Below are 111093 nucleotides of genomic sequence, written 5' to 3' on the forward strand. Positions count from 1 at the left end.
CTCCAGACCCTCCCAAATATAGGTCGATCCGACCTGATTCACACGATCCGAATTTAAATTAATTTCTTTTAGATAAGTGGAATCTAATTACCATGCCCTAATCCTCCGTTAACTTTTTACATGGAGCATATTTTCTTTTTTCTAGTAAGAGGTTTTACGTGGATTTTGGTAAAGTTTAAAATATTAGTAATATTTATCTTGTATTGAATATTGTATGATATTATATAAAAAAAAAAATTACTGTCAATGCATTTTAATAAAAAAACGTAACCATATGCATTATATCCATTATAATTACTTATTGACTATTATCATATCGGGATGCTTCAAACCTTGGATTTCGGTTGCAAAAAACTATATGTCTATATCCACAGAGAAGATATTCTTCTCCGGATTCTCCGGATCGGGTTGAGATCCTCAACCAAGGTAGGCTAGCCGCGTGTAACGGAACTGGGTCCCACTCTGACCTATCGGGCAAGATAATTTACAAAAACTGCCATTACCCGCTTTCTCAACTTCCGTTTCAACGGTTTTCACTCTCTCTGTGGGTTTCGCATTTAGTGTGTGTCTCGATTTCGCCTTCTCAAATCTCAAGTTCTCAACCACCGGATCGCCTGCCTCCGCTATCTCTGAACCACTTCGTTTTACGTATTCGATCTCATTTCCATATCCTCTGATCTCTTTTCGGTGATCTTAAAGAAAGAACAGTCATGGAGGGTTTGATCAAGGGCTTGATCGATGTAGCACTAGGCGGTGACAACAACAACGACGAGGAGTCGAATTCTCAGATTCGCGACGAACGGTCCAGATCCACTTGGGCGCAGGTTGGTCTCACTGTTGTTGCTTACACTCTTCTGATCTTGACTGAGATTACTGATGTTTAGAGTGGTTACAATGCGTAGGTAGTGTCTGGGGAGCAGGATCAGGACGACGAGGGTCGTGATGGTAGACACGGTTATAATCAGAACCAATTGCATAGAAAGGTTTGTTTTTTCTGATCTCTCCATGAAATGTGTCTCAGTAATGGTTAACTGATTGATGAATTGATTCTGTAGGAAGGGAGCCAGCGGAGGAATGAAGAAACGGAAGAGAGACCTCCGTGGCGACCCCAAGAGGTTCCCTTTTGTTTTAGTCTTTGTTTCACTTATAATAGAATGGTGTGTCTTAATAATGGGTTCTCTACCTGAATTGAGCATTATAAACGCTTCAATTATTTTATGGTAAAGGCCGGGCACTGTGAGTGTCCATAAATCATCCCTCCCGGAGAGAAAAATAAAAATAAAAATAAAAAAAAAAAAAAGAAAAAAGGAAAGTAAGAAATGGGCTCTCTAAGACTGTTGGATTAATCTCAATAAAATTTTTGATTTGATCAAACAGTGTAGTAGTATCAAGATGAACTGATGACTCTATGAGATACTAATAAAAATCTAGTTCAGCAGCTCAATCTTGAACATTTTTTGCTAGCGTTTTCACTTAGATTCTTCCTTGTTCAATCCATCACTGCTTACACTGGTATCATGCACTAAAGCAGATAGTTTATATGATTAAGAGCCATCGTCCATATACATTCTGTAAGCCATTACTCTGCCTCATAACAAGTGTTATACATTAGCTAATGAACCTTGTATTTGAAGCCCTCCGGTATCAGCTCATATATGATTCTCTAGAGAAGATAGTTTCTATGATTAAGAGCCATCATTCATATACATGCTATAAGCCATACACTATCTCATAACAAGTGTTATACATTAGCTTATGAACCATGCATTTGAAGCCCTCCGGTATCAGCTCAGAGTCAGTCATATCTTATCCAACCATTTAATTAAATTTCAACCATCATCTTCTACTTAACACCTAACCACCCTTTCCAAATGATGCAAGGCACAACTTTGCTGCTCATTGTTGAATAATCTACATTTAGATTGACTATCTAGCAACAGATAGAAATTATGGGGGAAAGGAAAATTTCTTCTCTGCTTATTGAGGAAGCCCAGCTCCTAGACATTCTTCCAGTGGAAATCTCTTTAGAGGCAGTGACCTAGGTTTTGAGAGTTCTATTGAGAAGGAAAATTCTCAGTTGCAGCGTCCAGCTCCATTTGTTGCAATGGGTAACATTTTAAAACGAATTCCCTTAGCAGAAATATTATTATACCTAAATACAATTCGAAATTTCTTTCGAGGACTTCCATTTTAATTATGGTGGTTGATATAATTAGTGTACTCGCCACTCATAAATGTCTTCCTTGACAATCTTTCTTTATTTCTTTATATCAAAAGCATAATTCTATATTCTGCATAAAAGTAAATTTCTTAAGCTTACAGAGTTTATTCCTTCATGTCAGCACATTCTATTTGTATATATATATATATATATATATATTTCCTCCTTCCCTTATATATATATATATATATATATATATATATTTCCTCCTTCCCTTTTACAAACTAATTTCAACTGATATGAACATTTTATCATGTCTCTTCCACAGCTTGTTTGTGAGGATGAGAGGTATAAAGACAGTAGGAAGCATCAAATTAATCAGCATCAAGAGAGCCGACAGGTCGATATTAATCTTAATTTTTCTTGATTGATGATTACTTGTTGAAGGCATCTCTAACAGTGATGACTACTTTGGACTTGGGTGTCTATAGGAACAGAGTGATGGGAGCAATGATGGTTGGGAGACTGTTGGAAAAAAGCCACCAAGGCAATCACATAAGGTTTCTCTCACTCCTTTGCAGCTCTCCTCTCCTCACCCCTTCCCAGAAAATAAGGAATTGCTCGAGTTTAGATACTCTCTGAGTCTCCCATCTATTCAAGAGGTCTAATGGTTCCAGGGATTTTCATTGTCATTTTGGGAAAATCCATATTTCCCTTCATCATTGAGGCAAATTCTGTTGGCAGATTTAAGAGCCTCCCCAACTTAATGCTAGAAATAAATAGATTCTTTTTTCTTATTTTTTATTTTATTTTAAAGGTGAACCAAAAAAATAACATAAAAACAAAAAGTTCCAAGTAATTTGGGGCACACATCCTCCATATAGACTGGACATTCAACCTCAAGCTATATACTGAAAGTGTTTTGGTAATATTATATCAACAAAATGTCGATGCATATGGTGAGAGTTCTGAAGTATTCTATAATTGTCTCAACTCAAAAGAAGTCTACAAGATATAATTTTGTTTGGGGTGAAATTTTTTCCTCATTCTCACTCAATGCCTCAACATGCGTTCACAGATTCCAATGGATCATTGGCATGGATATAAACAGCACCCTAGTGAGCAGAAATATTCTGATGATGTCAGTTATGGTTCTGAAATAGAACCCTCAGAAGATGAGCTTTCGGACCTTTCACAAGCTTGCAACAAACTCTGGGAACTTGATTCAAACTGTTTGGTACCTGGAAAGGACTATCAGATTGACTGTGGTGAAGGAAAGAAGGTCTACCAAAAGGAGGATATGGCACAAGGAAGTCTATTCACTTGGGTGAACGAAGAGATATTCCAGAAGCCTACTTATTCACGTTTCTGTTCACTTTTAGATAATTATAACCCAAATGAAGGATATAAAGAAGTCGTCACTTCCGAAGAGACCCATGAGCAAGCTGCATTCATTGAAGAGATCAGTAGAACTATGCCAATTAAATATCTTCACAAGTATCTCTCATCCAAGGCCATTGTTTCTCAGGATTATCATGATTTTAAGAGAATGATGACAGATCTGTGGTTTGAGCTCTACAGTCGTGGTGGTACATCCAGATCATCTTCTGCTTTTGAACATGTTTTTGTCGGGGAAATAAAAAATCAGGGGGAGCAAGAAGTTTCAGGCTTCCACAACTGGATTCAGGTCTGTTTCCCAATGCAAAAATCTCAATTTCAGACTTTGCATGCCCCCTATATTATTTGTGAATTCTAAAATATACATTTTACCAGGCAATAACACAATAATCGCATAATTGGACCTTGAACTTGCTTTCTGGGAGCCATACACACTATCAACTCATGCAAGAAAGGTTTTAAATATTTTACACCCTAAAATTGTTTTTATAGATTAATGATTCGGGCGGGTATACAAGAAAGATCGACCTTTCTTTCGTCTGAATTATCACATTTATTTTTCCGATTATAGGCTCTCCTACATGATATTGATTGAACAAAAAAATGATTTTTTGGTGTGTCTATTTTATTTTGCTGGTTTACCAATTGCTGGACTGAACCTGCCGTACTGATTCTGCAGCTCGATTGGAATACGTTGAATGATATTGTGTGGACCAGAAAATCTGTTCTCCCATCAGTGGTCCTTTTTGTAATAAATGGTAATGACCTCTGACCGGGGCTGTTCAGGGAAAGCAGTCAGTGTTCTAATGATCTTTCTCCATCCGGTGATCGGTGGCAACAATTTTCTGAACTATCCACACTCCCTTTTGTTTTAATGGTGGGGGTCTTTCTTTTGTTGACCATCAAGTCTTAGCACTTAATATGTGGATAGGATCTCAGCATTGTGGCAATTTTTATTGTGGTCCACCAAAAGAGTGACACAAATTTGATTTGTGAGCTATACACATCCCAAATGCTTTGAGTTGTATTTCGAGTGGCAGCTAGTTTCCCCATTTTACTTTCTGCAGTTTTGAATAATTTTTTCAGCGGCCAAAAAATATGAGCACATTATCTCTATGGTTTGGATTTCTTATGCCAAGAGCATTAAATTTTATTAACTTCTTATAGATTGGTCTAATCCTTGTTTGTGTTTGTATTTGCTTGTTCTCTGAAAATTAAATCAAATATAAGATTAGTTAACTTTCTAAGTTTGGATTTCCAATTTATGGTGAATAAGGGGAAATTGGTTTCATTTCATCGGTTAGGTCATATGTGCATAAGGTTGTGTGCTTTATTATCTTTGAGTATTTTCTGACTTTATTTTTCTGTTATAGTTTTATCTTGAAGAAGCGAAGGGAAGGGTTGATTATCAAGGATACATTTTCCCAAGAAGACGAGGCCAAATAGTAAGCAGCATGCCTTTAATTTCCTTGCCTGGAAAATTTTAATTTTTATCTTCCCTTTTTTTTTTTGTGGGGTTTTGGTTGGGGGGGGGGGGGGGGGAGTTGGTTCATAAGTTTTAATTCCCAATTGGATACAGTGTCTGCAAAGCAGGGTGGGAACCTCATGCACTGGGTATGCCTTCTTAAACATTCATTAACCACGAAAGAGAAATTTGAGAGCCATTGGAGAAGAGGGGAAGAAAGATCCCCAAGCAAAGAAAGAAAAACATAGAAATTGCATAGAGGGATACCATTAGCTTATTTCTAGGGGACTACATCTCATAATTGTCAAGGCACACAATGACCATCGCATTGGAGAAGGGGAAGAAAGCAAGGCAACAGGATGCCTGCCTAAGCATCCTAGGCAACCAAGATGATCAAGGAGTTTGGACGCCAGTGTCTAGGCAACTCCTTAATAACCATGATACATCTTGAGTGAGACTTAGAAATCCTGATCGGGAATCCTGTATCTGTTGAAAGGATTGCACTAGATGTTCAGCTTCCAAAGTTGAGCTCCATCCGTATTTGGCTGATGTCAGTACCGAAAGTGAGCTTGCCCCCTTGGTTATGAACTAGGAACCACTAAGGGCCGAATGAAGGAAATATTCTTCTTCTCTCAGGTCAACATCTAGTGGGAATAGCAATTCCAAATTCTATGGGAAGGAGCAGCTGAAAAAGAGGGAGTTAACGTCCTTGTAGCCATTCCAACCAAGCCAACAAGAAAGGGGGGGGGGGCAGCAATGTGCCTATGAGCTAGTGATCCAAGATTCAGAAAATTTCTCCAGGCCCGCCGATAAGCTTCACCAATAAGAGTTACTATACTAATGGAGTCATTGTGGAGAAGTCTGGAGTAAGCAATCAACCCAAATACTGTCTTTGGCTGTAATGTTCCAAATCAGCTGAAGTATACCAGCTGAATTGACTTTTATAATGAGGCTAAAGCCCAGCTTTCCTGCCATTTTGGGAACACACAGAGGCCCTGGAGGTAGGATGAAGAAAACTAGAACAATAGTCATACGAGATAGGATGAAGAAACCTAGAACAGTCAAACACTGTTGCAAGCCAAAATACCTGGCCAATAGATTTAAGTAGACCTGATAACTGATCTAATGAGTTCAAGGCTGCTACTAGCATTGGTGACCAATCAATTTATTAAGAACCAACAGAAAACCACGATATCTAACTAGAAGAAGCCCCAAAGAGAAATCCATTAACACCTTCAAACCAACTTTAACCTATTCAGAATTCCAAGTTAAGAAAAATAGGGGATTTTAGAAGTTAACTTGAAACCCCAACATGCTCTAAAAGGATCTCAAGTAGGACATAGTAGTCCTACATGAAATGGGGGAGCAATGGTGAGCAATCAGTTTTGTATGAACAAAAGGCGAACTGAGATTGACTACAAGAAGCCTCAAAGAGGAAACCTATCAACTCCTTCAAGTGAACTTTAATCTCTTCTGAAATCTTAGTTAAGAACAATAGGTAATTTTGAAAAGTTAATTTGGAGCCCCTGACATGATCTTAAAGGATCTCAAGTAGGTCATACTAGTTTCGCTAAAAGTTGGATCAGCATTGAAGAAGATCATAAGGTCATCAGCAAAAGCAAGCCTGGGGAATTTTTTTACCATACACTTAGGAGGGGTATAGTAAGTTTCTAGTCTGTTCAAGGAGTAAAGTAAAATTGTAGGGGAAGCTGGGACTGCCTTGGTAGATTCCAATAGAGGGAGAAAATTTGGCTGGGTTGCCATTGAACAGAGGAAAGAATGAAGAAGAGTGTTAACCAACAAAGGAGGCTTCATGTTAACTTGCATAAGCCTCCTAACTACACATAAATTTATATAATTCAAGAACCAAGAGATACTAGAAAAAAGAAGTGTTGCAAGTAAATATGTAAACATAGTTAAGCATATGTATGATGGTTCGGTGACAAGTGTAAGAACAATATGGGACAAAGTAATGAATTCTCAATTACAGTTGGGTTACATCAAGGATCAACATTAAGTCCATTTCTATTTGCACTTGTAATAGATGAATTAACCAAAAACATTCAAGATGAGGTCCCCTAGTGTATGCTTTTTGCTGATGATATTGTGTTGATTGATAAGGCTCAAGTGGAGATTAATACCAAACTAGAATCATGGAGAGCAACTTTGGAATCAAGAGGCTTTAAACTAAGTAGAACGAAGACAGAATATCTAGTTTATAACTTTAGTCATAATCGGGCAGACGATGAGGTGGTGATACTTGACGATAAGGAGATTCCTTAGAGTGATTATTTTAGGTACCTAGGTTCAATCATAAATAAAAGAGGTATATAGAGGATGATGTTTACCAAAGAATTAAAATAGGGTGGATGAAGTGCAGAGGTGCATCTGGTGTCTTGTGTGATTGGCGTATTCCATTAAAGCTTAAAGGAAAATTTATAAGACCGTTGTTCGACTAGCTATGATATACGATGCAGAGTGTTGGGTTATTAAAAAGAATCATATATATAAACTAAGTGTAGCAGAAATGGGGATGCTAAAATGGATGAGTGACAAAACTAGGAAGGATAAGATAATGAATGATCATATTAGAGTTGGTTTAGGAGTTGCTCCTATAAGCGATGTTGTTTGAGATGGCACGACCACGTTTAACAAGAGACCTATAAATGCCTGTATAGAGAAGTGATATAATCCATATTGAAGGGACTAGAAGAGCTAGGGGTAGACCTAAGATAACCTTAAGAGAAGTGGTGAGAAAGGATATGCATAGCTTAGGCCTTGTATCTAGCATGACCTCAAACAGAATTGATTGGAAGGCAAGAATCCATGTAGCTGACCCCATTTAGTTGGGACAAGGCTTATTGTTGTTGTTGTAAGAACCAATAGATCAAGTGAAAAAGGAAAGGAAAAGCATAAAGAAAGAAGACCCAAAGCCTCTCAAGATTCACTCTTGATAAGCTTTTCATTTCCGCTTATAACACATACTATCCCCTGCAAGCTGAAGCATAATTTGATCATGCCTAGCTAGTTAGAAATATAATCAACTGTTGCATTTTCCAAGGGTTTCAAAATAAATCAGCCAATTGTTCTCCTATATTATGTTAGTCCACTTCACTATGTACTGTGCACTCATGAAACACCTGGCCGGCTATTTTGTGAATCATTGCCTGATTATCACACCACAATGACAAATGAATCATGAGTGAGACCAAGTTGTCCAAGTGGCTGTCTAACCCACATCAGCTCACAAGTAACATGCCCCAATTGCTTGATATTCTGACTGTGCACTAGACTGAGCAACCACCTTTCCCTTTTAGCCCGTATAACATGAATTCTGATGACTAGGATAAGAGAAATGATTGGAAAGAGATGTAGTAATAGACCTACTTGGTGAAAGAGGGAGGGGGAAGACATCTTGTTCATAATGTTGAAGGTAAAGTTCCATATCAAGGAGTCAAATGCTGGATTCCATTTTCATAAACCAGGGGAGTGATCCCTCATGTCAAAACCTCTAACAATTTCAATGCAAAGAATTATGCTATCAAAAATGCTTCAGCCATGAATGAGAGCAGACAGGTTGTCACCCACAAAGGAGTCAACAACCAATTTGAGTAAGGGACTTAAAGAGTGATTTGAGTATGTTAGCCAAGGCTTTAGAAACGAACGTGTATGGGAGGTTGCAAAGGGCTATAGGACAAAAGTTAGATGTAGAGGAGGCCCCTTCTTTCTTGGCAATGGGGTGATGAAAACTATGGTTGATTCTTCTAAATTTTAATGGGCTGTAGAAGATGCACTGTAGGGCTTTGATAAGATCCACTTTGATTATGCCCCTGGTAGTTGGAAAATTCCTATACTGAATCCGTCTGGACCAGGGTCTCAGTTAACTAAAAGGATTTCAGACTCTGAGGAATAGTCTGGATGGAACTTTGAAAGGAGGGAATGATTTATTAAGAAGACCGCCCAAAATGCCTGCAAAGGAGGAAGAGAAGGGATCTTGAAGAGCTAAACAATGTAGTTCTCAGCTCCAGCCTATATCTCTTTAACATAAGAGAGGGGGTTTCATCTGTAGATGCAAGAGGCAATAAAATTGACAATCCATGTAGTACCCAATGATTTATCATTTAGTGGTTGAGATCTAACCACTCTTGTTTGAACCCTAGAATTTTCTTATGCTGTTATCTCTATTGTACAAAGACACAGAAATCTGGGGTTTTGATTTATGGGATAAGGATTCAGGTTTTGTTAGCCAAAAAGATTCGTTCATGTCTAATCTCTCACATTAAAATCTGCCTTGTGACAACCTGCAGCCAGATTCAGAAACCCAACTTCTTACAGTTCAGTTTGAGTGGAATGGTGTTCTCAAGTCTGTCTCAAGCACTTTGGTAGGAGTGAGCCCAGAGTTTGAAATTGCACTATATACATTGTGTTTCTACATGGGTGGAGAGGACAATAACATTCAGCTTGGTCCTTACTCTGTTAATATCAAGTGCTATCGCTTTGGAAATAACAAACTTGGGTCTGCATTTCCGATTGCTGAATCTTGAGTAACAGCTGCAAAACAAGCATATGAAGGGCTTCCATGAAAGCCATGAGGTATACCTTAGCTCTGGCTGTGTTTCTGTAATTTAAGTGTTCAGAATAAAGTGAGGAACAGATAGGTAGGATTTGATTTCTGGATTGAACTAATTGAAGCTGTAGAGGTTACTTTGTATTTTAGGGTATGCTGATCTAGTCTCTCTATGAATCACAAAAGCCCTTCATCCAGGGAGGTTGAAGGGCAATCCCTTGTAGGAACTTTGACGCACCGGATGTTTGTAACTCCTTTGGTTGCTTATATGAATAAAATGTTTATTTGTTCGCCTCATGTATGTGAGCTATCTTCTGCACTGTCAGTTTGAATCATGAGAAGGCTGAACTATTGGTTGGACTAGATGGTCCAACCATTGGATGGATAAAATATCCTGTTAAATTATCTATGAGACAAATTTTATTTATTGCTATTTAATGAAAGAAGGGTATAACTAGAGATCTCTCAAGAACATCCAGACAGTGCTGCGACCTCTCATTCAAATCCTTTTTAAAATCAGATCATATCACACTTATTTGCCCAATCTCTCTTTAGTCTTCCTCATTCAAGCTCTACTCGTGGCATGCTGGAGTTTTAACAGTACCCTTGAAAATATGCTCAATTAGTTCTCCACACTGCTTGAGTCACCCTTTATTAAACCATTCATGGTGGAAACCAACGCTGCCACAACCCCTGGGGATTGAAGATACCTCTTAATGTAGAGAGTGGAGAGCGAGTTCAAATAATAGAAGACTCAATCCCCGCTCCCCTGCAGCATATCAACTTAATGGTAAATGGAAGAATAGAATCTAACTTATGCTATTAGCTAACTGCTCGTACAAATTATAGAAGAGAATTATCTAAATTTAAGGACCCGAGCCCACAACTCCTGTGGATGACCAAAAAATGTTTTAACTGATAAGAGCTCTGTTATGAATAAAAACCTGCATTTAGAAGAAGGAAATAAAAAAACGCCCACAAAAGCCCAAAACCCCTTCCCTCACCACCAGGGCACTCCATGGAGTTCAAATTAATGTCCCTCTCAGAAGGTTATGGTATGGTGTGTGGCCATGTCTATAGCAGTGCAACCTCTTTTGTAGATCAAACACGCTTCCAATAAATAAATAAATTAAAAACCAGCCAAGAAGACTAGCATAAGAAGTCAAATTTAGATGGTTCAGTGGAACGATCTGTGTTCGTGGAGGTCCTACTTAGGGTGTCTCGTTTAGTATGATATTTAGTATTTTTTTCACCATATTAACCAAGAACTTTAATTTTATACTTCAATCTGAACTGCGACTAGTGATGGTCAATATATTCAAACCCTATGCGAGTTTCATCTTATTTTCTTTTTTGTTATTTTTAAGACGTAACTGGTGTTGCTAGTCCCTCCCAATTTAAAAGATTGCAGATTGGTAAGAGCCATATTTCTTAGTGGAGAGGTTATTGGTTCGACCCTTGCAAATAACAAAGCTCCCTTTGATGATGTAATTAAGGTGCGCGCAAGCTGGCCTGGATGAACTCAGACACTAAACAAAAAAAGATTGCAAATTGATAACAAATGGTAGAATTTAAATGACTACACCATTAATAACAATTCTGGCACGCTCGACATTCCTTCTAAGTTTTTCTTCTCTTTTTCTTTGCTGATAAAAGAAATATAATCTATTTATAAGTTACAAATATAAAACTAAAAAAGTCCTCTAAATGGAAATTAAGTACTTCCCTATTTTTTGGATCTATACATTACTTGAGTAGCTAAATTGGTAAATTAGTGAAGAATGGTTTGAGATTTGAAAGGTCCTACAATATAGCAACCATATCAAGAGGTCAACTTTGTTGTTGTCTCTGAGAAGGTAAAAACTCTAAAACTTCATGAATATTGCACTAGATTTGTTGGACTTGACAATTTGATAGGCGAGCATGGTCTAATCCCTCTTGTAGACAATTCAAGGTGGCATTCAATGAATTATTGGATGTGTAGTATTCCCATGAAATTAATGAAAAGAGCCATTCCAGAATAGGCCATATATCCATCCCGTCCGATTCATCCTTTGGTTGCAAAGGCTTGCACACATTAGAATGGTAGTATTATCGATCATTAGCTCCTTTAAAGACCATCATATACATTTTCTAATGGTTATACATAAAGGGTTCTCCCTTCCCTTCCCAACCCAAATAATCTTGAGGAAGTAGGTTTTAAAAACATTTTACTAACACACTCCATGGTTTTGGTTGAATCAAGGACCTTATTTGCAAAAATAACCTCATTACGTGTAGACCAAATAGAGTAACAAGTTATCATCATAACCAAAAGCATCCATCGTAAAGTAGCCTTATCAAAATGGCATTTAGATAAGAAGGAAGAGCAAAGATGTGGTAAAGGATCATGGTAAAGGACCATGGTGTGTGGTTGGTTCTTAGCTCTAGGGGTCTTGCTGCCAAAATATGCTTTGTCCAATCACAAGAAACAAAATAGATGCCAAATGGATTCTAAGCTATCAAGGAGATCCATTATCATCTTATTTATTTGTGCTTTGTGTGGAAATCTTGACCTCTCATCTCGAATTGTCCATGCAAACAAAAAAAGCTACGAGGCATACAACTTTCGCAGGGTGGGGAACGCATTTCACACTTAGCTTTTGCAGATGATTTGATCCGGTTTGGACAGGCCACTAATATTGAAGCCAAAATATTCCATAGAATCATTGCAGAATATTGCTCTCATTCAAGGCAACAATTGAACATTCAAAAAACCAGGGCTCATTATAGTCCAAGCACCTCATCAACACTGAAGTGAACTCTCTCAGCTCATTTCCACATCACACCCACAACGGAACTTGATATTTATCTTGGGATTCCCCTAATCCCTGGTAAGCTCAAAAAGAAGCATTGTGACAACCTCATCAACAGAGTAAACAACAGACTCCATCACTGGCGAGCCAAAATCCTTTCCTATGCAGGGAAAAAGGTACTCATTAAATCCACACTTGCTGCAATGCCTACGAATTTCATATCATGTTTCCTACTCCCGGTCTCAGTCACAAACACACTTGATAAGCTTTCTCGGGACTTCTTCTAGGGTGATGGAACTCAACGGCATATCCACACTGTCTCGTGGGACACCACTTGTAGCTCTACCAGAACAGGCGGTCTTACCTCAGGAAAACCGTGGATTTTAACCTCGCTCTTCTTACTTGGAAGGCATGGGAACTCCTCAACCCCAAGAACTCCTTATGGGGGTGATTGATGAAACGTAAGTATTTCAAGCATTGTACCTTTTTAGAGGCTACGACACCCCCAAAGGCCTCATGGAGCTGGAAGTCGATGATTAAAGCAAGGGATCTCTTACGTTAAGGACTATTTCTTCAAATTGGGGATGGTCTTCAACCAAGCCCTTGGAGCCCCAACTGGATTCCTAACCACCCACAGGACATTGGATGCTATCCAGCAGCTCACTCTTCTATTAAAGTGTCTGATTTCATTAATTCAGAGACCGCATCGTGGGATCGGGACAAAGTATTCGCTTGGTGGCCTCCTGAGGTGGCAACAAAGATCCATGGTATTCCCCTTCACTTAATCCGATAGTAGATCGTCTCATTTGGAAGCTCCATTTCACAGGTATGTTCATTGTGAGTTCGGCTTACCGTCTGGCATCAACTCCCCCTCACATCCCTACCTCAACTCCCACCTTCAATTGGCTACAGCTGTGGCATATCCCTCTTCCACCTCGGATTGTTTTTTCTTATGGAAGGCTATCCATGGCAAATTACCTACAGCAAATCTATTGCATCACTTGTGGTCATCCCAGTGCTTCTGCACAATACCTCTTTACCTCTTGTCCTTTTACCCTTCAGTTATGGCAAACCCTGCACCTTCTTCAGGGGGATTCATCCCAACCTTTCAGTTCACAATTGCAAGCTCTTGTCTCTCAGTTTAACTCACCGTCCACATTCAATCAACAAGCCATACACACCCTTATAGCATTCTGGATTCTGTGGGGCTACTATAACCATATAACCCATTCAACTCAAGAATTGAAGATACAGGACGCCCTACAACAACTCCTGGTCACATCCCCCAGCCGGTACCCTAACTGGCATACCCGGGAGTGTGATCCATAGCCCCGAAGATCAAGTATCGAGAAAATCATCCTCCCACATATACAATAACATAATCATAAACAAGAAATAATCATGGTTTAAATATTATAAACAAAAGATTTAAAGTCAAGAAATGAATAATCAATAAAATCAGAGTGCGGAAAAATGATACCATATATCCGAAGATATCAAAAGAAATAGAGTGAGGCGGAAATTCACTCCACAGATACAGCGGAACGTAGCATGTAAGTCTAAAAGGAATAACAACTGAAACAAAAGAAATAAGAAAGATAAACTAAACTTAAGAGTCTTATATTCTATAAATAACATCTTCAAAATAGTGGACTTTGTCACTCCAACAAAGATGCTCCAACTCCACGTTGCCTCTAATCGTAGTACGCAACTTGATCACTTGAGGGATCATCAACGTAATTTTGATTGTCGCCAACACCTTGCATGTAGTACGCTTCATCGTACTGTCCGTCATAGTAATCAGTATCTGTAGAATAGTCTAACAAAAGATTGTACAAAAAGGAATGAGTTTCGAAAGAAATTCAGTAAGGCAAGTTAACTCATAACAGCATAGATAACATATATCAAAACATAACAAGATGCAATGCAGTATGGAACAAATAATGTATGTATGCATCTAAACTCTATGTATGCTGGTCTCTATTGGCAGACATGCTTTAAGTCATAGCACCATACTTCTTTGGGTAGGTCGTGGGTACGGCTCTTGTTGGTAGTGGGTCCGGCATCCCTCTCGGACATTCCATGGCTGGGGGTTAAGTCACCGCTCTCTCACATCACCATTTGGTCTAAGTACTGGCGCATGTCAGGGTAAAGCTTAGCCCAATGCAAGTCATCTACTCAGTTACATCAACTCAGGTCCAGATACTTCCATTCCTCGCCCCGGGCGATCCTTTCCGGTATCCTTTCCACTAGAGTCCTAATAGTCCCGGACTACGGACTCATCAACCCTATTGGTTATCCACATATGGGAAGCTCTCATGTCCCCTCACGGATCATTTCACCGGTCTTGAGCGCCCATGAGCCCAAGTCTAGCCATATGCAACCCTCCAATAAATGGCCCCCACAATATGATTCCCGTCCTCTCACGGGTTGGTTACCGGTCTTGAGCGCCCGTGAATCACACTGCTACCACGGGTCGTTAAGTCTCAATACCCTTCCGATTTGGGTCTGATATAACGGGGACATCCTAGCCAAACACTACTAGACAACCTTAGGTATGACAACCAATGATTTGGGAAAGCGTCGATGGGCATCTTTGGAGAACATCCCATACTATTCCCTCCGATGTCCAAGGACAGAAGCGTCAAAAGGACACTTCCCAATCCGAAACCATACTTAATCAAACACATTCTCAGATCAGTCATGACATACACAACCAACAATTCATCATATAAAAGAGAATGTAAAAGCATAAGCTAATCGTTAAGCAATATAGTAATAAACAATTCATAAAAGCTTGAATAATAAAAAGAAACAAGTGAAGTGCTACTGTACTTACAGTAGTACATCAGAAATATAAAATATAAGAACAGTAGTTAAACTCATAGCTTCATAAGGTAGAAACCAGAGAGTATGCGATCTACGTTATTATGAAATAATTGTCCTTACCTTGATTATCGCTGAAGATAATCCAAAGATCAAACAGAGTAACTCCAAACCTGGCAAATAAACTCCTAACAATCATAGATACAACATTAGGAAAGATGCTTAAAAGATCAGAGAGCAAACTAATCAAATTGGGCGAAAAACGAAGCTACTGACTCCTTTGGTCGAGTGCCCAGTCGACCAAGCAAGTCAGTACGGAATTGTACAGACTGCTTTGGCCATAACTTCCTCATTTGAAGTCGGATTGATCCGAAATTCGAAGGGGGAACTTCCTAGGATGTATTAGAATCATATGGGAAGGTAAAAACATCAAATCATGGTAAAAATATGGGTTCTTGATTTAACCCAAGAAATTAGGGTTTTAACCTTTATGGCTCCCTAGGAAAGGTTAAGATCACAGGATGAAAGGGAATGATTGCAATCAAGAACATAATAAGAAAATCATAGAAAATCTAGTTTAGGTTAATAAAAACATTACCCATGAGGTTTCCCTCGCATGGGAGGTCACCAAAGTTTTCTAGAAATCAAGCAAGGGTTAGGGTTTCAAGAATTTTATTCGGCTAGGGTTGAGATCATGACGATGATCATAGATCTCAAAGAAACGAATGAGATCATGGAATAGATGGTTGCAAGAATGCAGCATCTTCTTTCTGATCTCAATCAAGAACAAGATCGAAGAAAAGAAATTCGCAATGTTGAAGCGATTACTAACCTTGAATTGTCAAAACAGTGATGAGAGGCTTCAGATCTGCAGAGGAGTCTTCGAAATTACCAGAGAGAGTTTCGGAGAGGTCTTCTAACGTTCAAAAAGTGTTTAGGAGGCAGCCGTAGCAAAGAAACACGAAATAGGGTTTAATATAAGTGAAAAAACCCTAAAATTACAAATTCTCGGATTTCACACTCCTTTGGTCGAGTGCTTGGTCAAGTGGTCTAGTTGACCAATCAGTCGACCAAGGCAGACAATAAGGAACAATTAGGGAATTGGAGGATCAAATGGGCTCTAAACCTTATGGGCTTTTGCACACACATCAAGTGACATATCTAGTGTATAGAAATACCTTCAAACCAAGTCAGATAATGCTCCAAGTCCTTCAATTAATCTCATCTTCAGACAGTTGCAGCTTCCTTTCCAAATCTGCACAGACATCCAAGTATGGAACTCCATCATCAACATCCATGGGTTCAGAGGCAAACACCATGTCTTCTACTGAGATGGCCCATAGTTGGCTTCTTCCTTTACTCCGGGTCTTCGGACCTAAAAACAATCGGGTTACCGGGTCAAGGTCAGGGTCAGGTTAGGGCTGGGTTTCACAACTCCAACTACAACGACTCCAGCAAGCTATTGTTGAATTCTCCACTCCCTTCATCCCAACACCAGTTCGAGAATCATCAAAGCTTATAAGGTGTGAAACCCCCGCCCCTAGGGCAGATCAAACTCAATGTGGATGGCTTCTTTTTCTTTGATACAAATAGATATAAGATTGGCGGAGTGGCACGTGATCATAACTATCAAATGGTCTTTGCTTTCGGGCAAGGAACGGGATGTCAAGACTCCCTTATTTCAGAAGCACTTGCCATTAGAAAAGGTTTTGCTCTTGCACTTGATTTTAATCTCTCACGTATGTGTGGAAAATGACAACCAAGCGTTGGTGCTCTCCATACACAACCCAATGTCCCACCACAACTGGAAAACTATCCACTTAATCACTGACATACTTAAGTTAGCTACATCGTTCACCGAATGCACTATCACGCATATTGCCAGAAATGCTAACTTCGTGGTGGACGCGTTTGCCAAGTTTGCAGCAGTCTCCCAGGATCGGTTTGTGTATCAACATTCCCCACCCCCTTTTTATCTTGGGTCCTACTCTTTGATTCCCTTATGTGTAAGCTTCCTAGAGGTTTTCTTTTGAATCAAAAAAAAAAAAAAAGACTGAGTGTTTTTCAAATCTCATCTTAAATGTTTGATATGAAATATCTTCATAGGTGTGGGTGCACTTATACCCAAGGTTTAAGGTATCCCATGATTTAGAAGTGAATACACATTTATATTGGATACAACTGAGACTATACATAATATATATGGATATGTCTCTCTCTTTTCTTTTAAAGGACATATATTGAATTGCACTAAAATGTATTGATTAGTACAACACAGTATTTAATAGAGACGATAGGTCTCCTAACATATCTTAACATATCAATATTTTAAACATGGCTTATGCCAACATTAATACATTGGAGAATATGAAATACCTTGTAATTATCCATCCCAAGCCCAAAAAAGAAAAAGGAAAAAGAAATCTTGTTAAGCAAACGTTCTCTTTGGAGTGAGTTGAGGTTGAGGTGCATTTGTGGTCAATCTCCCATCACAGAATGTAATTGTATATTCCAAGCTCTGGGCTTTCTGAGAAGCTGCAAACCTAACAAGGTTGGACGGTTTGTTTGCACTCTTTAACGATAAAACTATCAATCAGACGATTCAGACCATTCCTAGAAAATATCAGTCTTCACTCTTCCCTTTTGGATGGGATGCCGACGTGAAAGAGCCTCAGAACTTGTATGATTCCCAAGTCTTCATTCCAGATCGGAAAATAATATCTCCAAAGATATTTTCAGAAAAAGAACCACTGGTCTAGATACTTTAAAGAAGAAACAATACCGATGCTTACTGAGTCAGACAAGTCCCAACTCATGGAAGAGTGGGACCGACAGTCATATCAACTTAACCAGATCCTTTGCTTAGTCCAGAAGAGAAGTTTCGTGGTGTTCAAGCGAATCAAGCCTTCCAAGAATTAATCTACATGAGGCCAGATGTTACCCAATTAGGAAACGAAAGAGAATAAATAATTTTTTTTTTGGTAAAAGAATAAATAATTAAAGAAGGCGAAGATTAGATGATTGGAGTTAAAGGGTGAATAAAAATAATTATAATTTATATCCATCCAACTAATTAATAAAAGTATTTTAGGAAATGAAAATTAAAGTAATTATGAGTTTATGATATTTTTGAAAATCAAGTCCGTAAGGAATGATTGCGTAAGGAAATGTGAGTTTTCTCATTCAAGTTGTCATGTCTTTGGTGCCCCTTACATGTATTGGCATATTTAGTATTTTAAGTTATTTTGGTAAAAGCTGAATGGTCAGCAGTATATTCGGTCATATGGTTATGGGGTCAGTATTAATATATTATATATATATATATATATATATATATATAAAATATAAAAAATTGAAAGATGTAAATTATGCTTTTGTAGGACCTCTTAGAATGGTTTTTAAATGCATACCAATACTTATGGATTTCTAAGGAAACCTCTTAAAATACTTATGGAGTCATACCATATCAATTGATACAATAGAATTTAATCTAAAATTAATATTTGAATAAAAATTATATATAATTATGTTATATACATTGTGGTTTAGACCATTAAACCGGTGAGTCATTCAATTGAGAACATTTTACTAAACCCGGTTCGAAGGGGTCGCCTAGTACTTCTTTGTATGATGGAGGTGGCCTTGAAGAACGTCTTTTAGTGAATGTCATGTGCCATTTGAGACTTCTCAAATAATACCTCACATGGTGCCCGAGATGTTACTTCTAGGAAAAAGTAACACTGTAAGGGGATTCAGCTCATCTTTATCCAAACGTCAATCAAGGCATTAAATTCAACATTAAATGCCTTGAGATGCATTAAATGCCCAGCGCTCATTAGGAAGCCTCTCATTCGTTCATGCTTTTTTGAGTGTTGTTCCCTTAAGTTTTTTCTATTAGACTAAGGGATAGCTGTCACATCTGAGCCCAAATGACTCGAGCTCCCTGATTAATTTGTGGTAAGGTGTAGCTGGCTAGAAGCTTCTCCAGGAAGATTGAACTCTTAACTTGGTGATTAAGTTATCTATCGTGAGCAATCTCAACCTTTCATCCTGATGTGAAAGATTAGACGGTCACGATACATCCTTACAAGATCAGAGGTATGGAATTGATATATAAGCAATTCACTTAGCACAAATGAGGGTAAGCCTAGTTACAATAACTCTGGCATTAATTATCCTACAAGTTCCAAAGAAGACATTCATTTTTGGATCATTTACTCCACAATACAAAGATTTGTGTTTTCCTGAATCTGACTTAATCATTGGAGGTGGCTTCCCATCCCCAGAGGCGACCCACTCTCACATTTCTTTGAACTATAGGAATTTGGTTTGGACTAGAAGTGAACGAGATTGCACGCAGGCAGATTTTGGAACAACATTTGGTGCCGTCTATGGGAAAGATTATGTGGTCTACCGAAGTGTGTTTTTACCTTGTTGAGAAAATATGGCAAAAGAACATTTTGGTAATCACGGTTCAAGTCTTTGGGGCATCCACATATCAAAAAGAAGGTGGTTGTCTGAAAAGGAGCAACTTCAAAAGATACTACTACGTTCTTAGCACGTGAACCACCACCGGTGGGTGTGGGAGTTGCATCAAAAGTTGAACTCCCCATAATTGACACTAGATCCAATACAATTCCAAGATCTCCAATGTAAGATGTTGGATATGATGGGTTCCTTCCAAACAATGGTAAACTAGTGGAACAAACATATACCACCATCAGGATCAAAAGTCGTTTTACTTGAAATAGTGGTTCCCTCCCCCATCAATCTGCAAGATGGGGTCCAGGGTGTAAAATTCAGCCTTATCCTAACCCTGACCTGGCCCGGATTTTTTACTGTTGTAGGTACGAAGACCCGAAGTGGAGGTAGAAGAGACTTGTGGACCTCATTGTTGAAGATTCGGTGTTTGATTTAGAGCCTATGGACATTAAACATGTTGCCCTTTACTTGAGCACATTATCAGTGTTTAGTGAAAATCTGCGCATCGATGAAGATTGAATTAGTTGAAGCACCTATTGAACTCCCGTGCTCAGTCCGAAGGTATTTCTTGAAACTAGACTTGTTGATTGACTTGTAGGAGAAAACCCAACTCAATTCGGATCAGTTTGGGCTTCCAAATCCCTGCTCCAAGTTTGCTGTCACAAATCACAAAAATCTTTACCATTTTGACCCTACCTTTTTGGAACTCGTGAATGAAGGTCTACCATAATCATTGGCACTCCAGAGAACAAGGAGTGACATTCCCTATGCCATCTCTTGGTGTTTGTGAAGATTATTGGCTCCAATCATTGGCTTTCCATCTCAATCATCACTTCAAGGTATGATTTTCTTATTCTCCTTGTAATATACTCAATCCCTTATTAAATTCTACTCTCGGGACCATGGTTGAAGTGCTGCAACCTTGCAAACACTTGGCCATGAGCTTCCCCTTTCATTTCCATCAACCTCACTTCATTCTTGCTATGATTATGATTACTTACATTACAATTCCATGATTTCTTTCATTTCAACCTATTCTTCAACTCAAACTAATGTGTAAATGCATATTAGGTTTGAATTACTATTGATTCATGATTCTAATTTAGTTCTTATCATTCCCTTAATTGATTCCCCATCATTTCTTGCTATTGCAATCAATTCCAATTTAATTCTTGATGTCTAGCATATAGAACATAGGGTTTCGATTTGGGTATTCATAATTGGACCGTTGGATCATGATGAAACTTAGTGGGTAGTGTCCTCATATTGCCATGATCATCCCCTCCAAGTTTCATATCGATCGAAGCATCTGAAGATCAGTTTTGGGCCAAATCTCCAACTTTCCAGTTACTGTTTGCTCTGGTCGACTGCTTGGTCGACTGACAGTCGACCAGCCAGTCGACCAAGATATGACAGCAACTCTGTCCATGGTCGATTTGCTTTGTTTGACCTCCGATTCGATTGTTTTCTTCTCTACTGTTGATTATATGTTGTCTAGGGTACAAACACTGACTTTTGGGCTATTCTTGGTGATTCTTGGTATTATTTTTGACTCGATCAAGGTAAGGACGGCTGTTACCTCAAGTACGTTGATTATGCAAATCTACTTCTACTTTGGAAACTTAGTAGATATACTTCACTAGTGTATTTCTTAGCCATGTATGATTGTAGTATGCACTTTATATCAGTAATGTTATGTTACATGTCATTCGGAATATCATGCTTAATCATTCTTTATGATTACACATATGATTGATCATATTATATTATGCCTTTGTTTATATGATGAATTATTGATCATGTATGTTATGATGAGATTGAGCTTGTGAATGACTAAGTATGACTTGGGATCGGGAAGTGTCCTACTGACACTTCTACCCTTGGACATCGAAGCGAATAGTATGGGATGTTCTTCGAAGGTGTCCATCGACACTTTCCCGGGTTATTGGATGACATACATAGGATTTTCTAGATGTATGGCTAGGACTACCCTTGTTGTATCAGATCCGAATCAGAAGGGTATTGAGACCGAACAACCCGTGGTAATAGTGTGATTTGATGGGCGCTCAAGACTGGTAACCATCCCGTGAGAGGACATAGATCATGCTATGGATACCCGTTAGGGGCCATTTATTGGTAGGGTTGCAAATAGCTAGACTTGGGCTCATGAGCGCTCAAGACTGGTAACCAACCCGTGAGAGGACGTGAGAGCTTCCCGTTTACTATTTGTGGATGACCAATATAGGGTTGATGAGTCCGAAATCCAGGATTTCACTGACTCTAGTGTGAAGGATACGGAACCGAGTTGGTTGGTGCCATAGGGGAAGTATCCGGATATGACTTGATATGACTGAGTAGATGACTTGCATTGGGCTAGGCTTTACCCTGACATGCGCCAATACTTATACCAAATGGTGATGTGAGATAGTGGTGACCGAATCCCCTACCATGGTTTGAGAGGACTTTACCCAAATACCACGGCAGACCCAAGATACGGAATGGGTTGAGGGGGGGTGACTGACGACCCAAAGAAGTATGATGCTATGGCTTAAAGCATGTCTACCTTAGAGACTAGCATACTCAGAGTTAGAATCATATTGCATTATTGTCTCATATCATCTTGCATCATATTGTGACTTGTATCGTATGGTTTGTCTATTGTGGAACGACTCGCCTTGCTGAGTTCTTTGAACTCATTTCCTTTTGTGCAATTCTTTTGTTAGACTTATTTGCAGGTACTGAAGACATTGATGGATCCTACTACGAGGCGGCGCAGGATCCCTCATACTACGGTGAAGGTCGTAGCTATTACGAAGATTATGGTGAAGGTGCCGAGGGTGATTACCCTCCGTACTAGGGTTAGTCCGACCTTGTTTTGGGAGAGGCCGTGCTTGGTTTCTTTTGTGTACACATACGAAGACATCTTATACAAGATGGAGGAGACCCTAGCTTAGGCCCTTTTCTGTCATTCTGGAACTTGGACATGTTGTATTAACTTTGATGGATTTACTCTTTGATTATTGGGATTGTAATTTATTTAATTGACCACTTTCCGCTATTTTCGAGAGGAAGTGACTTTTGATCACTCTCCCTCTCTCTTTTGAGAATTACCTTTATATGTACTTGTTACCTTATAATTTCCGCACTTTGATTTGATTATGTTTTCTTATCCATTTTGATCTAGTTATTACTTGCTTAAAACATTGATTATATTATTCGTGATTATGTTATCGTGTATGTGAGAGGCATGGCCGCTCGATCCTTGATCCTTGGGCTGTGGATCACATTCCCGGGTATGCCAGATAGGATATCGGCTGGGTGGATGTGACAGAGTGGTATCAGAGCCCACGATCAAGTAAGGCCCCAACCACAGAAACGACAACTGAACATTCCGAGTCATAGATCCAAGGTAACTCAATTATTCTTAGAAGTGAATAATAGATAACCTGGACTAGAAACCTTATTAATGAAGCATAAGTGACTTGTTGAATAAGATACAATAATTACAATATAACAATCATCACTTAATGAAACAAAAAGAAAAGTGAATAATGCACAATAATAGGTGAAACAAAAGTGACTTTCATTAACTTAAGTAAGTTTTACAACGGATTACATATGGAAAGCATAAACTTAAATCCTAGTACGATCTATCTATCTAGGAGACCGCCGCTGATCTCTAGGTGCTCTAACATCCTCGGTAATCTGGGTGAGCTGAGACTACATTTGATCCTGTCTAGACTCTCTCTGTGCAAGCCTCACCTTCAGCCTCTCATATATCCGAGTTTGACTCGCCTCCATCCTCTCGTGCATCTGAGTCTGTCTGGCCTCTAAACTCTTGAACAAATGCTCCTGTCTGACCTCTATCCTCTCCATCATGGAAGTCATAGTCGCATCTTGAGCATATAGATCCGGTGTCTTAGGTGCAGCCTGTGATGGACCCCCGAACTCGAATTGTGATGCAGGAATCCTGTGATCATTGGGACTGACATCCTACATCCCAACATCATCCCTAGCCTGTCCTTCTGCTGGAACATCCTCATCACCATCCTTGGACTCCGACTTGTCCCCTAGACTGGGAGATCTATCTACCTGATCTAATTGCATCAGCCCAATAGTCCCCGCGCCGATGGAATATCCCGCACTTCCAATAACCCTCTCCTCATCGTCCAAGCCTACCCCAAAATATCTGAAGATGTGTGTCAAAAAGATCCCAAAGCAAAGGTTCCTAACACCCGGATGCATGACAACCTCGATCATAACCTTTTGCACAATGTAAGCCAGATCAATCTCGGATCCCATGTAGATCCAATAGATAAGCAAGGCATCCATCACTGTAACCACATGATGATGTCTCGCTCTCGGTATGATGTTCCTCCCTACAATCCACCCAATGACTCTAGCAGATGGAATCATCTCGCCTCTGGTCCACACACATCTCGTAAAACTCATAAGGAAGTAGATGTCTGCTAAACTCCTCACCTACTGATATCCACACACATGCATGTGGGTAATGTGGAACCCAAAGAATCTCAGCTAGTGTGTGAGTAGTAAATCTGATATGAGTCTCTCTGACCTGACTCGCTATCACTAACTCCATATGATCAGCTGGGCCCTCCTCGAATGATGTCAAATTGCTGTAAAACAGCCGAATTAACTCTACGTACACCGGCAAATCCTCAGTGAATAGGTGTGTCCATCCCAAAGTGTCGAATCTCTCCTCGATCCAAAATGTTGTCAACTCTCTAGTCCGTAATGGCTGGCCATACTCTATGTGGCAATGCCCGAAGTATACCTCATAGAGGAACTCGGCCAATGGTGTAACGAAGAGGTGTCGCTCGATCACCTCCGCTCGTGGCAGCATAGGCACCTGACCTCTACCTCTCCTGGCTCCCACTACTCTACCTCGACCGCGACCTCCTCGTCTCGTCTCTCCATAGTGTATATATACCTGTAGAAAAGATCAACAAGTCAATGTTAGAAGATTACCCAAAATTGGACATGAAGGGCGTTTTCGTAATTTTTCAGAAATTTTGAAATTTGGGGGAAATTCAAATTGAGTATATTGGCATATGCACAATACTTAGAATTGCATGATTATGAAGTTCGTTGGAAGAAAATCGGTCGAAATCGCGTCCTAAAGTTGAAAATTCAGCAAGCTAGAAAAGAGAAATTTTGACGTTTAGGTCAAATTTGGGGATTTTTGAAATTGGTTTAAAAAAATTGCATGGTTATGTGTAGCATGTTATTTGGAATGTGTAGCATCAAATTTGGTGTTAGAAATCCTAATGGTTTGGGAGAAATCGAAGTTTTACTAAATTTGGAATTTTCGGCTACGTTAACGAAATCAAGTTGGGATTTTGTGTTTACTTGATGTTTAAGGGTTGTTTTTGCATGAAAACTATATGATTATGTTTCTAAGCATGCATGAACATGTTTCTAACCTAGAACAACAAGTTTATCATAGTATTTTGAGAAATCTAAGTGAAGAAATCAATTGAGAAGATGATGAATAGTGATTTCCTTACTTGTTTGAGTAATGCTTGATGTGTTGATGTTGTGGAAGCTTCAAACCACTTGGAATCTCCTTAGAAATGATTGCTAGTTTGTTCTCCAGAGCCGCTCCACAAGAGAAATGAGTTAGAAATGAGAAATGAAGTGAAAATGATGTTTAAAAACCTGATTTTTCGTTGCTGTTGAGCTTGGTCGACTGACAATCGACCAGCCAGTCGACCAGCAGATCATCAATTGTAAAAAATTGGTTTTTTGTGAAAATTTTTGATTTTTGACCAATGTTTGATTAATTGCTTGTTATATTGATGAACCTATGTATGATTTAAGCATTTTAATCATATGGTCAAGTGAGTTTTGATGAATCTTCGTGTCTCGATGTGGTCAACTTTGTTTTGCAGAATGGTTCTTTTGAGAAATCGTCTCGTCGGTTTCGGTAGTACCGGCAACGAAGAGATACCTGTTGGGGGATCTGACCAACAGACCCAAGAGGATAGCCACACTACTACTGGCATCCCCAATGCCCTTGATATTGGAAGCTTCAAGGACATTGCTAGCGTCATGACAAATATGATGCAGCAGCAGCAGGCCCAGTTCAATTAGATGATGGCTGGTTTTGTGACTCTTCGGGAAGAGAATTGCCCAGGTGGGCATGGCAATCTAGGTGTGGCAGCCCCGTATGTGGAGAGGTTCGCTGGAACCCCGCATACTAGGCTAATGGAGAGCTTCTTGAAACTGCAAGTGCCATCCTTTACCGGTGTATCAAAGGATGTTTTGTTCCCTAACAGAAGGCTAAGGGAACTAGAAAAGGCCTTCCGGCACTTACAGTGTATTGATGCCCAAAAAGTACTCTTCGCCGAGCGAAGCTTTCAGCCAGGAAGCTGATGCATGGTGGACTTCATCTCGCCCTATTCTCGAAGCCCTCCATGCTGGTGTTGTCTCTTGGGAAGTATTCAAAGAAGCCTTCTGTAAGAACTATTTCTCTGAGGCAGTAAAGGATGCCAAAGAAGCAGAGTTTATGGCATTAGCTCAAGGTTCCTTATCAGTGATGGACTATCAGCAGTAGTTTGAAGAGTAGTTCTTTTTCGCCCCTAATTCGATAAAGCCCGACAATGCGAAGGCAAAGAAATTATTCAAAGGACTGCAACCATCTATAAAGGCATACCTCACCATCCTTCCTCTTGAGAGCTATGCCCAGGTAGTTCAGAATGCTAAGAAGTTGGAAAAGTTGAAAGAGAAAATGCGCGTGTCCAGAGGCCTTGGCAGCCTAGGCACCCCGGTCTTGTGGATCGCACGAGCGTCTTTTTATGAGGCCTACACCATATCCCACTCCTACCTTCCAGCCAAGGAGTGTGGGTCAGAGTTCTAGTGCTACTTATGTGGGTCCTCGTGGCCAACCTAGTGGAGCTCGACCTACAGAATTTGTGCAGCCCCCACGGCCAGGTATGGCACATCCTCGGCTTGCATTCCAGAGACCTCCAGTGGCAGCTACTTCAGTGGGACCGAAGGATCTTGTTTGCTTCCTTTGTAAGCAACCCGATCATTGTGCTCGCTTTTGCCCGAAGAAGCCTACCCAGCCTAGTGTTTCTACTCCAGTCGTGAGAAGCGCTCTTGTTCCTGCCCCTGCCCCTGCCTCTGGCAGAGTATTCAGATCTAATGGTAGAGGAGTCATTTCAGATCTATGACTCAGAATGTTCCATTATTGTTTTCTGTGGTTAGGATTTCTTTGAACTTTGGGCTCTGATACCACTCTGTCACATCCACCCAGCCGGTACCCTACCTGGCATACCCAAGTGTATGATCCACAGCCTCGAAGATCAAGTATCGAGGTAATCAACCTCCCACATAGACAATAACATAATCATGAACATAAATAATCAATGTGCAAAAGATAAACAAAAGATCAAAATAAGGAAAGAATAAATCACATATCATCAGAGTATGAAAGACAATCAAAATGTCTAAATCAATAAGTAAAGTGAGGCGGAATCCCACTCTACAACCAACGGAAAAGTAGATCGTAAGTCAAAAGAAAGATTACATCTGGTTCTAAGATAAGAAAGAAACTAAACTAAAGTCTATTCTACTTTACAGAGAATGTCTTCATAAACATAGACTTCATCAATGACGCTTAGACGTTCCCACTCCACAGTAGGGCTAATCCTGGTAACAAGTAAGACCACTTGAGGAATCCTCAATGTAATCTTCATGGTTGCCAGCACCTTGTGTAACATCCAGTCCAAACCTAGCCTGGACACCCTATTTATTTTGGGATATAAAAAGACTGGTTCAATGTTAGACCTTAAAAGTTAAACTTTAATTTCAATATTATTATCTTTGAAAACCTTAGAAAGCCATGTCAAACCTTTCCCTTAGGGTAGATTTGTAATGTTTGGCCTTATCCTACCTTGGCCCAGCCCGGGACCTATTATGTTTGTAGGTCCGAAAACACAAAGTGGGGGGGGGGGGATGAGACTTGTGGACCCTTTTGGTTGATGATTTGGTGTCAGAACCCAAGCCCTTGGACATTGATGATGATGCCCCTCACTTGAGAGCATTGTCAATGTTAGTTTTGAATCTGCGCACCGAAGAGGGGTGAATTAGTTGAAATACCAAATGAACTCCTGTGCTCAATCTGAATATATTTCCTGAAACTAGACTTCTTGATGGACTTGTAGGAGAAAACCCCACTCCATTTGACCCCATATAGCCCTCCAAATCCCTGTCCGAAGTTGCTGAACTATGTCTGGCAAATCCTGCTTGCGCATCGAAGAAGGTGAGCTTAGTTGGTGGAGCTAATGACCTCACATGCTTGATCCAAAGGTATTTCTGGAAACTAGACTTCTTGATTGAATTGTGGAAGAAAGCCTCACTCAATTTGACCTTGTATAGCCTTTCAAATCCCTACTTGAAGTTGCTGTTCTAAACCTGAGTTTTCTGCTGAAATCATTTTGGTCGATCATTTTGGTCGATACCATCGACCAAAAGCATCGACCAAAATGTCCCAGTCTGCCAAGTTAATGATTCCATGGAATATTCCTTTTCTATTTAATATGACCTCGAGCCTTGAGCCCTTTGCAATCATTTTTCTCACCTGGGAACGTGGGGAGAGCTTCCCAAAGCAGCTCCTTGGTTAGTGTGAAGGGTATCTTATCAAAGACACTTAGTTTATCATTGATTCTTGCCTTCATCTTCTACACTAAGGTAAGACTCTTCATTCCACTCTCTACCCTACCATTTTCTACTCCTTTCTATTGTCATCTTGCTGATGGGACATTTGGAATGGTGCTGCAACCTTGCAACCACCACTCCAAGTGCCTACTCATGCTCAATCCATGATTCCCTTAACCATTCATTGATGCTAATGCTTATATCTCATGCCTAGCATATGTATTCCATGCTTTACCTATTAACATCATACCATTTGATATCAAACTGAGCTATAAAGTGTATTATGTTCATGTTTAACATTGCCATATGATCCAATCGAATTCCTATTAGTTCCTCTAGCTATTGCATGCTATTCCTCATCAATGCAATCAATCCCAACTCATGCCATGATGTTTATCACTTGAACTTGATAGCTCAAATTGGGGCTTTTTAATTAGACCATTGGATTGGGTTAATTCCTTGATTTATAGTGTCCTACTACTGTTGTTAAGTATGCCTCCAAGTTTCAGATCGATCCGAACCCCGGAAGACCCATTTCGGACCAAAATCCCCAAAATCCACTATTCTGTCTCGAAGACAATTTTGGTCGATCATTTTGGTCGATACCATTGACCAAAACCATCGACCAAAGTTGTTGCTGACAGCAACCTTGGCCAGTTTTGATCCAATTGACATCCAATCTTCCCGATTCCTTCTCTAACTTATTATTGATGTTTGTTTAGGGCCTTAACACTTCTTTTGGACTATTTCTTGGTATTCTCAATTCATCATCAACTCAACCTAAGGTAAGGATGGTTATCTCCATAAACATATAGATCATCAACTTATGATTTATGTTCTTATTTATGAATAGAATCTCTTGATTTCTTTTAATCGTTATAAGGCTGTGATATATGTGTTAGAACAGTAGTATTGAAATCTTTATACTTTTGTCATGTTACATTACTATTCTTGTTTACTTATGTCTATGATGATTCATTTCAATATCATGATTTAACTTGTATTATGAAGATGTATTGGATGCATGAGAAGTGATGAACTTGAATATGTGATTGCCTACGTATAACTTGGGATTGGGGAGTGTCCTATTGACGCTTCTGTCCTTGGGCACCGGAGGGAATAGTATGGGATGTTCTCCGAAAGTGCCTATCGACTCTTTCCCGGGTTATTGGATGACATACATAGGATTGTCTAGTGGTTTGGCTAGGATGTCCCTGTCGTATCAGACCCGAATCGGAAGGGCATTGAGACAGAACAACCCGTGGTAACAGTGGGGATTTGTGGGCACTCAAGACCGGTAACCAACCCGTGAGAGGTCATAAATCTCATTGTGGGGGCCATTTATTGGTAGGGTTGCATATGGATAGACTTGGGCTCACGGGCGCTCAAGACCGGTAACCAACCCGTGAGAGGACGTGAGAGCTTCCCCTTTACTATATGTGGATGACCAATAGGGTTGATGAGTCCGTAATCCGGGATTACGCTGACTCTAGTGTGAAGGATACCGGAAAGGATCGCCGAGGGCGAGGAATGGACGTATCTGGATCTGAGTTGATATGACTGAGTAGATGACTTGCATTGGGCTAGGCTTTACTGTGACATGCGCCAGTACTTGACCAAATGGTGATGTGAGAGAGCGGTGACCGATCCCCTTACCACGGCTTTTGATGACTTTACCGATCTTCCCCGGGCATTCCCAAGATATGGAAATGGGAGAGTGACTGACGACCCAGAGAAGTACGGTGCTATGACTTAAAGCATGTCTACCCTAGATGACCAGCATACTTAGAGTTAGATTCATGTTTACATCATATGTCTCATATCATATTGCATCATGCTATGTTGTGCATCATATGATTTTATGTTATTATGGAATAACTTTCCTTGCTGAGTTCCTTTGAACTCACTCCTTTTCGCAACATATCTTGTTAGACTTTCCTGCAGGTACTACCACTGTTGACTGTGGCAGTCAACCCTCTGGAGGCCAAGTTGAAGACTTGTATCATACTGGTGGCGATGAACCAGTTGATAAAGACGAGTAGACCGAGATCGGGACTTTTTGTAATAGTTCAGTTTTATATTGTGTGTTAGGGATGGGATGTCGCCTCATTCCCTTTTTAACCTTTTATTTGAATTGTCAGGACTATAGCTTAGTTGTTTCACTTGTTATTTGGTGAATCGGTTGTAACCTTTAATTTTAGTCGAACCATCTTCCGCTGATATTATAGGATGGGTTTCCTCCCTCCTTTTCACACTTGATTGTTTATACTAATAAAATCCTTTCCGCACTCTGATGTTATTTGTGAATCCTTCTGAGGTACTTTCTCGACTTTTATTATTAAATTATTTGGATACAAGGAATTGTTCTTGCTTTTGATTATATTATTGTGCTAAGTGACTATGATCGTTCCTAAACTTGATCGGCGGGACAGTAATTCACTCCCTGGGTAATCCAAATAGGGTATCCCCTTGGTGGATTTAGGGCGGGATGTGACACCTTTCGTGAAGTGTGCATCTTCAGTTTGCGCTTCCTCATATTGACCTTCATAGTCATCGGTACCTGTAGAGTAATCTAACAAAAGATATTGTACAAAAAGGAATGAGTTTCAATGAAACCGAGTAAGGTAGTTAATCCATAACAACATAAATAGCAGGAAATTCAAAGCGAGTGAAATGCTATATGATATGAAACACATGATGCATTATGATTCTAACTCTAATGTATGCTGGTCTCTATTGGCAGACATGCTTTAAGTCATAGCACCGTACTTCTTTAGGAAGGTCTCATCACACAATGCCTTTTGGTAGTGGGTCCGGCATCCCTCGGGACATTCCATGGCTGGGGGTTAAGTCACCACTCTCTCACATCACCATTGGTCTAAGTACCGGAGCATGTCAGGGTCAAAGCCTAGCCAAATGCAAGTCTCCTACTTAGTTACATCAAGTCAGATCCAGATACGTCCATTCCTCGCCCCTTGCGATCCTTTCCGGTATCCTTCACACTAGAGTCCTCATAGTCCCTGACTATAGACTCATCAACCCTACTAGTTATCCACATATGGTAAACAGGAAGCTCTCACGTCCCCTCACGGGTTGGTTACCGGTCTTGAGCGCCCATGAGTCCAAGTCTAGCCATATGCAACCCTACCAATAAATGGCCCCCACAATGTGATTCCTGTCCTCTCACGGGATGGTTATCGGTCTTGAGCGCCCATGAATCCCCATTGCTACCACAGGTCGCTTGGTCTCAATACCCCTCATATTAGGGTTTGACATAACAGGACATCCAAGCCAAACAATACTAGACAACCCTAAATATGTCATCCAACAGTTTAGGAAGGTGTCCAAAGGGCATCTCCGGAAACATCCCATAATATTCCCGTAGTTGTCCAAGGACATAAGTGTCAAAAGGACACCTCCCCTTTCCAAACCATACCTAATCATTCACAAGCATAAATCCATCATGTCACATACATGGTAACTTCTTATATAGAAAGAAATCAATAACAACATACAACTCGCATATAATTAGTAAGTAAATCATACATGAATCAATTTAGTATAAACAAGTAATGCTACTATAATCAAGATAGTTGCATCAATAGTATATCATTGTAAGAATCTAATTAAGGAAATAAATCAAAGATTCAAATATAGAAACTAGATTCATGCAATCTATGTAATTAAGGAAATAACTTGCAAAGGATCTTAGGGAATCAAGTAAGACCTTGACTAAACTTGGGAAGAAAGTCCTAAACAAGTGTATATAACATATTAGGAAAGATACCTAAAAGGAAAGATATCAAAACATCCAAAATAGACCAAATATGAGGTTGCTGTATTCATTGGTCGATTGATTGGTCTACTGCCTCAGTTGACCAACAGAGACAGTGGCCTTCAAAATCAGAGATTTTAGAATATAAAACCGAATTTGGTGGTTCAAAAGGGTACTAAACAAGGGGGAAACTACAATGATAGTATACTAGTATATAGAGGACTTCAAAACGCTAATCATAACAAGTCTTCAAGTCACAGATTAGGAAACAAAAAGTTACCATAATTAGATCAATCATGGTTCTTGAAGAATTCATAGTAAAAATCATGGACAAGAACAATAGGATGATGGATCACTAATTGTGATAAAGAAATCATGAAAAACATGCATAGATCTTCAAGAAAAATAGATCTAAGACTAAAGAACATCAATCTAAATAAGGAAAGTGAATGAATACATGTTTTCCTTCAAAAGCGAGTGATGATCTTGATGAAGATCATCCACCAAGCTTTAGATCCTTAGGAAAAGAGAGGGAAAGAGTATAGTGATGGTTGCAATAGAGATACAACATCACTTCTATTGTCCTCCATCAAAAAAGGAAAGAAAAATAATGAAGAATTAAAGATGAAACATAGAAGAGGATGATCACATACCTTTTTGTGTAAAAGCACGAGATTTGACGAAGATCCGTCAAGAAGATCACCAAGGATGCAAGGGAGATGACTTGCAGAGGGCTCTAGTACGTTCCAAAGAGTTTGGAGGCAGAAAATACGAAGTAGACTCGAGATTGGACTTAAATAGAGCAAGCAAAGACCTAATCAGCAAAATCAGATCCCATTGGTCGATTGATTGGTCGACTGGCCCAGTCGACCAATGAGTCGACCAATCAGGACAGAAAGTCCAAAACAGGGAAATGAAGGCTTAGATCAAATCCAAACATAAAGGGGTTTTGCACACACATTAAGTGACTTACCTAGTTGGTAGAAATGCCTTTGAACCAAGCCAAAGAGTACTCCAAGTCTATCAACTAATTCCATCTTCATTAGGGTGCAGTTTCCATAAATGGAACATTGACATTAACTCTCATGGATTCTAAGCTAGCCACCAAGTCTTCCACTAGGATGGCCCATAGTTAACTTCTTGCTTTACTTCGGGTTGTCGAACCTACAAACAACAGGGTTTTCGGGTCACGGTTAGGACTGGGTTTCACAGTCACAGATACATTGTTAGTTGCTTCTTTTCTAGCATTTGTTTTGTTTGATACGGGTGCATCTCATTCATTCATCTCATCTACATTTGCTATGAAGACTAACCTAACACCCATGTGTTTATCTAGTTGTTTGTCAATTATTACCCCTGTTGGGTCTGCTGTTAAACTAGATAAAGTGTCAGAAGAATGTCCTGTGTTAGTTTGTGGAAAGAACTTGAAGGCAAATCTAGTGTTGTTTGATATGAAGGATTTTGATGTAATTTGGGAATTGATTGGTTGACATCCTACAATGCTGTAATCTTGTGCTCTTCGAAGAAGATTCAGTTTCGAGGAGAAGGAAATTGAGTTTTTGAATTCCAAGGCAAGAAGGGAAGAGTTAGCAAGAAGACTTTGACCGCTTTAATGCAAGTCCACGCTTTGGTGGAAAATGCTTCACCTAGAAGCAAGGTCAAAGAAGGGAAGAGACTTGAAGAAGTCTGTGTTGCTTGTGATTTTGCTGATGTGTTTCCAGACGATCTATCGGGATTGCCCCCCGATAGAGAAGTTGAGTTTTCCATAGACTTGACTCTTGGAGCGTCTCTGGTATCTAAAGCTCTGTACAGAATGGCACCTACCAGGCTAGAAGAGTTGCAAACACAACTGAATGAGCTCTTAGAGAGAGGTTTTGTGCAACCAAGTGTATCACCTTGGGGAGCTCCAGTCTTGTTTGTGAAGAAGAAGGACGGTAGCATGCGTCTGTGCATTGATTATCGGGAGTTAAACAAGTTGACAATCAAGAATAGATACCTGCTGCCCCGGATTGATAATCTTTTCGATCAATTGAAAGGCGCGACTGTGTTCTCAAAGATTGATTTGAGGTCTGGGTATCATCATTTGAAAGTGAAGTCAAGTGATATCTTTAAGACAACGTTCAGAACAAGGTATGGACATTATGAATTTATAGTTATGCCTTTCGGTTTAACTAATGCTCCTGCCGTGTTCAGGGACCTCATGAACCGAGTATTTCATGATGTGCTCGATAAGTTTGTAATCGTTTTCAGTGACGACATCTTGATCTACTTGAAGAATGAGGAAGAGCATGTGAAACACCTGAATTTCACATCACAAAGGTTGAGAGAAAAGAAACTCTATGCTAAGTTTAGCAAGTGTGACTTTTGGCTCTCAAGGGTGGTGTTTCTTGGTCATGTTGTTTCGGCAGAAGGTATCCGTGTTGACCCGAAGAAAGTGCAAACTGTTACCGATTGGGAAAGACCAAAGACCGTGATTGAGATAAGAAGTTTCCTTGGATTTCGGGATACTATCGGAGATTTATTGAGAACTTTTCTAGGTTGGCTGCTCCTATGACCAAGCTAACTAGAAAAGAAGAGAAGTTTGTGGGGACCGAAGCTTGTGAGAAGAATTTTGAAGAGCTGAAAGTTAGATTGACAAGTGCTCCGGTTTTAACTATACCTGATAGTTCCGGTGGGTTGACAGTCTACACTGATGCTTCCAAGATCGGTTTGGGTTGCGTGTTGATGCAACATGGCAAGGTAGTGGCTTATGCCTCTCAGCAATTGAAGGATTACGAGCGGAACTACCTCATTCATGATTTAGAGCTTGCCGCCGTTGTCTATGCTTTGAAGATTTGGAGACATTACCTGTACGGTGAGAAGATCGCTATCTTCACTGATCATAAGAGTTTGAAATACTTCTTCACCTAGAAGGTGCTGAACATTAGACAAAGAAGGTGGTTGGAGTTGGCTATGACTATGATTGTGACATCCAGTATCACCCAGGTAAAGCAAATGTAGTTGCGAATGCTCTTAGTAGGAAAGGTCAAAGGAAATAATTGAACTTGTATGCTTTGAGTCGGCCTTTGTTGGCATTGATGGAAAGGTTTGGTTTGGAAGTGGTCCCTAAGGGTTCGGATTGTATTCTTTATGCTATGACGGCAAGATCCACCCTTAGAGACCGGATTGTTGCTTTGCAGAGTTCTGATCAAGAGTTGAAAAAGAAGATTGAGAAGATTGCCTTGAATTTAGAAATGGACCCTGCTTTTAGTACATCCTTAGATGGTACTTTATTGTTTAGAGGTAGACTTTGTGTGCCAGCTGTGGAAGAAATCAAGAAGGAAATATTGAAAGAAGCACACCAGTCAATCTTTACAGTACACCCTGGAAGTACCAAATGTACAAGGACTTAAGGGAACATTTTTTGTGGAATGGTTTGAAAGTGGATGTTGAAGACTTTGTTGCCAACGTGTGAAAGCTGTTCGTCAACCTCCGTCCAGATTGCTTCAGCCCCTTCCTATTCCTAGTTGGAAGTGGGAAGATATCTCCATGGAATTCGTGACTAGCTTGCCCCGGACAAGTAAAGGAAATGGCACTATGTGGGTGATTGTTGATAGGTTGACCAAATCAGCCCATTTTATCCCTATGAAGATCACTTACACTCTGGATAAGCTAGCTAGGCTTTATGTGGACAATGTGGTTCGTCTGCACGGAGTGCCTGTGAGTATTGTTTCTGATCGTGATCCTAGGTTCACCTCAAGGTTTTGGAATGGTTTGCAGAAAACCTTGGGAACCCAATTGAATCTGAGTACAGCTCATCATCCACAGTCTGATGGACAATCTGAGCGGACAATTCAAATCTTGGAGGATATGCTTAGATCCTGTGTGGTGGACATGGGTGGAAATTGGGATGAACACTTAGCTTTAGTTGAGTTTGCCTATAACAGTTATCAAGCAACAATAGGCATGGCTCCATTTAAAGCTTTGTATGGTAACACTTGTAGGACGCCTTTGTATTGGACTGAGATGGGTGAAAGAAGAGTCTTGGGTCCGGAAATGATTGAAGCTACAAGTGCAATGGTTGACATGATTAAGAAAAGGATCAAGTCTGCCCAATCTAGACAAAAATCTTATGCTGACAAGAGAAGAACCGATTTGGAATTTCCAATTGGAGAGAAAGTTTTCCTTAAGGTATCACCTATGAAAGGGGTGACAAGATTCAATGTGAAAGGAAAGCTTAGCCCTCGCTTCATTGGACCTTATGAGATTTTGGATAAGGTTGGACCTGTTGCATACCACTTGGCCTTGCCCCCATCTCTTGCTAGAGTTCACAATTTGTTTCATGTTTCGATGCTTCAAAAGTATATAGAGAACCCGGAACACATACTACAGCAAGCACCCAAAGGACTTAGTGTCGATCTTTCTTACGATGAGGAACCAGCCGGAATCCTAGACAAAAAGGACAAGCAGTTGTGGAATCCCACAATCCCTTTGGTGAAGATTCGGTGGAAGAACCACACCCCAGAAGAAGCTTCATTGGAGAAAGAAGAAGACATAAAGGAGAAGTTTCCTCATCTTTTTGGAAGCACAGGTACGCTTTCAATTTCGAGGACGAAATTTCTTTTAAGGGGGGGAGAATGTAAAATTCAGCCTTATCCTAACCCTGACCCTGCCCGGATTTTGTATTGTTGTAGGTCCGAAGACCCAGAGTGGAGGTAGAAGAGATTTGTGGACCCTCATTGTTGAAGATTTGGTGTTTGATCCAGAGCCTATGGACATTGACAGTGTTGCCCCTTACTTGAGCACATTGTCAGTGTTTAGTGAAAATCTGCACATCGAAGAAGATTGAATTAGTTGAAGCACCTATTGAACTCCCGTGCTCAATCCAAAGGTATTTTTTGAAACTAGACTTGTTGATTGACTTGTAGGAGAAAACCCAACTCAATTTGGATCAGTCTGGCCTTCCAAATCCCTACACCAAGTTTGCTGTTAGCCTTGGTCGATTGACCAGTCGACCAGCAGTTATGAAATTCAAAAAATCACAAAAATCTTTACCATTTTGACCCTACCTTTTTGGAACTCGTGAATGAAGGTGTACCCTAATCATTGGCACTCCAGAGAACGAGGAGTGACATTCCCTAGGCAATCTCTTGGTGTTTGTGAAGATTATTGGCTCCAATCATTGGCTTTCCATCTCAATCATCACTTCAAGGTATGGTTTCTCTTATTCTCCTTCTAATATACTCAATCCCCTATTAAATTATACTCTTGGGACCATGGTTGAAGTGCTGCAACCTTGCAAACACTTTGCCATGAGCTTCCCCTTTCAATTCCATCAATCTCACTTCATTCTTGCTATGATTATGATTACTTACATTACAATTCCATGATTTCTTTCAATTCAACCTATTCTTCAATTCAAACTAATGTGTAAATGTATACTATGTTTGAATTACTATTGATTCATGATTCTAATTTAGTTCTTATCATTCCCTTAATTGATTCCCCATGATTTCTTGCTATTGCAATCAATTCCAATTCAATTCTTGATGTCTAGCATATAGAACATAGGGTTTCGATTTGGGTATTCATAATTGGACCGTTGGATCATGATGAAACTTAGTGGGTAGTGTCCTCATATTTCCATGATCATCTCCTCCAAGTTTCATATCGATCGGAGCACCGGAAGATCAGTTTCGGGCCAAGTCTCCAATTTTTCCCGTTCTTGTTTGCTCTGGTCGACTGCTTGGTCGACTGACAGTCGACCAGCTAGTCGACCAAGATATGACAGCAACTCTGTCCTTGGCCGATTTGCTTCGTTTGACCTCCGATTCGACTGTTTTCTTCTCTAATGTTGCTTATATGTTGTCTAGGGTACAAACACTGACTTTTGGGATATTCTTGGTGATTCATGGTATTATTTCCTACTCGATCAAGGTAAGGACGGTTGTTACCTCAAGTACGTTGATTATGCGAATCTACTTCTACTTTGGAAACTTAGTATATATACTTCACTAGTGTATTTCTTAGCCATGTATGATTGTAGTATGCACTTTATATCAGTAATGTTATGTTACATGTCATTCGGAATATCATGCTTAATCATTCTTTATGATTACATATATGATTGATCATGTTATATTATGCCTTTGTTTATATGATGAATTATTGATCATGTATGTTATGATGAGATTGAGCTTGTGAATGACTAAGTATGACTTGGGATTGGGAAGTGTCCTACTCACACTTCTGTCCTTGGACATCGGAGGGAATAGTATGGGATGACATACATAGGATTGTCTAGATGTATGGCTAGGACTATCCTTGTTGTATCAGACCCGAATCGGAAGGGTATTGAGACCGAACAACCCGTGGTAATAGTGTGATTTGATGGGCTCTTAAGACCGGTAACCATCCCGTGAGAGGACATTGATCATGCTATGGATACCCGTTAGGGGCCATTTATTGGTAGGGTTGCAAATAGCTAAACTTGGGCTCATGAGCGCTCAAGACTGGTAACCAACCCGTGAGAGGACATGAGAGTTTTCCGTTTGCTATTTGTGGATGACCAATAGGGTTGATGAGTCTGAAATTTAGGATTTCACTGACTCTAGTGTGAAGGATACGTAACCGAGTTGGTTGGTGCCATAGGGGAAGTATCCGGATATGACTTGATATGACTGAGTAGATGACTTGCATTGGGCTAGGCTTTACCCTGACATGCGCCAATACTTATACCAAATGGTGATGTGAGAGAGTGGTGACCGAATCCCCTACCATGGTTTGAGAGGACTTTACCCAACTACCACGGCAGACCCAAGATACGGAATGGGTTGAGGGGGGGGGGGGACTGACGACCCAAAGAAGTATGGTGCTATGGCTTAAAGCATGTCTACCTTAGAGACTAGCATACTCAGAGTTTGAATCATATTGCATTATTGTCTCATATCATCTTGCATCATATTGTGACTTGTATCGTATGATTTGTGTATTGTGGAACGACTCGCTTTGCTGATTCTTTGAACTCATTTCCTTTTGTGCAATTGTTTTGTTAGACTTATCTGTAGGTACTGAAGACATTGATGGATCCACTACGAGGCGGCGCAGGATCCCTCATACTACAGTGAAGGTCCTGGCTATTAAGAAAATTATGGTGAAGGTGCCGAGGGTGATTACCCTCCGTACTAGGGTTAGTCCGACCTTGTTTTGGGAGAGGCCGTGCTTGGTTTCTTTTGTGTACACATACGAAGACACCTTATACAAGATGGAGGAGACCCTAGCTTAGGCCCTTTTCTGTCATTTTAGAACTTGGACATGTTGTATTAACTTTGATGGATTTACTCTTTGATTATTGGGATTGTAATTTAACTAATTGACCACTTTCTGTTGTTTTCGAGAGAAAGTGACTTTTGATCACTCTCCCTCTTTCTTTTGAGAATTACCTTTTTATGTACTTGTTACCTTATAATTTCCGCCTCTCTGATTTGATTATCTTTTCTTATCCATTTTAATCTAGTTATTACTTGCTTAAAACATTGATTATATTGTTTGTGATTATGTTATCGTGTATGTGGGAGGCATGGCGGCTCAATCCTTGATCCTCGGGCTGTGAATCACATTCTCGGGTATGCCAGATAGGATACTGGCTGGGTGGATGTGACACAGGGAGATTGAGCAATTTGGCTTCCCACTTGTTCAACAAAGAACAAAGGAAAGGGTAAAGGAAAAGATCCTTGTGAAGGTGGCCATCGTTTTGTGTTTGATAGGTTGGGAACACAGCATGACATACACTCCTTTCCTAGAGCTGTTGCCAAAGGTCCTCAATTTCTAAAGCCACTAGAAGTCTTAAGGGAATGTGTGGCTGAGTCAAGAGGTTCTATGTCCAAAGATGGCGGCTCCAAGACCTTTTTGTCTGTATGAGGTGAAAGTCTATATCAGCAAATCCAAGACATGAATGAATGTCTTTATCAGTTAGACAAGAGGTTTTGGATGAGGTGCAACTCATAATAAATCAAGACCCTTTCGTGCTAGAAATCATGGCAGCGCCCTTACCGTTCGGTTTTCGTACTCCAACCTTTACTGTTTGTGATGGAACAACTAATCCCATGGCGCATACTATGAAATCCCCGGATTTAACCCTTTAACCCATGGTTTTAGGACTTCGAACACGGGCCTCGAGTAGGCAACAACTATGGGCCATTCGAGTTGAGCCCGAAGGTTTGGAAATGGATCCAATGATTGTGGATGACCCTAGTGATGACTCTACATCTCTCCTAGAGTTTAATATGAGAGAGAAGGTCAATCACGATGGCATTAAAAGAAGATTTTGGCACATCTGTGGACCGACGATGGAGAGTTCAATTGACGAGGTAAATATATCCAAACATAGATAATCAAAAGACCTTTCATTCAAGCCAAAAATCACCGGAATCGGACCTCGGATGGGGGTCCAAACATGGACTGGTTGAGTGGCCGGTTGGGTGATTCTACCACCCGCCCCTCCCCAGTGACGGGACAAAATCGGGAATTCGAGTTTTAAAACCCTATTTATGTTGCAACTCATCTCTAAACGCATTTTCTAATGCTAGAGTGAGGCTGAGGCTTGGGGAAGAGGAGAAACCAAGGAGAAGAGTAGATTTCATCCACCCAAAGCTGCTTTGTGAACCAGATCATCGCGAGAACATTGAAAAAGGTAAGAATCCTTCAAACCCTCTTCTTTAAACATAAGTTTGTGGAGGTTTCTTCACTTTGAATGTGAGATTTTGGTCGTTGAAGCATATTAGGTATATTGAACGCTTAAAATAGTTGTATTTATGCTTCCCTATAGTTTGGGAGTAGTTTGTGTGAATCGTTTTCGCATTTTTGCTCTCTGATATGCCCGCGGGCACTTGCAAGAGCCAAATTTGGCCCTTTTTGATTTAAAATGAATTGGGTCAAATTGATGGTACCTTTAGGACCCTATTGCTTCCAATCAGACATTCCCAAAGTTTCATTTAGATTTGACTTCGAATCGGTGGCGAAATATTGACTTTTCATCAAAACTAGATTAAGAACGGAGGGTTTTAACCCATTTGATAGATTGGGCTTTTGTGGGATGATTTTGGGATACCTTTTGAAACCCAATTTAATTTATTAATTCTCTTACATGATTAAGATTATTTTGATTATAATCACCAACTTGTGAGTGTAAAATTTGGGACTTTGGAGAAAGGAATCGAATTGAAAGGTGAGGAATGACTAACCATGTTTTGTATTATTAAGTGTTGCTATTTTAAATTCTATTGGTGATATAGATTGCTTTAAATTGATATCCATCATGATATGCTTGTGTGTGATTTTGCGCGAATGGAAGGTAAGGTTGGCATGATTGTGTTTTTCTCTTTATTTTGAGTCATATATTATTGATATTGAAATGATATGAGAATGTATGAGATGAATGATGTTGAATGATATTACTTCTCTTATCCTATTTTACTAACTAGGGTTGTGGGTTCGCCTATTACCATAGTGACCTTATGTGATTGCATCTTGACCAAACTACATGAATGATAGGTGTCTAGAAGTGTTGGGCTAGGAATCCCTATGAGTACTACTGCCCTTCCAGTAGGGGTATTGAAGCCGGTTAACCCGTGATGCCAGTGGCTAGGTCTTGTGTGTCAAGCAGGCCCATTGTCATCATAGTTTAGTTGGGTTGCCTATAATAGATAAGGGCTCCTAGGCGCTCAAGAGACTGGTGTTTTTCTTAATGTGTGTCTACCTTAGAGACTTCATAGTAGAGTTTGGACCCATCATTATAACCTGCATTATCATATTTTGTCATTTATTTTATTGTCATCTTGTGGAGATGATATGGGAAATTGTGGTTTAATGCATGACATGAATGTTAGTTAACCTCTTTGAGTCTTTGGAACTCATTCCTTTATTTGTATGTGTTCTTTAGACTTTTCTACAGGTTATGGAGATCCCACTCCCATGGAGGATCCATTTCCAGTAGATTACCATGAGGGAGCAATCGGAGAAGAAGTGGACGCGCATGATGCTTCATGCTCATGTCTGGGTTGTCTTATGGATTTGGCTCCCAGTAGGGAAATTCTTAGATTATTCCACTGCGAACAAACTATCCTCTTTTCTTTTCAAACTTTGATGTTGAATTTATTTGATCCTAGACAAGGACAATTGTAATCATAACATTTCAGATTTTATAACTTTATACTTGAATTTGATTTATTCTTGTCATTTTAATTATGCTATATCATATGTTGTATGGAATTGTCACTGAACTTAGGTCTTGCGGTGTATCACCCCCACAAGTATTTAGGTATGACCTGATTCAGTTGGGTGGGGTGGGGTGTGACACATACCAGCCATTTTACTTCTGTCATTGTGAAACCCAGCCTTAACCTTGACCCGGAAACCCTGTTGTTTGTAGGTCCGACAACCCGAAGTAAAGCAAGAAGTCAACTATGGGCCATCTTAGTGGAAGATGGAATTGGTTGATGGACTTGGAGTACTCTCTGACTTGGTTCAAAGGCATTTCTATATACTAGGTAAGCCACTTAGTGTGTGCAAAACCCCTTCATGTTTGGATTTGATCTGAGCCTTCAAATCCCTGTTTTGGATTTGTTGTCCTGATTGGTTGATTGGGTCAGTCGACCAATGGGATCTGTTTTGTTGAATTAGGTCTTGGCTTCTCTATTTAAGCCCAACTTTGAGTCTAACTCGTCTTTTGTGCCTCCAAACTTCCTGGAACGAACCCAGTTCGAAGGGATTGCCTAGTACGTCTCGGTATGCCACTTCCAAGATGATTGTTGGCTTTGAAGAAAGTCTTTCAGTGAATGCCACGTGGCATTTGGGACTTCTTGAATACCAGCTCACATGGCACCTGGGATGTTACTTCTAGGAAAAAGTAACGTTGTAAGGGGATTCAGCTCATCTTTATCCAAATGTCAATCAATGCATTAAATTCAACATTAAATGCTCTGAGATGTATTAAATGCCCATCAGGAAGCCTCTCATTCGTTCATGCTTTTCCAAGTGTTGTTCCCTTACGTTTTGTCTATTGGACTAAGGGATAGCTATCACTTCTGAGCCCACGTGACTCTGAGTTGCTGATCAATTTGGGATAAGGTGCAACTGGCTAGAAGCTTCTCTAAGAAAATTGAGCTCTTAACTTGGTGATAAGTCAACCAAGAGCAATCTCAACCTTTCATCATGATGTGAAAGATTGGACGGCCCATTCCATCTTGGAGCATTTACTCCTCAATATGAAGATTTGTGTTTTTCTGAATTTGACTTAATCATTCGAGGTGGCTTTCCATCCCCAGAGGCAGCCCATTCTCACATTTCTTTGATCTCTAGGAACCTGGTTTTGACTAGAAGTGAACTAGATTGCACGCAGGCAGATTTTGGAACAACAAATTATTAACCACTAATAGATATTGATATGATACAACACAAAACAAGAAATTAATTCTATAATTAATGGTTCATGTACCACACGAGGAAGCAACGCTAAGCATGCATCATCACCTACACGCAAAGAGAAAGGAGGTTGGAAAATTTTGTGGAAGGGGAAAGTAAGATGTTAAGCTATGGATAACTAGAAGAAAGAAGCGCATAACAACTACATTTGGGGAATTGGGGGGACCCTTTTCAAAATTAAAATTGGCAATGCAACGACTTTCTGTTTTTTGCTGTGCAAGAGATATTCATATTGCTCTCGCAAGAAATACATGGACTTGTATAGATTTAGCTATTGTAATCTCCTCTGTGATGCATATGGGGTGGGAAATGGGGCAACTCAGGGTCCTAAACTCGGATTGGGATGAATTTGTCATGTTGATGGATGTCGTTTTTTAGCATTTCAGGGTCGTTTTGAGGGCATTTTGGGTATTTTACTGTTTTGAGTGGCATTTTCATAATTTTATGTTTTTCGTTTTACGGTTTCTTGGCACTATAAAATCATGTTTTGTTCGTCTTTTTGAAGGATGTTGAATATTATTGTTTCTAAAGAAATGTTTGAGAGATAGAGTTCTCCATTATCAATCCATCCTTTTGTTTGACCTTGATTCTTTGTCATTCACCTTCACTTCGCCTTTGAAATCACAACCATTAGATTCATATAAATTCATGAATCGCCATCAATCCACAAGCCAATACATTCTTGTCTATTTCAAAATCCCAGTTCAAAATCTTAATTAGTTGTCCCTTTTGCTATTGCTAGGCAAGGTGTGGAATTTTGGTGCTGGAAAATTCGGGGGGTTTTAGTCAATCCCCCCCCCCCCCCACCAAGTTTTGGGAGCTATTTTAGGTAATTTTGGGTCAAAATTTGGTGTCTAGTCTAAGTTTCTTAACTAGTAACTTATTATGATTCTACATTCCTAAGTAATATGAGTGGATTAAGAAACATTCAAGAATACAAAAATATTCTAGATTTCTACCATGATTCTTCATATCACCACCCTCATTTAATTATCTTTACACCTCATCTTTCCATATTTACTGAGGTTCACCAATCACCATCCTCATCACATTATCCTTTTATCTCATCTTTCCATATCTATCGAGATCTTCCAATCACAACCCCCCATTACATAATTATCCTCCAATTCACCATTCCTATCTAGTATTACTTTGTAATATTGTGTAAATCATTATGATTATACATTCCTAGGAGTAGATTAGGAAACATTCAAGAATGCAAGAAAATAGGAGGAGAGAAACTCCAAAGAAACCTAAATAATCACATCGAAATTTGATTATAAAGGGCAATATTTCGACGAATTTATCATGATAAAATGAATAATCGAAGATATATCACCGATATAGTGTAAATATCATTTCGGTCTTCATTTTATTTTACTACCTACTGAACGGAGAAATATCACCATGTTTCGGCAATATTTCACTGATATTTCTTCACCTAAATGCTTAAAGCTTGAAACAGGAAGTCTTTCCATGGAGGAAAAGAAGAGAGCATTTCCTGGATGTTTGGTCCTCAGTTCCAGTCTGACTAAATTTGAACAAGAGTCTTGTGCATCAAGTTTGAAATTTTGTGACTACACATATCTATCACATGATAAAATTGAACTTAGTAATTTAATCAATATTTTATTCATTTGATAATTTTGAAGAGGTTTTGGATTGTCCGTAGTAGAAGAAAATAAATTCAAAATCCATAGAGGGATATGAGGTTAAGTTTGACCACAAAATTTGACAGGTAAAATATCTAAAGTTCATCAATACTCAAATGCAATAGTTGATATAAGATAGAGTTTGTATGCATGTTCAATTCCTCCTCCGACAATGTGTTAGTTTCACAAACGAAATTGAAGGAATTTTCAGTGTAATATTGAAAGAAAATGAGCAAGGAGACATCTCAAGACAGACACACACAAGAAAACGGTGTTATTAGCTCTCTCGCAAACCCTGGGTCAAAAACCTCTAAGGGCCTGTTTGGTTACATGAATCTAGAGATTTTAAATCTCTGGATTCATGAATCTGAGAATTATACCCGTTTGGTTGTAAAAATCTCTACATTCATGAAATCTAGAGATTCACATTTTTACACTAAAAACGTGAATCTGTAGATTTATGGGTAAGGGTGAAATCCCAGAGATTTCAAAAAAATCTATACATTTGCACATTTACAAAAATCACGGCGATCAAATAGTTTTTTAGGATGAATCCACAGATTTCATTCCACAACCAAACATCTAATTTTATAAATTATAACTCCATAGATTTGAAATCTATAAATTTGAAATCTCTAAATATTTGAAATCTCCAGACTCATGTAACCAAACAGGCCCTAACAAATCTCACAAATAGAAAACTCATATGACAATGCTCCAAACTGAATTGAGTCAAATCACTTTTCGATCGACGTCAGATTATATTATACAAGAATTTGAGACCGACATAACCAAAAAAAAAAAAAATAAATAAAAAATGACACCTCAGAGAAAACTGGTGAGGCATCACGTGGGATGAATATGGTAGCACTTCCCCTTACCTGAAAGAAAGCGTGTCCCTTGTTTTCTTCTTCTACTCCTTCCTTTGAGACTTCTTGAGAGAGACATAAAGAAAGCAGACGCTAAAAGAGATAAGATCTCATAGCCCTCCACAAAAAATGTTTTGGTGGAGATTGAATCGACATGACCAGCAAGTGGGCTCTAAAGATCTAAGCCAAAAATAGACCAACGTTCTGAGATGCAACCTGTAGTGAATAATAGAAAACGAGGAAACAACCGCGTTAAAAATGTGATTTCAAAAATAGGAGAAGTTTTAGGATGCAACCTGAGTCGACGTAAATCTGAGTCATCCGTTTTAGCTTTTACACCTTTTTCTTCACAAGCCTAAGAGCCCCTCACCTTTATAAATAATCAACCAATGTCCTTCATACATTCTCATATCCTCTTTCCTGCTCCCATTTTCAGTTACAGGCTTACAGCAAAAAAGAAAAATGGCCTTAACACTGCGTTCTACTCCGTCCTTTATCAATCCAATAGACACCAAAGGTCCCAAAACACTAGATGAATTTCACGGTTGTGTATCTTATGTCCCATTCAAGCCAATATGCCGTCTCCGGGCAAAGAATTCGAGTGTTGAAGCAACCCTCTCCTCCGGAAAGACTTCACTTGCTGAAGGAATGAATGGTGAAAAGAAAGAGTTGGTTCATGGGCTCTCAGGGGGTCACCACAAAGCCAGCAATAAAGTGCCTGTATTCGTGATGTTGCCGCTTGATACGGTAGCCATGGGCAGCAACTTGAATAGGCCCCGGGCATTGAATGCTAGTTTGATGGCCATGAAGAGTGCTGGAGTAGAAGGTGTGATGGTGGATGCCTGGTGGGGGTTGGTGGAGAAAGATGGCCCTCTCAACTATAATTGGAATGGTTATGCTGAGCTTGTCCAAATGGTTCAAAGACATGGCCTGAAGCTTCAAGTTGTCATGTCCTTCCATCAGTGTGGAGGAAATGTTGGAGATTCTTGCAGGTATGTCGATCATGTTCTGCCTCTTTATCTCTGATAATGCTCAGATTTTCTTCACACAGTTCATGTTCTCATAGCTTCTGCTGTTCCTGCCGTTCTGGGTTCGTGCTTTCAGATTTTCAGAAACTGATTTTAAATTTTCAAAAAGAGCAATTACTTTTTCTCCATGCAATTTGATTAGTTTTGTATTTAGTCCTTGTCTCTAGTTCAACAAACCAATTCCATCTTTTCAATATTTGATATTTTCTTCTGTTTTGAATTTCCAGTATTCCTTTACCTCCATGGGTGCTTGAAGAAATCAGCAAAAACCCAGATCTAGTCTACACAGACAGATCTGGCTTGCGGAATCCTGAGTATATTTCCTTGGGTTGTGATTCACTGCCTGTTCTCAGGGGAAGAACACCCATCCAAACCTACTCTGATTTCATGAGGAGCTTCAGGGACACATTTAAAGACTATCTAGGAGGAGTTATTGTGGTAAGCAACCTGTGTCTATCATGCTACGTTTCTTTGATTGTAATCACTTGCTTCTACCAAAAAAAGAAGAAGAAGATTGTAATCACTTCCTTCCAGTATATGGATAAGGACCAAAACCATGGAGAAAGCTTAAAGAATTGGTCAAAAATGCATTCAGTGACAGTTCTAATGAGGTATTAATAAGAAATTAATTAATGGTTTTGTGACTCCTGCAAGGTAGGTAATAAATAGAAGATTAAACACAAAACCCTTTAAGATAATTAACTAATTAAGGAATAAACTGTAATCTAATTATTTAAAAAAGGCAAGTGGATTAAAGTAAGCACATAATCTAGGTTTAATATCTGACAGCAGTCTTACCTGTCCAGAGAAAAAAGAAATATCTGACAGCAGTCCTACACTTCCAACCATGTAGTGGCTAACCAAGTCTATTCAAATTCTTTTGCAATTTGCAGGAGGTACAAGTTGGAATGGGCCCTTGTGGTGAGCTGAGGTATCCATCTTATCCAGAAAGCAATGGTACTTGGAGGTTCCCTGGAATTGGTGAATTCCAGTGCTATGACAAGGTAAACCCTTGAAACAGAAGGTCTTTTTACCCTGAACTGTATACTTTTGATGGGAGGCAGGACCACACGTGTGGTTTATACTCCACATAGGTTATGTTGACACATGAAGCATCTGAGGGTTTTAATACCCAAAGAATACAATGTGTACTGCTCAATTAGAAAGACAGATGAATAGAAAGGATCTTGATTTTGTGTAACTTTAGCTAAACAAGTTTCTGCACTATGGTACAGTACATGAGAGCTTCTCTGGAAGCATCAGCCGAAGCAATTGGAAAGGAAGAATGGGGTAAAACCGGACCTCATGATGCAGGCAACTACAACCAGTTCCCAGAGGACACTGGATTCTTCAAGAGGGAAGGAACATGGAAAACCAAGTACGGCGAGTTTTTCTTAGAGTGGTACTCAGGGAAGTTACTACAACATGGTGATCAGATTCTAGCTGCTGCTGAAGTCATATTTCAAGGGACCAGAGCCAAGCTATCTGGAAAGGTTGCTGGGATCCATTGGCATTATGGGTCTAGGTCCCATGCAGCTGAATTAACAGCAGGGTACTACAACACCAGGAACAGAGATGGCTACGTTCCGATAGCACGAACATTGGGGAAACGAGGTGTTGTACTGAACTTCACGTGCATGGAGATGGGAGACGGAGAACAACCTGCACATGCAAGCTGCTCACCTGAAGGACTGGTCCGGCAAGTGAAGATGGCAACTAAGGCCACCTGCACTGAGCTTGCTGGAGAAAATGCACTGGAGAGGTACGATGACAGAGCTTTTGGACAAGTTTTGGCAACAAGTAGGTCAGATTCAGGCAATGGCTTGACTGCATTCACATATCTAAGAATGAACAAGAGGTTGTTTGAAGAAGAAAATTGGAGGAATTTAGTAAATTTTGTCAGGAATATGTCAGATGGTGGCCGGAGTGGCAGGCTTTCGGAGCAAGACACAGGCCTTACCAAACTTTATGTTGGCTTTCTCAATGGACAGAACAAGAAGACCAAGGAAGCTGTTCCGGTGTAGTTAATGATTATGTAACAACCAATTTGAGTATGTTAGTAAGGGACTCAAAAAGCAATTTGAGTTTGTTAGCCCAGGGTTTAGAAACGGACGTGTATGGGAGGTTACAAAGGGCTATAGGACAAAAGTCAGACATAGAGGAGGCCCCTTTTTTCTTAGCCACAAAGATTTGTTGATGTCTGATCTCTCACATTAAAATCTGCCTTGTGAAAATATGCAGCCAGACTCAGAAACCCGACTTCTTACAGTTTAGTTTGAGTGGAATGGTGTTCTCAAGTCTGTCTCAAGCACTTTGGTAGGAGTGAGGCCAGAGTTTGAAATTGCACTATATACATTGTGTTTCTACATGGGAGGTGAGGACAATCACATTCAGCTTGGTCTTTACCCCGTTAATATCAAGTGTCATCCCTTCGGAAATAACAAATTCCAGTCACTAAATCTTGAGTAATAGCTGCTAAACAAGTGTAAGAAGGGCTTCCATGAAAGCTACGAGGTATACCTTGACAGAGAAATGATGCAATGAGATGTATTAAAATATACTGAGAGTACAACTATTTATATGCAGCTGGATATACTTGTAAACATAATACATAGGCCACTGACTAGCATACGCCAGAAGCAACTGACTAACATACGCCAGGAGTAAAACTACTCTCTCTCTACTCTCATACGCCCCCCACAAGTGAGACGAGTCCATGACCATGAGTTTCCACGCAAGGGGAGAAACCGGGCACGAGGTAAACTCTTCGTAAGTGTGTTAGCAATCTGATCCAAAGTAGAGATAAACCGAACACATAGCTAGATCCAAGACAAAGTGAATATCGATCTTAACATGTTTCGTGCGAGAGTGAAACACAAGGTTAGCGGTCATATAGGTATTACCAATATTGTCACACCATATAACTGGTAACATAGGAAGAAAGGCACCCAATTCACCCAATAAGGAGAATCCATAACATCTCAGAAGCCGTTGTAGCAACCGAACGGTATTCTGCCTCAGTAGAGGAACAGGATACAGTTCATTGTTTGCCAGATGATCAAGAGACTAGATGACTCCCAAGAAAAATACCAAACCCTATGGTTGAATGGCTATCATCAGGGCACACGGTCAAATTTGCATCCCAATAACTAACCAAAGAAACCTCAGATTTGCACGGAAAGAAGATACCATAAGAAGGTGTCCCACACAAGCTAGTTACGTAAAATAAGTTTGACGGCATCCCAATGTATATCAGTTGGAGTGTGCATAAACTGCGCAACGCAATTAACTAAATCCAATATCAAGCCTTGTGTTGGAAAGATATTGTAAAGCCCCAACTATATGGCGATAAAAGAGTGCCATCACTAAGTGAAAGTGGTGTGATTGGATGGATAAAAAAATCTTGCTAAATTATCTACAAGGCAAATTTTTTTTATCGCTATCTAATGAAAGTTATAACTAGAGATCTCTCAAGAACATCCAGACAGTGTTGCAACCTCTCATTCAAAACCTTTTTAAAATCATATCATATCACACTCATCCGCCCAATCTCTCTTTAATCTTCCTCATTCAAGATCTACTCATGGCATGTCGAAGTTGTAAAAGTACCTATCGCATTCACCAAGCCGATATCCATTCACCCGAATACCTAGGGGAGTGATCCACAGCCCCACAAATCAGGACTCAAACAATCACCAACCATTCCACACAATAGTCCAATCATGAGCAAGAATAAATCAATGTCATAAATATTAATAAAGAAATATGTCAAGTAGCAAGGTTCTTAGACAGATCTCAAAGCTAAATCACATTGCGGAAGTGAAGGAAAAAAAATAAGCAAACAACTGGAACAGGAAAGTATAATCAAAACTCCTAAGTGTTACATCAGGTGTGAGTCCTTAAGTAAAATATAGTTTCGAAACTCCAATATCCGTATCACGAACGGTATAAATCAACTCATGAGTTGAACTAATTCTAGTACACGTAGTTGAGACACAAACTTTCTTCACTAGAAAATCATAGTCCTAAAATCTTATACACCGTACGGATCTGTCTCCAGTGTCTTGTATTCTTGAATTTCTATGACATCTGGATCTGCAACAAACTCTAAAACAATAATTTTTTGGAAGGGTGAGCTTAAAAAAACTTTGCGAGTAGTTTACAAACAAATAGTTAATATCACAGTCTAAATCAATACATCATATAGTGCAACAAATCATGAAGTGGAATGCAACAATGCAAATGCACTCTTAAAGGATGATAGTCTCTAATGGTAGACACGCATTAAGATAGGACACCGGCTTCCTTTTGGTAGGTCTCATCACTTTGAACTCTCACGGGTTGGTTAGCAATTTTGAGATACTAGGTAAGGGGTAAATGCATCTTTCTTGGACTATCACACTGGCTAGGGTTTAAGTCACGACTCTCTCACCACACCATTGACATGAGTATTGGCGCGTGTCAGGGATGTACCTAGCCCAATGCATGTCATCTACTTAGTCTTATCATTCTAGGTCCAGATACCTCCCCTTATGCTTCTCGCCTTCTGGGTTTAGTATCCTTCCCTGTCTAGAGTCAATGTTTTTTTTTTTCTTCTCGAAATACAACTTCCCCTAACCCTATTGGTCATTCATATATAATGGGCGGGAAGCTCTCATGTCCCCCCATGCTTCTCGCCTTCTTGGGCACCGATGAGCCCAAGCCTATTATTATATGCAACCCTACCAATGAATGACCCCCACGACAATGTTGTGTCCCCTCTTGGGTGCCCACTAACCAAATATCACTGCCACAGGTCACTCAACATCAATACCCCACCGATAGGGTGATGATATGACAGGGTACCTAACCATACTCTTCTAGACCACCTAGTCATGGCAAATAGTAATCATGAAAAGTGTTGGGGGCACTAGAGGATTGTGCCCCATACCATCTCGGCTGATGTCCCAAGCCAGAAACACCAAAATAGGTATTCCCCAATCCCCAATCACAACATACATTCACTTTCTACAAAGTAGTAAAAGGTTCAATTGCATTCCTTATTCAAAATTCAATTTAAGTCCATAATGTCACATGTTGATCCATACATCAATATCAATAACAAACAACTTATATTCTGCAATTTCAAAATCATAAACATCATTCCTAAATCCTAAAACAACAGCATGTGTAATAATATACAAGTTTCGTATCAACTAAGAAAGTAACAATGATTATGTGCAAGTGGATGTCCTCACCTTGCTATTGATTTGTAACTTTGTAAAATAAGTCAAAGAATATGTTCTGGTTCCCAAAAAGTTATATTTACATGTTGGTTCAAAGTTAGGAATAACCGTAGGGTCTAACATGTAAAAGAGAAACAAAGGACCAACGCTGCAGGGTGTGGTTGGTCAGAGTGGTTTCTTGGGGCAACCAAAATACGTGACCAGAGCAGGTCTAGTTGCTTCGGCTAGTCGCTCGAGGTGACCAGGCCAACCAGCCTACTAGTACGGACATAATTGACCCGTATTGTTAGAAGGTTTCCCGATTGGGTTCTAAACTACTCCGAAAATACTTAGAAATTCTGAAATAATACCAAAACATGCTCTATCATAGTTTAGACATCAAACAAAGAAAAAAGAATGGAAACCTAACTAATCCTATATTAGGTCTTCTTCGAAATTGATCGGGAAGATTCACGGATAAGCCTGAGTGAATGGGGATTCACTCTAGTGTAAAGAGGGTAGAAGAATTAGGTTGGTAGAGTAACTAGAAGCCTTCAAATAAGTCTTGACAAGTAAGATAAATCATTCATAGAATAGATATAGAATGAAGAAAATGAGTACTAACCTTTAAGAAAACAAATTGTCTTTCAAAAACTTTGTCAGATGCTCTCCACACTAACTTTTGCCTTCGCTGAGTGTTCTCTGACGAGCTTTGACGTTCTCTGATGACTTCAGATCATAATGACACATTTTAGAACAAAAACACATTAAATAGGGTTCCAAAAATAAAATTTCCAAAATTGCCCTTTTTCATGGAACCAAGCTGGTTGCTTGGTGTGGTTACCTAGGGCAACTAGGCCAATCAACCAGCCCGGCCCAGAAAGCCCATGGCTCTGCCCTAGTTCCTATTCTATACTCTAGAAGGGTCCTACCTGATTTTTTGGACCTTCCACACGTGTCATTATGGAATACTTGATCCATATAACCACATTTGTCAACGTCCGAGTTAGGTCTCCTTCCAAACTCGACAAAACTCCCAACTCAAGCATCATCTCAATCTACTTCCATTGGTTCAGACTCCAATCCAATGGTCTCTACCTAGAAGGCCCACAATTGCCTTCTTCATGCACTCCGAGTTTTTGGACCTACAATAAGGATTTCCGGGTTAGGATTTTGGGGGATTTCACATCCTCCCACCCTTAAAAGAAATTTTGTCCTCAAAATTGGAAGCGTACCTAGGTTTCTAAAGAGATAGGGATACTTTGATCTCATCTCATCTTCTTTCTCATACGAAGCTTACTCAGGGGTATGATCTTCCACCTAATCTTTACCAACGGTATGGTCCCATTCCACAATTGCTTGTCTTTCCTATTCAAGATCTCTGTTGGTTCTTTGTCATAAGCAAGGTCTGCACCTAGACCTTTTGGTTCTTGTTGGGGGAGATGCTCAAGATATTCCACACATTGACGTAGCATCGACATGTGGAAGACATCATGCACACCGGCCAACGATGAGGGTAAGGCTAATCTGTATGCAGCAGGTCCAACATTTTCAACAATCTCATAAGGTCCGAGGTTTCTATGACTATATATGATTTCCCTTGATGTTGAACCTTATTACTCCCTTCATAGGTGATACTTTCAGAAAAGCTCTTTCCCCAACTTGAAACTCTAGATCAATCCTTCTTGTCTAAAACCACTAAATGGGCTTCCTAGTTCTACAATCTATAGTTATAGGACATGGTTCTACCTACTTCATCTAGTCGAACTATAGATATAATAGGTGTACTAATCTCTAGACCCTTGGCTAACCTCTTAGACGATAAAGAAATATTCATCACAATTGCGAATTATATGAATGTATGTGATACACAGTGTCCAGATAAAACGAAGACAACTTAGGCTATGAATAGCGTACCTGTCACAACATCATAACATTGATCTTGCTTAGTCCCGGCTATTGTGAAATCCAACCTTAACCCTAACCCAGAAACCTTGTTGTTTGTAGGTCCGAAGACCCGAAGTGAAGGTAGAAGGCAACTATGGGCCATCTCAATGGAAGACATGGTGTTTGACCCAAAACCCATGGAGATTGATGATGGTGTTCCATACTTGGAAACTTAACTGAGTTGGAGAAGAAACTGCACATTGATGAAGGAGAGCCTGGTTGTTGGACCTAAAGCCTATTTGGACATGATTTGAAGGCATCCCTCCATGCTAGGTAAGTTGTTTGAGGAGTTGTGAGAAGCCCATCCAAAAATATTGAGGTCTGGACCATTATTTCCCTATTTTGGAGTTGCTGACATGGTTGGTCGACTGATTGGTCTACTGGCCAGTCGACCAACCAATCAACAGGGACAGTAAGGCCAATTTGGTAAAATCTCTGATTTATTTAAGGGTTTTTGTTCTATTTAAAAGGAACTCTGTGTTTTTCACTCATAATCAATTCTAAACCTCTAGAGAATGTGGGACGAACCCTAGGTGTCACATCCACCCAGCCGGTACCCTATCTGGCATACCCGGGATGTGATCCACAGCCCCAAAGATCCATAGTTCAGGGACCACATAATCCACATCGACGATAATACAATCATGAACAGATAATAATCATAAACTAACAATGAATGATCATGGAATTCAGAAATAAGGTGTCAGACATAATCAGAGTGCGGAAATAAATATCAAATCAGATAAATTAAGAAGGCAGTGGGCGGAATCCACTCCTTCACCAAACGGAAGTGAGGTCAAAATTTAGTTAAGTACAAGTCTCAAGTTATAAAGGTAAGTTAAAGTTATTACAATTCTTCTAAGTATACTGTCACAAAAGAAGGGGTAACTACTTATAAGTCTCCTCCATAATAAATATATCTTCTTCAAAGTTGAGGACCGTGGAGACCCAACATGACTGCTCCCATACAACTCTGGGGCTAAACCCGGTACGCCCGGTAATCTTCTTCGGTATGGTCACCGAAGTCTTCAACGTAGCCAGCCTCCGGATGGTAGTATGAGGTATCTGGGTCCGCCTCAGGGAGGGTGCCATCAGAGTAATCACCTGTAGAATAGCCTAACAAAATATTGCAATAGAAAAGGAATGAGTTCAAAAGAACTCAGCAAGGAAGTTATCCCACCACACATAAACCACAAGATAATCATAAAATGATGCAGATGATATGAGGCATATAATGCAATATGACTTTATTCTAAGTATGCTGGTCATCTATGGTAGACATGCTTTAAGTCATAGCACCATACTTCTTTAGGTAGTCTCAGTCACTCATCACCGGGGGAAATTGGGTCCTGCATCCCTCTCGGACAAATCCATGGTTGGGGTTTCGGTCACCGCTCTCTCACATCACCGTTTGGTCTAAGTATTGGCGCATGTCAGGGTATAGCCTAGCCCAATGCAAGTCATCTACTTAATCATATCATGCCAGTTCCATATACTTCCATTCCTCCCCTCTCGGGATCCTTTCAGGTATCCTTCACACTAGAGTCACGGATATTACTCACCGGACTCATCAACCCTATTGGTCATCCACAAATGGTAAACGGGAAGCTCTCACGTCCCTCTCACGGATCATTTCACCGGTCTTGAGTGCCCGTGAGCCCAAGTCTAGCCATTTGTAACCCTACCAATAAATGGCCCCTTTCGGGTAACCGTAATGCAATTTATGTCCTCTCACGGAGTGGATACCGGTCTTGAGCGCCCACAAATCCACACTACTACCACGGGTTATTCGGTCTCAATGCCCTTCCGAATCGGGTCTGATATGATAGGGACATCCTAGCCATACATCTAGACAAATCCTATGCATGTCATTTAATAACCCGGGAAAGCGTCAATTGTCACGCCCTCCCAGCCGGTACCCTATCTGGCATACCCGAGAGTGTGATCCACAGCCCGAAGATCAGGTATCGAGTGATCAACCTCCCACATAAACAATAACATAATCATGAACAATCATAATAAAAGTGCGGAAGATAAATCATAGATCCAATAAAGAAAGAATGAATCGTAAATGAATCAGAATAATAGATATAATCAGAGTATCAAACAGATAAGTAAAGTGAGGCAAAAATCCCACTTTACATCCAGCGGAAAAGTAGCTCTAAAGAGAATAAACTAAATAAAATCTAATCCCAGTAGCTAGTACATTGGGTAACTAAATTGTTCTCCACTTTATAGACAACATCCTTGTAAGTGTAAATCTCATAAATGGCACAAGGACGCTTCCACTCAATGGTCGGACTAAGCATCGTACGGAGCATAACCACTCGCGGGATCTTCAGAGTAATTGTGGTAACCGCAATCACCTTCCTGAAGACATGCCTCTTCGCCTTGCGCTTTTTCATAGGGACCGTCATAGTACTCGGTACTGCGGGATAGTCTAACAACATTGTACAATAAAGGAATGAGTTTCAAAGAAACTCGGTAAAGCGATTAAAATCCATAATAACATAAATGGCGGGATTCCAGAACAAACATAAATGCAATATGATATGAGACAAGCAATGAATGAATGAATCTAACTCTATGTATGCTGGTCTCTGTTAGCGGACATGCTTTAAGTCATAGCACCGTACTTCTTTAGGAAGGTCCACTCACATCCTCAACCATTTAAGATATCTTGGATTCTCTCACGGATCATTTCACCGGTCTTGAGCAGCCGATTGGTAATGGGTCCTTCATCCCTCGGGACAAACCATGGCGGGGGTTAAGTCAACACACTCTCTCACAACCATTTGGTATAAGTCTTGGCGCATGTCGGGGTAAAACCTAGCCAAATGCAAGTCTTCTACTTAGTTACATCAAGTCAGATCCGGATACTTCCATTCCTCGTCCCCGACGATCCTTTCCGGTATCCTTCACACTAGAGTCCTCATAGTCCCTGACTACGGACTCATCAACCCTATTGATCATCCACATATGGTAAACGGGAAGCTCTCACGTCCTCTCACGGGTTGGTTACCGGTCTTAAGCGCCCGTGATCCCAAGTCTAACCATATGCAACCCTACCAATAAATGGCCCCACAATGTGATTCCTGTCCTCTCACGGGTTGGTTACCGGTCTTGAGCGCCCATGAATCCCCATTGCTACCACGGGTCGTTCGGTCTCAATACCCCTCCGATTAGGGTCGACATAACAGGACATCCTAGCCAAACACTACTAGACAATCCTAGATATGTCATCCAACAGTTTAGGAAGGTGTCCGAGAGGGCATCTCCGGAAACATCCCATAATATTCCCGTAGTAGTCCAAGAACAGAAGTGTCAAAAGGACACCTCTCCTTTCCAAACCATACTTAAGCATACACATGCATCAATTCATATCATCACATATATGGTAACTTCATATATGGAAAGAAATCAATAATTACAATCACTTTTATAACATTGGTAAGTAAATCATACATGAATCAATTTAATATGAATAAGTAATGCTACTGTAATCAAAGTTATGCAACAGTAGTATATCATTGTAAGAATCTAATTTAGGAATCATATCTATGATATTCAAATATAGAAACTAGATTCATGCTATCTATGTAATTAAGGAAATAACCATCCTTACCTTTTATAACTCGCAAAGGAATCCTAAGAAGTCAAGTAAGATCTCAGCAAACTTGAGAAGAAGGTCCTAAACAAGTATATACAACATATTAGGAAAGATCTCTAACAGAAAAGATACCAAAACATCCAACATAGACCAATTCTGAGTTGCTTGTACTCATTGGTTGAGTGGATTGGTCGACTGGTCCAGTCGACCAACCGATCGACCAATGCGAGACGATAACCTATAAAATCAGAGTTTTAAGATATGAAGTCCGAATTTGGTGGTTCAAAAGGGTACTAATCAAGGGGTAGACTACATCAGTAGTATTCTAGCATATAGGGGACCTCAAAACACCAATCAAATCAAGATATCAAGATCCAAATTAGGAAACAAAAAGTTACCATAATTAAATCAACCATGGATCTTGATGAATTTGAAATAGAAAACAAAGACAAGAACAATAGGAGGATGGATCATTGTTTCAGGTAATGGTATCATGAAAACGTACTTAGATCTTCAAGGAACAAGGCTTAGAAGCATCGATCTAAATAAGGAAATAAAACCTACCATATATGTAACTACCATGCATCATGAAGAACACATAGTAAGGTAGAAGAGAACACTAGAGATCTATAGATTATGGATCATGGAAGGAAAACACAGTAGTTAACTACTAACATGATCAACATAGAAGATCCAAAGAGATCAGAATTCAGATTAGAAGTTTAACAAAGATTAGATCATGGTTTGATCATGATTCCTTCAAAAGCTTGCAATGATCATGGTTAAGATCATTGTTCTAGCCTCAAATCCTTAGGATGATCATGAGAACATGTTCAGAGATGTTTGCAACAGAGAATGCAGCATCTCTTCTACTATCTCAACTCAAAAAGGAAAGAAAAACAAAGATGGAGGAGAAGAAGAGAGAGTAGACATACCTTTTGATGCAAAAAGAAGAGTTTCGACGAAGATCCGTCAAGAAAACACCAAGGATGCAAGAGAGATGACTTGCAGAGGTCTTTGGTTCGTTCCAGAGAGTTTGGAGGCAGCAAATACGAAGTGGACTCGAGATTGGACTTAAATAGAGCAAGAACAACCTAATTGCCAAAGACAACACTCATTGGTCGAGTGGATTGGTCGACTGGCCCAGTCGACCAATCGATCGACCAATGCTTGGCAACGAAGACCAAAACAGGGAATTGAAGGTCTAGATCAAATCCAATCCTAAAGGGGTTTTGCACACAAGTCAAGTGACTTACCTAATAGGTAGAAATGCCTTCAAACCAAGATAGAGAGCACTCCAAGTCCATCAACTAATCAGATCTTCATCGGGATTCGGTTTCCAAAAATAGAACCTCATCATCAACTTTCATGGATTCAAAGCCAGACACCAAGTCCTCCACTGGGATGGCCCAAAGCTGACTTCTTACTTTACTTCGGGTCATCGGACCTACAAATAACAAGCTTTCCGGGTCAAGGTTAGGGCTGGGTTTTACATTCTCCCCCCCTTAAAGAAATTTCGTCCCCGAAATTGAAAGCGTACCTGTGCTTCCAAAGAGGTAAGGAAACTTCTCCTTCATATCTTCTTCCTTCTCCCCAGAAGCTTCTTCAGGGGTATGGTTCTTCCACCGAATCTTTACCAAAGGAATGGTGCGATTCCGCAGCTGCTTGTCCTTCCTATCCAAGATTTCGGCCGGTTCTTCATCATAGGTCAAATCAGCACTAAGTCCTTCAGGTGCTTGCTGCAAAATGTGTTCCGGATTTTCTATGTATTTTCGGAGCATCGAAATATGAAACACATTGTGAACACCAGCAAGAGGCGGAGGTAATGCTAATCGATACGCAACAGGTCCAACCTTTTCCAAAATCTCGAAAGGTCCAATGTAACGAGGGCTAAGCTTTCCCTTAACATTGAATCTCATCACACCCTTCATTGGTGAGACCTTCAGAAAGACTTTCTCTCCAACTTGAAATTCCAAATTGGTCCTTCTCTTATCAGCATAAGATTTCTGTCTCGACTGGGCAGACTTAATCCTTTCTCTTATCATATCTACCATAGCACTTGTAGCTTCAATCATCTCAGGACCTAAGACTTTTCTTTCACTTGTCTCGATCCAAAGTACAAAGGTGTCCTACAAGTACTTGCCATACAAAGCCTTGAATGGAGCCATGCCTATTGTTGCTTGATAACCGTTGTTATAGGCAAACTCAACCAAAGCTAGGTGTTCATCCCAATTACCACCCATATCCACCACACAAGATCTGAGCATGTCTTCCAATGTCCGAATTGTCCGCTCGGATTGTCCATCGGATCGTGGATGATGAGCTGTACTCAAGTTCAATTGGGTTCCCAAGGCCTTCTCGCAAACTATTCCAAAACCTTGAGGTGAACCTAGGATCACGATCCGAAACAATACTCAATGGCACACCATGCGGACGAACCACATTATCCACATAAAGCCTTGCTAGCTTATCCAGGTATGAGTGATCTTCATAGGAATGAAATGGGCTGATTTGGTCAACCTATCAACAATCACCCACACGGTGTCATTGCCTTTACTTGTCCGAGGCAAGCTAGTCACAAAGTCCATGGAGATATCCTCCCACTTCCAACTAGGAATAGGAAGAGGCTGAAGTAATCCAGATGGAGGTTGTCGAACGGCTTTCACACGTTGGCAAGTCTCACACTTGGCAACAAAATCATCAACATCCGCCTTTAGACCAATCCACCAAAAATGTTCCTTCAAGTCTTTGTACATCTTGGTGCTTCCCGGGTGTATAGTAAAGACCGACTGGTGTGCTTCCTTCAATAATTCTTTCTTAACTTCTTCGTTTGCAGGCACGCACAGTCTTCCTCTAAACAACAAAGCACCATCCATGGATATACCAAAGTCGGGGTCCGACTCACGATTCGAAGAAATCTTCTCAACTTTGATCAAAAACTCTTGATCGAACTCTGTGAGCAACAATCTTATCTCTAAGACCAGATCTTGCCGTCATGGCGAAAAGAATAAAATCAGAATTCTCGGGACGATTTCCAAATCAAAACTCTCAATAGAAGACCACAATGGTAAACTCAAAGCATTCAAATCCAAAGTCTTCTTCTGGTTCTTCCTACTAAGAGCATCAGCAACAACATTTGCTTTCCCAGGGTGATACTGAATATCACAATCATAATCGGAGACTAGTTCCAACCATCTCCTTTGTCTCATGTTCAACTCCTTTTGGGTAAAGAAGTATTTCAAACTCTTATGATCCGTGAAAATGGCAATCTTCTCACCGTAAAGGTAATGTCTCCAAATCTTCAAAGCAAAGACAACGGCGGCAAGTTCTAGATCGTGAGTGGGGTAATTCCGCTCATAATCCTTCAATTGCCGAGAAGCATAGGCTACGACCTTGCCATGTTGCATCAGTACACAACCCAAACCAATCTTTGACGCATCGGTATAAACTGTCATACCACCGGAACTATCAGGTATAGTCAAAACCGGGGCACTTGTCAATCTATCCTTCAACTCTTGGAAATTCTTCTCACAGGCGTCAGACCAAACAAACTTTTCTTCTTTCCTGGTCAACTTAGTCATAGGAGCAGCCAATCGAGAAAAGTTCTCAATAAACCTTCGGTAGTAACCCGCCAATCCAAGAAAACTTCTTATTTCCGTTACTGACTTCGGTCTTTCCCAATCAGCCACAGCTTGGACCTTTTCAGGATCGACACGAATACCTTCGGCTGAAACTACATGACCAAGGAATACCACTCTCTTAAGCCAGAAATCACACTTGCTAAACTTAGCGAACAACTTCTTTTCTCGCAACCTTTGCAAGGTGAAACTTAGATGACTCGCATGCTCTTCATCGCTCTTCGAATAGATCAAGATGTCATCAATGAAAACAATCACGAACTTATCAAGCACATCATGAAATACTCGGTTCATGAGGTCCATGAACACCACAGGAGCATTGGTCAATCCGAAGGGCATGACTCTAAACTCGTAGTGACCATACCGCGTTCGGAAAGCTGTCTTGAAGATATCACTAGACTTCACCTTCAATTGGTGACATCCGGACCTTAAGTCAATCTTTGAGAACACAACTGCACCCTTCAACTGATCGAAGAGATCATCGATTCTGGGCAGCAGATATCTATTCTTGATAGTCAACTTATTCAACTCACGGTAGTCGATGCACAAGCGCATACTACCGTCTTTCTTCTTGACGAACAAGACCGGAGCTCCCCAAGGTGATACACTAGGCTGCACGAAACCTCTATCAATGAGCTCATTCAACTGATTTTGCAACTCTTTCAACTCAGTAGGAGCCATCCTGTACGGAGCTTTAGATACCGGAGCAGCACCGGGGGACGAGATCAATAGAGAATTCGACATCTCTGTCCGGAGGCACTCTCGATAGATCATCGGGGAAGACATCAACAAAGTCGCAGACAACTCGACTTCATCGACTCTTTTCTCCACTATACCCTTGCCTTCGATGAAGCATCATCCACTAGGGCATAGACTTGCATCGGTCACGGACAAGCACCTTCTTACAAACCCTTCTCTTTTCACCCCGAAATTCAAAGACCGGACTTCCACAAATATGGAACTGAATCTTCTTGGAGGAACAAAGGAACACAGCCTTGTGGGCTGTCAACCAATCAATTCCCAAAATAACATCGAAGTCCTTCATGTCAAGAATCACAAAATTGGCTTCCAAGTTCTTCTCACCAATCAACACAGGACATTTAGATAACCCCTTATCTAGTTTCACAACAGGACCAGATAGGTGTACTAATCAATAAACAACTAGACAACTTCTCGGGGCTTAGGTTAGTCTTCTTGATGAATGCGAGATGACATGAACGAATGAGATGCACCCGTATCAAATAAGACAAATGCGAAATAGAAGCGACTAACAATGTACCTGTAATCACATCATGGCTTGGATCCCGCTCAAAGACTGGAAATACTGAAAACTCTACCGGAGGGAGGAGGCGGGAGCACTCTTCACCACACGGGCGGGCTGCTGTGCGGCCGCTCGCCGACAGAGCACGAGCAAAATGACCAGCTTGCTTGCGGTAGAAGCAAACAGGGATTGCTTTGGATCCAACGGGGGTGGCTGCAACAGAGGGCTTCGAACAAAAGGCCTTGCACTTGCACTTGCACTTGCACTTGCTGGTGGTCGGTTTCCGCCATACTGTCTAAACTGGCCGGTCTGCTGAAAACCCGTGTTCTGACCTACACTCTTAGCCTGAAAGGTAGGAGTGGGGTAGGGTGTAGGTCTCACAAAACGACGGTCATTACGATCCACCAAACCAGAATTCCTTGATCGCCAAGGCTTTTGCACACGAGCACTTTCCTTCTCTGTTTCTTCCAACTTCTTCGAGTTCCGCACCACTTGAGCATAGCTCACTATAGGCTGGACTGTGAGGTAAGCTTTAATGGCGGGGCGCGATCCTTTGAAGAACTTCTTTGCTTTCGCGAGGTCATCCCTCGAGAATCTGGAGCAAAGAAATGAAGCTCCTCGAACTTCTATTGGTACTCCAACACGGACAGAGTTCCTTGAGTCAGAATCATAAACTCAGCTTCCTTCGCATCTTTTACCGCCTCGGGAAAGTAATTCATACAAAAAGCCTCTTTGAATAACTCCCAAGTTACAACTCCTGCATGCAAACCTTCCAAAACAGGACGAGTGGAGATCCACCATGCATCGGCTTCTGTTGCAACTTCTGTTCAAGCAAACAAAATCTTCCGAGCTTCCGAGCATTGCAGATGTGTCGGAAAGCCTTCTCCAACTCACGAAGCCACTTGTTAGGAAACAAGGGGTCCTTGGTAACTCCAGTGAAAATGGGTACTTGCATCTTCAGAAAACTCTCCATCAGGCGAGTATGAGGAGTTCCAGCTAAACCTCCCGCATTCGGGACTGCGGCATGAGGATTCACATTAGCACCAGCCCGGGTCTCATTATGCGAGTCATGAAACCCACCAACATCTGGTTGAACCGAGCTGCTTGTTGCTGCATCATATTGCCCATAATATTGGCAATATCTCGGAAACTTCCAACATTCGGGGCACCAGGGGATCTCATGAGTACCCTAATCAACATTTGGTATCCCACCACCTCCATGAGGTACTTCACCACCTCCCCGAGGTATTTCACCACCTCCATGACCACTTGGATTCACCACGCCCACTTCTCGGAGTAACCATTCGCAAAACCGAGAACATCAAAATACCGAATTTCGAAGATTCAACATAAACCACAAGTCCAAATGATTTGAAAACTTAAATCATGCTCAAATATATCCATATAGTCATCAAACAATATTCCATAAGGCAAAAATCACATTTTCCAAAAATTCAACAGCAAATGAGGTCTCCGTGACCATTGGTCGAGTGATTGGTCGATCGACCCGATCGACCAATGAGTCGACCAATGCGAGCAGAATGCGAAAATTCGCATTATAAGCCTCATTTTCACATTCCAACCTCATTCTAACTTCTTCCAAAGGTGAGAGAGCTCTAGGGAAAATCTCCAAGAGTTCCCACAAGTGTTCTTGAGGTGATTTAGTGCTTCAACAACAACACCACAACACACCATCTTCACAAACAAGGTAAACCTCTTAATCTTCCTTCCATTTTCATCTTCTCATGCTTGCATTTCAGTAAAACCATGCTTTACTTGTATCCAATGCTAGAAATCATGCTTAGGAATGCTTAGAAACATATTCCTTAGGTTTTAAACACAATGCCATGCATAGACAACAAGTTTTAACATATTGGTGCTCATCTCGCAAAGTTTTATACCGAAATCGATATCTTTAGAAAAATTTCGTTTCCTCTCAAACCGCTTGAAATTTTCGCACGAGATCAAATGCTACATGCTCAAGATGACATTGTAGATAGGTCCATACAATTTGATTTAACCAATTTCAACTTTTCAAAAATCCAATTTTGACCTAAATTGCAAAATCCCCAAATTTCCTTCTTGCTGAATTTTTCGATTTAATCCAAGTTTTCGATCGATTTTCATCAAACAAACTTCATAGACATGAAATTCCAAGTATTGCGCACATGCTAGTATGTTCAAATCAAATTTCCCCCAAATTTGAAAATTTCCAAAAAATTACGAAAATACCCTTTTGGCTCAAATCTTAAAATAGCACTAATTGGAATTGTCTCTTGTCTCTTTCACAGATACACTATGCAAAGGGGAGGGCGAGGACGAGGTAGAGGTCGTGGTCGCATCGTAGGTGCTCTTAGGGGGCAGAGGTCGGGTTCCTTCGAGCCTAGACGGGAGGTTAGGAGACTAGACATGTTTGACACACCTCGGGCCGAGTTCTGTACGAGGCCTACTTCGATTCTTGCAATATTGAGATGGGACGTCTACTTCACTTACGCCAGCTCGAGCCTTTCGGATTCGGCGGAGGTTCGACACATTGCGGTGGACTCATCTCTTCATCGAGGATCTACCGGTATACCGGGAACTAGTGAGGTTGTTCTTGGCAAGCCTTACTTACACGAGAGGAGGCTCGAGGCCAAGGACATCCACTTAGACTTGTCCTCGGGAGCGGGGTCTTCCGGACTCGGATTCGCTTCTCTACCCGGACAACGGCTGAGATCTTGCAAGTTCCTTACTATCCACGGCGGTGTGTGTGGATACTGCGAGGAGCAGATCTGGACAGCCATCCGATGCCGTACGAGCTTCGCGAGATATGCTCTACGCTATGGGATAGCCGTCGATGCTTCACACCGTGGACCAGCGGACGGATGACGGATTCTGCACGGATTATCGGTCGCATAGTCGGCCGAAACATTATGCCGAAAGCCGGACATCACCATCGGGTCACGGTGATGGAGGCCTTAGTCATCTACCGCATCTACATGGGCTTCGAGATCGATCTCTCCTACATCATTCGGTAGGTCATGCTTTGGACTTAGTTCTGCGGCCTAGCATGCGGAACCTTTGCTATGGGAGGCTACCGACTTTGATCTTCGGGCATTTCGGGGTGAGTTTCGAGGATACACCGGTGGACACTGGATCACGGGGATACTCTATTGGGACTCGGACCATTCGTCGGATGAGACTACGGCGATCGGAGAGATCTCCTGGTCCGGGAGGGTGAGGATGATGATGAATCGGAGGATGAGGATCGGGGATCGGAGGATGGAGGAGAGGATATCGGTCCCGATAGTGATGATCGGGCCGGAGATGATGCGGATATGCGCGAGGCTGAGCACGTGCATCACGAGTTTCCTTCATCACACTTCGAGGCGGGTGGCCCTTCACATGCGGTTCCGGAGACTTCAGATCTTGGAGCACGGATGAGATCGATGACTTCCATGCTAGAGAGAATGGAGGTCGGACGGGAGCAGATGTACGAGAGGATGGAGTCACGACGGGATAGGATAGAGCATCGGGTGACTCGGCTAGCGAGAGGAGTTCGAGCATACGAGAGATCGAGAGAAGATCACCTAGATAGACTGTACCTTAGGATTTCCATTTATGCATTTCAGATGTAATCATTGTAAAAACTTTTGAAATTAATGAAGTTCATTTTGTTCCTCTTTAATTATTGTATGTTATGCAACTTTCTTTTCCTTGCATTAGTGACATTTGTTCAAGTATAATTATGGTATGTTATTCGGAAATGTTACTGTTATGCCTCAAAGGTCAAGTTTCTAATTCGGTGTTCTATTATTCACTTCTAAGAGTAGAAGAGTCATTTCGGATCAATGACTCGGGAATGTTCAGTTGTTGTCTTTTGTGGTTAGGATCTCCTCGAACCAAAGGCTCGATACCAATCATCACGCCCTCCCGGCCGGTACCCTATCTGGCATACCCGAGAGTGTGATCCACAGCCCGAAGATCAGGTATCGAGTGATCAACCTCCCACATAAACAATAACATAATCATGAACAATCATAATAAAAGTGCGGAAGATAAATCATAGATCCAATAAAGAAAGAATGAATCATAAATGAATCAGAATAATAGATATAATCAGAGTATCAAACAGATAAGTAAAGTGAGGCAAAAATCCCACTTTACATCCAGCGGAAAAGTAGCTCTAAAGAGAATAAACTAAATAAAATCTAATCCCAGTAGCTAGTACATTGGGTAACTAAATTGTTCTCCACTTTATAGACAACATCCTTGTAAGTGTAAATCTCATAAATGGCACAAGGACGCTTCCACTCAATGGTCGGACTAAGCATCGTACGGAGCATAACCACTCGCGGGATCTTCAGAGTAATTGTGGTAACCGCAATCACCTTCCTGGAGACATGCCTCTTCGCCTTGCGCTTCTTCATAGGGACCGTCATAGTACTCAGTACCTGCAGGATAGTCTAACAACATTGTACAATAAAGGAATGAGTTTCAAAGAAACTCGGTAAAGCGATTAAAATCCATAATAACATAAATGGCAGGATTCCAGAATAAACATAAATGCAATATGATATGAGACAAGCAATGAATGAATGAATCTAACTCTATGTATGCTGGTCTCTATTGGCAGACATGCTTTAAGTCATAGCACCGTACTTATTTAGGAAGGTCCACTCATCTCCTCAACCATTTAAGATATCTTGGATTCTCTCACGGATCATTTCACCGGTCTTGAGCAGCCGATTGGTAATGGGTCCTTCATCCCTCAGGACAAACCATGGCGGGGGGTTAAGTCAACACACTCTCTCACAACCATTTGGTATAAATCTTGGCACATGTCGGGGTAAAACCTAGCCAAATGCAAGTCTTCTACTTAGTTACATCAAGTCGGATCCGGATACTTCCATTCCTCGTCCACCGACGATCCTTTCCGGTATCCTTCACACTAGAGTCCTCATAGTCCCTGACTACGGACTCATCAACCCTATTGATCATCCACATATGGTAAACGGGAAGCTCTCACGTCCTCTCACGGGTTGGTTACCGGTCTTAACCGCCCGTGAGCCCAAGTCTAACCATATGCAACCCTACCAATAAATGGCCCCCACAATGTGATTCCTGTCCTCTCACGGGTTGGTTACCGGTCTTGAGCGCCCATGAATCCCCATTGCTACCACGGGTCGTTCGGTCTCAATACCCCTCCGATTAGGGTCGACATAACAGGACATCCTAGCCAAACACTACTAGACAATCCTAGATATGTCATCCAACAGTTTAGGAAGGTGTCCAGAGGGCATCTCCGGAAACATCCCATAATATTCCCGTAGTAGTCCAAGAACAGAAGTGTCAAAAGGACACCTCTCCTTTCCAAACCATACTTAAGCATACACATGCATCAATTCATATCATCACATATATGGAAAGAAATCAATAATTACAATCACTTTTATAACATTGGTAAGTAAATCATACATGAATCAATTTAATATGAATAAGTAATGCTACTGTAATCAAAGTTATGCAACAGTAGTATATCATTGTAAGAATCTAATTTAGGAATCATATCTATGATATTCAAATATAGAAACTAGATTCATGCTATCTATGTAATTAAGGAAATAACCATCCTTACCTTTTATAACTCGCAAAGGAATCCTAAGAAGTCAAGTAAGATCTCGGCAAACTTGAGAAGAAGGTCCTAAACATGTATATACAACATATTAGGAAAGATCTCTAACAGAAAAGATACCAAAACATCCAACATAGACCAATTCTGGAGTTGCTGTACTCATTGGTCGAGTGGATTGGTCGACTGGTCCAGTCGACCAATCGATCGACCAATGCGAGACGATAGCCTATAAAATCGAGTTTTAAGATATGAAATCCGAATTTGGTGGTTCAAAAGGGTACTAATCAAGGGGTAGACTACATCAGTAGTATTCTAGCATATAGGGGACCTCAAAACACCAATCAAATCAAGATATCAAGATCCAAATTAGGAAACAAAAAGTTACCATAATTAAATCAATTATGGATCTTGATGAATTTGAAATAGAAAACAAAGACAAGAACAATAGGAGGATGGATCATTGTTTCAGGTAATGGTATCATGAAAACGTACTTAGATCTTCAAGGAACAAGGCTTAGAAGCATCGATCTAAATAAGGAAATAAAACCTACCATATATGTAACTACCATGCATCATGAAGAACACATAGTAAGGTAGAAGAGAACACTAGAGATCTATAGATTATGGATCATGGAAGGAAAACACAGTAGTTAACTACTAACATGATCAACATAGAAGATCCAAAGAGATCAGAATTCAGATTAGAAGTTTAACAAAGATTAGATCATGGTTTGATCATGATTCCTTCAAAAGCTTGCAATGATCATGGTTAAGATCATTGTTCTAGCCTCAAATCCTTAGGATGATCATGAGAACATGTTCGAGAGATGTTTGCAACAGAGAATGCAGCATCTCTTCTCTCGTCTCAACTCAAAAAGGAAAGAAAAACAAAGATGGAGGAGAAGAAGAGAGAGTAGACATACCTTTTGATGCAAAAAGAAGAGTTTCGACGAAGATCCGTCAAGAAAACACCAAGGATGCAAGAGAGATGACTTGCAGAGGTCTTTGGTTCGTTCCAGAGAGTTTGGAGGCAGCAAATACGAAGTGGACTCGAGATTGGACTTAAATAGAGCAAGAACAACCTAATTGCCAAAGACAGCACTCATTGGTCGAGTGGATTGGTCGACTGGCCCATCGACCAATCGGTCGACCAATGCTTGCGACAAAGAAGACCAAAACAGGGAATTGAAGGTCTAGATCAAATCCAATCCTAAAGGGGTTTTGCACACAAGTCAAGTGACTTACCTAATAGGTAGAAATGCCTTCAAACCAAGATATAGAGCACTCCAAGTCCATCAACTAATTAGATCTTCATCAGGATTCAGTTTCCAAAAATAGAACCTCATCATCAACTTTCATGGATTCAAAGCCAGACACCAAGTCCTCCACTGGGATGGCCCAAAGCTGACTTCTTACTTTACTTCGGGTCATCGGACCTACAAATAACAAGCTTTCCGGGTCAAGGTTAGGGCTGGGTTTTACATCAATGGACACCTTCGGAGAACATCCCATACTATTCCCTCCGATGTCCAATGACAGAAGCACCAGTAGGGTACCCCTCAATCCCAAGTTATACTTAAGCAATCACATGCCCAAGTTCATCATATCAGTTCACAAGATACAACGTCATAATAAACATTCAATTCATGACATTGACATAAGTCATCATATATTGAAATTGATAAACATGATAAAACATTGAAGTAATATAATGTAAACACAAAGCTATTGTTAAAAGACATATGTAGCAAGTCTAACACGATAAGAATATGAAATAGAAACTATATTTTCTAGGTTAGGAATACCAAGTCAAGATTTCCATATCCTAGGTAATTATATCGATAACTATCCTTACCTTGAATCGGAGAAGAGAATTGTCCAAGATCACAAGCAGTGGCCCAAATAGTCTTAAAGTCCTAAACAAGCATATATGAAAGGTTAGAGAAGAAATCAGAACAATCGGAGATCAAACGAATCGAGCTTGGGCAAAAGTTGCTGACACCAACTCTATTGGTCAATACATTTGGTCGATAGTATCGACCAATAGTATCGACCAAATCAATTCCAGGACAGCAAGCTGGCTTTTCGGATTCTTGCCCAGATTTGGTCTTCCGGGTCTCGGATTGACATGAAACTTGGAGGATAGTCTAAGCACAACATGGGGACACTAATTATCAAGAAACTTTCATAATCCAATGGTCCATTTGGAAATCCCCAAATTGACATATTAAGGTTAAGAGTTGTAGATCATGGCATTGGCTATATCTCAATGCAAATTAGGGGAAAACATGGGGGATTAGGTAGGGAATCGTTTAGAAGTAACATGGAGCACATATGCAAGGTATAGATTAGGTTAATCATGAGCTTCATCTCAGTTTTGGTAAATAAAGCAAGTTGGTAAGCAATAAATCATGGAAATGTGTAGTCAATGATCATGAGGTGAATCAATCATAGTCATATCGGTGAAAACATCATTGTATGGGGTTTAGAAGGTTCATGGCAAGTTGTATGCAAGGTTGCAGCACCTTGGCCATGGTCCCAACAGTAAAATAGAGAAAAGATGAGTGAGAAAGTGATTAGGAGAGAGAGTCATACCTTTAAAGTGGAACAAGAAAGTAGGAATGAGTGGTTGGCAATGATTGATGAAGAAGATGCTTCACCACTACCAAGGAGGAGTTCTTGGGAGGCTCTCTCACGTTCCCAGGATGTTAAAAACGCGAGAATAGGGCTCTAGTCTCGAGGAATAAATAAATAGAAAAGAATATTCCAAGAATCTTTAAATGCGGGCTCAATGAGACTTGTTGGTCGATACCTTTGGTCGATGGTATCGACCAATAGTATCGACCAAAACAATCTCTCGCAGAAATTTTACAGAATAGTTCAGCAACTTTAGGTGCGGACTTGGAGGGCTATACAAGGTCAAATTGCATGGGGTTTTCTCCTACAGTTCACTCAAGAGGTCTAGTTTCAGGGAGTACCTTCGGATTATGCACAGGAGTCCGTTTGCTATTTCAACTGTGTCGCTCTTCATCAGTGCGCAGATTCTAACTTAGCACTGGTAATGTGCTCAAGGAAGGAGCAGCATCATCAATGTCCATAAACTGGAATCCCGACATTACGTCATCAACCAGTAGGGCCCATAAGTCCCTCCTACCACCACTTCGGGTCTTTGGACCTACAAACATAACAATGACCGGGTCGGGTCAAGGTTAGGTAAAAGCTGGATTTTACATTCTTCCCCCCTTAAAAGAATTTCGTCCTCGAAATTGAAAGCGTACCTGTGCTCCCAAAAAGATGAGGAAACTTCTCCTTCATTTCTTCTTCCTTTTCCCATGAAGCTTCTTCCGGGGTATGGTTCTTCCACCGAATCTTCACCAAAGGGATGGTGCGATTCCGTAGCTGCTTGTCCTTTTTATTTAGGATTTCAGCTGGTCCTTCATCGTAAGAAAGATCAGCACTAAGTCCTTCGGGTGCTTGCTTTAGTATGTGTTTCGGGTTCTCTATGTACTTTCGAAGCATCGAAACATGGAACACATTGTGAACTCCAGCAAGAGATGGAGACAAGGCCAAGCGATAAGCAACAGGTCCAACCCTTTCCAAGATTATAAAAGGTCCGATGAAGCGGGGGCTAAGCTTTCCTCTCACATTGAATCTCATCACACCTTTCATAGGTGATACTTTAAGGAAAACTTTCTCTCCAATAGGAAACTCCAGATCGGTCCTTCTCTTGTCGGCATAGGATTTCTGTCTTGACTGAGCAGACTTAATCATCTCTCTAATCATGTCGACCATAGCACTTGTAGCTTCAATCATTTCCGGGCCTAAGACTTTTCTTTCACCTGTCTCAGTCCAATACAAAGGCGTTCTACAAGTGTTACCGTACAAAGCTTTAAAAGGAGCCATGCCTATTGTTGATTGATAACTGTTGTTATAGGCAAACTCCACTAAAGCTAAGTGTTCATCCGAATTTCCACCCATGTCCACCACACAAGATCTAAGCATATCTTCTAAAATTTGAATCGTCCGCTCAGATTGTCCATCAGACTGGGGATGATGAGCTGTACTTAGGTTTAATTGGGTTCCCAGGGCTTTCTGCAATCCATTCCAAAACCTTGAGGTGAACCTAGGATCACGGTCAGACACAATACTCACCGGCACACCGTGTAGACGAACCACGTTGTCCACATAGAGTCTAGCTAGCTTGTCCAAAATGTAGGTGATCTTCATAGGTATGAAATGGGCTGATTTAGTCAACCTATCTACAACCACCCACACAGTGTCATTTCCTTCACTTGTCCGCGGCAAGCTAGTCACGGAGTCCATGGATATATCTTCCCACTTCCAACTAGGAACGGGAAGGGGCTGAAGCAATCCGGACGGAGGTTGGCGAACGGCTTTAACACGCTGACAAGTCTCGCACTTGGCAACAAAGTCTTCCACATCCGCTTTCAAGCTATTCCACCAAAAATGTTCCCTTAAGTCTTTATACATTTTGGTACCCCCAGGGTGTATTGTAAAGATCGACTGGTGTGCTTCTTTCAATATTTCCTTCTTGATTTCATCAACAGCAGGCACACAGAGTCTACCTCTAAACAATAAGGCACCATCTAAAGATATACTAAAAGCAGGGTCCATCTCTGAATTCGTGGCAACCTTCCCAATCTTCTCTCTCAGTTCAGGGTCAGAACTTTGCAAAGCGACGATCCGGTCTCTAAGGGTGGATCTTGCCGTCATGGCAAAAAGAATACAATCCGAACCCTCAGGAACCACTTCTAAGCCAAACCTTTCCATTGACAGCAACAAAGGTCGACTCAAAGCACACAAGTTCAAATCCTTCTTCTAACTCTTCCTACTAAGAGCATCCGCAACTACATTTTCTTTACCTGGGTGATATTGGATGTCACAATCATAGTCAGAAACCAACTCCAGCCATCTTCTTTGTCTCATATTTAGCTCTTTCTGGGTGAAGAAGTATTTCAAACTCTTATGATCTGTGAAGATAGCGATCTTCTCACCGTATAGGTAATGTCTCCAAATCTTTAAAGCAAAAACAACGGCGGCAAGCTCTAAGTCGTGAGTGGGATAATTCCACTCATAGTCTTTCAATTGCCGAGAAGCATAAGCCACAACTTTGTCGTGTTGCATCAACACGCAACCCAAGCCGATCATGGAAGCATCGGTGTAGACTGTCAACCCACCGGAACTATCAGGTGTAGTCAAAACCGGGGCGCTTGTCAATCTAACCTTCAGCTCCTCAAAATTCCTCTCGCAAGGCTCGGTCCAAACGGACTTCTCTTCCTTTCTAGTTAGCTTAGTCATAGGGGCAGCCAACCTAGAAAAATTCTCGATAAATCTCCGATAGTATCCTGCCAATCCAAGGAAACTTCTTATCTCAGTCACGGTCTTCGGTCTTTCCCAATCGGTAATGGTTTGCACTTTTTCCGGGTCGACACGAATACCTTCGGCTGAAACAACATGGCCAAGAAACACTACCCTTGAGAGCCAAAAGTCACACTTGCCAAACTTAGCATAGAGTTTCTTTTCTCTCAACCTTTGCAAAGTGAAGTTCAGATGTTCCGCATGCTCTTCTTCATTCTTCGAGTAAATCAAGATGTCATCAATGAATACGATCACAAACTTATCGAGCACATCATGAAATACCCGGTTCATGAGGTCCATGAACACGGCAGGGGCATTTGTTAAGCCAAAAGGCATAACTTTGAATTCATAGTGTCCATACCTTGTTCGGAACGCCGTCTTAAAGATATCACTTGACTTCACTTTCAATTGGTGATACCCTGATCTTAAGTCAATCTTCGAGAAAACAGACGCGCCCTTCAACTGGTTAAACAGGTCATCAATCCGAGGCAACGGGTATCTGTTCTTGATCGTTAACTTGTTCAACTCTCTCGTAGTCAATGCATAGGCGCATACTACCATCTTTCTTCTTAACGAACAAGACCGGAGCTCCCCGGGGTGACACACTTGGCTGCACAAAACCTCTATCCAGGAGTTCATTCAGCTGAGCTTGCAACTCCTCTAGCTCGGTAGGCGCCATCCCGTAAGGAGCTTTAGACACCGGAGACGCTCCAGGAGTTAAGTCTATGGAAAACTCAACCTCTCTATCAGGGGGTAGTCCTGATAAATCGTTTGGAAACACATCAGCGAAGTTACAAACTACACTGACATTTTCAGGTCTCTTCTTTTCCTTAACCTTGCTTCCAAATGAAACATCTTCCACTAGGGAGTGGACTTGCATTAAAGCGGTCAAAGTCTTCTTGCTCACTCTTCCCTTCCTTCCTTGGAACTCCAAAACTGAATTCCCCTCCAATCGGAATTGGATCTTCTTTGAAGAGCACAAGATCACAGCGTTGTAGGATGTCAACCAATCAATTCCCAAGATCACGTCGAAATCTCTCATATCGAACAACACCAACCTTGCCTTCAAGTTCAAACCACAAACACAAACAGGACATTCCTCTAACACTTTATCTAGTTTAACAGCAGACCCAACAGGGGTACAAATTGATAAATAACTAGACAAACATTTGGGTGTTAGGTTAGTCTTCACAACAAAAGTAGATGAAATGAATGAATGAGATGCACCCGTATCAAACAATACAAATGCTGGTAAAGAAGCGACTAACAATGTACCTGAGAACAACATCATGACAAGCTTCTTGGTCGGTACCGGATATCTTGAAGACTCGCCGGCGGGAGGGGGGGGGACACTCTTCCGAACAGGAGCACCGGGCTGAACAGGACTTCTTGGGGCGGGGGCGGGCAAAATGGCCAAGCTGTTTGCAAAAGAAGCAAACATTATCCTTCGGTCCAACAGAGGTAGCTGCCACTTGGAGGTCTCGAAATGCAGGGCTCGGGGTGTACCATTCCGGGTAGAGAAGGCTGAACAATTCCTGCAGGTCGGGTCCCACTAGTCCGGCCATACAAGCCTACATGAGCAAGACTGGACTCGGCCCAACACTCCGGGGCTGATAGGTGGGAGTGGGGTGCGGTGCGAGCCTCACAAAATGACGGTCGAAGACGATCAACAAATCCGGAAGGTCCGGATTGCCAAGGTTTCTGTGCTCGCACATTCTCCTTCTCGCTTCCTCAATTTTCTTCGCATTCTCCACGGCCCGAGCATAGTCTCCAAGAGGTAAGGCGGTGAGGTGGACTTTGATCGAAGGTCGCAGCCCTTTGAAAAATTTCTTCGCCTTGGCAACATCGGAACTCAAAGAATCAGGAACGAAGAAAAAGAGTTCTTCAAACTTCTGCTGGTATTCCAGCACAGAAAGGGCACCTTGTACCAATGCCATGAATTCTCGCCTCTTTGGCATCCTTTACCGACTCGGGGAAATAGTTCCTACAAAATGCTTCCTTGAACAACTCCCAAGTAACCACACCAGCATGAAGGTTATCGAGAATAGGCCTGGTGGAGGTCCACCATGCATCGACTTCATGTTGGAGCTTCGTTCGCAAACAACACCTTCGATTATCCGAACACCTGCAGGTGTCTAAATGCCTTTTCCAATTCTCTCAACCATCTATTAGGAAAGAGGGTGTCCTTGGTCATTCCAGTAAAAGATGGTACTTGGAGTTTAAGAAAACTTTCCATCAGCTTGGTATGCGGGATCTCAGTGGACCTCTCCACATACGGAGCTGCACGGCCAGGGTTTCTTGAATCACTTGCTCGGTTCTCTTCTCGCATAGCCAAAAATCCGGTCATCATTTGATTGAACTGCGCCGCTTGTTGCTGCATCATGTTGGTCATAATGCTAGCAATGTCTCTGAAGCTTCCAATTTCAGGAGCATCGGGAACTCCATTAGGGGCGGGGTGCTCTCCTTGTCTTTGCTGGTCCGGGGTCCTAGCAGGCACATCTTCAACTCCGGAATTATCAGAACCAATCAAACGATTCCTCAGAAGCACCATTCTTCAAACATCGGAAATTTACAACATCAAAAATCAACTTGTCAAAATCACTTGATCAATAGAATAGAATGCCCAAATCATGCTTAAAATCATCAACATAGCAAGATTATAGTCCAACATTGACAAGAAACAAATCACAAATCAGATTTCCACAAAAGCCCAAAAGCAGAAATTTTTCCCTATTGGTCGATACATTTGGTCGATGGCATCGACCAATAGTATCGACCAAAAACATTCTGCGTGAAAAACAGAATATATGGTTCACCCGTTTCATTTCCAAAACATTTCCATTTCAAACTTGGCTCTGGGGAAAACTTCTCCTTAAGGTCTCTAAGGGTTTTAGGGGTGATTTGAGACTTCCAACACTCTTGCAAGCTTGCATTGATCAACAACACAAGTAAGTCTCATTCTCTTCGGGTGATTTGAGACTTCCAACACTCTTGCAAGCTTGCATTGATCAACAACACAAGTAAGTCTCATTCTCTTCTTCTCTCTTCTTGCGTTTTCATTTACCAAGATATGATTTTTCTTCAAAACTGCAAAATGGTTGATGCTAATGGTTAGAATCATGTCTAGGGACGTTTAGAAACATGCTCCCACCATTTTACAAGCCAAACTAAGCATGAAACACAAGATTTCACATTCTTAGGATTCAAAAATCACTATTCATCTCAATATTTCCAACTTTACAAATACTTGCCTCATTTTTAAACCAAAATGAATTTTGACATGAAACCAAGTCCCACATGACTAATTTACGATGGGGAAGGTGTTCCCACATTCGATTTGCCGAAATTCCAACTTTTGAAAAATCTCAAAAATAGCCCAAAGAGGGATTTCTTCCTTCACCTTCTTGCTGAATTTTCACTTCTACATGGCCAAGATGTTAGATTTTCACCAAACGAAACATCCCAGCATGTTTATCCAAGTCTTATACACATGCTAGTATGTTCGAATCGCATTTCCGCAACAATTTCAAATTTTCAAAAAATTACAAAAATGCCCTTCATCTAACAAATGAACAAGGGAATTAATCAAAATGAAATTTCTTTCTTGTCTCCGCAGGTTCATCATGCCCAGAGGAGGACGGAGGGCTGACAGAGGTATAGGACATGCTCCACGGCAGGAGGTGACCGAGGAGGACCTCTTCATATCACCTCAGGCAGAGTTCCTGTTCGAGCACTACTTCTATGACATACCGATCGAGTACGGGCGGTTGGTAGTGTAAAACCCAGCCCTAACCTTGACCCGGAAACCTTGTTGTTTGTAGGTCCGATGACCCGGAGTAAAGTAAGAAGTCAGCTTTGGGCCATCCCAGTGGAGGACTTGGTGTTTGGCTTTGAATCCATGAAAGTTGATGATGAAGTTCTATTTATGGAAACTGAATCTTGATGAAGATCGGATTAGTTGATGGACTTGGAGTGCTCTCTATCTTGGTTTGAAGGCATTTCTACCTATTAGGTAAGTCACTTGACTTGTGTGCAAAACCCCTTAAGGATTGGATTTGATCTGGGCCTTCAATTCCCTGTTTTGGACTTGCTGTCAGCATTGGTTGACTGATTGGTCGATCGGGCCAGTCGACCAATCCACTCGACCAATGAGTGCTGTCTTTGGCAATTAGGTTTTTCTTGCTCTATTTAAGTCCAATCTCGAGTCTACTTCGTATTTGCTGCCTCCAAACTCTCTGGAACGAACCAAAGACCTCTGCAAGTCATCTCCCTTGCATCCTTGGTGTTTTCTTGACGGATCTTCGTCGAAACTCTTCCTTTTGCATCAAAAGGTATGTCTACTCTCTCTTCTTCTCCTCCATCTTTGTTTTTCTTTCCTTTTTGAGTTGAGACAGTAGAAGAGATGCTGCATTCTCTGTTGCAAACATCTCTGAACATGTTCTCATGATCATCCTAAGGATTTGAGGCTAGAACAATGATCTTAACCATGATCATTGCAAGCTTTTGAAGGAATCATGATCAAACCATGATCTAATCTTGTTAAACTTCTGATTTGAATTCCGATCTCTTTGGATCTTCTATATTGATCATGTTAGTAGTTAATTACTTGTGTTTTCTTTCCATGATCCATGATCTATCAATCTCTAATTGTTCTCTTCTACCATACTATGTGTTCTTCATGAAGCATGGTAGTTACATATATGGTAGGTTTTATTTCCTTATTTAGATTTATGCTTCTAAGCCTTTTTCCTTGAAGATCTAGGTATGTTTTCATGATACCTTTACCTGAAGCAATGATCCATCCTCCTATTGTTCTTGTCTTTGATTTCTATTTCGAATTCATCAAGATCCATGGTTGATCTAATTATGGTAACTTTTTGTTTCCTAATTTGGATCTTGATGTCTTGATTTGATTGGTGTTTTGAGGTCCCCTATATGTTAGAATACTACTGATGTAGTTTACCCCTTGATTAGTACCCTTTTGAACCACCAAATTCGGATTTCATATCTTAAAACTCTGTTTTTTTTAGGCTCTCTATGTCTGCATTGGTCGATTGATTGGTCGACTGGACCAATCGACCAATCCACTCGACCAATGAGTACAAGCAACTCCGCATTGGTCCGTGTTGGATGTTTTGGTATCTTTTCTGTTAGGGATCTTTCCTAATATGTTGTATATACTTGTTTAGGACCTTCTTCTCAAGTTTGCCAAGATCTTACTTGACTTCTTAGGATTCCTTTGCAAGTTATAAAAGGTAAGGATGGTTATTTCCTTAATTACATAGATAGCATGAATCTAGTTTCTATATTTGAATATCGTTGATATGTTTCCTAAATTAGATTCTTACAACGATATACTACTGCTGCATAACCTTGATTACGGATTAGCATTGCTTAAATTGATTCATGTATGATTTACTTACCAATTATATACAAGTTGATTGTAATTATTGATTTCTTTCCATATATGAAGTTACCATATATGTGATGATATGAATTGATGCATGTGTATGCTTAAGTATGGTTTGGAAAGGAGAGGTGTCCTTTTGACACTACTGTCCTTGGACTACTACGGGAATATTATGGGATGTTTCCCGGAGATGCCCTCTGGACACCTTCCTAAACTGTTGGATGACATATCTAGGATTGTCTAGTAGTGTTTGGCTAGGATGTCCTGTTATGTCAGACCCTAATCGGAGGGGTATTGAGACCGAATGACCCGTGGTAGCAATGGGGATTCATGGGCGCTCAAGACCGGTAACCAACCCGTGAGAGGACAGGAATCACATTGTGGGGGCCATTTATTGGTAGGGTTGCATATGGTTAGACTTGGGCTCACGGGCGCTCAAGACCGGTAACCAACCCGTGAGAGGACGTGAGAGCTTCCCGTTTACCATATGTGGATAACCAATAGGGTTGATGAGTCCGTAGTCAGGGACTATGAGGACTCTAGTGTGAAGGATACCGGAAAGGATCGTCAGGGACGAGGAATGGACGTATCTGGATCCGACTTGATGTAACTAAGTAGAAGACTTGCATTTGGCTAGGTTTTACCACCGACATGCGCCAATACTTATACCAAATGGTTGTGAGAGAGTGTGTTGACTTAACCCCCTGCCATGGTTTGTCCTGAGGGATGAAGGACCCATTACCAATCGGCTGCTCAAGACCGGTGAAATGATCCGTGAAAGAATCCAAGATATCTTAAATGGTTGAGGATGTGAGCGGACCTTCCTAAAGAAGTACGGTGCTATGACTTAAAGCATGTCTGCCAATAGAGACCAGCATACATAGAGTTAGATTCATTCATTCATTGCTTGTCTCATATCATATTGCATTTATGTTTGTTCGAGGAAATCCTGCCATTTATGTTATTATGGATTTTAATCGCCTTACCGAGTTTCTTTGAAACTCATTCCTTTATTGTACAATGTTTGTTAGACTATCCTGCAGGTACTGAGTACTATGACGGTCCCTATGAAGAAGCGCAAGGCGAGGAGACATATCTCCAGGAAGGTGATTGCGGTTACCACAATTACACTGAAGATCCCGCGAGTGGTTATGCTCCGTACGATGCTTAGTCCGACCATTGAGTGGAAGCGTCCTTGTGCCATTTATGAGATTTACACTTATAAGGATGTTGTCTATAAAGTGGAGAACAATTTAGTTACCCAATGTACTTGCTACTGGGATTAGATTTTGTCTAGTTTATTCTTTTAGAGCTACTTTTCCGCTGGTTGTAAAGTGGGATTTTTGCCTCACTTTACTTATCTGTTTGATACTCTGATTATATCTATCATTCTGATTCATTTATGATTCATTCTTTCTTTATTGGATCTATGGTTTATCTTCCGCACTTTTATTATGATTGTTCATGATTATGTTATTGTTTATGTGGGAGGCTGATCACTCGATACCTGATCTTTGGGCTGTGGATCACACTCTCGGGTTTGCCAGATAGGGTACCGGCTGGGAGGATGTGACAGGTAGTCTTAGATGAGCTAGAGACCTTTCGCATACGGGAGAGGTTAGAGGCGATGGGATGGTTATCTTTGTACACCACGCCATATCCAGTCTACCCAGAGCTTGTCAGGTACTTTTATAGTAACCTGACCTACCGATTCGAGGATGACCCGCGAGATGGTCCTCGGATTGTCATCTGCTCCGTGGTCAGAGGCGTTGAGATCACATTCACTACCAGCGAGTTGGCTGGGATCTTGGGAGTGCCGTCTGTACCAGAGTTTCGCTTGTGGATTCCTCCTCGCACTGACATTCTGGAGGGTCTCATTCCATACGAGACACACGAGATATGCAAGACTCTGTGGGATGATGAGAACTGCTTCATGCCCAGGAGTGGCACTTCTATGATACCATCTGCCCGAGTCATCGCTCGCTTTGTCGGGCGAAACATTATTCCGAAGGCAGGGCATCACAGTAGGGTGACGATTATGGAGGCACTAGTCATCTATTGCATTTACATTGGCGTGCAGATAGACTTGGCTCACATCATGCAGCATATCATGATAGACCGAGTTGAGTTTCCCGGGGTCAGGAACTTAGCTTTCGGCCGGGTCTTGACACGCATTTTCTAGTACTTCCAGGTGGATTTAGAGGACACCCTGATGATTCCTGATATAGAGATAGGTGAGGACCACTGTGCATGGTCGGTCAAGAAAATGGGGCTTGGTAATGCGGTTAGATCAGACAATGAGGCCGACATCGATGGGGATGCCGAGGATGACGATGTAGATGAGCATGGAGACGATGATGATCAGGGTGATGCTCCGGTTCGGGATGATGACCGGGGGCATCAGGAGATTCCCGCTCCATGATTCTCCGAGGATGGAGGTCCATCTCACCAGACTTCTAAGGCTCCAGGTGTGACTTCTCATCAGTCTTCGATTTATTCCATACTCGAGAGGATCGAGGCTCGACAGATGAGGATGGAGACATACATGCACACTTTAGGTGAGAGGTTTACACGGCTCGAGGATGAGTTCAGATCGAGGAGGGATCGGACGGATCGTCGGAGTAGATCACCTAGATAGATAGCATTAGGAGTTTTCCTTTTTATGTTTCCCAGGATGTACTTTCTTTCGGACTTGTAAAAATTTTCTTATGTGATTAATGAGATCAAGTTGTTTTGCTTATATTATTGTATCTTATTCCATAATCAGTTAAGTTTCATTTATTCAGTTACTAATCTCGGTTATCTATTATTCAGCTCTAAGAATAGTTGAGTTACCCTTTTTGATCGGTAACTTGGAATGTTCCATCATCGCTTCCGTGGTTAGGGTCTTACTTGAACCTGGGGCTCGATACCACTCTGTCACATCCACCCAGCCGGTACCCTATCTGGCATACCCGGGATGTGATCCATAGCCCCGAAGATCCATAGTTCAGGGACCACATAATCCACATCGACGATAATACAATCATGAACAGATAATAATCATAAACTAACAATGAATGATCATGGAATTCAGAAATAAGGTGTCAGACATAATCGAGTGCGGAAATAAATATCAAATCGAGATAAATTAAGAGGGCGGTGGGCGGAATCCACTCCTTCACCAAACGGAAGTGAGGTCAAAATTTAGTTAAGTACAAGTCTCAAGTTATAAAGGTAAGTTAAAGTTATTACAATTCTTCTAAGTATCTTGTCACAAAAGAAGGGGTAACTACTCATAAGTCTCCTACATAATAAATATATCTTCTTCAAAGTTGAGGACCATGGAGACCCAACATGACTGCTCCCATACAACTCCGGGGCTAACCCTGGTACGCCTGGTAATCTTCTTCGGTATGGTCACCGAAGTCTTCAACGTAGCCAGCCTCCGGATGGTAGTATGAGGTATCCGGGTCCGCCTCGGGGAGGGTGCCATCGGAGTAATCACCCGTAGAATAGCCTAACAAAATATTGCAACGAGAAAAGGAATGAGTTCAAAAGAACTCAAAGCAAGGAAGTTATCCCACCACACATAAACCACAAGATAATCATAAAATGATGCAGATGATATGAGGCATATAATGCAATATGATTTTATTCTAAGTATGCTGGTCATCTATGGTAGACATGCTTTAAGTCATAGCACCATACTTCTTTAGGTAGTCTTAGTCACTCATCACCAGGGGAAATTGGGTCCTGCATCCCTCTCGGACAAATCCATGGTTGGGGTTTCGGTCACCGCTCTCTCACATCACCGTTTGGTCTAAGTATTGGCGCATGTCAGGGTATAGCCTAGCCAAATGCAAGTCATCTACTTAATCATATCATGCCAGTTCCATATACTTCCATTCCTCCCCTCTCGGGATCCTTTCCGGTATCCTTCACACTAGAGTCATGGATATTACTCACCGGACTCATCAACCCTATTGGTCATCCACAAATGGTAAACGGGAAGCTCTCACGTCCCTCTCACGGATCATTTCACCGGTCTTGAGTGCCCGTGAGCCCAAGTCTAGCCATTTGTAACCCTACCAATAAATGGCCCCTTTCGGGTAACCGTAATGCAATTTATGTCCTCTCACGGAGTGGATACCGGTCTTGAGTGCCCACAAATCCACACTACTACCACGGGTTGTTCGGTCTCAATGCCCTTCCGAATCAGGTCTGATATGATAGGGACATCCTAGCCATACATCTAGACAAATCCTATGCATGTCATTCAATAACCCGGGAAAGCGTCAATGGACACCTTCGGAGAACATCCCATACTATTCCCTCCGATGTCCAATGACAGAAGCACCAGTAGGGTACCCTCAATCCCAAGTTATACTTAAGCAATCACATGCCCAAGTTCATCATATCAGTTCACAAGATACAACGTCATAATAAACATTCAATTCATGACATTGACATAAGTCATCATATATTGAAATTGATAAACATGATAAAACATTGAAGTAATATAATGTAAACACAAAGCTACTGTTAAAAGACTTATGTAGCAAGTCTAACACGATAAGAATATGAAATAGAAACTATATTTACTAGGTTAGGAATACCAAGTCAAGATTTCCATATCCTAGGTAATTACATCGATAACTATCCTTATCTTGAATCGGAGAAGAGAATGGTCCAAGATCACAAGCAGTGGCCCAAATAGTCTTAAAGTCCTAAACAAGCATATATGAAAGGTTAGAGAAGAAATCGGAACAATCGGAGATCAAACGAATCGGAGAGTGAGCAAAAGTTGCTCGACAACTCTATTGGTCGATACATTTGGTCGATAGTATCGACCAATAGTATCGACCAAATCAATTCCGGACACAGAAAGGCTGGCTTTTCGGATTCTTGCCCAGATTTGGTCTTCCGGGTCTCGGATTGACATGAAACTTGGAGGATAGTCTAAGCACAACATGGGGACACTAATTATCAAGAAACTTTCATAATCCAATGGTCCATTTGGAAATCCCCAAATTGACATATTAAGGTTAAGAGTTGTAGATCATGGCATTGGATATATCTCAATGCAAATTAGGGGAAAACATGGGGGATTAGGTAGGGAATCGTTTAGAAGTAACATGGAGCACATATGCAAGGTATAGATTAGGTTAATCATGAGCTTCATCTCAGTTTTGGTAAATAAAGCAAGTTGGTAAGCAATAAATTATGGAAATGTGTAGTCAATGATCATGAGGTGAATCAATCATAGTCATATCGGTGAAAACATCATTGTATGGGGTTTAGAAGGTTCATGGCAAGGTGTATGCAAGGTTGCAGCACCTTGGCCATGGTCCTAACAGTAAAATAGAGAAAAGATGAGTGAGAAAGTGATTAGGAGAGAGAGTCATACCTTTAAAGTGGAACAAGAAAGTAGGAATGAGTGGTTGGCAATGATTGATGAAGAAGATGCTTCACCACTACCAAGGAGGAGTTCTTGGGAGGCTCTCTCACGTTCCCAGATGTTAAAAACGCGAAAATAGGGCTCCAGTCTCAAGGAATAAATAAATAGAAAAGAATATTCCAAGAATCTTTAAATCTGGGCTCAGCAGACTTGTTGGTCGATACCTTTGGTCGATGGTATCGACCAATAGTATCGACCAAAACAATCTCTGCAGAAATTTTACAGAATAGTTCAGCAACTTTAGGTGCGGACTTGGAGAGCTATACAAGGTCAAATTGCATGGGGTTTTCTCCTACAGTTCACTCAAGAGGTCTAGTTTCAGGGAGTACCTTCGGATTATGCACAGGAGTCCGTTTGCTATTTCAACCTTCGGGTCAAGGTTAGGTAAAAGCTGGATTTTACATTAGGACCTCCTCTTCGAAGCCGAGGAAGATCCCCAAGCATCCGTTGAAGTTTCTTCATTGGTTCTTCTTCTAAAAAGGTTAGTAATCGAATTGTTTCTTCTTTCTAGTCTCTCTTCTACTCTTTTGATCTCTTGATTATGAGAAAGGCATTACACTACTGTAATGGCCTCTTCTCTAATTCTCTTAGCCCTAGAGTGAATTCCCCAATTCACTCTATGTTCTTGAAGTTCTTTAAGCCATATGGTGTTGTTTCTTGAAATTGATCTTACCGATCTTGATCACTCCCTCATGATTTTTCTACTAATCTTGGTGATTGTGGGAAAGGTTTCACACCAGTGTTACAATCTTTCCTTCTATCCCCATGATTGTTGGGTTGATCCCTATTTTCCTTTTTACCATGGAAATCCAAATTGGTTGATTTTGGGAGGAAACCCTTGGGTAACCCTCATGAGAGGGTATCAAAATTGGGGAACCCACCCTAATCCTCTTTTAATTCATTGGATCCTCCCGAACACATTTTCTTGATTATAAATTTCTACTTCTCTTTACCTAGGGTGAATCTTTATTCTCCCTAGTCTTTCCGTGGGATATATAGATTCGCTTTGTTAAAACCCTAATTGTTATGATTAGAATTTGTTTCCTTTGATTTTATTTGAAACCTTCTTTCTTTCATTTCTATACCCTTCCCAACACCATTCTTGATTTTGAAATTCTAATTTCTCTTTACCTAGGGTGAATCTTTATTCTCCCTAATTTTTCCATGAGATCCATGGACTGCATGCAATGAAACCCTAATCCTATGGTTCAATTAGGATTCTACTTTTTGACCATGCCTTGATGCTTAGACCTTCTTAGATAGTCTTAATAAGTTTTCGGAAACCCCCTTTCGAATTTCGGAGCAATCGGACTTCAAACGAAGAAGTTCTGACCAAATTAGGGTTTTCTGCCCATTGGTCTACTAGTTGGTCTGCTGACCCAATCGACCAACCAAACCACCAACAGTGACTGTCACATCCTCCCAGCCGGTACCCTATCTGGCATACCCGAGAGTGTGATCCACAGCCTGAAGATCAGGTATCGAGTAATCAACCTCCTACATAAACAATAACATAATCATGAACAATCATAATAAAAGTGCGGAAGATAAACCATATATCCAATAAGGAAAGAATGAATCATATATAAATCAGAGTACTAGATATAATCAGAGTGTCAAAAACAGATATGTAAAGTGAGGCAAAATCCCACTCTACAACCAGCGGAAAAGTAGCTCTAAAAGAGAATAAACTAGACAAAATCTAATCCCAGTAGCAAGTACAATGGGTAACTAAATTGTTCTCCACTTTATAGACAACATCCCTATAAGAAATAACACAAAAAAACCACACCCCCCCCCCCCCCCCCCCCCCCCCCCCCCCACCCCCCCCCCCCCCCCCCCCCCCCCCCCCCCTTCTGGTTTTTCCCCCCACCCCCCCCCCCCCCCCCCCCCCCCCCCCCCCCCCCCCCCCCCCCCCCCCCCCCCCCCCCCTTCCCCCCCCCCCCCGCCATAACCCCCCCCCCCCTCCCCCCCCCCCCCCCCCCCCCCCCCCCCCCCCCCCCCCCCGGGGGGCCCCCCACCCGAAGATCAGGTATCGAGTGATCAACCTCCCACATAAGCAATAACATAATCATGAACAACCATAACAAGAGTGCGGAAGATAAATCATAGATTCAATAAAGAAAGAATGAATCGTAAACGAAACGGAATAATAAATATATAATCGGAGTGTCAACGAGATAAGTAAAGTGAAGCAAAAATCCCACTTTACATCCAGCGGAAAAGTAGCTCGAAAGAATAAACTAGATAAAAGCTAATCCCAGTAGCAAGTACATTGGGTAACTAAATTATTCTCCACTTTGTAGACGACATCCTTGTAGGTGTAGATCTCATAAATAGCACAAGGACGCTTCCACTCAATGGTCGGACTAAGCATTGTACGGAGCATAACCACCCGCGGAATCTTGAGTAATTGTGGTAACCGCAATCACCTTCCTGGAGATATGCCTCTTCGCCTTGCGCTTCTTCATAGGGACCGTCATAGTACTCGGTACTGCGGGATAGTCTAACAACATTGTACAATAAAGGAATGAGTTTCAAAGAAACTCGGTAAAGCGATTAAAAATCCATAATAACATAAATGGCGGGATTCCGGGAACAATCATGAATGCAATATGATATGAGACAAGCAATGAATGAATGAATCTAACTCTATGTATGCTTGGTCTCTATTGGCGGACATGCTTTAAGTCATAGCACCGTACTTCTGTAGGAAAGTCTCAATCACTCATCATCAGTTGGTAATGGGTCCGGCATCCCTCGGGACATTCCATGGCTAGGGGGTTAAGTCAACACACTCTCTCACAACCATTTGGTATAAGTCTGCGGCGCATGTCGGGGGTAATACCTAGCCAAATGCAAGTCTTCTACTTGGTTACATCAAGTCGGATCCGAGATACTTCCATTCCTCGTCCCTGACGATCCTTTCCAGTATCCTTCACACTAGAGTCCTCATAGTCCCGACTACGGACTCACCAACCCTATTGATCATCCACATATGGTAAACGGGAAGCTCTCACGTCCTTTCACGGGTTGGTTACCGGTCTTAAGCGCCCGTGAGCCCAAGTCTAACCATATGCAACCCTACCAATAAATGGCCCCCACAATGTGATTCCTGTCCTCTCACGGGTTGGTTACCGGTCTTGAGCGCCCATGAATCCCCATTGCTACCACGGGTCGTTCGGTCTCAATACCCCTCCGATTAGGGTCGACATAACAGGACATCCTAGCCAAACACTACTAGACAATCCTAGATATGTCATCCAACGGTTTAGGAAGGTGTCCGGAGGGCATCTCCGGAAACATCCCATAATATTCCCGTAGTAGTCCAAGGACAGAAATGTCAAAAGGACACCTCTCCTTCCCAAACCATACGTAAGCATACACATGCATCAATTCATATCATCACATATATGGTAACTCCATATATGGAAAGAAATCAATATTTACAAACATTTGTATAACATTGGTAAGTAAATCATACATGAATCAATTCAATATGAATAAGTAATGCTACTGTAATCAAAGTTATGCAACAGTAGTATATCATTGTAAGAATCTAATTTAGGAAACATATTAATGATATTCAAATATAGAAACTAGATTCATGCTATCTATGTAATTAAGGAAATAACCATCCTTACCTTTTATAACTCGCAAAGAATCCTAAGAAATCAAGTAGGATCTTGGCAAACTTGAGAAGAAGGTCCTAAACAAGTATATACCACATATTAGGAAAGATCCCTAACAGAAAATATAGCAAAGCATCCGAAGCAGACCAATTCCGGGTTGCTTTGTACTCATTGGTCGAGTGGATTGGTCGAGTGGTCCGGTCGACCAATCGATCGACCAATGCGAGACGATAACTTAGAAAATCAGAGTTTTGAGATATGAAATCCGAATTTGATGGTTCAAGAGGATACTAATCAAGGGGTAGACTACATCAGTAGTATTCTAGCATATAGGGGACCTCAAAACACTAATCAAATCAAGGTATCAAGACCCAAATTAGGAAACAAAAAGTTACCATAAATAAATCAAACATGGATCTTGATGAAGTTTGAAATAGAAAACAAGGACAAGAACAATAGGAAGATGGATCATTGCTTTCGGTAATGAAAACATGAAAACATGCATAGGTCTTCATGGTATAAGGCTTAGAAGCATAAATCTAAATAAGGAAATAAAACCTACCATATATGTACTATCATGCATCATGAAGAACACATAGTAAGGTAGAAGAGAACAACTAGAATTCTATGGATTATGGATCATAGAAAGAAAACACAACCATTAACCACTAACATGATCAATGAAAGAAGATCCAAAGAGATCGAAATTCAGATTAGGAGATTAACGAGAGATTAAATCATGGTTTGATCATGAATCCTTCAAAAGCTTGCAATGATCATGGTTAAGATCATTGTTCTAGCCTTTAATCCTTAGGATGATCATGAGAACATGTTCGAGAGATGTTTGCAACGAGAGGATGCAGCATCTCTTCTCTGTCTCAACTCAAAAAGGAAAGAAAAACAAAGATGTAGGAGAAGAAGAGAGAGTAGACATACCTTTTGATGCAAAAAGAAGAGTTCCGACGAAGATCCGCCAAGAAAACTCCAAGGATGCAAGAGAGATGACTTGCGAGAGGTCTTTGGTTCGTTCCGGGAGGGTTTGGAGGCAGCAAATACGAAGTGGACTCGAGGTTAGGCTTAAATAGAGCAAGAATCAACCTAATTGCCAAAGACAGCACCCATTGGTCGAGTGGATTGGTCGACTGCCCCGATCGACCAATCGGTCGACCAATGCGGCAACAAGGCCAAAACGAGGGAATTGAAGGCCCGATCAAATCCAAACCTAAAGGGGTTTTGCACACAAGTCAAGTGACTTACCTAGTAGGTAGAAATGCCTTCAAACCAAGATAGAGATCACTCCAAGTCCATCAACTAATTAGATCTTCATCGGGATTCTGTTTCCATAAATAGCACCTCATCATCAACCTTCATGGATTCAAAGCCGGACACCAAGTCCTCTCTTGGGATGGCCCAAAGCTGACTTCTTACTTTACTTCGGGTCATCGGACCTACAAATAACAAGGTTTCCGGGTCAAGGTTAGGGCTGGGTTTCACATTCTCCCCCCCTTAAAGAAATTTCGTCCCCGAAATTGAAAGCGTACCTGTGCTTCCAAAGAGGTAAGGAAACTTCTCCTTCATGTCTTCTTCCTTCTCCCAAGAAGCTTCTTCAGGGGTATGGTTCTTCCACCGAATCTTCACCAAAGGAATGGCGCGATTCCGCAGCTGCTTGTCCTTCCTATCCGGGATTTCGGCCGGTTCTTCATCATAGGTCAAATCAGCACTAAGTCCTTCAGGTGCTTGCTGCAAAATGTGTTCCGGATTCTCTATGTATTTTCGGAGCATCGAAATATGGAACACATTGTGCACACCAGCAAGAGGCGGAGGTAATGCTAATCGATACGCAACGGGTCCAACCTTTTCCAAAATCTCGAAAGGTCCAATGTAACGAGGGCTAAGCTTTCCCTTAACATTGAATCTCATCACACCCTTCATTGGTGAGACCTTGAGAAAGACTTTCTCTCCAACTTGAAATTCCAAATCGGTCCTTCTCTTATCGGCATAAGATTTACTGTCTCGGCTGGGCAGACTTAATCCTTTCTCTTATCATATCTACCATAGCACTTGTAGCTTCAATCATCTCGGGACCTAAGACTTTTCTTTCACTGTCTCGATCCAGTACAAAGGTGTCCTACAAGTACTACCATACAAAGCCTTGAATGGAGCCATGCCTATTGTTGCTTGATAAGCTGTTGTTATAGGCAAACTCAACCAAAGCTAGGTGTTCATCCCAATTACCACCCATATCCACCACACAAGATCTGAGCATGTCTTCCAATGTCTGAATTGTCCGCTCGGATTGTCCATCGAGCTGTGGATGATGAGCTGTACTCAAGTTCAATTGGGTTCCCAAGGCCTTCTGCAAACTATTCCAAAACCTTGAGGTGAACCTAGGATCACGATCCGAGACAATACTTAATGGCACACCATGCGGACGAACCACATTATCCACATAAAGCCTGGCTAGCTTATCCAGTATGAGTGATCTTCATAGGAATGAAATGGGCTGATTTGGTCAACCTATCAACAATCACCCACACGGTGTCATTGCCTTTACTTGTCCGAGGCAAGCTAGTCACAAAGTCCATGGAAATATCTTCCCACTTCCAACTAGGAATAGGAAGGGGTTGAAGTAATCCGGATGGAGGTTGTCGAACCGGCTTTCACACGTTGGCAAGTCTCACACTTGGCAACAAAATCGTCAACATCCGCCTTTAGACCAATCCACCAAAAATGTTCCTTCAAGTCCTTGTACATCTTGGTGCTTCCGGGTGTCTGATAAAAGCGACTGGTGTGCTTCCTTCAATATTTCTTTCTTAACTTCATCGTTTGCGAGGCACACACAGTCTTCCTCTAAACAACAAAGCACCATCCATGGATATACCAAAGTCGGGGTCCGACTCGGGATTCGAAGAAATCTTCTCAACTTTGGTCAAAAACTCTTGATCGAACTCTGTGAGCAACAATCTTATCTCTAAGACCAGATCTTGCCGTCATGGCGAGAAAGAATAAAATCAGAATTCTCGGGAACGATTTCCAAATCAAAACTCTCAATAGAAGACCACAATGGTAAACTCAAAGCATTCAAATCCAAAGTCTTCTTCTGGTTCTTCCTACTAAGAGCATCAGCAACAACATTTGCTTTCCCAGGATGATCTTGAATATCACAATCATAATCGGAGACGAGTTCCAACCATCTCCTTTGTCTCATGTTCAACTCCTTTTGGGTAAAGAAGTATTTCAAACTCTTATGATCCGTGAAAATGGCAATCTTCTCACCGTAAAGATAATGTCTCCAAATCTTCAAAGCAAAGACAACGGCGGCAAGTTCTAGATCGTGAGTGGGGTAATTCCGCTCATAATCCTTCAATTGCCGAGAAGCATAGGCTACGACCTTGCCATGTTGCATCAGTACACAACCCAAACCAATCTTTGACGCATCGGTATAAACTGTCATACCACCGGAACTATCGGGTATAGTCAAAACCGGGGCACTTGTCAATCTATCTTTCAACTCTTGGAAATTCTTCTCACGGGCGTCGGACCAAACAAACTTCTCTTCTTTCCTGGTCAACTTAGTCATAGGAGCAGCCAACCGAGAAAAGTTCTCAATAAACCTTCGGTAGTAACCCGCCAATCCAAGAAAACTTCTTATTTCCGTTCTTCGACTTCGGTCTCTCCCAATCAGCCACGGCTTGGACCTTTTCGGGATCGACACGAATACCTTCGGCTGAAACTACATGACCAAGGAAAACTACTCTCTTAAGCCAGAAATCACACTTGCTAAACTTAGCAAACAACTTCTTTTCTCGCAACCTTTGCAAAGTGAAACTTAGATGACTCGCATGCTCTTCTTCGCTCTTCGAATAGATCAAGATGTCATCAATGAAAACAATCACAAACTTATCAAGCACATCATGAAATACTCGGTTCATGAGGTCCATGAACACCGCGAGGAGCATTGGTCAATCCGAAAGGCATGACTCTAAACTCGTAGTGACCATACCGCGTTCGGAAAGCTGTCTTGAAGATATCACTAGACTTCACTTTCAATTGGTGATATCCGGACCTTAAGTCAATCTTTGAGAACACAACTGCACCCTTCAACTGATCGAAGAGATCATCGATTACGGGCAGCGGATATCTATTCTTGATAGTCAACTTATTCAACTCACGGTAGTCGATGCACAAGCGCATACTACCGTCTTTCTTCTTGACGAACAAGACCGGAGCTCCCCAAGGTGAAACTCCCTTCTCTTCCTTAACTTTTCCCACCTAGTGTGTCACCTTGGTTTCCAAATCAGAAGCAAGATATCCAAGAACATCATCAACAACTTGCTTCCACTCTTTACTTAAAATCATCAAAAATCCACTTGACCAAATGATTTGAAAACTTAAATCATGATCAAATATATCCATATAGTCATCAAACAATATTCCATAAGGCAAAAATCACATTTTCCAAAAATTCAACAGCAAATGAGGTCACTTTGTGACCATTGGTCGAGTGGTTGGTCGAGTGACCCGGTCGACCAATCGGTCGACCAATGAAGACAAGAATCTGAAAATTCGCATTATAAGCCTCATTTCCACATTCCAACCTCATTCTAACTTCTTCCAAAGGTGAGAGAGCTCTAGGGAAAATATCCAAGTGTTCCCACAAGTGTTCTTGAGGTGATTTAGTGCTTCAACAACAACACCACAACACACCATCTTCATAAACAAGGTAAATCTCTCATTCTTTCTTCCATTTTCATCTTCTCATGCTTGCATTTCAATAAAACCATGCTTTACTTGTATCCAATGCTAGAAATCATGCTTAGGAATGCTTAGAAACATATTCCCTAGGTTTTAAACACAATGACATGCATAGACAACAAGTTTTAACACATTTGGTGCTCATCTCGCAAAGTTTTATACCGAAATCGATATCTTTAGAAAAATTTCGTTTTCTCTCAAACCGCTTGAAATTTTCGCACGAGATCAAATGCTACATGCTCAAGATGACATTGTAGATAGGTCCATACAATTTGATTTAACCAATTTCAACTTTTCAAAAATCCAATTTTGACCTAAATTGCAAAATCCCCAAATTTCTTCTTGCTGAATTTTTCGCTTTAATCCAAGTTTTCGATCGATTTTCATCAAAACAACATCATAGACATGAAATTCCAAGTATTGTGCACATGCTAGTATGTTCAAATCAAATTTCCCCCAAATTTGAAATTTTCCGAAAAATTACGAAAATACCCTTTTGGCTAAAATCTTGAATAGCACTAATTGGAATTGTCTCTTGTCTCTTTCACGGATACATCATGCGAGAGGGGAGGACGAGGAGGAGGTAGAGGTAGAGGTCGCATCGTAGGTGCTCTCGGGGGCGGAGGTCGGGTTCCTTTCGAGCCCGGAGAGGGAGGTTAGGAGGCCGGACCTATTTGACACACCTCGGGCCGAGTTTTCGTACGAGGCCTACTTCAGCTATTGTAACATCGAGATGGGGCGTCTACTTCACTTACGCCAGCTCGGAGCCTTCGGGATCCGGCAGGAGGTTCGACACCTTACGGTGGACTCACCTCTTCACCGAGGATTTGCCGGTATACCGGAGCTAGTGAGGTTGTTCTTCAGCAACCTTACCTTACACGAGAGGAGGCTCGGGGCCGGGGACATCCACTCGGACTTGTCCTCGGGAGCGGGGTCCACCGGACTCGGATTCGCTTCTCCACCCGGACAACGGCTGAGATCCTGCGGGTCCCCTTACTACCCACATCGGTGTGTGTGGATACCTGCCGGAGCGGACACGGACAGCCATCGATGCCGTACGAGCTTCGCGAGATATGCTCTACGCTATGGGATAGCCGCCGATGCTTCACACCGTGGACTAGCGGACGGATGACGGGTTCCGCACGTATTATCGGTCGCATAGTCGGCCGAAACATCATGCCGAAAGCCGGACATCACCATCGGGTCACGGTGATGGAGGCCTTGGTCATTTACCGCATCTACATGGGCTTCGAGATCGATCTTTCCTACATCATTCAGCGGGTCATGCTTTGGACTTGGTTCTGCGGCCTAGCATGCGGAACCTTTGCTATGGGAGGCTTCGACTTTGATCTTCGGGCATTTCGGGGTGAGTTTCGAGGATACTCCGATGGACACTAGATCACGGGGATACCCCATTGGGACTCGGACCATTCGACGGATGAGACTACATCGGTTAGAGAGATCTCCTGGTCCGGAGGGTGAGGATGATGATGAATCGGAGGATGAGGATGAGGGATCCGAGGATGGAGGAGAGGATATCGGTCCTGATAGTGATGATCGGGCCGGAGATGATACTGAGATATGCGCGAGGCTGAGCACATGCATCACGAGTTTCCTTCATCACATTTCGAGGCGGGTGGCCCTTCACATGCGGTTCCGGAGACTTCAGATCTTGGTGCACGAGATGAGATCGATGACTTCCATGCTAGAGAGGATGGAGGTCGGACGGAGCAGATGTACGAGAGGATGGAGTCTCGACGGAGACGAGATAGAGCATCGGGTGACTCGGCTAGCGAGAGGAGTTCGGAGCATATAGAGATCGAGTAGATCACCTAGATAGACTGTACCTTAGGATTTTCCATTTATGCTTTTCAGATGTAATCATTGTAAAACTTTTGAAATTAATGAAGTTCATTTTGTTTCTCTTTATTTATTGTATGTTATGCACTTTTCTTTTCCTTGCATTAGTGTCATTTGTTCAAGTATAATTATGGTATGTTATTCGAAATGTTACGTTATGCCTCAAAGTTCAAGTTTCTAATTCGGTGTTCTATTATTCACTTCTAAGAGTAGAAGAGTCACTTCAGATCAATGACTCGGGAATGTTCAGTTGTTGCCTTTTGTGGTTAGGATCTCCTCGAACCTTGGGCTCCGATACCAATCATCACGCCCTCCCGGCCGGTACCCTATCGGCATACCCGAGAGTGTGATCCACAGCCCGAAGATCGGGTATCGAGTGATCAACCTCCCACATAAGCAATAACATAATCATGAACAACCATAACAAGAGTGCGGAAGATAAATCATAGATTCAATAAAGAAAGAATGAATCGTAAACGAAACGGAATAATAAATATATAATCGAGTGTCAACGATAAGTAAAGTGAAGCAAAAATCCCACTTTACATCCAGCGGAAAAAGTAGCTCGAAAGAATAAACTAGATAAAAGCTAATCCCGGTAGCAAGTACATTGGGTAACTAAATTATTCTCCACTTTGTAGACGACATCCTTGTAGGTGTAGATCTCATAAATAGCACAAGGACGCTTCCACTCAATGGTCGGACTAAGCATTGTACGGAGCATAACCACCCGCGGAATCTTGAGTAATTGTGGTAACCGCAATCACCTTCCTGGAGATATGCCTCTTCGCCTTGCGCTTCTTCATAGGGACCGTCATAGTACTCGGTACTGCAGGATAGTCTAACAACATTGTACAATAAAGGAATGAGTTTCAAAGAAACTCGGTAAAGCGATTAAAAATCCATAATAACATAAATGGCGGGATTCCCGAACAATCATGAATGCAATATGATATGAGACAAGCAATGAATGAATGAATCTAACTCTATGTATGCTTTGGTCTCTATTAGGCGGACATGCTTTAAGTCATAGCACCGTACTTCCGTAGGAAAGTCTCAATCACTCATCATCAGTTGGTAATGGGTCCGGCATCCCTCGGGACATTCCATGGCTAGGGGGTTAAGTCAACACACTCTCTCACAACCATTTGGTATAAATCTTTGGCGCATGTCGGGGTAATACCTAGCCAAATGCAAGTCTTCTACTTGGTTACATCAAGTCGATCCGAGATACTTCCATTCCTCGTCCCCGACGATCCTTTCCGGTATCCTTCACACTAGAGTCCTCATAGTCCCCGACTACGGACTCACCAACCCTATTGATCATCCACATATGGTAAACGGGAAGCTCTCACGTCCTTTCACGGGTTGGTTACCGGTCTTAAGCGCCCGTGAGCCCAAGTCTAACCATATGCAACCCTACCAATAAATGGCCCCCACAATGTGATTCCTGTCCTCTCACGGGTTGGTTACCGGTCTTGAGCGCCCATGAATCCCCATTGCTACCACGGGTCGTTCGGTCTCAATACCCCTCCGATTAGGGTCGACATAACAGGACATCCTAGCCAAACACTACTAGACAATCCTAGATATGTCATCCAACGGTTTAGGAAGGTGTCCGAGAGGGCATCTCCGGAAACATCCCATAATATTCCCGTAGTAGTCCAAGGACAGAAATGTCAAAAGGACACCTCTCCTTCCCAAACCATACGTAAGCATACACATGCATCAATTCATATCATCACATATATGGTAACTCCATATATGGAAAGAAATCAATATTTACAAACATTTGTATAACATTGGTAAGTAAATCATACATGAATCAATTCAATATGAATAAGTAATGCTACTGTAATCAAAGTTATGCAACAGTAGTATATCATTGTAAGAATCTAATTTAGGAAACATATTAATGATATTCAAATATAGAAACTAGATTCATGCTATCTATGTAATTAAGGAAATAACCATCCTTACCTTTTATAACTCGCAAAGAATCCTAAGAAATCAAGTAGGATCTTGGCAAACTTGAGAAGAAGGTCCTAAACAAGTATATACCACATATTAGGAAAGATCCCTAACAGAAAATATAGCAAAGCATCCGAAACAGACCAATTCGGGGTTGCTTTGTACTCATTGGTCGAGTGGATTGGTCGAGTGGTCCAGTCGACCAATCAGTCGACCAATGCGAGACGATAACTTAGAAAATCAGAGTTTTGAGATATGAAATCCGAATTTGATGGTTCAAGAGGATACTAATCAAGGGGTAGACTACATCAGTAGTATTCTAGCATATAGGGGACCTCAAAACACTAATCAAATCAAGGTATCAAGACCCAAATTAGGAAACAAAAAGTTACCATAAATAAATCAAACATGGATCTTGATGAAGTTTGAAATAGAAAACAAGGACAAGAACAATAGGAAGATGGATCATTGCTTTCGGTAATGAAAACATGAAAACATGCATAGGTCTTCATGGTATAAGGCTTAGAAGCATAAATCTAAATAAGGAAATAAAACCTACCATATATGTACTATCATGCATCATGAAGAACACATAGTAAGGTAGAAGAGAACAACTAGAATTCTATGGATTATGGATCATAGAAAGAAAACACAACCATTAACCACTAACATGATCAATGAAAGAAGATCCAAAGAGATCAGAAATTCAGATTAGAAGATTAACAGAGATTAAATCATGGTTTGATCATGAATCCTTCAAAAGCTTGCAATGATCATGGTTAAGATCATTGTTCTAGCCTTTAATCCTTAGGATGATCATGAGAACATGTTCGAGATGTTTGCAACGAGAGGATGCAGCATCTCTTCTACTGTCTCAACTCAAAAAGGAAAGAAAAACAAAGATGTAGGAGAAGAAGAGAGAGTAGACATACCTTTTGATGCAAAAAGAAGAGTTCCGACGAAGATCCGCCAAGAAAACTCCAAGGATGCAAGAGAGATGACTTGCGAGAGGTCTTTGGTTCGTTCCGAGAGGGTTTGGAGGCAGCAAATACGAAGTGGACTCGAGGTTAGGCTTAAATAGAGCAAGAATCAACCTAATTGCCAAAGACAAGCACCCATTGGTCGAGTGGATTGGTCGACTGGCCCGATCGACCAATCGGTCTACCAATGCGAGACAACAAGGCCAAAACGGGAATTGAAGGCCCAGATCAAATCCAAACCTAAAGGGGTTTTGCACACAAGTCAAGTGACTTACCTAGTAGGTAGAAATGCCTTCAAACCAAGATAGAGATCACTCCAAGTCCATCAACTAATTAGATCTTCATCAGGATTCTGTTTCCATAAATAGAACCTCAACATCAACCTTCATGGATTCAAAGCCAGACACCAAGTCCTCTACTGGGATGGCCCAAAGCTGACTTCTTACTTTACTTCGGGTCATCGGACCTACAAATAACAAGGTTTCCGGGTTAAGGTTAGGGCTGGGTTTCACAAACATTGTACAATAAAGGAATGAGTTTCAAAGAAACTCAGTAAGGCAGTTAAATCCATAATAACATAAATGGTAGGATTTCAGAACAAACATAAATGCAATATGATATGAGACAAGCAATGAATGAATGAATCTAACTCTATGTATGTTGGTCTCTATTGGCAGACATGCTTTAAGTCATAGCACCGTACTTCTTTAGGAAGGTCTCAATCACTCATCATCAGTTGGTAATGGGTCCGACATCCCTCGGGACATTCCATGGCTAGGGGTTAAGTCACCACTCTCTCACATCACCATTGGTCTAAGTACCGGCGCATGTCAGGGTAGAGCCTAGCCAAATGCAAGTCTTCTACTTAGTTACATCAACTCAGATCCAGATATGTCCATTCCTCGTCCCTGACGATCCTTTCCGGTATCCTTCACACTAGAGTCCTCATAGTCCCTGACTACGGACTCATCAACCCTATTGATCATCCACATATGGTAAACGGGAAGCTCTCACGTCCTCTCACGGGTTGGTTACCGGTCTTGAGCGCCCGTGAGCCCAAGTCTAACCATATGCAACCCTACCAATAAATGGCCCCCACAATGTGATTCCTGTCCTCTCACGGGTTGGTTACCGGTCTTGAGCGCCCATGAATCCTCATTGCTACCACGGGTCGTTCGGTCTCAATACCCCTCTGATTAGGGTCTGACATAACAGGACATCCTAGCCAAACACTACTAGACAATCCTAGATATGTCATCCAACAGTTTAGGAAGGTGTCCATAGGGCATCTCCGGAAACATCCCATAATATTCCCGTAGTAGTCCAAGGACAGAAGTGTCAAAAGGACACCTCTCCTTTCCAAACCATACTTAAGCATACACATGCATCAATTCATATCATCACATATATGGTAACTTCATATATGGAAATAAATCAATAATTGCAATCACCTTGTATATAATTGGTAAGTAAATCATACATGAGTCAATTCAATATGAATAAGTAATGCTACTGTAATCAAAGTTATGCAACAGTAGTATATCATTGTAAGAATCTAATTAAAGAAATAAATTAACAAGATTCAAATATAGAAACTAAGATATGCAATTTATGCAATTAAGGAAATAACCATCCTTACCTTTTATAACTAGCAAAAGAATCCTAAGAAATCAAGTAAGATCTTGGCAAACTTGAGAAGAAGGTCCTAAACAAGTGAATACAACATATTAGGAAAGATCCCTAACAGAAAAGATACCAAAACATCCAACACAGACCAATTCTGGAGTTGCTGTACTCATTGGTCGAGTGGATTGGTCGACTGGTCCAGTCGACCAATCAGTCGACCAATGCAGACAGTAGCCTAAAAAAACAGAGTTTTAAGATATGAAATCCGAATTTGATGGTTCAAAAGGGTACTAATCAAGGGGTAAACTACATCAGTAGTATCCTAACATATATGGGACCTCAAAACACTAATCAAATCAAGCCATCAAGATCCAAATTAGGAAACAAAAAGTTACCATAATTAGATCAACCATGGATCTTGATGAAGTTTGAAATAGAAAACAAGGACAAGAACAATAGGAAGATGGATCATTGCTTTCGGTAATGAAAACATGAAAACATGCATAGGTCTTCATGGTATAAGGCTTAGAAGCATAAATCTAAATAAGGAAATAAAACCTACCATATATGTACTATCATGCATCATGAAGAACACATAGTAAGGTAGAAGAGAACAACTAGAATTCTATGGATTATGGATCATAGAAAGAAAACACAACCATTAACCACTAACATGATCAATGAAAGAAGATCCAAAGAGATCAGAATTCAGATTAGAAGATTAACAGAGATTAAATCATGGTTTGATCATGAATCCTTCAAAAGCTTGCAATGATCATGGTTAAGATCATTGTTCTAGCCTTTAATCCTTAGGATGATCATGAGAACATGTTCAGAGATGTTTGCAACAGAGAATGCAGCATCTCCTCTACTGTCTCAACTCAAAAAGGAAAGAAAATCAGAGATGGAGGAGAAGAAGAGAGTATAGACATACCTTTTGATGCAAAAGGAAGAGTTTCGACGAAGATCCGTCAAGAAAATCACCAAGGATGCAAGGGAGATGACTTGCAGAGGTCTTTGGTTCGTTCCAAGGAGTTTGGAGGCAGCAAATACGAAGACTCGAGATTGGTTTTAAATAGAGCAAGTAAGACCTAATTGCCAAATACAGCACTCATTGGTCGAGTGGATTGGTCGACTGGTCCAGTCGACCAATCAGTCGACCAATGCTGACAGCAATTCCAAAACAGGGAATTGAAGACCAGATCAAATCCAATCCTAAAGGGGTTTTGCACACATAACAAATGACTTACCTAATAGGTAGAAATGCCTTCAAACCATGATAGAGAGCACTCCAAGTCCATCAACTAATCCGATCTCCATCAAGATTCAGTTTCCACAAATAGAACTTCATCTTCAACTCTCATGGATTTAAAGCCAGACACCAAGTCCTCCACTGGGATGGCCCAAAGCTGACTTCTTACTTTACTTCGGGTCACTGGACCTACAAATAACAAGGTTTCCGGGTCAAGGTTAGGGCTGGGTTTTACAGTGACGACGGCTTGTTTCTTCGTCCGATTTGATCGGTTTAACTTCTAATTTTCTAGGGTTTATTCCTAATAATTATTATATGCTTGTTTAGGGTTTATTTGTTAGTCTTGGACCTCTCCTCATTATTCTCTAGAATTCTTTGAAGTTTGTTTAAGGTAAGGACGATTGATCCCTAATAACCTAATATACATGTCTACTTGTAATTGGATTGGATTACATGATCATACTACTGTTGTATTAATCTTCTTATAATTGTATTGCTGCTATAGTTTCTTCAACTACAGTAGTACTTGTTCATATAATTCAATTATTATTTCAATCTTGTATGAATGATTACTTACTTATGTTTATATTATCAGTTGTGATTGTGAATGACTGATTTGGGAATGTGATTGCCTAGATTGTGATTGGGAAATGGGTAATGCCCTTTTGGTGTTTCTATCATTGGACACCAGTGGAAGTGGTATAGGACGCATTCCTATGGTGCCCCTTAGCGTTTTCCCTGATTACTGGTTGACATACCTATGGCATGTCTAGAAGTGTTTGGCTAGGATGTCCATATTATATCAAACTCAATCAGGAGGGAACTGAGACTTGAGTAACCCATGGCAGCAATGAGGATTTATGGGCTCTCAAAACCGGTGAGGTGACCTGTGAGAGGACATGATCACATTGTGGGGGCCATTCATTGGTAGAGTTGCAGTAGTGGAACGAGGGCTCATGGTCGCTTAAGACCGGTGAAATGACCAATGAGAGGACATGAGAACTTCCTATTAACTAGATGTGGTTGACCAATAGGGTTGATGAGTCTGTAGTCCAAGTTGGTTGTAGCCATAGGATACACTGACTCTAAGGAGAAAGATACCGGAAAGGATCCCGAGAGGAGAGGAATGGAAGTATCTGGATCTAAGTTGATATGACTAAGTAGAAGACTTGCATTTGGCTAGGCTTAACCTTAACATGCGCCAGTACTCAGACCAAATGGAGGCGTGAGAGAGTGTTGACCTAAACCCCAGCCAAGGAATGTCTGAGAAGGATGCAAGACCCATTGCCAACTGGATAACCCAAGATACCGAGATGGTTGAGGGAGAGTGATTTGGACCTTACCCAGTGTTACATCCACCCAGCCGGTACCCTACCTGGCATACCCGAGTGTGTGATCCATAGCCCCGAAGATCAAGTATCGAGGTAATCAACCTCCCACATAGACAATAACATAATCATGAACATAAATAATCAATGTGCAAAAGATAAACAAAAGATCCAAATAAGGAAAGAATAAATCATATATAATCAGAGTACGAAAGGCAATCAAAATGTCCAAATCAATAAGTAAAGTGAGGCGGAATCCCACTCTACAACTAGCGGAAAGTAGATCGCAAGTCAAAAGAAAGGTTACATCTAGTTCTAAGATAAGAAAGAAAAATATAACAAACTAAACTAAAGTCTATTCTATCTTATAAAGAACGTCTTCATAAACATAGACTTCATCAATGACGCTCAAACATTCCCACTCCACAGTAGGGCTAATCCTGGTAACAAGCAAAACCACTTGAGGAATCCTCAATGTAATCTTCATGGTTGCCAGCACCTTGCGTGAAGTACGCCTCTTCAGTTTGTGCTTCCTCATATTGACTTTCATAGTCATTAGTACCTGTAGAGTAATCTAACAAAACATTGCACAAAAGGAATGAGTTTCAAAGAAACCCAGTAAGACAGTTAATCCATAACAACATAAATAGCAGGATTTCGAAGCATAGTAAAATGCTATATGATATGAAACACATGAAGCAATATGATTCGAACTCTATGTATGCTAGTCTCTATTGGCAGACATGCTTTAAGTCATAGCACCGTACTTCTCTAGGAAGGTCTCATCACACAACGCCTTTTGGTAGTGGGTTCGGCATCCCTCGGGACATTCCAAGGCTGGGGGTTAAGTCACCACTCCCTCACATCACCATTGGTCTAAGTAATGGTGCATGTCAGGGTCAAAGCCTAGCCAAATGCAAGTCTCCTACTTAGTTACATCAAGTCAGATCCAGATACGTCCATTCCTCGCCCCTGGTGATCCTTTCCGGCATCCTTCACACTAGAGTCCTCATAGTCCCTGACTGCGGACTCATCAACCCTATAGGTCATCCACACATGGTAAACGGGAAGCTCTCACGTCGCCTCACGAGTTGGTTACCGGTCTTGAGCGCCCGTGAGCCCAAGTCTATCCATATGCAACCCTACCGATAAATGGCCCCCATAATGTGATTCTTGTCCTCTCACGGGTTGGTTACCGGTCTTGAGCGCCCATGAATCCCCATTGCTACTGTCACATCCCCCCAGCCGGTACCCTAACTGGCATACCCGGGAGTGTGATCCACAGCCCCGAAGATCAAGTATCGAGGAAATCATCCTCCCACATATACAATAACATAATCATAAACAGTAATTAATCAAGGTTTAATATTATAAACAAAAGATTTAACTCAAGAAAGAATAAATGATATAATCAGAGTGCGGAAAATGATACAAGATATCCGAAGATATCAAAAGAAGTAAAGTGAGGCGGAAACTCACTCCACAAACATAGCGTAATGCGGTATGAAAGTAAAAAAGGAAATAACAAGCTGAAACAAATGTACTAAGAAATAACTAGGAACAAGAGTCTTCTAGTCTATAGATAACGTCTTCATAAGTGTTGTAACATCCAGCCCAAACCTAGCCCGGACACCCTTTTTATTTTGGGATAAAGAAATACTTGTTTGATATTAGACCTTAATGTTGGACTTTAGTTTCAATATTATTATCTTTGGAAACCTTAGGAAGCCATGTCAGACCTTTCCCTTAGGGTAGATCTGTAATGTCTGGCCTTATCCTAACCTTGACTCGGCCCGGGACCTGTTATGTTTATAGGTCCGAAGACCCAAAGTGGGGGAAAATATACTTGTGGGCCCTTTTGGTTGTTGATTTGGTGTCGGAACCCAAGCCCGTGAACATTGACGATGATGCCCCTCACTTGAGAGCATTGTCGGTGTCGGTTTTGAATCTGCGCACCGAAGAGGGGTGAATTAGTTGAAATACGAAATGAACTCCTGTGCTAAATCCGAATATATTTCCTGAAACTAGACTTCTTGATGGACCTTTAGGAGAAAACCCCACTCAATTTGACCCCATATAGCCCTCCAAATCCCTGTCCGAAGTTGCTGAACTATGTCTGGCAAATCCTGCTTGCGCATCGAAGAAGGTGAGCTTATTTGGTGGACCTAATGACCTCCCATGCTTGATCCAAAAGTATTTCTGGAAACTATACCTCTTTATTGACTTGTAGGAGAAAACCTCACTCAATTTAACCTTGTATAGCCCTCCGAATCCCTGTTCGAAGTTGCTGAACTATTTCTGGATTTTTTGCTGAAACCTGTTACCTGTTTTGGTCGATGCTCTTTGGTCGATACCATCGACCAAGGACCATCGACCAAAGTTACCCAGAATCGAGAAAAAGATGCTTTTTGGATATTCCTTCATCTATTTAAGTGAAACCTTGAACGTAGAACGATATTTCACTCATTTCAACACATGAGAACGTGGGAAGGCTCCTCTTAGGCTCCTCCTTAGCTTGGGTGATGACCTTCTACAAGAATCCTTGTCTCTCTTCTCCAACTACCATCTTCTAAGGTATGATTCTCTCTCTTGCTCTCTATTCTACTCACTTCCCTTTTTACTGATGAGACCATGGCCAAGGTGCTGCAACCTTGCAAACACCTTGCCATGAACGTCTCTTCCCATTTATACTTGCTTTTCCTTCATTCTTGCTATGCTTCACTTGCATCTTGATCCTTACATATACATTACCATGATTCCTTGCTTAACAACTTGATTTCTTATACTAAACTGAGATGTGGAGTATGATTAGTCTAATCTCTGGCTTGCAAATGATTGAAATCATGTTCCTAACCTATTCCCCAACTAATTCTCTAGCTTCCCTTTCAATTACATCAATTTCTCATGAATGCTAGGATTCTTGTCTTTAGAACATACGACCTCAATTTGGGGGTTTTCATTTGGACCATTGGATTGTGATAATACTTGCTAGGTAGTGTTCTTACATTGTTATTAATCATCCCTCCAAGTTTCAGATCGATCCGAACCCCGGAAGACCCATTTCGGACCAAAATCCCCAAAATCCACTATTCTGTCCCGAAGACAATTTTGGTCGATACCATCGACCAAGACCATCGACCAAACTTGTTGCTGATAGCAACCTTGCTCCGTTTTGATCCGTTTAACATCCGATCTTCCCGACTTCTTCTCTAACTTATTATTGATATTTGTTTAGGGTCTTAACAATTCTTTTGGACTAATTCTTGGTATTCTCAATTCATCATCAATTCAACCCAAGGTAAGGATGGTTATCTCCATAAACATATAGATCATCAACTTATGATTTATGTTCTTATTTATGAATAGAATCTCTTGATTTCTTTTAATCGTTATAAGACTGTGATATATGTGTTAGAACAGTAGTATTGAAATCTTTATACTCTTGTCATGTTACATTACTATTCTTGTTTACTTATGTCTATGATGATTCATTTCAATATCATGATTTAACTTATATTATGAAGATGTATTGGATGCGTGAGAAGTGATGAACTTGAATATGTGATTGCCTACGTATAACTTGGGATTGGGGAGTGTCTTATTGACGCTTCTGTCCTTGGGCACCGGAGGGAATAGTATGGGATGTTCTCCGAAGGTGCTTATCGACTCTTTCCCAGGTTATTGGATGACATACATAGGACTGTCTAGTGGTTTGGCTAGGATGTCCCTGTCGTATCAGACCCGAATCGGAAGGGCATTGAGACCGAACGACCCGTGGTAGCAGTGGGGATTTGTGGGCACTCAAGATCGGTAACCAACACGTGAGAGGTCATAAATCTCATTGTGGGAACCATTTATTGGTAGGGTTGCAAATGGATAGACTTGGGCTCACGGGCGCTCAAGACCGGTAACCAACCCGTGAGAGGATGTGAGAGCTTCCGGTTTACTATTTGTGGATGACCAATAGGGTTGATGAGTCCGTAATCCGGGATTACGCTGACTCTAGTGAGAAGGATACCGGAAAGGATCGCCGGGCGCGAGGAATGGACGTATCTGGATCTGAGTTGATATGACTGAGTAGATGACTTGCATTGGGCTAGGCTTTACTATGACATGCGCCAATACTTATACCAAATGGTGATGTGAGAGAGTGGTGACTAAATCCCCAACCATGGTTTTTTTGAGGACTTTACCGATATTCCCCGGGCATTCCCAAGATATGGAACGGGAGAGTGACAGACGACCCAGAGAAGTATGGTGCTATGACTTAAAGCATGTCTACCTTAGAGACCAGCATTCATAGAGTTAGAACCATACTTGCATCATGTGTTCCATATCATATTGCATCATGTTATGGCTTGTATCATATGGTTTATATTTTATGGAATGACTACCTTGATGAGTTCTTTCGAACTCACTCCTTTTTGCAACATATTTTGTTAGACTTTCCTGTAGGTACTACCACTGTTGACTGTGGCAGTCAACCCTCTGGAGGCCAAGTTGAAGACTTGTATCATACTGGTGGCGATGAACCAGTTGATAAAGACGAGTAGACCGGGATCGGGACTTGTTTGTAGCAGTTCAGTTTTATATTTGTGTGTTAGGGATGGGATGTCGCCTCATTCCCCTTTTAACCTTTTATTTGAATTGTCCGGACTATAGCTTAGTTGTTTCACTTGTTATTTGGTGAATCGGTTGTAACCTTTACTTTTAGTCGTCTCATCTTCCGCTATTATTATAGGATGGGTTTCCTCCCTCCTTTTCACACTTGATTGTTTATACTAATGAAATCCTTTCCGCACTCTGATGTTATTTGTGAATCCTTCTGAGGTACTTTCTCGACTTTTATTATTAAATTATTTGGATACAAGGAATTGTTCTTGCTTTTGATTATATTATTGTGCTAAGTGACTATGACCGTTCCTAAACTTGATCGGCGGGACTGTAATTCACTCCCCGGGTAATCCAGATAGGGTATCCCCTTGGTGGATTTAGGGCGGGATGTGACAAGTGTGGACTTCATCAATCCAATAGATCTGTTCTAACTCTACGCTGCCTTCAAAGGTAGTACGCAGCTTGATCCGCCAAGGGATCATCAGAGTAAGCTTGATCGTCGCCAACACCTTGCTTGTAATACACTTCATCGGCTTGTGCTTCATTGTACTGCTCGTCATAATACTCTGTACCTGCAGGATAATCTAACAAGAAAATATACAAAAAGGAATGAGTTTTGAAGAAACTCAGTAAGGCAAGTTAATCCATAACATCATAGATAACATGTGGCAAAACATAACATGATGCAATGCAATATGGAACAGATAAAGGATGAATGAATCTAAACTCTATGTATGCTGGTCTCTATGGTGGACATGCTTTAAGTCATACAACCGTACTACTGGGGTAGGTCACTCACTCGGCTCTAGTAGGCGGTGGGTCCGGGCATCCCTCAAGACAAACCATGGTAAGGGGTTAAGTCAACACACTCTCTCACAAGAATTTGGCATAAGTACCAGCGCATGTCAGGGAAAAGCCTAGCCCAATGCAAGTCATCTAGGCAGTTATATCATGTCAGATCCGGATACTTTCCCTATGGCACCGACCAACTCGGTTCCGTATCCTTCACACTAGAGTAAGCGTATCCTATGGCACCGACCAACTCGGACTACGGACTCATCAACCCTATTGGTTATCCACATATGGTAAACGGGAACCTCTCATGTCCTCTCATGGGTTGGTTACCGGTCTTGAGCGCCCATGAGCCCAAGTCTAGCCATATACAACCCTCCAATGAATGGTCCCCACAATATGATTCCCGTCCTCTCACGAGTTGGTTACCGGTCTTGAGTGCCCGTGAATCACATTCGCTACCACGGGTCGTTCGGTCTCAATACCCTTCCGATTCGGGTCCGATATAAAAGGGGTAAATCCTAGCCAAACACTACTAGACATCCCTAGTATGACAACCATTTTCTTAATCTACACGAAAAACGAGCAACCAATTGGTATCTAGATATGTTAGGGTTTAAAGCTTTCCATTCAAGATGGAGATTGCTTTATACCATTTGAACACCCTTTATGAAGTTCACCAATTGGCCATCAAACCCTAAGAAAAATTGAAGAGAAATTGTTCTAAGCACAATTTGAAAGTGGCCCCAATACTACTGCAAGAGATAAAATTATTGCAAATGACTATTCAGGCGCCCAGGAAGTGATGAAAAACCAAGCCCATGATTAGAAGACCAAATAAGTGTAAAGAAAAATTCTAATGTGTCATTTGTCATTTTCTTTGTCCTACCAAAGATAGAAACTCGAATCAATTTGATCGAGGGAGATGGTGATGATATTGCCTATGAAAATGACCGTACAAGATGCAATCCAGAAGTATTTTTGCAGATCTTCAATATTAGGCAATTACTTTAATATAAGTGTATCTATATATCTTGTATTTTTAGGTAGATTATCTTCGTATAATTTTTTATTTAGGTAGATTTTTTTGTCCATATTAATTTTCTATTCTAAGTAGGTTATTTTTCTTGGGAGAACGTCAATTCCTTCTGTTCTGATATCTATATGCATCAATGATCAATAATAGTTCACACCAATATTCGTCAAAATCTAGTCTTAACAGATTGATATATCCTACGTTCACAGCTTGAAAATCAGGTTTTGGTCCAATCTTGGAGTTTCAAATTACTCAGGCACAACTCAAGCTTTTCGGTGACCGTTTTCTGAAACATTCGTGCACTGGCATACGAGTGGCGTTTTCGCCATGGAAATCTTTTATTTGGAGTCAACTTTTTTAACAGATTTTTGGGGGATGATATCTATCGTAAATGACATATTTAGAACCTTATAACACAGAATACCGTTGGTACACTGTTACTTGCGTTTAAAGAATTATTTTAGGAATTAGTGTATTTCAGACAAAATTTCTTCTTCAAGTTAACTACGGTACTTTTTAAAATCCCTTTCCAGAGTTCAAATACATGGAATAGGAAACCCTAGCAACTAAACTTTCTTTATAAAATCCATTTGCGGCGCTGTTTTGCTTCCTCTTCTAGCCACCCTTGCCAAGTCCCCCAACAACAACAGTTTGCTCCCACTATAAAAAATTGAACCCAACCTTCATTTCTTACCAACTACATTCAAACAAACCCTTCTAAGTTCTTAGTTCCAAATCTACTCAATTAATCTCACAGAGAAGCTTCAAGTCTAACATGGCAAGATTTGGATTCTCCCTTCTTCCTATTGCTCATAATCCCTGCTATCCTTTTTATTATTACCATTGACAACTGCTGTTGATTATCAATGTTATCGCCACTGATTCTGGGGCAATAGGTGATGGCAAAACAGATGTGAACAAGGCTCTATTATCAGCTTGGGCAACTGCTTGTGAATCCTCAGAGGCTTCAACCATAAACATACCCCGTAGGTTCGGTTCTTGCTTAGTCAATTGAGTTCCAAGGACCATGCAGAACTCAAAGATTACATTTCGTATAGATGGAACCCTGGTTGCTCCTGACTACAAGAAAATGGCTAGTTCTCAAAATTGGATTATGTTCATCTGCAACTCCAGTGGCCGTGTTCTTCAATTGCGGTGCAACCACACCATGTAAAGGAATTGGCTTGCAAGATATAAAGCTCACTTACAATGATCAGAAGCTGCACAATCCTTCTGCAGAATATACATGGAAATGCTGCTGAGTGTAGTCAACCCACCAAGTTGTCTTAGATAAAAATTAACATAATCTTGAGTTCTTCTAAATTCAATTCTTTCTCTACGGGACCAGAATTTGTGTTAAACCAGGAATTGTATTCTTTGTCATGCGTCTTTCTCCGTAAGTTAGCAACTTAAAGAACCATCTTGTACCATTTTAGGTACGAAATAAAAAAAATCCGATTAGTAATGTGCTTAGAGACTCTAAGACGGGTTGGTACTATCTTCTTTCCATTTCAAGTTTATGGTCTAGCCAATACAAAAAGTATAAAGTTTTTCTCTAGCTCGTTTGGACTTCATGGTTCCCAAAAAGTATAAAGTTTTCTCTAGATCGTTTGACTTCATGGTTCACCTGAAGGAATATCTCCCCTCAAAGGTATGGGTAATGTGAAAACTTGTCCTTATGGGTTTAATTGTACTTTGAACGCTGGATTAGTGACTATAATGGGATCAAAATTAGTAATAAAGCGAAACCTCCCTCTCAAATTACTGTGAGTCACTGCTTCATCCCTTGCAATTTTAAAAATGACTACGAAGAAACGTAAATCTTAGAGAGAGTTTCTTAAAAGATACAACTATTGAGGTTAGTAAAAGTATTTGATGTTTGTAAAAAGATGTAGAACTGACATGAGTTTGTACTTTGTATATGAGTAGTATACTTTTTTTTTTGGGTAGAATTATTAGATTTATATTATGGGGTGGGGGGGGGGGGTCTATTACACATACCATAGGAGTATCGAACTCTGACCTCTTCACTAAGCAGTATTTTAGTCATTACCGATGAACAATCATTCGATAATATGTTACGATACTTTAGTTTAGTATAAAATTAACCACCTCTTTGGCAAGAGTGAAATCATTGATCAAAACCAACATTTACCAAGATTACTAATATCCCGTTACTTTCACTTTTCTTTTTTTGTAAGAAAACAAACCTGAGACATTGTATCCACGGGATAAGGTATCTCAAAGGGGTAAACCGCATTTTAAGATGGCGCCAATGGAACACTCTTTTGAACATACCTCGGAGCTCTTTCCTTGCCCCGGGATTTCTGTCTTTTGCTGCCTCTATTCCCTTAGTAACCATGGGGACTTTAGCCTTTTGGGTTATATCTTGGAGGCACGCACTATGAAGAACGGAGTTAGTAAAGCATATGGCTGGGCATGTACAACTCAAAGGGAAATTCGTTTATGCAGTTATGAGGGGCTCGGGATCTCGCCGGTGGGCTTGACCCCACATTTAGAGTGAGCCTACGCGTACTCCATCACTAGGCCATAAATCTCTTCGGCATGCCTTGATAAGATTTAA

The 111093-nt window shown here is 41.0% G+C and overlaps 2 protein-coding genes across 3 annotated transcripts; both read left to right on the forward strand.

Annotated features, from left to right (window-relative positions):
- The first annotated feature begins 526 nt into the window (after positions 1-526).
- Positions 527-49742, forward strand: LOC149029159 (uncharacterized). Of its 2 annotated transcripts, none has more exons than XM_089140760.1 (8): positions 527-824; positions 903-983; positions 1056-1115; positions 2490-2561; positions 2653-2721; positions 3240-3848; positions 4933-5004; positions 49402-49742. In XM_089140760.1, exons 1-8 carry the CDS (start codon positions 711-713, stop codon positions 49432-49434), a joined length of 1110 nt encoding a protein of 369 aa, XP_088996886.1. In that variant the 5' UTR covers positions 527-710; the 3' UTR covers positions 49435-49742. The 2 variants fall into 2 exon arrangements, with proteins under 2 accessions (XP_088996886.1, XP_088996879.1); XM_089140753.1 differs by lacking the exon at positions 49402-49742 and adding an exon at positions 9332-10746.
- LOC149029160 (beta-amylase 3, chloroplastic-like) lies at positions 46561-49396 on the forward strand. Its single transcript, XM_089140742.1, has 4 exons — positions 46561-47124; positions 47388-47598; positions 48054-48164; positions 48396-49396. The coding sequence occupies exons 1-4, from the start codon at positions 46595-46597 to the stop codon at positions 49182-49184; spliced, it is 1641 nt and encodes a 546-aa protein (XP_088996868.1). The 5' UTR covers positions 46561-46594; the 3' UTR covers positions 49185-49396.
- Positions 49743-111093: the final 61351 nt, after the last annotated feature.

Source organism: Hakea prostrata, chromosome 1 (genome assembly GCF_041222555.1).
Source record: "Hakea prostrata isolate BN-2017 chromosome 1, UWA_Hpros_2, whole genome shotgun sequence".
NCBI classification, from domain to species: domain Eukaryota; kingdom Viridiplantae; phylum Streptophyta; class Magnoliopsida; order Proteales; family Proteaceae; genus Hakea; species Hakea prostrata.

What these genes read in the sequence shown, in the direction of transcription:
- LOC149029160 (XM_089140742.1), top strand. Translation starts at nt 46,595, where the DNA reads ATGGCCTTAACACTGCGTTCTACTCCGTCCTTTATCAATCCAATAGAC. An exon ending in AATGTTGGAGATTCTTGCAG is followed by an intron (nt 47,125 to 47,387) that starts GTATGTCGATCA and finishes TTGAATTTCCAG; the next exon opens with TATTCCTTTACCTCCATGGG. An exon ending in ATCTAGGAGGAGTTATTGTG is followed by an intron (nt 47,599 to 48,053) that starts GTAAGCAACCTG and finishes TGCAATTTGCAG; the next exon opens with GAGGTACAAGTTGGAATGGG.
- LOC149029159 (XM_089140753.1), top strand. Translation starts at nt 711, where the DNA reads ATGGAGGGTTTGATCAAGGGCTTGATCGATGTAGCACTAGGCGGTGAC. An exon ending in AGAACCAATTGCATAGAAAG is followed by an intron (nt 984 to 1,055) that starts GTTTGTTTTTTC and finishes TTGATTCTGTAG; the next exon opens with GAAGGGAGCCAGCGGAGGAA. An exon ending in GCTTCCACAACTGGATTCAG is followed by an intron (nt 3,849 to 4,932) that starts GTCTGTTTCCCA and finishes TTTCTGTTATAG; the next exon opens with TTTTATCTTGAAGAAGCGAA.